This window comes from Ceratotherium simum, chromosome 25, assembly GCF_057802395.1.
Source record: "Ceratotherium simum simum isolate JZ-2026a chromosome 25, ASM5780239v1, whole genome shotgun sequence".
Taxonomy (NCBI): Eukaryota; Metazoa; Chordata; class Mammalia; order Perissodactyla; family Rhinocerotidae; genus Ceratotherium; species Ceratotherium simum.
The window spans coordinates 5,048,283-5,165,873 of NC_141924.1; the positions used below are offsets into that span (position 1 = coordinate 5,048,283).

General features: G+C 41.9%; 2 protein-coding genes across 2 annotated transcripts; one reads left to right on the forward strand and one right to left on the reverse strand.

The window, feature by feature from the left end:
* Positions 1 to 24,229: 24,229 nt before the first annotated feature.
* On the reverse strand, positions 24,230 to 41,050 carry RIBC2 (RIB43A domain with coiled-coils 2). Its single transcript, XM_004437980.3, has 7 exons — positions 40,902 to 41,050; positions 39,969 to 40,050; positions 37,408 to 37,752; positions 33,154 to 33,272; positions 29,788 to 30,015; positions 25,677 to 25,843; positions 24,230 to 24,471 (listed from the first exon to the last, which is right to left on the reverse strand). The coding sequence occupies exons 1-7, from the start codon at positions 41,013 to 41,015 to the stop codon at positions 24,393 to 24,395; spliced, it is 1,134 nt and encodes a 377-aa protein (XP_004438037.1). The 5' UTR covers positions 41,016 to 41,050; the 3' UTR covers positions 24,230 to 24,392.
* A 223-nt stretch (positions 41,051 to 41,273) lies between these two features.
* On the forward strand, positions 41,274 to 116,107 carry SMC1B (structural maintenance of chromosomes 1B). Its single transcript, XM_004437978.3, has 25 exons — positions 41,274 to 41,398; positions 54,746 to 54,934; positions 58,345 to 58,457; positions 58,547 to 58,750; positions 62,038 to 62,276; positions 63,825 to 64,083; positions 65,488 to 65,628; positions 70,354 to 70,436; positions 71,040 to 71,247; positions 74,321 to 74,506; positions 76,667 to 76,846; positions 84,422 to 84,568; positions 94,633 to 94,770; positions 95,073 to 95,189; positions 96,601 to 96,707; positions 97,733 to 97,874; positions 98,922 to 99,067; positions 100,954 to 101,107; positions 104,622 to 104,720; positions 106,579 to 106,735; positions 107,239 to 107,393; positions 108,384 to 108,535; positions 111,044 to 111,113; positions 114,132 to 114,242; positions 115,536 to 116,107. Exons 1-25 carry the CDS (start codon positions 41,290 to 41,292, stop codon positions 115,635 to 115,637), a joined length of 3,708 nt encoding a protein of 1,235 aa, XP_004438035.2. The 5' UTR covers positions 41,274 to 41,289; the 3' UTR covers positions 115,638 to 116,107.
* Positions 116,108 to 117,591: the final 1,484 nt, after the last annotated feature.

The window sequence follows — 117,591 nt, forward strand, 5'->3', positions numbered from 1 at the left end:
GAGAGACAGATCTGAGGGCACACGCCCCCTCTCTCCCTGGAGATCGATCTTGCAGAGTAAAAGCTGATTTCTCCCCTCAAAGGCTGGTGCCATAATTAATTGGCTTGTTTATGCGCATCCGCCAGAGAACCCCAATTTTGTGCGGTAACACTTTCACCCCAAACTTGGCTTGCCTCCTGTGCTTCCTGCCTCTGTGGAAGACACTTCCACCTAACCAACTGCCCAAGCCAGAAAAAAGCTCGAGATTCGTTCTGTCTCCTTCCTCTCTCTTATCACCCATGGTCATCCGTGGCCATGTCTGGGCAATTGGGCCTCCTAAAGAGCTCTTAAATCCATTCACTTCTTTCCGTTTTTACAGCCTCCACCCCACCCTGAGGCTGACTGACCACAAAACAGGCAGAAGTGCCAAGCTCAGTGTTTCTCAGGACCTGTGACCTCAGTGAGCACAACCACACATGGCCACAAGTGGGTCATCATTTCGTGGCTACAAGGGGCCTGCACGTGGGTGCCACTCAGTCATTGCTACCTAACCTGAGGCCCACGTCCCAGCATGTCATGGTGCTAGAGTATTGGTGTAAACAAGCAAAAGGGGCTTGTTCTGCTCGCCGCACTCCAGTGCCAATCAATTGCAAAGGAGTCAGTGGTTGAGAAAGGAAAGTTTATACAATTAGCTGGCACAATGGGAAGATGGCGGACTAGTGTCCTAAAGAACCATCTTAAAGTCATAGAGAATCTTGAGGCAGCGATATAGGGGAAATGGGCAGGGAAGGAGGGGGTTTGGGGATGTCCACCATCTGGTGTGAAGAACTTCAAGGCCCCTCATTATCTCTTTCTTCTGTCATCCGTGATGGGTACCGACACAGAGTTTTCCTTTCTGGAGGTCAACATGTTCCTGGGGAACTCAGAGAACAAAGTTATCCTTATCATAGCTGGGAGATATACGTAAGCAAGAGTCATAGAACTAGCAGATCATGTATTTTGCAAAAGTGAGAGCTGCTTAATCATCTAGGCTACGTGCAGGCCAGAGTGCATTCTCAGAGACTAGTGAGTCAGGGTCACAGTTACGGTATTGCTTCCTCTCCCTAAGATGGCTTCCCTCATGCTAACTTAAGATCCAGCTGTTACATTGGGAGATTGCACCGGGGACTTGGACATTAGACCCAGCTGCACCGGGGACTTGGACATAGACCCAGTCTGAGGCACTTTTTGCAGCCACGCAAGGCAATTATGCTGCCAATTCAGAGGGAAGTGTTTAGGAATGTAAGAGGTCCCTACTTACGGCTCCTCTCAATTCAGAAAGGCCTCACCTTGGACTACAGAATGCTGTCACCATTAACCCAGACACATTTCCCTTGAGGACCTGCGCTCACCAAGCATCCCCTACAGACGTTTCCTGGGGCGCTTTGCCAAGAATTGAAATGAGTGGAACATCCATAAGATTTACGTGTTCCCATGCTTTCTCCCCAGGCCTCTGCAGGGTCATTTCACACGTGCCTAGGACACCAGCCAACCAGGGGCACTGAACAAGTATGAGCAAAGAACAGGGTAGGTTATGTCATCCAGAATCTTGCACCATCAGATCTGGAAACATGCTATTTTAGTTTCAGCAAATATTAGGTTCATGGTTTGAACTGCCAGTGGGAGCCTAACGGGAAATGGCATGGGAATCAGATGAGGGACCAGAGCTGGGAGATGAGGCTGGTGGGGGGCGGGGAAGAGGAGGACAGGGCCTTCCCCAAACACTCATTACCAGACCCTGCACAGGGTGCCAGGGACACAAGGCTCCCACAGCAGCCAGCACCTGTCTGCTGGGACCCACTGCCAGCTGCAGGAGGTGGACGTGGAGAAGCTGCAAGATGTTCCATGACAGATGTGCGTGGCGGGAAGAGCAGGACCCTGAGGAAGGAAGGAGGGAGGGAGCTGTTCTTCAAAATAGACCCAAACCATTCGATGCTCAAGTAAGTATTGAAAGATGAAGAAGAGGTGCTTGCCAGGCAGACCAGGTGGGGAAGGACAGTCCCGGGGGGACAGGCAGCCCGCGCAAAGATCGGGAAGTACGATGGGGTTTTCAGCATATGGTTGGAGCAGAGCGGGTGTGGGGTCCTGGAGGAGACACGCTGGAGCAGCAGGCAGGAGCCTGATGGGGGGGTGGGGTTGGAGGCCACGCCCACCTGCTCTGATGGGGTACTGAGGGATGCCCAGAAGGGCTGAGCAGAGTGATGGAGTCTGATTCATGTTTTTATTTATTTTTTATTTTTTTTATTTTTTTATTTTTTTATTTTTTTATTGCAGTAACATTGGTTTATAACATTGCAAAAATTTCAGGTGTACATCATTGTACTTCTATTTCTGCATGGACTACATCATGTTCACCACCAAAATACTAATTACAACCCATCACCACACACATGTACCGAATTATCCCTTTCACCCTCCACCCTCCCCCCTTCCCCTCTGGTAACCACCAATCCAATCTCTGTCCCTATGTGTTTGTTTATTGTTGTTATTATCTACTACTTAATGAAGGAAATCATACGGTATTTGACCTTCTCCCTCTGACTTATTTCACTTTGCATTATACCCTCAATGTCCATCCATGTTGTCACAAATGGCTGGATTTAAATGCGTTTCTTATGGCTGAGTAGTATTCCATTGTGTATATATACCACAGCTTCTTTATCCATTCGTCCCTTGATGGGCACTTAGGTTGCTTCCAAGTCTTGGCTATTGTGAATAAGGCTGCAATGAACACAGGGGTGCATGTACCTTTGCAAATTGGTGTTTTCAAGTTCTTTGGATAAATACCCACCAGTGGAATAGCTGGATCATATGGTAGTTCTATCGTTGATTTTTTGAGGAATCTCCATACTGTTTTCCATAGTGGCTGCACCAGTTTGCACTCCCACCAGCAGTGTATGAGAGTTCCCTTCTCTCCACATCCTCTCCAACACATGTTGTTTCCTGTCTTGTTAATTATAGCCATTCTGACAGGCGTGAGGTGACATCTCATTGTAGTTTTGATTTGCATTTCCCTGATAGTTAGTGATTTTGAACATCTTTTCATGTGTCTGTTGGCCATCTGTATATCTTCTTTGGAGAAATGTCTGTTCAGGTCTTTTGCCCATTTTTTAATTGGGTTGGTAGTTTTTGTTGTTGAGATGCATGAGTTCTTTATATATTTTGGAGATTAAGCCCTTATCAGATGTATGGTTTGCAAATATCTTCTCCCAATTGTTAGGTTGTCTTTTCGTTTTGTTGATGGTTTCCTTTGCTGTGCAGAAGCTTTTAGTTTGATGTAGTCCCATTTGTTTATTTTTTCTATTGTTTCTCTTGCCCGGTCAGATGTGGTGTTTGAAAAGATGTTGCTAAGACCGATGTCGAAGAGCGTACTGCCTATGTTTTCTTCTAGAACTTTCACAGTTTCAGGTCTTACATTCAAGTCTTTAATCCATTTGGAGTTAATTTTTGTGTATGGTGTAAGGTAAGGATCTACTTTCATTTTTTTGCATATGGCTATCCAGTTTTCCCAACACCATTTGTTGAAGAGACTTTCTTTTCCCCATTGTATGTTCTTGGCTCCTTTGTCAAAGATTAGCTGTCCATAGATGTGTGGGTTTATTTCTGGGCTTTCGATTCTATTCCATTGATCTGTGTGTCTGTTTTTGTGCCAGTACCATGCTGTTTTGGTTACTATAGCTTTGTAGTATATTTTGATATCAGGGAGTGTGATACCTCCAGCTTTGTTCTTTTTTCTCAGGATTCCTTTAGCTATTCGGGGTCTTTTGTTGTTCCATATGAATTTTAGGATTCTTTGTTCATGTTTTTAAAAGAAGCTCGGCCCCATGGTCCCTGGATTCTCCAATGACAACCTCAGTTTCCTCATCTGTTAAATGGGGATAACAGAGCCTAGCTCATAGGGTTGTTATTCAGATTAAGCAAGTTACTACAACTAGAAGTGCTGAGAACAGTGCCCAGCGCATAGCAAGTGCTCTATCAATATGATCTATTTTATCATCGTGTCACAGTTATCACTTGTCAGGCCCTGAAGCTGATTGCAGATTCTGAGAAACTGGTCTGTGTCCCTGTGATTGATAGTCTCCCCGCTGAGGGGAGTCAGGACTAGCACAGCGGGAGGCTGTTTACTGCACTCGAATTCCAGGCCGAGGGTTGAATGCGGCCTGGACGCTGCCCACTGCAAGCCGGCCAAGCCGTGTGCGTGGGCGAGGGACCACACCCATCTAGAGAGCCGGTGCCTAAGTCCAATTTGCCTAGCCTTGCATTGGGAGAGCGGGTTAGGGGGCTTTTCCCAATTCACACTGAAGTCCTGGGGCCCCCGGGAGCAGTGAAGGGGACTCACTGTCACCTCCATTTTTGGTGAGAGCTGGAAGTTAAGCAGACTTCTTGGAGGGGTGTTGGAGGGGGGTGGGTGGGGTGAATTAGGAGGGAGGTCCGCCCCCTCGAGCCCCCAGGTCAGGGTCCCTTCAATGGAACACACTTCCTGAAGCAGTTAGGTGCCCCACGCAATTCCACGTTAAATTAAAATCTGCAGAACTTCGGAAGCAGGTGTCCCACAGGTATGTCCTCCAGCTCTAATCCGAGCATCATGTTCAACACAGAGCTTAGATAAACCTGGATTCAGATCTCCCCGGCCTCTGTGGCTGTGGCTTGAGCTCTGAGGCTGGGTTTTCTCATTTAGAACATGGTCTGATGATAACACACACACAGCCGACAAGAGCCCAACAGGAACAAATGTGTGATGGCCACTAGCACGGTGCCTGGCACAGAGCAGACGCCCCAGAAATACCAGACTCTCCGTCCAAGGTGGGGAAAACATGCACGAACACTTTCCACTGACACCTAAAATACGTTAGAAGGTCGGATTTGGGCCAGAGGTTTATTTTAATTAGCTAGCAGCAGGAAAAGTTGATTCAGGAATGTGCTTGATGATTTCTCCAGGTGGTAGGAAAAAATGTTAAATGACAAAAACAAACCGAGAAACATACTTGAGAAAGAGAAGAGAGAGAGAGCATCCTGTTAATAGCACTGCCTAAATATAGCAAAGTGTATTTTTGTAAATGGCGAAAACGGTGCCCAAGCCGTGGAAGAAAATACTGCTTCTTCAGTTTTCCATCTAGCAATTTCTTGAATCAAGGTGGCCAGCCACGTCTGAAAGTGTCCAGCGGAGGGAGTGGCAGCCCCATAAACCTGGGTGCTGGGTGCCGTCCAGCGCAGAGGGACAAGGCTTAACCATTTTCTAACGCTCCCCATACAATCCAATATAGTGGCCCAACTGCAAGCTCTCGCTCTTTCCCACCTCCACGGGGCTTTTCCAGTCTGCATTTTAAAAGCAAAAGATGAACACGGCTCCACACAGGGCCGGCAGAGGCAGAATTTGGTCAAAGAGCTGTGCAAACAGACGCGAGGCCCTGAGCCCCCCGAGCCCCTAATTGAGAACAGGTTAGTGGAGGCGTCCGCGGGGAGTCAGCCATGTGGTCTCTGACAGCGGCCTTCCCCACCGAATTCTTTCGTCCTGATTTCGACATAAACCATAACAACACCATGCAGAACCAATTAAGCTGTGCTCCGCAGAGCAGGCGGTGACTCCAGTCAGGGTGGCTGGAAGTGGGCGCTGTAGGACGGCCTCCTCTGTGCGTGGGGCCACCCCACTGTCAGTGCTGTGATCCGCCTGTGCCCAGAGCCCACGACCGCCTTCCCAAAGGAAAACCACACATCACTCATCCTGAGTCTGCTGAAACATTTGAGCGTTTCGTGGGTGTTCAACAAATTGTTGACCACAGAGCTGACCGCTCGTAGGGAGCAGCAACAGTCTCAGCCGTTTGAAAAGGGCGGGTGCGTCACTTTTTATGTTAAATGAATAAATAGTGAAAACTTCCCATCCCGGGGATATCCATTTACAGCTGCCCAAGGGCCGTTAGTACCGGAATCCGGAAGAGATGCCGCCAGGGAGAGCAGGGTTTGGAGCGGGTGGGAGCCCTTGCTTGTCATCTGATTAAACAGTGCATCCACAGGCTCTTTCAGCAAACATCTGTTGAGTGCCGATGTTGTACCGAGTTTGTCCTGGGCTCTGTGCACCACGGTTCCCTTAGTCTCTGCTCTCCAGGTGCTCGCGGGCTCAGAGCGGGTGGCCGGCTCAGGTCTTTGCCGTAGCAGGGAGACGGCACAGCAAGAGAATCAGCACTGTGCAGTGAGCTGTGCTGGAGCGGGTGTGAATGCAGCACCCGCCATGCTTTACCGCGTGGGTTCAAATCCTGACTCCACCATTGACTGAGTGTGCGACCTTGGGCCGGTGACTTAGCTGACTAGGGCCTCCATTTCTCATCCGCAAATGGGCGTAATCATAGCGTGTAGCTCACAGGTTGTTGCCAGGATTACATGAAATAATCCAAGCAAAACACCCAGGACACAGTAGGGGCTCAGCAAGCATTAGCTATTACTGTGATTCTTCTAGAGATACCACCAAGTTGACAAAACCTGCATCCAGCTCTTGTTAGCTTTCCCCTTGGGTGTCCCAGGGCAGACTGGTAGGGAAGCTGTTTTAGGAAATGGGGACTATGCATTCACTCAGCAAATATTTATTTTCTGGATGCCCTCTGAGAACAAAGCAAAACGAAGCAAATGCATACAAATCTGCTATTCATCAAAGCCCCTTGAGGCTGCAACCGTGGAGATGCTGGCCCAGGCCCAAGCAGCCAGTCCCAGGTGAGGGGTGGTGGGGCCCAGGGTGGTCTCTGTCCCCCCATCTCAATTCCCAAGCACAAAGCCCAGGCGAAAGGCCACTAAGATTTCGAAAGGGGGTGTGGGGGAGCTAGTGGCCTACCTTATCGGTCTAACGCCCTGCTCTGCCCATCCACTGTCCTGCTAATGCTCTGCCAACTTCTCCAGCCCACAGGCATCTGTCCAACTTTTTGGCCTTCTCAAGTCTCAAGGTTCTTCTCAAGCTGGCCCTACCCCTCCCTGGCCCCTCCTTCTGGAAACTCTCCTGTCAGTCATTCCTAACTATCTATCCTCAGAGCCCCACCTGGCAGGGACTGCATCTGGGTCACCTCCGTGTCCCAGGCCCTGCCCAGCACAGGTGCTAGAATCCTGGCACCAGACCATCAGTTCCATTACCAACAACATGGTGGGCAGGAGGAAGGGGCACAGCCCCACCCAGGGTGTTCTGGTCTCAGGGCAGTTCCTAGAAGGTCCCCCCTTGTACTAAATCCTAGATATGAGTTTATATTGTTGTTATTTACATTTTTCTTGGAAGGTGGAGTTCAAGTGGAGAAACTGATGGATTCAGGTTTCAATTCAGTTCTCAAAAAGGGCGGTGGCCAAATGAGATCTGGGTTTTTCCAAGGATCACTTAGGTTGGAGGGTTGGGGCTGTTGGAGGCTGGCAGGCGTGGTCCAGTTGCTGCAGTGGTCCAGACTCTGCAGGGGGATCCCAAACCAGGCTGGGGGCCGGGGCATGGGGAAGAGGGGACCAAATTGGAGGGAGAAGGGCCAGCATTTGATTGATGTGCAGGTGGCAGGGGCGGTGGAGGGGGAAGATTGGGAATGATTCCCAGAATGTCTGCCCAGGACCAGGTGTGCCTTTCATCAATGTGGAATTTGCAGATAGAAGAGCAGGTTTGGGGAAAACGATGAGTTCAGTTTGGACACGTTGAGTTTGAGACGCCTGTGGGACATCCAGGTAGAGATTTCTCGTAGCAGAAAAGGAAGGAGCTCAAGGGAGAGATGGGGGCTGGAGGTTTAATTTGGGTTGTGGGATATTTACTACCCACTGGTGGACGCCCTCACCCCGGACGCTCCATCCCAGTCTCCTCAATGTCTGGATAGAGGAGGGGGCGGAAGATTCGAGTGTTGCAACATCCAGAGGTGATTTATAGGGAAAACGTCTTACGTGTTTGTTTCTCAGTACCGCCTTCCAAGAGGGAATCTAAAACCTCACATTCTGATCCTCAGTGTAATTTCCAGTCATTTCCACCGACAACATTTGGTTCTTATTATCAAAAGATACTCACACAGATGTAGCATTAAAATCTTGGCTTCAATGGATAAAGAAAACAAGATAATCTAAAATATTGTTGCAACCCTCAGACATTTACGATTCCAAGAAATGGCTGTTGGATAACTCCTCTAGAATATCCATTTTCCAATGTGTTTCTGGGTGGAAGAAAGCCAGGGCCCTTGGTAAATTTCAGGCTGTTCATCTGAACTTTCGACCATGAAGGCTCTAGGGGCTTTGGTGGTAAATTCCTGAGGAACAAAGACCTGGGCATTTTCCCGTGGTGTGCCCAGCCAGGCACACAGACGGTGCTCACTAAGGGTTTGTTGACTGAAAAAAAAAAAGCTGAACGCCACATGTCAGGACACACTAGGTTTTCTCATTTGACATTTCCTTCCAAAGATTCCAAGGGCTTATTACAGAGAGAGGTGGCTTCTCTAAGACAGAAATGGAAAAATATTTATATGGAACTAATGATTTGAACTTTAATGGAGAACTTTATCCTTCCCTCTGTCAAACTCTATATTAGTGGTTTGGGGTCCTTTCAAATAACATTATTGGTACAGCATTCTTCACTCATGAGCCCTGGATAGCCCCAAAGTGTATTTTTTACATAATAATAACTGACATTTATGAAGTTCATCCTATGTGCCAAGCACTTTAACGAATTATCTTGTTTAATTCTCACAACTGTTCTGAGACGATGATATGCTTATTACTCCATTTTATAGATGTTGAAACGCCACCTTGGGAAATGTAGGTCATTTCTCTAAGGGCCTTCGGCTAGTGAGAGGCAGAGCTGGTATTTGAGCCTAGGGAATCTGTTCTCGAGTGCTTCTGAGCGCCAGCGGTGAGCCGGGGTGAGTGGGATGGGCTCTTATGTACATCCATCTACTTACTCCTTTTGGTAACCCTGAGAGGTGGGTTGATGTTATGATCCCATTCTACAACTGGGAAAACTGAGCCTCACAAAGGTAGAGCCATTTGTCTGAAGTGACAGAGCCTGAACCCAGGTTCGAGGGACACCAGCGTGCTCCTTTGCCCTCCCGCAGGCCCCAGGACTCCACTTGTCCCTCTGCAGCCCCTGGCCCCCAGCGTTGCATGAGGACTACATGGGCTCCGTCAGACAACAGGTCTCCATCGAGTCCCTGCAGGGGCCCCAGGCTGAGGGGGGATGGCCTCAGTCCTGGGAACGTCCTGGGAACCTCCAGGACCCTCCGGGGCCTCGGTGCAATTATGGCCACACCAGGCGTGGCTTAGAACCCTGAAGAGGAGGCAAAAGAGAATGGACCATGTGCAGCTAATTTCGCATGAAGCAAGCCCAGATCCAAACACCGACGCCTTCCTTTTCACATCTCCCACACCACTCACCTTGTGCACACGGCCACATGAAAGGAATCGAGAGACTGATTCAATTCTATCCCTCTTCTAGGACTTGCTTGCCTAGCAGATTTGAGTCAAGGTCAGGGCAGCCTCTCTCTTTCTCCCCGGGGGGTGCCTCTGTGACCAGCCAGCTCCCTGCCCCACCCACCTGGGCCCAGCATGTGGCTTGCCAACTGGCAGCCCGGGCTCAAAGACTGGGCTCCCCGAAAACAGCTTCAGATCATCCAGGACTCCACCAGCTGCAGGGCGAGCGCCAGACCCTGTTCTTACTCTCTGCCCTCCACCTCCTCGTGTGATCACGGGATCCAGGAGCTGCGGTTGATGGAGTCCCTCTGTGGACCAGGTCCCTGCACGTACACTGCACCGAGTCCCCCCACCAGCCCAGCCAGGCAAGCAGGCTTCTCTCCAGTCTCTCCAGGCAGAGTCCAGAGTGGGCTTGGGGGCCACACAGGCTGGATTCCCATCCTAGCTCAGTACTGCATGGTTTTGAGCAAATCTCTTCACCTCTCTGAGCCTCGGTTTACTCGTCTCATCTGCAAAATGGGTGCAATGCAGGGCTTCTTCATCTTCTCAGGGTCCATAATAGACTCCTGAGAGATCTGTGGTGGCGATTGAGGGGGCCCCGGGAAACGGGATGGGGAAAAGTTACCTCTTCATTTCAACCAACCTATAAGTGAAAGGTAGCCTTTCCTTCCCTTCTGAAGGCACAGAACATTCCAGAGGAGCACCAGCAGCGCCTGTGACCCGTCACTGGTTAATGGCCATCGCTACTTCAAAATTACAGTGGTTATTAGACCCGTCGTCAGGTCTTGCTGCTCAATGCATCAATTTGTCCAAGCCCTTCCTGAAGTCTGTGTCCCGGAAGAGGAAAGGAGGCCTCGGCTGGGGGGGCAGTGGGGTCTGTCTCTGCTCCTCTGCTGCACCAGGTCCCTTATGCACACAGCCCTGCCCACCTGACAGGGTAAACCACCTGTCCCCTGGTGTGTCCCGCACGGAGGAGAGGAGCCATGGGGTCTGGAGAAGGGGTGACTCTTTAATGCCCAGCGCAGGCCCTGCCTGGAGGGCTCAGGCCAACACGTCCTTCCGGAAGATGGTATCAGTTTTTGTAACAGCACCTCCATCCGAACAGTTGCTCAGGCCCCAACCTCGGAGTCACCCTTGACCCCCCTTCACACCGCACATCCAATCTGTCAGCAGGTCTGTTTGCTCCGTCCTCAAACTGGTCCGGAAGCAGATCACCTCTCCCCGCCTCTGCTGCTTCATCTGGGTCCGAGCGACCATCGTCTCCTACTGGATAATTTCCGTGGGCTCCCCGCTGGTCTCCCTGTTTCATCCTGGCTTCCCTACGCCTACTTTCACCATGGCAGACAGGAGAGTCATGTCCACATGCAAGTTAAGTCGCTCCTTGCTCAAAACTCTCCAAAGGCACCAATCTGACTCTGTGTAAAAGTCAAAGTCCTTACAAAGGCCTGGACGGTCGCTGCCTCTCCAGGCTCCCTCCTCCCCTCTGCCTCACTCACTCAGCTCCAGCCACGCTGGCTTCCTCAAACATCCAGGCATCATCCCTCCTCAGGGCCTTTGCATTTGCTGTTCCCTCTGCCTGGAAAGGTTTTTGCCCTCACACCTGCAGGTTCTTATTTCAATGTCTCCTTGCTGAACTCATCCTTGGTGGGGGTGGACACTGTGATATGTGGCCCAGACCCCTCTTCAGGAGTGAAGGACCTGTTCCCCCAGCTGCTGGGAGGCACCCTTGGCTCTCACCCTCTTTGAGGACTGCCTCAGCTGAAGAAAACCGCCCATCCAAGGCCATGCCTCCTTCCAGGGCAGCCTCATCCAGTGACTGCTCGACACGGGGTATAAAGGGCTGATCTGAGCCAATTGTGATGGCTCATCCGTCTCCAGAGCTGCATGTGGGGCTGGCTGAGGCCTTTGTCGGGCCTGCCTCGAGGCTCAACTTCTCCCTCTGGCGATCCTGGTTCTTCCCCTCCTCCCACACACGCTGGCCCCAGCTGCACTCCCTAATGCCCTGTGCACTCATCTCAGCATCAGAGTCTGCTTCCCAGGGAGTTCAAACAGTGACACCAGTCACCCTCCCTACAATGGCAGAACACCCTCCCCAAACACATGCTGGCTAACCCCTTCCTGCCCGCTCGTTAGCACCCATCACCAGCTACACGCACAGATTTACTTGTTCATCGTGTTTATCGTCTGTCGTCCACCAGAACGTAAGCCCCGCAAGCACAGGAGTATGTTTTGTTCTGTGATTCCATTGCCCAGAACAGTATCTGGGGCTTTAATTAGTTGAATGAACGAGTGATTGAACAGCCACGCCATCCTTGACTTGTGGTCCGCAAAATCCTCCAAATCCTTTTCACACACTCTGTCGACTCTGACATTCTGAGTTTGTGTCATTGGTTTGGGGAACCTGATTCCAGATCTCGACAACTCGTCACTGTTCAATTCCAGTTTGCTGCACTCTGGACTGTGTGGTCCTAATTTGGGCTCTAAACACCTGAGGACCTGAGGAGCATAGTTTTTAGAGCTTCCTCCGAGTCACCATTAAAAATGTTGGATAGAACAAAATGGCTCCCACTTTCTTGGTAGCTTTTATGTCTGTTTGAGCTGATCTCATCCATGCATTTATTTACTTGTTTATTTCTGTCCCCCCACAGCCTGCAGTCTTGTTAATTGCTGCAGCCCAGGGCCTAGCACTGCACCCGGCACGTCGTGGGCTCTCATGTGTCGAATGAATGAATGGTTCTCCCCTTGACCGAGTGAGAGCTCTCTGGGACAAAAGCCACGTCCCTGGATGTGACTCAGGTTATGTGGTGCTGGCCTTTTGACTTGGCCTCGCCTAGCTGACCTCATCACCCCAGGAGGTGGGGGTCATGTTCCCCACACCCAGGCCTGGCTGGTCATGCTCTGACACCTTGAGATGCCTCTTGGGTCCCACTGCAGGGTCCTGCTGTCTGGTGCCCCCCATGCCTCACAGAGATTCTGGTCCCTGGACTTCCAGTGCCCTCCTCTGCATCTCCAGAGCCTCTTGGAGCTGGGCCCCAGCTCTCTCCATTATCAACTAAGCCATTATAATGAGGACACACTGTGTCCCTGCACTGTCGCTTCCCCTGGCATCTCCTCAATCATCATACAAACAAGTCCCCAGTGGAGTCATCCCACTTGCTCTCCCGACATGCCCTGTGTACACCTGAACCCTGGGTGGACCGGCTCAGGCTCAGGCAATGAAACTCATGCCACATAGCTCATTATCCCATGCAACAAATATATGTCATGCACTTTTCGAGGCTCCAGGAATAGCAGCGAATGAAGCAAAGTCCCTGCCTCATAGAACATACATTCTAGTGGTGGGGGAGGACCAATAATAAATATACATTTCAGGTAATGAATGCCATGGAGAAAAATACAGCAGGGTAGTAAGAGGGGAGGAGGGGTGCTGCCATTTTAGGTAGGGGTCAGGAAACGGCCACACTGAGAAAGTAACTTTTGAGGTGAGTCCCCAAGGAAGTGATACAGTTGGCCACATGGATATCCAGAAAAAGAGCATTTTAAACTAAGGGAACAGCAAGTGTAAAGGCCCTGAGGCAGGAATGTGCTTGGCATGCTCAACGAAAGCAAGGAAGCAAGCATGATTGGAGTGGAGGGAGGGCAGTAGGGGAGGAGGCCAGAGAGACAGACAGCAGGGAACGAGGTCATACGGGCCTTGAAGGCAACTGGCTTTACTCTGAGTGACTTGGGAGCCATTGGAGGGTTTGAGCAAAAGGACAGACAGTCTGACTTGTATTTTAATTTGATTTCTGTGGCCACTGTGTTGAGAAAGAATGTGCGAGGACAAGGGGAGAAGCAGGGACACCAATGAGGGGGCTTTTATTAATGTGGTAATATTAGTGCAATAATCTAATTATTAATGCAATAATCCAGGCAGGAGGTAAGCGCTTGGACAAGGGGGCAGCCGTAAAGGTGGTAAGCTTGGTCAGATTTTTTACATATTTTGAAGTCTAGCCAACAGGATTTGCTCATGGATTGGATGTGGGATGTGAGAGAGAAAACCCAGGGATGAATCCAATGTTTTTGGCCTGAGCAACTGGAAAAATGGGATTGCCGTTGACTGTGATGAAGACTTTGGAGGAACAGGTTTGGGATAGAGTTCTGTTTGGATCCAGTAATTTTGACTGCCTTGTAGACAGACATCCGAGGGGAGCTATCAAGTAGGCATTTGGTGCTGAGCCTGGAATCCAGGGCAAAGGCCGGGCTAGACAGATACACGAGAGAGCGGTCACCCACCTTCACCACCTGGGGTTCTGCTGGCCATTAGCTTCTGGGCACTCTGTCAGAGGTCAGTCTGTGGGACTTGGGAGTCCACGCCTGGCTCCACCTTTAACTCCAGGACCTTGGGAAAGTTAGTTCTTCTCTCTTAGTCTCAGTTCTTCATCTGGGAAATAAAACCAGCAATAACACCTTATAGATTCATGAAGGTTTTAATCACATAGTGTACGCTATGTCAGCGTTGTGCTGGGCTCAACGAGCAGCAGCTACAGACACTATCATATTTTGCTGGACCTGTTTACTGTTGCTGCAAGCCCACCACCCTGTCCACCTATGGTTATGCTCTGAGCCATATCTGCCTGGCCACAGTGGATGGGACCAGCGATGGGACCTTCATCTATGGCCTGCCCATTTTAAAAGATGACCTGGTCTAATCAAGAATTTTCGTTGGGAATGAGGAGATTGGGCCCATCAGTGGTGGGCCTGGAGCTGAAAGGCCATTCTGGGCCACTTACCACATGAGCAAGCCAAGGACAGAGTGACCTTGAGTGAGAGACTTAATGGTGACTGGCTCCCCTTCTCATCCTGGGAAGGGCCAGATGACTGTCAGTCTTGTCCTCAGGCTCTGTGAGGTCCCCCTCACAGACATCCAGTCAACAAAGGCACATTTGTTGAGCCCAAGAGCCTCAGGGGAACCTTCCAGGGGTGATTAGTTCACGAGTTAGCCTGCTGTGGAGATGGCCCAGCCACTTCTTCCTCCAGTGGACTTTGGAATGTTCTGTCCCCAAGAATTGTGGACAATAGGGTCAGAGTCTCTTCCGGCACTGTTAGAACAAGTGTGTTTGGAAAGCTTTCTAGAACATCTGATAAAAAGAAAAGACCCACTAAATCACAGGCATTCCTTCCGCATACATTCCCACCCATGTCCACATTCTGGGGCCATAACCAGTGCTAGGGATTGGCCAGGGGGCTTTGGATTCATCTTTCATTCGGCAGAAGAAAAGAAGGAAGGCAGATCTACCAGACACAGAATGCGCAAAACTGCCTTTGCCAGGTCTGGGCAGAGGGGTAGCTAGGTTCCAAGATGGGGCAGTGTGAACCAGGGGGCGGGTTGAGCAAGGCTGTGGGGCGATGCCTGGGCCTTCGCTGGGTTGGGGGCAGGCACAGAGCAAGGCCCCTCCCTGCAACTACTTTCTCCATGAAGCTCAGGGTCCTGCTCTCCCCCGCCTTCCTCCAGCTTCTTTTCATCATTGTCTTAACATCATGCAGACACATTACACACGGCTGGAAAGACTCCTGTTTTGGAAATGTACTCAGGAGCATGCGCCATACTCCACCTTCCTCTCTGCTCTGGCCTGTGACCAGGCAAGAAAGATAGGAACCAGTCACCTCCCTGCACTAACACGCCGAGGTGGCTGTCACAGTGGGTCATACCCACAGCCTCCTCCATCCGCCTGGAGAGACCAGAGGCACACACGGAAACAAGATGGTCCGGGGCTCTGGGGCCCTGCGGAGGCGGATGCCTGCGAGGCAGAAACGCCACCTGCTGGTGGACATCGGCATGGCAGACAGCAACCGAGCTCACTCCCCACATATCTGGGCATTTGCTAGCAGGAGTGTCAGGGCCCCTTCTTTTGCTGTCTTGATGGGGGAGCAACGAGTCTTTGGGTTTTTTTCTGTACATTTCCATCCAAAAAATGCCCTTTTGTGGTCAACTCCATCGCCCTGTCCCAGGCAAAGACGATAGAATAGTTTTGCTGAATCTGGACCTTTCACATATATAGGATTGGATTTGTGTTGTCTTCTGGGTCTAATACAATGTTTCTTTCTTTTTTTTTTTAAATATGAGTCAGTTTATTCAAGTAGTTTTTTTTTATATACAGCATTTTATTTTTTACCCCCAAAGCCCCACTAGATAGTTGTATGTCATAGCTGCACATCCTTCTAGTTGCTGTATGTGGGACGCGGCCTCAGCATGGCCGGAGAAGCGGTGCATAGGTGCGCGCCCGGGATCCGAACCCCGGGCCGCCAGCAGCAGAGCGTACGCACCTAACCGCTAAGCCATGGGGCCGGCCCTGATACAATGTTTCTGATTCAACCATTTTTGGGTGCATATTAGTGGTTTGTTTCTTTTTATTAGTGAGTGCTACGGGTTTACCAGGTTTACCGTGTATCTGATCACCTGTTGACAGACATTTTGGTTGATTCCCGTGTTTGGCTGTTATGCATAAAGATGCTATGAACGTTTCTATAAAAGTCTTTTTGTGGACGTATGTTTTCATTTCTCTTGGAATAGCTAGGTCATAGGGTGAATGCATGGTTAACTCTGTGAAACGTTAAATGTATGGCTAAATGTATAGCCAAGGGTATGGTTAACTTTGTGAAACCTGCCTCTTTCCCAGCAATGATGGGCTGAAGTTCCAGGTGCTCTGCATCCTGGTCATCCCTTGGTGTGGTTGGGCTTTTTAATTTTAGCCATTCTGGTGGCTGTGTAGTGGTATCTCGTGTGCTTTTTAAAAATTGAGATATAATTCACATACCATAATATTCATTCTTTTAAAGATTTTATTTATTTATTTTTCCTCCAAAGCCCCAGTAGATAGTTGTATGTCGTAGTTGCACATCCATTCTAGTTGCTGTATGTGGGACGCGGCCTCAGCATGGCCGGAGAAGCGGTGCGTCGGTGCTCGCCCGGGATCCGAACCCGGGCCGCCAGCAGCGGAGCGCGAGCACTTAACCGCTAAGCCACGGGGCCGGCCCTTCATTCTTTTAAAGTGTACAATTCAGTGGTTTTTAATATATTTAGAGCTGTGCAACCATCACTACTACCTAATTTCAGAATACTTTCTTCACTCCAAAAGGAAACCTTGAACCTTTCAGACCCTGGCAAAACACTAATCTGCTTTCTGTCTCTGTAGATTTTCCTATGCTGGACATTTCATAGAAACAGAGTCATATAGTATGTGGCCTTTTGTGTCTGGCTCCTTTCACTTAGCATAATGTTTTCAAGGTTCATCCATGTGGTAGCATTTATCAGTACTGATTCCTTTCTATGGCTGAATAAGATTCTGCTGTATGTATACACATACACATTTTGTTTGTCCATCCACCTGTTGATGGACATTTGGGTTGTTTCCAGCTTTTGGCTATTATGAATAACGCTGATCTGAACATTCGTGAACAAGTTTTTGTGTGCACGTAGGTTTTCACTTCTCTTGGGTACGTACCTAGGAGTGGAATTGCTGGGCCATGTGGTGACTCTGCTCCACAAATTCCAGCATCTCAGCTTCTCCGACTCCGAGGTCTTCCGCCTCAGCTCAGAGACCAGTGCACTGTGCTGGCGTCCCCCCCTCTCCCAGGGGTTGGGATGCCTCCAGCAGGAGGTCCTGGCGGAGAGGACAGCTGAACTTGTTTTCCTTCTCTCGAAGATCAGTCTTGAGCTGCCTGCTGTCCAATGTCTGAAAACAGTTGTTTGTTTAGTTTGTCTAACTTTCTGTTGTTTATAGCAGGAGAGATGGGCCAGTACTAGTTACTCCATCGAGGCTGGAAGCAGAAGACCTATACACTTTAAAAAATGCCTACATATGGGCACGTGTGTGTGGTGATGGATGGTAATTAGTCTTCGGGTGGTGAACATGATGTAGTCTACACAGAAATCAAAATATAATGATGCATACCTGAAATTTATATAATGTTATAAACTACCTCAATAAAAAAATAAAAGGAAAAAAACCCATGTATATGACAACTTTATTATCTAAAGTTCTAGGGAGATTCAAATCTGGATGGTTGTTTCTACAGATAATTACTCACAGTGGCCTGTTTCCTAGTGTGTTTTGTATGTTTGTGTGAGCTTGTCTTTGGTTGAATTTAACTCGGGAGAATCCTAAGGAGTCTAAATTGGGACTGCTTTTGTCCAGAGATTATTTGTGTTAGCTTCTACTAGTACTGTGGAGGCAAATTAATCTGAGAACACTTAAATTTAATTTTCCTGCTGGGGATTTCCCTCACCTCTTTGAAAATGTTGAAACTCTGGGGCTATATAAAAGTGAGAATATGGGTGTGAATTCTCAAGGACCACTATCATCATCATCACTATCACCATCATCATCACGATCATCACCATCAACATCATGATCATCACCATCACCATCAACATCAGCATCACCATCACCGCCATCATCATCACTATCCCAGAGCCACAGGGAAGACTCATTGGTTTCCAGCAGTCTCTCTATCCCACCCTTTCACTAAGGGTGTAGCCATCTTCCAAGGGTCCCAGATTAACGCAGAGGTCTCCGTTTTGATGCTCCTTCTTTTTAAGGGCCTCTCATTTTTCTCCTGATTGTTAATTCCCAAAGCTCTGGGTTCCTGTTATCAGCCTTTGCCACCAGGGCAGCCCTAGCTTCTTTTTTTTTTTTTTGCTGAGAAAGACTCGCCCTGAGCTAACATCCGCTGCCAATCTTCCTCTTTTTGCACGTGAGCTGCCACCACAGCATGGCCACCGACAGACGAGTGGTGTAGGTCTGTGCCCGGGGAACTGAACCCAGGCTGCCGAAGCAGAGGGCAGTGAACTTAACCACTAGGCCACCGGGCCGGCCCGCCAGCTTCTATTTCTTGTTACTGTTCACTATTCTGGTTTCAGTTCACTGTTCCTTCTTGTGTGAGTGTTAACTTCCACGGTTTCATTTGCTCCCTTGTCAGCTCAGCAATGCATATAAAATGCTCTCTGTAATTTATCCAGGATCTAGCTGAGTTGTAGGGGACAGACTTTTTAGGACATTCAATCTGCCATCTAGACCATTCTGTTGGAAGCAGAAATCCTCCACGTCGGTGACTTCATCTGTGGAAAATGGGGACAATGATGCTGACTGCTGAGGGTTGTTGCAAAGAACTGAGATATGTGAAAGGAATGTACTTAGCGTTGTGCTCGGCACGGATGGAGCAGGCACACAACATCCACTGTGATGCGGGAGGCAGACGAAAGCACTAACTGTTCCACAGAGCACTGCTTACTCTTTCGGCAAGCGTATACTGCTAAGTTAGGACAGGTGCCCCGGGCAAGAGCTCCACGTCTGACTGGGGGGTTCACATGCCTGAGCTGGGCTGGCAGTGGGTAGAAGGCCTGAGCAGCGAAGTAGGAGTCAGCATGACCTGGGTTTGCTCTTCTCGTGCTGTGACACTGTGTTACCTCTCAAAACCTCAGTCTCCACATCTGTAAGTCAAGGTGATAAGTAACTGCCTGTCTGTCTCGCAGGGTTGTTGCAAGGATCCAATGGCATCATGTTGGAGAGACTTCTTTGTCTACAGTGACACAGCAGGTAGATGCCAGAGGTTATTAAGGATAGGACTTAGGTAGGGATAGTTGGAGAGATGGAGATGGCTTTCTGAGGGCATGCCCTGTGAATGGTAGGGTGTGTCCAAGAAATGGGGCTGGCTCGTAGCAAGGGTGGCCGGGACACGAGAGGGTTGGGGGGACGTGATGGGAAGAGCCAGGGCTCTGGGCTCAGATCATCTGGGTTTGAAACCAGCTCCCCCATTACCAGCTCTGTGACTTTCAGCAAGTCGGTGACTTCTCTGTGCTTCAGTTTCCTCATCTGTGAAATGGGGATAAATAGCAACCACATGGCTGTTGTGACAAGCTGATATCCCTCTCATGTAATGCACTTTACTGAGTTCCTACCTGGCACATAGTAGGTGTTCAATTAGCAGGAACAATTCCTATGATGGGGGACATTTGAAAGCAGGAGGGATGTGGCACAAGGATCACTGGGCTGTCAAAGATTATGGAGAAGCATTTTACACTGTTTAAATGTGTGACAGAGTATAACCTTGGACATAGTGCTGCAATTTTAATACTTAGAAAACACAACGTCCAGAGAAAAACACTTAGCCGGGGCAACAAGATTCATTAAACATTTTAAAAAATAATTGCATGAAACAATTTCACACCAGACTCTCATGATGAGGGCATATGTTTTCCTCGTAAAAAATGTTCATTAAAAACTCTGGAGTGATGGGCCAGCACCGTGGCTTAGCGGTTAGGTGCTCGCACTCCGCTGCCGGCGGCCCGGGTTTGGATCCCGGGCGTGCACCGACACACTGCTTCTCTGGCCATGCTGAGGCCACGTCCCACATACAGCAACTAGAAGGATGTGCAGCTATGACATACAACTATCCACTGGGGCTTTGGGGGGAAATAAATAAATAAAATCTTTAAAAAAAAAAAAACACTCTGGAGTGAGAATTTTGGGAGAGCAGATAATATGAAAGGGCCAAGTTCTGCATGAAATGGTGTCGGCAAGAGCTGATGAAATTTTTATTTTCCTTTAAGAGCACATTTATCAGAGGGTACAAACTGGTGTACAAGTTATGTACCTAAAGTCTGAACAGGTAAGGAGGCACTGACACATAAAAAATGCTTCCAAATAATTTCTTTAGTCAACCTACTCTTTAGCACAGCCAAAAATGCTGACCCCAGAGTAGTGAGTAGTAATAGTAACATAATTTTGCTAGGTTTTCCTAGAGGAGGGCAGTCCAAAGAAAATAGGCCGAGAAAGATACTAGTAAAAATATTGAGAACTAAAGTTTCTGATGTGTGGAAAGACACACTATTGAACACAAAAACTATGTTGTGCTGCATCCTGCCTATATTACTTCAGTGGTAGACCTGTCCTTGTGGTGAAATGATGACCCAGGATTTAAATATTTATATTGGCCATTAAGACACTATGCAGTGGTTAGTTTTGATGATACAAGGATCACAACACCCTCCACGAATAGATAGTAGACAAAGCAAGGACAGAGCAGCGGGGCCTCGACAGGAAGAAAGGTGCACATTTCACTTCCATATATTACGCAACCATGAAATGCTGAATGTGCTTTTTCCCAGCTGGGCCATCTGTAAAGCAGGGATAAGAGGATGGAGACAAGGGAATTTAGTTTTAGGATTATACCCTAAGTCTGCAAATAAATTCATTTTGTACCTACCCTGCACTTTGTAACTATGTAGGCCGAAGAACCATGGAATTGGAGATATTACTCAACTAGAACAGACTGGCGAGGCCAGGAGTGACGTGGATACTACAAGAGAGGATCTTTAAATTGTTTAGTATAGGGCTAGTCCTTTTTTTTTCAGCTTTTTCCCTTCATTATTCTGAACACTAGAACTTGAACTCATGATGAAAGTTATGTTACAGCTTCATGTTTTTAAACACTAGTAGACTTTGTTTTTCAAAGCTGTCGCAGGTTTACAGAAAAATTGAGGGGAAAGTACAGAGAGTTCCCATATAGCTCCCTCCCCAGTTTCCCCTATTACTAACATCTAGCATTAATGAGGTGCATTTGTTACAATCGACGAGCCAATTCTGATACATTATTATTAACTATAGCCCATAGTTTACATCAGGGTTCCCTCTTTGTGTTCTACATTCTGTGGGTTTGGACAAAAGTACAATGACACGTATCCACCATTACAGTATCACACAGAACAGTTTCACTGCCCTAAAAATCCTCTGTGCTCTGCCTGGTCATCCCTCCCTCCCCCGAGCCCCTGGCAACCACGGACCTTTTTCGTATCTCCATGGTTTTGTCTTTTCCAGAATGTTGTAGAGTTAGAATCATCCAGTACGCAGCCTTTTCAGACTGGCTTCTTTCACTTAGTGATATGTATTTAAGATTCCTCCATGTCTTTTCATGACTTGATAGTTTCTTTCTTTTAGCACTCAACAATATTCCATTGTCTGGACGGACCACAGTTTGTTTATCCATTCACCTACGAAAGGGCAACTTGGTTGCTTCCAGGTTTTAGCAATTATGAATAAAACTGCTATAAACATTGGTGGGCAGATTTTTGTGTGGACAAGAGTTTTCACTTATTTGAGTAAATTCAAACGACTTTTGACTTTTATTATAATAACAAATGACTATTGTTTTTGGCTTTTCTGTGCTGCTTTGTTTTAGATTTGTCTTTTGTAAGCAGAATATAACTGGAATTTTTAAAAGCCAGTCTGTGAAGAGACAGACATGAAGCAAATATAGCAAAATATTAATTGTATAATCTAGGTAGTGAGTGTACAGATATATACTGTACAATTCTTTCCATCTTTCTGTATGTTTGAAAATTTTCAAAATAAAGTGTTGGGAAAAAAGTGAAAAACAAAACAAAACCTTCTGTAGTGTGTGTGTGTCTGTGTAAAATTGTAACGGGCCATTTGGAGGAGAGTAATGGAGAGGGCCCCACATCTGGCTCCAGGCTCTGCCTTCCAGGCAGGGGTAAATCACTTGAGCTGTCTTCTGTTTTCGCTCTGCAAGATGGCCATCACCCCAACCGGTGGTGTCACGGGTCTGGGGCGGTGCAGTTTAATCGCTGGGTTCCTTTACCTGCCTGAGAACCACAGGGAATGTGTTGTGCTGCTGGCCACCAGCAGAGGGCGCACTTAAAGCAAGCAAGTGCCCCAAGTTTTCAAGCCTGGCCTTCCTTTTGGAATCTTTTTTATAACGATGCAAAATTCAGAGTTAAAGCAAGCCTCTCCACGTTGGGCTCATGATTCCAGGGATATAAATGTACTATTGACGGCTGCAGCGGCCTCGGAGCGCTGTCCGCCTTCTCACCTGTGCCCATCAGCCCCAGGTACCAGGCCATCTCGTGCTCCTCTGCAAGGATCTGCTTCCATATCTGTGGCCCCCACTAGACTGTGGAAGATCCTAGCACAGCCTCCAGGATGTGAAGAGCACTCAATGTGCCCTGAATGAACTGACATCACCTCCCATCTCTCCCTTTATCTCCCTGTCCAATCACGGGAGGATTAACCATCTGTATGGTCTGTCACTCATCCATCACCAGTACCCTCCCAAAGCGTGGCTTCTTCAGCCAGGGCACCAATGTTCCTAATGGGCTTATTCTGGGAGGCAATGCAACCAGGTGCCCCTCTGCATTGCCCCTGTTATGGGTTGAACAGTGTACCCCCTAAAGGATGTGTTGAAGCCCTAACACCCAACACCTCAGAATGTGACCTTACTGGGAAATAAGGTTATTGTAGATGTAATTAGTAAAGACAAGGTCATTAGGATGGGCCCTAATCCAATATGACTGGAGTCCTTATAGATAGGGGCAATCTGAACACAGACACCCACAACTGGAGAATGCCATGTGAAGATGGAGGCATAAATCAGCGTGATGCATCCACAAGCCGAGGAACAGCAAAGACCACAAGCAACCCCCAGAAGCTGGGAAAGGCCTGGAAAAGGCTCTCCTTCAGAGCCCTCAGAAGGAACCAACCCTGCTGACACCTTGATCTTGGACTTCTGGCCTCCAGAACTGTGAGGAACTGTAAATTTCTGTTGCTTAAGCCCCTAGGTTAGTGGTAGTTTGTCATGGCAGCCCCAGGAAACTAATACACCCCCCACCTGCTTCCCCAAAGGGAATGCATTCATCACTGTCAATCATTCAGGAACAAGCCACTCTTGCTCAAGAAACAGGGATGTCCAGGATGGTTAATAGCAGTGGTGATGGTGTAACTTGTGGAAATGCATTCATAATGGATGTCTCCACCAAGAGCTGCCATGTGTCACTGGCCCTGTGCATATGGCCCCTCAAGAAACCTACACGGAGAAGAGGTAACTGGGCAGGATCCACTTATCCTGGGCCTAGGAGTCAGAGACCCCAATACCGCTAGATATAGCCTCCTCCACCCCCAATAAAATGCCTCATATCACCTCCCCTCTGGCAAATTCCATGTCACTCTTCAAGGCTGCAGCACACTGCTAGTTGGCCCCCAGTAGGTATTCGTCCATTTTTTATACCATTACAGAATTAGTGCCTGGTCACATGGTTAGCCAGCTCAGTTTCAGCCTCCTTTGCAGCTAGGTGTGGTCACATGACTAAATTCTGGCCAACAGGATGAGTGGAGGTGAAATGTACAATTCTCATCCATGTCCTTAAGGAAAGGAGCATGCTGTTGCCTCCTTCTTTTTCTTCTTTCTCCTCCCTGCTGGCCCGAATGTGACATGATGGTGGGAGCTGGTGCTGCATTCCTGGACCACAAGATGGGAGATGGCAGAGCAATGAAGTAGCGCTACTCAGCTTGGACTTTTATGAGAGCAAGAAATAAACTCCTGTTTTGGGTCTCTGCTACCAGGAGCCAGGGGAGTGAAGCGGCTGAGAACAGACTCCCTGGGTTCAACCCCAGCTGCACCACTGCCCTTCAGCATGACCCTGGGCAAGTCACCTACCGTGTGTGTGTCTCAGGCTCTTAGGCTCTCAGGCTGGAGAATGTGAGTGATAAAACACCCACCACTGCTGTTGTGAGGATCAAAGTAGTCAACTCCACGTGGAGTGTTTAGAATGATGCCGTGCACATCATGAGTGCTGTGAGTGTTAGCTGGTGCAGCAGCTGAGCCCAGGGTCCAGGCAACACACAGCCTGCCTCGAACGCCATTCTCTCTCTAGAGTGGTCCTCAGCAGAGCCGTGTCCACTCCATCCCTGCTCTACAGCACCCAGAGCTGCACTAGAGACACCTCTGAGCTGCGCTGAGCAGAAACTAAAGCTCCTCATAGAAATACAAGGGAGAAGTTTAATAAATGTTTTGCCCACAGTGGAAAAGTAAAGTTGAAGGGTACTTCTGAACCGAGGAGTGTATTTTTTTAACAAATGTGACTCTTCGAGGTTACTTTATTTTAAACATAAATGATTCAGAGGGGAAAATTGTCTTTTTCATCATCGACTTCTTGTATTAAATTGTGTGAAATAATCTTCAGTGGGATGATTTGTATAGACTTCCTTCATATATTTTTTCCTGATAATAAAATAAGGAGAAAAAATATCAGCAAATGCCTGACTTCCTAAATATTCTAATTTTTTTATATAGGAAAAAGGCTACAAACTTTTTCTCAGTGTGTTATCACAGGATACAGAATGCATTCCGGCCCTGTGAGCTCAAGGGTGGAGGAGAGGGGCGTGTCACCATCGCAGAGCAGCTAGATTGGGGACTGGCGCCAGCGAGATTTGGGGATATCTTAGAATTAAATCTCCATGGTCTGACTGTAAAGACATTCGCTCATCCCATTGGATTTCCGTCAGATCATCTCTTAATGCTCTGTTTAGGCCCCCAACAGAAGCGACCAGCCAACGCTGGACCCACCAATAAACAGATGTCGCACTGGAGAAAAGACCAGTGGGCCCCTCCTGAGTTCAAGCCAAGAGCTTGATGAATAGAGACAAATAAGTGAATAAATGATGTGTTTTTTAGTGACAAGTCCACCTACCGATCTGCATTTGACACTTCCTGTAGCTGGAACTCTGAACTACTCTTGGGGCCTGTCTGTATGAAGACGAGACTCCAGGCTGGTTCTTGGCAGCCCAAGAGACCCTCCCTCTGCCCGGAGAGCCCTCCCCGCAGAGGGCGGCTGGCACCGTCCTCCTCCTCCACGTCTGAGCCAGGCAGCCTCCTCCAGGAAGCTTTCCCGACTCCCCCAGGCCCACTCAGCGCCCTCCCCAGGGGCTCCCTGTGCCCTCTGTGCACTCCATCACCAGCATCCATGTCCGAGCCCGCTGGGCGCCCGGCTGAGGACCGCCCAGGGAGGGGGTGTTTACAGGATGAAAGTGCAATGGAATCTCAGTCACCCCGCCCGTGTGGAGACCACTGGTTTCCAAGTACTTAATTTCCGGCTTCTTAGCTCTGAGCCCTTCCCCCCTTTCTGTTTGAATTCTTTACCCGGAGGCTGTGCCACGGCCCAAACTACAGTCACTATGGGGCCTCTGGTGCAATACACACCCACGGTCCTCTGGGTGGGAAAGATTCAGGGAGGGTGGGCCAGGGCCCCAGGAAAGCTGGGTGCCTGCTCCATAGGCTCTACACGGCCTGCCCCCAACCTCCCCACGACCAGCCTGATCTCCCCTCTGGCGCCCCCCAGCCCCACCTGCCCTCCCCTTGACCCTAACCCGGTCACTCCTCCCCCAACTCCCCTCCGCCGCCCCCTCCCAGGCCCCGCCCACGCTCACTGCAGAAGCTGCTCCTTGGCCAGGCTGAGGTTGCTGCAGTCCAGGGCCCTGCGCAGGTCACGCTGCTGCCGCTGCTGCTGCCGCTCAGACAACAGGACGGCGCGCGCCCGCTGAACCCGCCGCCGGTCCCAGTCCATGTCTCGCTGGCGCTCTTCTTCCTGCAGCCTCTGGAGAGAGGAGAGGTGACTCATCACCACCTGTCTCCAGCAGGAGAGCCCCAGGGGATCATCTAGGAGAACCGGCCTCTCATGTTACGGGTGGGGAAACTGAGGCTCAGAGAAGGGGGGGTAGGTGGGCAAGGCCACGCAGGAAATCAGAGGGGACCCCCGCCTGCCATCATTTCAGGTGGCCCAGCTGCTTCCCACTCTTGGGAGGCGTTGGCCGCCCCTCTGAGGCCTGAGGGGACAGCAGGGACTCAGTTCCCACAGCGGCTCCCAGCCCTGAGGGGGCTGCGTGTGCAGGGCCGCGAGTCAGGTCCTCCGCACCCCGGACGCTACCAGTGGGGCAGGCTGCTCCACCTGGCTGAACACTGGGTCACCTGGTCGCTTCTAGAACGTACAGATGCCGCAGCCCCACCCAGGGACAACGATGGGCTCTTGGGTCTTGGGGATGAATTTCTGCATCTCAGCTCATTCCTAATTGCCTGCTAGACCCCTCTATAAAGACCACTGAGTCCTGGAAGAGGAAACTGGATGAATGCAGAGGGGAGGGGTCACCCCCACCACCACCACCAATCGAGAGCAGTTTGTCAGCTGTCCTGAGGGTGAATTACTTTGTCAGCTCACCCTTCTCCAGGAAGGAGCACAAGGAAGGAAAAGCCGCGGCTGGGCCTGAAGACCAGCACCCCTGCTTCTCCCCGTGGGTTACAGGGCAGAGCTTCCTCCCGCCGGGTGAGCAGGGGTCCAGTGGCCAGTGGGCCCGCAGGCCTGGGTCAGCTGGCCAGCAGGGTCAGGAGGGCAGGCAGAGGTCCTGGCCCCCATCCACGGACTGGAAGGCAGGCTGGTGGCCGGCTTTGCCTCCTATGGGGCAAGTCACACTGCTCCTCTGAGCCTCAGTTTCCTCACCTGTAAGGTGCTGAGTCATGACACAAGACACTTTGTCAAGAATACAGAATGACATGGAGACACACTGGCCTGGACTAAGAGACAGACAGACAACCTAAATATTCTTCGCATGATCTCACTTGTCAAATTATCTCCATGCACAGAAAAGGAGGCGGGAAGAGAGGCCACGGAGAGGCATGTGGGGGTGAGGGGAGGGGAGTATTCTGAGTGGTGAGATTTAATATGGGATTTTTCCCTTTGTGCTTTTCTGTCTTAATTTTCTACAAAGATTGAGAGTCAGACAAAAATGCTGCTTTCAGGACAGATGGCCGACCTTCCTTGCCGGACAGTCGGGCTGAACTGCAGGGCTGAAGGACAGAGCAGGGCCTTGCAAGGGTGACCAGCATTCCCTGTATCCTGACGCCGACCTCAGGGCTCCTCCCACCCAGGGCTGCTTCCCTGCCCACCCCCAGCTGCCCTCGGCTCCCACGCCGCTGCAGCCTCTCACAGACATTTGCACCTCTGGGCCTGGAGGTGAGCAGGCAGGTGAGCTGTCCCACCTGCTCCTCATCTCCTGGGCCACTGCCATTGCCCCTCCCCCTGCACCTGCCTGCTTGGAAGCTCACACAGACCACGGCACCTGCCACCCCACCTGTGCGGTCATCTGCCGACCCTGGGGCAGCTCCATCCACTCTTTGTGGGTTTGAGAACCTCTCCAGATCTCTCTCCTGCTGCAATCTTGAGCAATTTCAGTGCACAGAGGGGACTCTTTCCTTTCTCTGACCTCTCAGTGGTTCTGCCTCCTCTCCAAAGACCTCGTCCCAACCTGTCAGCTATCACCCTTTGGGCACACCCCACCAGCGGTCTTGAACTCCAGGGGCATCGCAATCCCTGGGGAGCTTGCTAAGCACTGCCCATGGGCCCCACTGCAGGGTTTCTGATTCAGCAGGTCTGGGGCAGGGCCTGAGAATCTGCATTTCTCTCAAGTTCCCCGGTGACACCAATGCTGCTGGTTGGAGACCCCACTTTGAGAACCTCTGCCCTTGCCTTGTCATTACCAATAACGCCACGCTCCCTAGTCTCACCTTCAAGCGTCCCCTTCGCCACCATGCTAACCTGCCTCTTCCGCTCTCTCTCCAGCACCCTGATCCAACAGTTATTCTACCCCCATGACCCCCAATCCACTGACCGCATACTTTTCCACTGTCCCTGGTGCCCTGCGTCCTCATCTCCCTCCTCGTTCAGCCCGGTGTCCACAGCCGACACCCCTGGCAGGCACCTCGCGTCCCTGAGCCTCTTGCTCAGGAAGACTCTCAGACTTCCCGGCGAGCCCTGACCATGGTGAATCCCCATTCTCCCCTTACAGCTGAGCATGGCTGTGCTCAGGGGTCACTTCAAGTTCATGACCACGAGCCTCCAGTGGGCCCTGGGCGCTGCCTGGCCATCCTGCCCCTTCCCCTGGGCAATCCTTTCCAGCTATCTCAGACGACCACTTAGCACCTTGTTCTCGGTCCTCAAATCCCCAACCCGGATTCCTCACCCTCAGCAGCTGACCTCCTGTCCTGTTTCTCCAGGAGACACCCCACAAGTTCCACACCAACACACCCCACCCTCACCCCCACCCCCATGGCCGAGGGTGATCAGTCTGAGCTCCTGTCCACGCCAAGCCTCAACTGGTGCTGAGTCCCTTGTTCTCCTGCCACCCCCGGGACATGGTGGCAGCAAGTCTCTCTCCTCTATTGCATCCCTCTCATGGAATGATAAGCATGCTGTTATTTCTACAATCAGCAAAACAAACAACTCCCCCGTGACCCCATGTCCCCCAACAGCTACCACCCCATTTCTCTGCACCCTTTACAGCAAAGTGCCTTGAAACTGTTGTCTGCATTTGCTGTCTGTCTTCCTCCTGCCCCTTCTCTCTCGAGCCCATTACACAGGCCGTCACCTCCACCCCTCCAGTAAAGATGTGACTGTCACCGTGCGGGATCCAGCATCCAGTCGGAGCCCAGCAGCGGCGTTTGAGCCAGGGGTTCCCACTCTCCTTCCAAAACGTTTCCCCTCGCGTGGCCTCCAGTTCACGCCCACTTGCGTCCCTCCCCCCTCTCTGGCTGCTCCTTCTCAGGCCCCTTGGCTCTCTATAAGGTCAGGAGGGTCCCAGGATTCAGTCCTCAGATCCCTTCTCCTCTGTCAACACTCACTCCCTGCGTGATCTCGTCCAGACCTTGTTCTGAGCTCCAGACTGTAGGTCCAGCTGCTAAGTGGGTTTTACTTAGAGGTTGTGGCAGAAAATATTACTTGTCCCCCAGTAGCCATTTTCCTTCTTCAAGATAATAGGTCCAGAATCCAACCACTTCTCAGCAGCCCCACTGCCAGCGCCCTGGATCCAGCCAGCATCATCTCTCACCTCGACCACTGCAAAAGCCTCCCCAGCGATCTCTCTCCTTCCCCCCGACCCCCAGAGTCCACCCTCAACATTGCGGCAAGACGAATCTCGTTAAATGTTAGTCAGACCATGCCACTCTTCTGCTCAGAACCCTCCAGAGCTCCCCCTCAAAGTCATAAGAAAAGCCAGTCTTCCCCAATGGCCCACCAGGACCTCGGCCCTCCTTTTGGACGTTCTCCTGCCCCTCAGTCCACTCCAGCCACTAGGCTCCTCACTTTTCTCTGAACAGGTCAGGATGATCCTGCCTCAAAGCCTTTGCCCTTGCAGTTCATGCTGCCTGGTCGTCCTTTCCCCAGATATCTGCATGGCTCGCTCCCTCCCCTCCTTCAGGTCTTTGTTCCGGTGTCACTTCTCAGTCCCCTGATGACCCTCCTCTGCCCAGCTCTCTCAATCTCCTTTGCCCAGCCTTATTTTCCTCCTAGGCACTCACTGTGAAGCTACATAATACATGTATGGGGTTATCTGGCTCTTGTCATCTCCCCCCACTAGAACACAAACTCCTTGAGCGCAGCTTCTAGTGCCGAGTGTAACATCGGCTTTAACTAGGTGCGCTCGAGGAAGGCAGAGGAAAGCCGCAGGAAAGAGCTGCGTCTGCGAGCTCTGTGAGGATGGGTGGGGCAGGCACCAGCTTCTCCTGGACTTGCTGCTTCTGAACCAGGCGGATCTGCTCCAGCTGCTCCCGGGTCATGCCCTTCCAGCGGTCAGGGACCACGCGGTGGGGCCCAAAGGAGCTGGCTGCCTGCTGCGGGTTCTCGGAGAGCAGGTCCCCACGCAGGAGGTTGGAGATCTCCGCCAGGCTGTCCTCTTGTTCTTGTTTTTTCTCTTGAATTTTCCTTTCCGCTGACTCCAAGGCCTATGCAGGGGAAGACAGTGAGGAAGATGCTCCCAGTGACCCTAGGGGGCCTGAGGCACAGGCCGGCAAATCTCACCGGGACTCTTGAAGGAAGAGTGCACTAAAGGACACCAGGGATGGGGTGGGTGGGGGGTGGCAGACTTGTCAGCATGGATGTGGGGAGGCCCTCGGACCGCTAGCTGCCTGGATGATGCTGGGCTGGGCTGAGGGAATCGCTACCTGCTGGCTGTGTGCATACGAGCTGTAGGTCTTTGCACAGATTTGCCAAAGCAGGGAGCTGCCTCCCTGGTTAGGCAGCCAGCTCCCCTCGGCTTGGTCTCACTCACCCCAGGGCAGGGCTCTGTGCCCCTCCCTGTGGCCTTGGTCATCCTTGGATGGCTTCAGGCCACAAAGAACACCCAACAGAGTGATTCACAACAGTGGTGACTTCTAAAAGGTGAAAATGTATTGTCACCTCAGCGTTCCCGATGCCTGTCAGCCACAGGCCCCAGGCACAAATAAATTCCTGGCCAAATCCCTGCTCAAGTGAGGGTGATGAGTGGAGGGAACAGGCCCTGGCTGTGTCACCTGGAGCAAGTCACTCCCCTCTCTGGGCTGCAGCCATTTCTCTGTAAAGTCAGGAGATGGATTAAGAGCCATTTTTCAGTGTTATCAGATCTCTATAGTAATGAACGCACAGGGCACTTTGCAAGGTGCCTGGCACCCCACGGGTGCCCATGATGGGGCCAGCTTGATTGCGTCACAGAAGCACGTGCTTTGCAGCTGGACAGGCCTGGATTCACATCCTGGACTTGCCAGTCACTACTTGAGTGTCCCTAAGACAGTCAGTGCCCCACTCTGAGCCCATTTCTTTATCAATTAATCATGCCCCTCTGGTAGGGTCATTGAACACAGTGACTGATAGGAGCAGCTAACTGTTGCTAGGATTAAAAATAATTGCCATCATTGACTGAGTCCTGATAATGTGCCGGACGTCCTAATATGTTACGTGTGCTACCTAGTCTAATTCCACAACAACCTCACGAGCACATGTGACAGCCATCACTGCTGGTCACTCAATGTGGCCAGTGCTCTTTCTGGGCGTGTGGCAGAATCGCGCTCCTCTGCCCACGTAGAGTGGGCGTGGCCCTGTGGCTAACTTTGACCAATGAAATGTGAGCAGAGGTGACTGGTACGCTTTTGGGAGGACACGGGGGCTGGGGGGATCGGCCACGTTCCTTCTTTGTTGTGCTGCTGGAGTCCTCTGGCTGGTGGCTGCTCTGTCCCAAGGCCCGGGCGCCAGGGTGGGGAGCACAAGGAGCAGAGCCACTCAGCCAGCCCGTGATGGACATGGAGCATGATGAACGGCAACTTCGCGTTTTAAGCCACTGAGATGCGGGAGGCGTTCTTACCCTGCACGTGTTAGCTCATTCTGACTGGCCTAGGTGGGTGTGATCACTGTCCCCACTCTGCAGATGACAAGACGGAGGCACTCAGGTGGCTCTTCCAAGGCTACAGACAAAAGCCTGGTCTCGCACCCGCGCAGTCGGGCTCATGAGCCTGCACACTATCCCCGAAACCACATCCCCTCCCTAATGAAATGAGTGCCCCTCGCTGAGAACCGGGGCCTCCCCAGTGGGTGTCTCCCCTGCTGAACTGGACCGACCTGCTTGGAATCTTTTGAGGACAGTTATCAAGACCCTTGTATTAACGTCCCAGGCTAATTAGCAAAGCTTATTTCTAGTCAGGAACAGAGCTGCAGAAGCTGGAGACAGCTTTCCCCCGGCAGAGGGGTCTCACAGAGTCCTCGTGAGGAGACGGGGGACCTGAGAGGCCAGCATGTTGCCGGTGCACACTAAAAATTTTATGGAATGAATGAATAAATAAATTGATGAATGCAGCAACATGGTTTAGCAAAAAACATACTAGTGCCCAGCAGGAGGGCTCAATAAATATCTGTTGAATTAATAAATGAACAAGTGAATAAATGAATGAATGGATGACCAGCCGATAGTGGGCGAAGAATCAAGAGCCCCATTCAGCCATTAATTTGCTGTGGGGCCTGGAGCAAAGGACCTCTCCTCTTGGGCCTCATCTGTAAAATGAAGGGCAAGGGCCAGACGATCTATAAGACCTCCTGCGGCTTGCTGCTTGGTGGCCTGGGCTCCAGGGGCCTTGGTTCTGCCCTTTGGCTGCCCCTCCCCATCTCTGGCAGTTTGCCCTCCTTGTCCCTCTCCCCCGCGGTTGAAAATCAACATTCTCTCTAGTCTCCGGTCTAGCAGCTCCAGGATTTTTGATTACATACCCCCATCAATAGAACATTTTTGAGCCTGTGTCTCCAATATATTTAGTTCACAACGTGGTACTATTAGACCATAAAAATAGCACGTACTTCATAATACACACACACACAAACATGGGAATGAAAAACGATGGGGTTAAAAATAAATACGAAGCAGAGTTCCAATATCTTCTTCCTACTCTCCAGTGGCTCATCTTGCACACTCTCCTTTGCAGACCATGGTTCTGGTCAACCAGCTAATCTGATCAATGAGTCCAGGCCAAGCCCCACCCCACCCAGGAATATAACTGCATTTGGAAAGAAAACCTGGATAGGGAGTCTAACCTCCAAAAGGAATAGAGAACTTGAAGCAACTTCAGCGTGGGATTGGCAAGGAGAGGAGTGTTTGGAGGAAATTGGGCAGAGTTTAGGGGGAGGGAACTGTCAGGAGACCCCCAAAGTTTGTGCTAATAATCATCATAATAGTTGCTCCCTGTAATGGGGGCCTGTGGGCCTGTTCCTGGTAAGTGGTAAAGAACTGGAACCCAGAGCAGGCATCAGAGCAGCGCTAGGTGGTATCCGTGTAGGTAGATGTCACTGTCCTCGTGTCACAGAAGAATGACACGAGGTTTGGAAAGGTGAATTGACCCCCCAGTTTGCATGGCTAGTTTTGTCAGGTTTCAGGCCCAGATTCAAAGCTAAGGAGCAGAGCCTGGCTCTCCTCCATTGCTGTAACTGGGCAGCCCCTGGCAGGGCCCTGTCAGGGTTCGTGATGTGACCCAGTGAATGGGCTGAGCCCGGGACCCAGGGAGGCTGGGGTGCCCCAAGGAAGCGGCTGTATGCTTTCCTCCTGTCCAGACACTGAGCCCGGGGTATACCTGGCTCTTGTTGAATTCTTTCACTGCTGCACAAACCGCCTTTCTGGTGGCACTTTCCAGATTCTGTAAATGCATGGCTGTTTGGTCAAACTGCAGCCTTGTCTTCATGTAGAGGTCCTCTGAAAGGAAGCAAAGCACAGTCAAACCGAGCGTGCCCACCCAGAGCTCCTTCCCAGGCCTGCAGAGCACCCTGTGGAGTGTCCATTCATACATCCACTTCTTATCATGCCCTCATCCACAGAGCAGGGATGCCCTGGAAGGCTGCTGGCAGACTCAGATGAGTTAATTCAAGTAAAGCTCTTAGATCAGTACTGAGTGTTAGTGATCACTACTGTGGATTGGTAACATCTGTGATAGACTAGTAATGTCTGCTGTGGTCCTGGCATTGGAAGGGGGGGCAGTAAGAGGGCGAGCAGATAGATCCTTGACCTATCATCCTTATAGTGGGCAAGGGATGGTGGGAGCCCAGAAAAAGGGGAGCTCTGCTGTGGGAACCAGATGGGGCTCCCCAGAGGAGGGGGTGTCAGGTAACAGGAGGGGGAATGGCAGTAGGAATTTTCCAGGCCAATGAGGAAGAGGAGGAGGAGAAGGGGCCAAAGTGGTGAGTCCAAACAGCAAAACATGAAGATTTGGAGTCAGACAGAGCAGGCTCCTACCCCAGCCCAGACACTTCCTAGCTCTGTAAACCTGAACGACTGTGCAACATTTCTGAGCCTCCAGCCCTTACCTGTGGAGCAGGACAACACCTACTTTGCAGGCTGGTTACATTAAAAAAGTGTCATTGATGTGAAACCATAAAACTCCTAGAAAAAAATATAGACAGTACACTCTTTGACATCAGTCTTAGCAGCATCTTTTCGAATACCATGTCTGCTCGGACAAGGGAAACAAAAGAAAAAATAAACAAATGGGACTCATCAGACTAAAGAGCTTCTGTAAGGCAAAGGAAACCAGGAACAAAATGAAAAGACAACCCACCAACTGGGAGAAAATATTTGCAAATCATATGTCCAACAAGGGGTTAATCTCCAAAATACACAAAGAACTCATATAACTCAACAACAAAAAAACAAACAACTCGATCAAAAAATGGGCAGAGGATATGAACAGACATTTTTCCAAAGAAGATATACAGATGGCCAACAGGCACATGAAAAGATGTTCAACATCACTAATCATTAGGGAAATGAAAATGAAAACTACAATGAGATATTACCTACACCTGTTAGAATGGCTATAATTACCAAGACAAAAAACAACAAATGTTGGAGAGGATTTGGAGAAAAAGGAACCCTAATTCATTGCTGGTGGGAATGCAAACTGGTGTAGCCTCTGTGGAAAACAGTATGGAGATTTCTCAAAAAATGAAAAATAGAAATACCATAAGACCTAGCTACCCCCACTACTGGGTATTTATCCAAAGAACTTGAAATCGACAATTCAAAGAGACTTATGCACCCCTATTTCATTGAAGCATTATTCACTATAGCCAAGAAGTGGAAGCAACCCAAGTGCCCATCAACTGATGAATGGATAAAGATGTGGTGTATATATAATGGAACACTACTCAGTCATAAAAAAAGACAAAATCGTCCCATTTGCAACAACATGGATGGACCTTGAGGGTATGATGTTAAGTGAAATAAGCTAGACAGAAAGACAAACATCACATGATTTCACTCATATGTGGAAGATAAACAAACACATGGACAAAGAGAACAGATTGTGGCTACCAGAGGAGAAGGGGGTTGGGGGTGGGCATAAGGGGTAAAGGGGCACATATATACGGTGACTGACAAATAATAACGTACAACTGAAATTTCACAATGGTATAAACTATTATGACCTCAGTAAAATAATAATTTTAAAAAGTGTCATTGATCAGAGGTTCTTCATATGGAGTTTGTGCCCTGTGGGTCTCCTCAGCATCTCTAAAAACAAAGACCACACTCTTCAGTGGGGAATTCCTAGCCTCTGCTCACCCTCAGCTCCATCTCCCACCTTTCCTTTATCCATCCATTCATTAAACAGAGAGCTATCAAGAACCGAACGTGGGCTGCACACTTTGCTGGGAACATCCCATGTAGCGGTGGGTGAGACACAGGGGGCCATTCCTGTTTTCCTGGAACATACTATCAGGAGATGAGACAGATAATAAACAAATGAGCCCCGACACAGATGTATTAACACAAATTATGACAGTGCTTGGAGGGAAGGATACTAAGAGGGAAAATGTTGGAAACACCTGACTTAGGTAATTGGAGGTGGGCATACGAGAGAGCTTCTTCAGGAGGAGGCGGCATTTAAGCTGAGGCCTGAACGACAAGAGAGCAGGAGGAAAGGTTCTGAAGTGGGGAAGGAGTCGTTGGGATCCAGAAGGGAAAGAGAGCCGGGACGGCTGGGACACAGTGAGTGGAGTGTGCGGGGCGGGGGGCAGGTGATATTGGAGGGTTGAGCAGGGGCCCCAGCATGCAGGGCCTTGCAGGCTGCGGGAGGAGTTTGCATTTTATTCCAGATGTAACGGGAGGCCATCAGAGGGTTTTAAGCTGGGATGGAGGGAGTGGGGGTGACACTGTTCAACCTGACATTGTTTAAAATGTAGCACTCAGACTGCTACGTTGAGAATGGACTGGAGAGGGGCAAGAAGGAAAGAGGAAGACCGTTAGAACGCCCTCGGCATTCTAACGCCCAACGCCCAGCCAGGTGGAAAAGGGTGGCGGCTTGTGCCACAGTGGTGACAGTAGGGTGGAGAAGTGGACAGCTCTAAATACATGCAGGGGTAGAAGGGACAGGAGCAGAGGAGGCCTGGAGACAAGTCATCAAGGATGACTCGCAGGTTTCTGGCTTGATTAAGGGAAGGAGGAGTCACCGAGTGAAGGGAGGGAGAGGGAGGGAGGAGCAGATTCAGAGAGAAATTCAGGGTTAGTTTCCAGTGTGTGAGATGTCTGGTGAGGTATCAAGGAGGCAGCTCAAGGACCGAGTCCGAGGCTGAGACAGAGGCTCTCAGCCAGAGACGGAAATGTGGAGCACCTGGGAGATGGACGTGCTTTTTAAAGTCCTATGAGTGCATTATTTTAACAAATATTTCTCTGTGTGCCAGGAACTAAGGATATAGCAGTGAACAAGACAGATGAAATCTCCTGCCTTCATTGGGCTTAGGATATGATACTGGGGAGAGGGATGGGAAATACACAACCACAAAGTATGTCAGTGATCAACGCTGTGGAGGAAAATAAAGCAAAGGAAGGGATGGCGGAGGGGAGAGAGTTGCAATTTAAAACAGAGTGGTGAGGGGAGGTCTCACTGACGAGATGACGTTTTAGCAAAGACCTGAAGGAGGAGAGGGGGCAAGCCATGCAGATATCTGGGAAAATATGTTTCCAGGCAGAGGGAACCATAGGTGCAAAGGCCCCGAGGCAGACATGAGCCTGAAATACTCATCTAGGAATAGCGAGGAAGCCAGTGTGATGACGATGAAATGAATGAAGGGCAGCATAGTAGGAGATAAAGTCAGACTGTGAAGGCCTCATTGGTCCTTGAAATAAATTTTCTTTTTACTGAGTGAAATGAGAAGCTATTGGAAGGTTCTGAGCGAAGGATCTAGGTTAACTTTTAACAGGATTGTTCTGGATGCTGGGTTGAGAAGAGACCACAGGGGACAAGGGCAGAAGCAGGGAGACTGCTGGGGGCTACTGCAATAATCCAGTTGAGAGATGTTGATAGCTGAGTTCAGAGTGGTAATGGCAGAGGTGGTGAAAGGCAGTCGAAATTTGAGATGACTTGCTGCTGGGCTGAATGTGGCATCTGAGAGAAAGGAAGGAGTCAAGATGACTTGGGGTTGGGGCCTGGGCAACTAGAAGAATGGAGTTCCCACTGACGGAGGTGGAAGGTCAGGTTGGGGGATGATTAGAGTGTCTTACGGGACTCATACTGTAGGCTAGACCTATGTATTTCCCATTGTCTTCCCAGCAGACTGTGAACACACTGAGCACAGGGACCATTCTGAGTCACTCTGCGCTCCAGCACCCAACTAGAGCCCTGACACAGTGCACAAGCTCAGACAGCGTTCCCTGAATGACTGACAGGTGACTGAAGACGTTTAAATCCTGGAATGCAGGCTCTGATGTCTCTTGGCCACACGGCCAAAGCAGCACATTAGTAGGACTTAGAAGACAAAAACGAAACAAGAAAAAAACAAGGGGTTGATTTGTTGAAGAAAGTATTGAGACCAAACAGTCTTTTTTATTTCATTACCTGCACATTTTTGGTGGGCACGGGCATTCTCCCATTCCCTTTGCTGTTGCAAGGACCACTCTCTGTTTTGTTCCTCTTGGAATTTCTTCCTTTCATGGAAGTTTAAATCCTCTCCCATGAATTTCTGCATTCCCGATATTGTATTCCGAACATCATTATCTGACTGCCGGGCTGGAAGATCTTTCTTAAGGGCTAGCGGGTCAGATAGGTCAAATTCACGGCGAGTTTCTGGCTTCTGAAAGCGCTGCTGGAAGTCATTGATGGCTTTACACAGATTTTTCCTATCTCTCCTTTCCCGGTCTTCTAATATGCATGTGATTTTGTCATTTTGCCTCATTTCAGCAGCTAGAAGGGACATAGCACATCCATTAGCTTCAGATTCACAGGAAAATATAAATTTGAATCCACCCTAAAAAATAATTTTTAGTGATTCTAAAAGTAATCCCAGGGGCCAGCCCAGTGGCGCCAGCGGTTAAGTGCATGCGCTCTGCTGGCAGCCCGGGGTTCGCCAGTTCGGATCCCAGGCATGCACCGACACACCGCTTGGCAAGCCATGCTGTGGCAGTGTCCCATATAAAGTGGAGGAAGATGGGCATGGATGTTAGCCCAGGGCCAGTCTTCCTCAGCAAAAAGAGGAGGATTGGCAGATGTTAGCTCAGGGCCGATCTCCCTAAAAAAAATAAAATAAAATAAATAAATAAAAGTAATCCCATCCTCCCAAAAGGTAACATAATCATTAAAGGATTAGTATCCTGAATATACAAAGAGCATCTACAAATCAATTTAAAAAAACCCAACAAACAACCCTACCAAAAAATGGGCAAAGGATAGGAAAAGGCAAACCACTATAAAGAAATCTGAATGACCAGCAAACTTGTGAAAAGATGATCAGCTTCACAAGATGGGAAACATCCAATGAACTGGCAAAATATTTAAAATACTAATAATAGCACATATTAATAAGGATGTGGGGAAACAAGATTTTTCATTCACTGCTTGCAGGAGTGTAACCTGGTATACTTATAACTTTGGAAAGCAATTTGCCAATATCTCATAAAACTAAAAATATACATATCCTATGACCTATCAATTCCACTTCTAGGTATCTCTCACTCATGTACACTAAGGACGTAATGCATGAATAGTCATCACAGCATTTTTTGCAATTATTAAAAAACTGGAAAAAATCTAAATCGGCCATCAATAGGGGAATGGATAAAGAAATTGTGGTTAAATCATATAACAAAATATCATAAAACAATTAAAATTATATGTAGATCACTGATTAATTCTAAAAATACACTGCCGAATTAAAAAAATGTTACAAAGGATCCATTTAATATGATACCATGGATGTAAAATTTTAAAACACACACATAAAAAAATTTTATATTGTCACAGATACATACATAAATAGTACAAGTACAAAAAACATGCCTGGGAATGATGCATATGTCTGAGGAGGGAGGAAGAGGAAACTGATGAGGCGGGGGAGAGCTTTAGCTCTCTCTCTCTATATATAACATTTAATTCTCAAAAAGTGTTCTTAAAAATAAGATATCTAAAGCCTATTTGGCAAATGTTAACATCTAATCTGGTGGTGGGTATGTATGTGTCTGTCACATTGTTTTTGTTAAGTTTGAATTATTTTAAAACTAAAATAAAAAACAGTAAAAGGTTTAGAAAATATGGAACAGTATAAAGAAGAAAATAAATTTCACTCATCAGACCATCACTTTAACATTACCACTGCTAACATTTTGGTGTATTTCCTTTCTGTCTTTTTTCTAAGCATATTTTTACAGTCATGCGATGCATTTCAGCCAATGATGGACAGCACTTATGACGGTGGTCTCATAAGGTTAGCACAGGTGTGTAGTAGGCTATACCATTTGTTTGTGTAAGTACACTCTATGATCTTCGTACTACAAGGAAATCACCTAACTATGCTTTTCTCAAAACCTGTCCTCATAGTTAAGTGACACATGACTGCATATATTTTTAAACTTAATTGATTACCCATTGTATACACAATTTTGTATCCTGCTTTTTTCTCTTTTAAAAATCCTTATGGTGCCTTAAAAAATAAGCTGAAATTGTTGGACATGGTGGAGGAAAATGAATTCTATTTGGAAATTTGATCTAAGAGCTGGAACACTATTATTTGAACCATATCTAGTTCTGAGTCAGCTCAGGGGCGTAAGCTCTGGAGAGTGTGTGTCATCTAGTGTAGACAGCTATCCTCATTAGCAGGTCTTGAGCTTTTTGGCAGAGAATGCGTGTGTGTTTAAGGTTTTTCATTTCCAGTTTTTTAAGAAAACAAAGAAAAACAGATTTATTCTCAAAATATATTTCCTACAACCCACATAGAATTCAACAGCTGTTTTTCTTTTAGGAAAGGAAGAATTAGTGCATTAAGTTAATTGAGCACAAGAAATGATGAAAATTTAAAAGGAAGAAGAGCATGAAATGACAAGTTTTTACATAAGTGAAGAAAAAAGGGCTAGAGACTAAAGGCACACAGCCCTAAACCACCAGACAGGCATTCAGGAAATGCTCACCAAAGGTTTCATGTCTAGCTTTTTCAGTTGCTTCCTTTATCTTCTGGTCATGAACCTGAACATCCCAGGCTTCTGTGTCTCCCTGGGAACGGAAAACAAGAGGAAAGAGAGCCAGAGAACTTTATTCAGTTGATAACAATCCTACTTATCTTTTTAGCCTTGCCCCACTGTAAACAAATTGTCTTAGGTACACATCAGGTCTTTTCATAGCTGGATGCTTTTGCTTATAGTTGGTTCTTCAGCCTGTCCTCTTAACTTTCCCCAGAGCTTCCTTCCCTCCTTGTCTTAGTTAACAGATACTCATCCTCAGAACACTGCTTAGGCATCACCTCCTCTGGGAAGCCCCCTCTGATTTCCTCTCCCAGCCCCAGTCCGTGCTCCTGTGGCACCCTGTGTTCCCCTCCCTCATAGCGATAATTCCACTACATTTTAATGGGACCATTTTAACGCCTGCCTCCCCCGATGGGCCATGAACTCTGAAAAGTCATGGATTGCCTTATTCCTCATCTCCTGGACCCAGCTCAGGCTTGCCACAAAACAGGAATTCCATTGGCATTTGTCAAACGAATGGACTGGAAAGAACCCTTGGCAATGTAGAAAATCTGGCTCAGAGAGAGGAGAACCGTGTTCTGGCTCCGTTTGGCCACTAACTCCAGGCAAGCTCCCTCGCCGCTGCAGGACTCCATCTGCCTGTCTGGCAAGTGAGAGCGTGCATGATTTGGTCTGTTAGGGTCTCTCCCATAGGGCAAAGTCAATGCATCGAACTGGTTTTCCCCTGCAAAGCCTGGTGCCGTTTGCAGCTGTGCCCGGATCAGAGGTCTCGTTCCAAGGGTTCATCTCCTCTTCGCCGCCGCCGCCCGCCTCTCTGGCCCCCCCACCAGCCCCTCCACATTCCCTCCTGGCCCCTTTCCCGTTCGGGCCCGAGGGTCTCACCCCGATGATCCTGCTCCGGGCGTTGAAGACCCGCTTCTGCCTGCACAGCTCCGCATGCCTCCTCCTGGCCAAGCGAAACTCCTGCTCCAGGTCCTTGGGCTGCGCTACCTCCATGACTGGGAATCGCCAAGAGATTCCAAGAGGTTTAAACACGTGCGAGAAGCCCCAGCGAGGCTGCGCCGGTGGGATACGAGCCTGCTCCGAGGCCTTGAGACCCGCTCGCTCGCGCCCGCGGACGGTGCGAAGGCCGGTTTCCGCGGAGACGTCAACAACGCCGGTTGCTAAGGAACGGCGCGGCGCTCGCCGCGGCCTCTTTCCTCTCGCGAGACGTCGAGAGGTGCTTCCCGCGCTTTTCCCGCCGGCGTGTGAGGACGCGGAGGGCGCAGCCATGGGCCGTTTGGAGGTGCTGCTCGTGGAGAACTTTAAGTCGTGGCGGGGCTCCCAGGTTATCGGCCCCTTCAGGAAGTTCACCTGCATCATCGGCCCCAACGGCTCCGGTAATGGGACCCAGAATGGCTCTGCCGCCCTGGTCGTCCGCGCCTCATTTTCCTGAGGGGACGCGAGGGCGGCCGGCCACGCGGCCTGGACTCCGCGGCTGCTGCCCGCGGCCTCGCCCAGCTCCCCGGCCCGCCTTCCGCCCTCCGCCATCTGCCCCGGCCGACCCTCAGACTCGACTCCGGGTGCCGCGACCCTCAGACGACAGCCCAGGGGGGGGGGGCCCGACCCTCGGACGACACCCGGGGGGGGCCCCGACCCTCAGACTCCGCTCTGGGGCCGACCCTCAGAGGACACCCTGGGGGGCCCTGACCCTCAGACGACACCACGGGGGGCCCCGACCCTAAGACGACACCACGGGGGGCCCCGACCCTAAGACGACACCCTGGGGGGCCCCCGACCCTAAGACGACACCACGGGGGGCCCCCGACCCTCAGACGACACCCCGGGGGGCCCCCGACCCTCAGACGACACCATGGGGGGCCCCTGACCCTCAGACGACACCCTGGGGGGCCCCGACCCTAAGACGACACCACGGGGGGGGGCCCCGACCCTAAGACGACACCCCAGGGGCCCGACCCTTAGACTCCTCTCCTGGGGCCCGGACCCTCAGATGACACCACAGGTGGCCCCCGGCCCTCAGACGACACCATGGGGGTCCCCTCGACCCTCAGACTCTGCTCCGGGGGCCCCGGCCCTCAGACGACACCATGGGGGTCCCCCCGACCCTCAGACGACACCCTGGGGGGCCCCGACCCTCAGACGACACCACGGGGGAGGGGGTCCCAACCCTCAGATGACACCGTGGAGTGGGGGCTGACCCTCAGACTCCGCTCCAGGGACCTGACCCTCAGACGACACCCCGGGGGGCCCCCAACCTCAGACAACACTCTGGGGGGCCCCGACCCTCAGACTCTGCTCGGAGGGGCCCCCGACCCTCAGACGACACCCCAGGGGGCCCGACCCTCAGACGACACCACGGGTGGGGGGGGGTCCCGACCCTCAGATGACACCCCGGGGTGGGGGCTGACCCTCAGACGACACCCCCGGCGGGGCCCGGCCCTCCTCCTGCACCCCCACCCCCAGGTTCCGGCTGCGGCCCTCCTCGCCTTGGCCCTGGCTCCTCCTGCTCTGCGGTTTCTTCTCCCGCCCTCAGACCTCGTGGCCTCTTCTCTCCATCCCCTTCCCTTTCTCATCCAAAGGTTAAGTGGGAGTGAGATCTGGAGGAAGTGATGGGTTCCAAGGATCCTGAACAACCATTTGGATCCAAGGAACCTTCTACAGGGGAATATGGTGATAATGACAGTGTTTGTTGAGCTTTTACCAAGTTCCTGGCACAGCTATTTTTGTTTAACGCTCACAGATAGGTATTATCCCCATTTTATAGTTGAGGCAGGAGGTTCAGAGGGGCCAGATGACTTTCCAAGGTTGTGCAGTACATGGCAGAGCCTGGACTTGAGTTCAGGCCTGGCCAGGCTGCCCACTGCACTGTGATGGGAAATGTAGGGAGAATGACCCCGGGAGGTGGGACAGGGCCTAAAATGATAGTTCCCTTGAGATTCTTCCTAACTCTCAATCTTCCTTTTGGCTGTCTCAGCCCAGATTTTCTCTCTTAGCTCAGAAATCATATTTGAATTGAAAGATAACTGTTGCCTCAATAAATTAGTTTGACAGATATGAATAGGACACTTAAATATGTGCTTTCCTGGCACACCAAATCGGGTATGATTGTAGAACTGTTGTGAAATTTCTGTTGCCTTATAAAAATAGCTGCTGTTTGATGTTTTCTTTTGCACTTAATATTTGTGAAAGAACAGCTGAGCTTAGAAATATTCCCATATTTGAAAATTTCCTTGCCTCTTCTGTGTAATATATTTTCTCATTCACACTTTATTCTGTTATCAAAGACGTTGAAAAGATATTACTATAAACACTCCTACATTCTTACCCTCACTAACCTTCTCCACTCATCAGGAAGTTACTGGGCCCACCATCAGATGATTTTCACCTTTCAACTGGTGATTATGTGAAGGGTGGCTCAATTCTATTTTGCGACTCCAACAGTGCAATACTTAGAATGAGTATCTGGAAAGGCTTCAGCTTTGTCAGCTTAAACTACGTGCCCATTACCATTCAAGATCCTGTCAAAGTGGTGTTTTGAACTTTTTTAAACTAGTGCCAAACTTGTTTCAAAATAATCTTATTTCTTTTCTCAATTTAAAAATACATACTATGATTAACAACATATCTTAAGGTTATTGTGAAAATGCCTTTACAAATTCCTCTTGCCCCTCCCTAGATCCACGTGCCCTGGAAGCTCACCTCCCTTCTTGAGAATCAGTGGTAACCTAGAGACCACATAAAGCCTGTCATGGGTTATTTCAGGGTTGCCTTCAGTACTGTCTGTCCACAACAAGTTTCTGGTTTACTTATTACTGAATTTTGTCTAAGCTGTTCACATTCTTTTTGCTATATAAAGGCCAAAACTCAATATGGTGCTCATCCATGACTAATTTAATGGATGATACTCCATTTATATTCACTTGAACACTTATTAGTAGATCATCACTCTTTTAATCTTACAGAATTACTGGCACATTCAGATAGACTTTGCTAAACCAATTGATAATTTCCTGCTATGCTTGTTTCCTGTTTAATTTAGTTAGTTGTTCATAATTTTTGTAATAATTTCCTATTGTCACTACCTGCCAAAACTTGACATGTTCTTATTTGTTTGTTTTTAGTAAATCTAATTTTTTGTGTGTGTGTGGGTAGCACAAAAATTTCATTTTTAATCTTAACCTTCATGTTTTCCACTCAGATTCAGAAAATAGTTGTTGCATATATATATATAGTGTTAAGAGCAGAAGATGTGCAGAATAGGACAGCTCCTGCTCTGAAGCTGTAAGGAGCATAAGAAAAGGACACACCAATTGAAATAGAAGGCCAAATAACACTTTATGAAACTTTAAACAAGGAAAATATTACATACATCTGATTTGGAGAGGTGTGGACAGGAAGAGGTGAAGATTAGGAAAGGTTTCATGGAGGACTTGGCGTTTGAGCTGGGCTCAAAGAGTATGTTTCCATAGTTTTATATATTTTTCCATGTAGTTCAAATTGACCAGAATATAAGGCATATGTAGGGAAGCAGTGGGATATAATATTGGAATCCTATTGGGTAAGTCCTTTCCAGGATGAAGAGTTTGTATTTAACTTTCTGGAAAAAATGTTAGACTTTGAAGGATTTTAAGCAGGAAACTACAAGCGTGCCTGAGTCTATCTAAGGCCTTCCTCTCTACTTGTGCTTTGGATCCTGTCCCCTCCTCAATTCTTTGCTTTTGTAATTATCATCTTTCTCTTTTGAATTGTATCTTTCTCCCTTATTGGATAATTTTCATTGGCACAAATACATACATACATTATTAACACTCTTAGGATATTAAGGATAGATAGTTGTGTGAAAAGGAAGTATAGTACAATGTTAATTTTAGAATTTAGGGGTAAATATATGGATGTTTACTATGAAATTCTTTAAACTTTCTTGTATGTTTGAAGATTTTATAATAAAATGCTTAAGGGAAAATCTCTTGAACCTCACTGTCTCCTCAGGGTATTGCCCCATTTTTCTTATCAGTACAGTGCAACTCTTTGAAACAGTTGTCTATAGTTCCATTCTCTTAATCCTCTTGATTCAGTTCTCAGCCCCAAACTCCACTGAAATGACACTTTTCTAGGTCACTATTGACTTGTATCTTATAAAAGTCATTGGTTAATTCCCTATCTTCATCCTGTTTGACATTTCAGCAATATTTCATTCATTTAAAAATAATTGAGTGCCTACTATGTGCCATGCACTTTTTTAGGTTGTTTGGGATTCATCAGTGAACATAACAGATAAAAATCCCTGCCTGTTTAGAACTTACATGCAAATGCAGAGAGACAGACAACAAACTAAATATGAAAAGTATATAGAATACTAAAGTGTTAAGTTTTAAGGAGAAAACTAGAAACAAGGGAGGGGCATAGGAAATGCTGGGCGTGTTTTTTTTTTTTTTTTTTGTGAGGAAGGTCAGCCCTGAGCTAACATCTGATGCCAATCCTCCTCTTTTTGCTGAGGAAGACTGGCCCTGGGCTAACATCCGTGCCCATCTTCCTCTACTTTATATGGGACGCCGCCACAGCATGACTTGACAAGCGGTGCGTCCGTGGGCGCCCGGGATCCGGGCCTGTGAACCCTTGGGCCACCGAAGTGGAGTGTGTGCTCCTAACCACTACACCACTAGGCCCACCCCCACTGGCAGTGTTTTTAAAGAAGTTGGTCAAGGGAGGGCCTTGCTGTTGAGGTGGCAAGGTAGATCACATTTCATCTCTCCCTCCTTGAAACACTTTGTTCTCTGGACTTTCTTAACTCTTTGCCAGCTGGGTTTTCTCCTGCTTTACTGGCTACCCCTCAGTTGTTGGCTGCTTTGCCTGAGATCTCTTAGGCACTGGAGTGTGTCCTCTGTCTCTTCCCTATGTTCTTTCCCCAGATGATCTTGTCCAGTCCCATAGCTTCAGATATCTTTATGCTACTGACTTTCCAAATTATATTTCCAGCATATAAAATCCAGCATTTAGTTTGCTGTTTCTAGTAGACATCTAAAACAGTATAATCAGAAAGAGTAGTTAATTTCCTCTCCCCCACCTCTACCAAACAACAAACCTGTTCCTTCTTAGGTCTTTACCAGCTCAGTAAGGGGCACCATTTACTCGTTTATTCAGACCAGAAACCCAGAGTAATTCTTGATTCCGTCTTTTACCTTCTGCACCCCACTTCCCTCATCCAATCTTCTATAAATCCTAATGACTCTACCTGTGAAATACATCCCACATCCAATTGTTTCTTGCCACTCTTCACTGCTGTAATGTAAGTCGAAGCTGCTAGAGCTCTCATTTGGACTATTGCTATAACCTCCTAACAGGTCCCTCTGCTTCCTTTCTTGCCTCTCTGCAGTCCATTCTCAGAGCAGCCAAAGTGAGCGTTAAAAAAAAAGTAAATTTATAAATCAAAGCACTCCTCAGTTTAAAACTCTCCAGTGGCTTTCCCCTGCACTTGGAATAAAATCCATATTTTGTACTATGATTCACAAAGCCCTTTATAATCTGGCTCCTGTATATTTCTCTTCTCCCACATTTACTATGTTCGGGTCGGAATTGCTTTTTTTTGCCTTCGTTACATAGCCCAAGCTCATTTCCCTTTCAGGGTCTTAGCGTTTGCCGTTGCTTGGACTTAGAATGCTTTTCTCCCAGGGTTTCATATGGCTGCCACCTTAATGAATTCTCCTTCATCCTCGATAAATTCTCCCTGTCACAGCCAGTACATTACCAATAATGCCAGTTCTGCCTCCTTAATAACCTTATCCTCTTCTCTCTACTCCCACTACTATCACTTTATTTCAGACTCTTATCATTTCTTCCTTGGATTAGTGTAGTAACCTTTTAGCTGAGTTCCCAGCCTTTGGTCTTACCTTGCTTTAATCCATGTGCCATACTGCTACCACAGTAATCTTCATTTGTTCCTGCAAGAAAGAAGATCAATTTTATTTTCTTGATAGATGAGGAAAAGGCATTTGACAAAATACAGTATCCATTTCCGTCAACAGTTTTCTCCGGATGATGTGATTTTTTAAAAAATACTTTTCTTTATTTTCCAAATTCCCTACATTGATTGAATGGTTTACTGTTCTAATCAGGAAAAAATGTTATTTTTAAAAACCATTTTAGAAAATCCATGATGGCTGCTAAATTCTTTAAAAATAATATTTTATTATTACAAAAGCACATAGGGACAGAGATTGGATTGGTGGTTACCAGAGGGGAAGGGGGGAGGGAGGAGGGTGAAAGGGATAATTCGGTACATGTGTGTGGTGATGGGTTGTAATTAGTATTTTGGTGGTGAACATGATGTAATCTATGCAGAAATAGAAGTACAATGATGTACACCTGAAATTTTTACAATGTTATAAACCAATGTTACTGCAATAAACAAAAAATTAAAAAATAAATAAATAAAAAAAAAAAAAGTCAAATCCAAATTTAATTCTATGTTATATTTTACATATGCCTGTATCTTTATATGTAGCTATAACTAAAACAATATTAATAATGTAAACGCTAAAACAACAAAATGATGAACTATATATTTTCTTTTTAATAAGGCAAAAGTTGTGTGTATTATACAAATATTTTTTAAACATAAAATATAATAAAAAGAAGCTTTCCCTAAAAAACCCTAAATAATAGAGTTAATACATTATGATTTTAATATGAATATTCATATTTCTTTTATAATAAACCTAGTTAATAAAATTAATTCACTTAAACATGGAATTATGGTTCACCCATATGACGTAATAGTTTGCAGCCTTTAAAATTATACTGCAGAATAATATTTAATGAAATGTACTGCTATTTAAAATATATTAGTAAGGTGGGGGAAAGATGATAACAAGGTAGATACAATATGATCCTTTAAAAAATAAAAGTATATATATTCCTAGTAAAATAACCGGGAAATCTACTTTCAAATTGTAACAGTAATTAACACTGGGTAACAGAGCTACAAATAAATTTTATTTCCTCCTTGTTTAAAAAAACAAAAAAAACAAAAAAAAAACAAAAGCAGTGTATATGCATTGTAAAAAATTAAAAAATAATGAAAGAGTGGAAAAGTAAACACATACTCCCACAGTCCACAGAGTACTATTGTAATACCTTATGGCGTGTCCGTATAGATCTTTTTCTTTTCTTTTTTTTTTTGTGAGGAAGATCGGCCCTGAGCTGACATCTGCCAATCCTCCTCTTTTTGCTGAGGAAGACTGGCTCTGGGCTAACATCCGTGCCCATCTTCCTCCACTTTATATGGGACGCCGCCACAGCATGGCCTGACAAGCGGTGTGTCGGGGCGCACCTGGGATCCAAACCGGCGAACCCTGGGCCACCGCAGCGGAGCGCGCGCACTTAACCGCTTGCGCCATCAGGCCGGGCCCACATATAGATCTTTTTCTATGCAAACCTTTTTTTTTTAAAGAAAATGAGATCATATAGTACATAATGTTGTCTAACATTGTTTTCAGACAGTTATCTTTACCTTTCTTTTTTAGTTCATTTCATCTGATGCACAGCTCAAATTCAGGTTTCCTCAATTGACTCCAAAATGTTCTTTGACCAAACCATTTTCCAAGCCAGAACCACATAAATCTCTATTAATTTAGCATAATTCTTTTATTTATAACACTAACTTGTTGAAAAGATTGGAAAAGTTTTCGTACAGAATGTTTAGATATTTGTGATTGCTTCCCTATGATGTCATTTAGTTTGTTCCTTTATTCCCTCTATTTTTGTGAACTGGAAGGTATATCTAAAAAGTTGATGGTTTCAAATTAAACATTTTTGGCTAAACTCCATCAAAGGTGACGTTAAGTACTTCACATTATATTACATCACATAATATCTGGTTGTTTTACCACTGGTGATGCTAAGATTGATCCCTGGATTAGGGTGGTGACAGGGATCTCTGCATTGTGCAGTTAGTTTTTCCCCTTCTAACTAGTCTAGTGTTCTAGTGTTACTGGTGTTACTTTGGCATTATACAAATGTTCTCTGTCAGCCATTTATCCAACTGTTTTTAATGCCAATTAATAACCTTCCCTGAATCAGCATTTCATTAAGTTTGCAAAACTAAGTTTTTCTAATTCTGTCATGCTTTTTACTTTTGTTGGATGGTATTCCCCTGTGAAAAAAAAGAGTTTTCCTTCATTAACTGGGGCTGTTTGATTAACCTAGAATACAGTTCACTAGAAAAACAGGATAAATGCTTGCCCCTTTTCTTTTAATTAGTATTTTCAAAGAAAAGAGTTTTAATAGCATAAATGGTGAAAATGAGTTTTTCTTTTTTTTGTTGTTAGTGTCATTATAGACTCATGGATTTTCGTTGATGCAAGGTGTTTTAACCCACCAAAATCTTTATTATTTTTGATGGTCGGATTATCATAACTTTAGTCAGTTGGGAGCCCCTTCAAGCTGCCTCCTGTGTCGTTTGGTCATGACCTCATTAATATTTGAAAGCTTCCTTGCTTTCTGACATAAAACATCTCAGTTCCCAGGCTCATCTTCAATTTTCCCTGCCTCAGACTTGGAATTAGCCAGTTCTCCAGTGGTTTCTGGTTTCTTTGAGAAGGGGAGGTATTAAAGACCACTATCCGGGAACGAGAGTTACTGAAGTACATTCAGATAACTGGTTCTGGGCCATTTCAGTGGAGGGGCTAGAAAATACATGAAGTGCTTTTTCAGATTTGTTCTTTTTTTATTACAGCTTTATTAAGATATAATTTACATACCATAAAATTCATCCTTTTAAAGTATACAATTCAGTGGTGCTTAGTATATTTAGAGTTGTATAACCATCATCACTATCTAATTCCAGACCATTTTCATTACGCCCAAAGGAAACCTTGTACCCATTAGCAATCACTCCCTATTATCTCCTCCCCCAGGTCCTGGCAACCACTAAAATCTACTTTCTGCCTCTGTGGATTTGCCTATTGTGGGCATTTCATATAAATGAAATTGCAATAAGTGGCCTTTTGTGTCTGGCTTCTTTCACTTAGCATAGTAGGTTCATCTATGTTGTAGCATGTATTACTACTTAATTCCTTTTTATTGCCAAATAATATTCCATTGTAAAGATGTACCACATTGTGTTTATTCATTCATCTGTTGATGGATCTTTGGGTTGTTGCCACTTTGTGGTAGTTTTGAGTAATGCTGCTGTGGACTTTTGTGTACATGTTTTTGTGTGTACGTGTTTTCATTTCTCTTGGAGATATACCCAGGAGTGGGATTGCTGGGTCATATGATAACTCTATGTTTAACATTTTGAGGAACTGCCAAACTGTTTTCTAAAGTGACCGCACCATTTTACAGGCCCATTGGCAATAAATGAGGGTTCAGATTTCTCTATTTCTTCATCAACAATTGTTATTGTCTCTTTTTTTTTTCTTTTAGCCATCCTAGTCAGTGTGAAGTAGTATCTCATTGTGGTTTTGACTTGCATTTCCCTAATGACTAATATGATTTTTAGCATCTTTTCATATTACAGTAATTTTTTTGTGTGTGAGGAGGACTAGCCCTGAGCTAACATCCAATGCCAATCCTCCTCTTTTTTGCTGAGAAAGACTGGCCCTGGGCTAACATCCATGCCCATCTTCCTCCACTTTATATGGGATGCCACCACAGCACGGCCTAACAAGCGGTGCATTGGTGTGTGCCCAGGATCCGAACCTGTGAACCCCGGGCCACCGCAGTGGAGCGCGCACTTAACCGCTGTGCCACCGGGCCGGCCCCATATTACAGTAATTTTTAAAAATTGAGTTCATGTTGATATTTTCCATTCAGTTTGAACATAACTGTTTTCACTGTTCCTTGATTTTTGTCATTGTAAATATTTTTTCTTACTCTGAAAATCTTAATTCCTAACATCACTAATATAATTATTTGCTTTAACCTACAATATAAAGAAAACTGTCTTAAACTACCAATAGCAATAACATTATAAAGTTACTAAAGGAAATTTTAAATTCTTTTGTACTTCTTTTTGGTCCTTAGAATGCATCCCGCTAAGAATGTACAGTCCGAATTCTGTGATCTGAAGTCCCTTGAAATAAATCATTTCTCAATATGGCTATGTTACCAATTTAATATTCAATTAGGTTTACTTGTTTTTGACTGTTTTCATTTATGGGATTTTTTAAATTTAGTTTTTTTTAAATTGGTAATGTATATGCATATTTCAAAGGTCAAAATTCTATAGAAAGGTATACACAGAGAAATCTTGCTTCTGCCCCTGTTCCCTGTGTCATTCAGGGTCCCAACAGGAAACAGGTGGCACTCTCAAATTAGGACAATTTGAGGAAGATTTATTTACAAAGGGATTAATTACCAAGGTGTGGGAGAGCTATAGAGGAATCACAAGGAATAGAGGAATCAGAAGGCTAGCAGCAATGGAGCTGTCAGCACCCCAAGGCCCAGAGAGGAAGGAACTCAGAAGGAACTTTGAAAGGGCAGTGACCTGTCAAGGGCACAGCCAGTCAGAAGCCACCTCCCAGGGAGGAAGTCGGGGAATAAATACCCTGACCTCACTCTTTTCCCTTCTTCCCTCCTGCCAGAGTTCCCCATGGGCCAAATCCAACTAGAAGCCAAAAGGCGTGAGAGCCTGTGGATATAGGGCAGAAAGCAGGGTGGAAGATGGATCAGGAGAGGCAAACGGAAGGTGTCCAACACCGTTTCTACGTCCTGCTCTTCTTCACCTTCTACATATAACCATTAGTTTCTTGATTATCCTTCAGGTGTTTCTTTTTGCAAATGCAAGTAAATATGTGTGTACTGTTATTCCCAGCTCCTCACTTTTTCTTTAAATAAAAGTTTGTGTTTAGTTTTTGCCTATGTATGCTGTTATGCACTTTTCTTTTTTCGTTTACCACGTCCTCTTCTGTTCTCTTTCTGCTGTGTAATTCTCCATTGTGTGGCTGTTGCGTAGTTATTTCAAGTAGTCCTTTAATTTTTGGACACTTGAGTTGTTTCGGATCTTTTTCTGTTAGCAACAACCTATAATGAATTGTGTAATTCTGTATTTGCCATTGTGTAGTTGTGCACATGTATCGGGGAGATAGATTCCTAGAAGTGAAATTGCTGGTGCAGAAGGTAAATGGAGTTATAATTTGGTTAGCTATTGCCAAATTTCCTTTCCATAGTGGTTTCATTTTGTACTCCAAACAGCAATGTATGAGAGGGCCTGTTTCCCTCCTGCCTCATCAAAAGAATGTGTTTTCAGAGTTTTGGATTTTTGCCAGTTTAGTAGGTGAGAATTGGTAGTCTAATACAGTTTTAATTTACATTTCGCTTATTATGACTGAGCTCAAGCGTCTTTTCACATGTTTAAGGGCCTTTTGTATTTCTGTTCTCTCTGAATTGCCTTTTCATGTCCTTTGCCCATTTTTCTGGTGGGTTATTGTCTGAGAGATCTTTATAAAACATATCTGAAAAAGTCACTGCTATTCGTAAAATCCTTCAGAGGCTTCACATCATCTTCATCATAAAGTTCAATTTCTCTCTTACCACTCCCAAACTTGTAAGCTCTGCTCCACCTATTACTTGCCATTTCTTGCTGGAATGGTACCATAATGGAATGGAATCTCACTCCTTTGTACCTATGACCAAGCATTCCCTTTTCCTAGAATGGTGTGTTTACCTTTAGCACCTCCCTCCCCAAACTTCTCATTACCCTTTAAAACTTAGCCCAGAATTATCTCCTGCAAAGCCTACTCAGAGCCTCCAGTAGTTAGTGCTTCTCTTAAGTGCTTCTATAGTTCTTTGTGTTAATTTTATCTTAGAACTTATTGTAGTGGATTATAATTTCCTGTTTTTAGTGGGAAGAGTGTAGATTTTGGAATCAGACACCTAACTCTAAAACATATGATTTGTTTGACCTTGAGGCTCTGCTTCTTTATTTGTGAAATTGGCAAATTAAATACCTACCTTATAGGATTGTTGCAAAGACTGAATAAAATAATAGACGTGAAGTGTCTGGCACAAAAGGGGGATGGATAAAAATTGATCATATTCCCCACTGTAAGTACCTTGGGGGAAAATCCTACATATTATTTGTCTTTTTAGCTACAGTACTTAGCAGAGAGCCTGATTAATAGGTGTTCAGTAAATGTTTGTAGAATGAATGAATGAATTTGAGGAGACAAGAGAGTGAAGGTTGAGGAGTATAGCTAGGAGGCACTTGAGGTAAGGAGGACTTGAATGGGTAGAGAGATGGTAGAGGAGGAGCGGAATGAAAGAGATGCAGAGTTGGATCGAAAAGGGACTTGAAATGTTGAGGGTTTCAGATGGGAGAGTGATAGTGTAATTTTTATATCTTTGAATATTTGATTCATCTTCATCAAATGATGATAGCCTAAAAGATAACTCTTCTAGAATCATTATTTTCCTGATGTTGGTTTTGAATTATTTACAGCAGAGGTCCCCAATCTGACCATTACTAAACTAGACTTGGTTCATTCATTCATTCGCTTTTTTTCAACAGATGGTTGTTAAGCTAACACTAGCTGGCAGGTAGGCACTTAATAAATGTTTCCTGACCATCCTGTCTGAAGTTACCTCTCCCACTTACCCTCTATTTCATCACCCAGTTTATTTCGTCATAATACTTATTATAATATTAATTGTCTTTTTTGTTTATTGTCTGACTCTCTTAATAAAATATAACCTTCATTAGGCAGGGATGTTATCTATCTTTTTCTTTGACTGTATGTGTCCTTATGACAGCACATAATAGGTGTTCAATAAATGTTAATGGAATGAATGAATTTGGGTGGGGAAGTGTTTATTTTAGGCAGATTTTAAATAAGGATTGACCAGAAACGGTTTCTGTTTAATTCTGTTACTGTCAGATTTAATAATTTGATTCAACGAGTGTTCATTTTGTCCTATATACACGCTGTCTTACAATAGCTCTCAATCTGCGAATTATCAATTAACCCAAAAAAGCCATGTTTCATACCTATTAGTTAACTGAGACTTAGATAAATAAATTTGCAGGATTTTAACCAATTCTAGTTCTTTTTATAAATACCATAAACTTCTAAAACTAAGCCATATTTCCAGTGGCTGACAGTATTCTCTTTGTTTATGTCGTTTTTCTCCCTTCTGGCACTGGAAATTTAAATTGCTTGTGGAGATGGGGGAAGGAATGTGAAAAAGAAAAAAAATTGTAATAGAGATGGTAGTAGCCAAAATGACACTGCAACCTTGTAGGTAGGCCTTTCAAAAGATAGCAGGCTTAGACCTGCTATATAACTTTTCTGCACCACCAACTCATAGCAAACATAAGTATTCTAGCAACCTTAGTCTAGCCTTTGGGGAAAATCTTGGATGTATTTAGCCGTTTTTTTTTTTGTGATGGTTAATATTTATAAAATGGGGATAAATGAAATTCAGAGAAGTTAAATGATTTGTCATAGTATAGTATTTAATAATGGGTGTGAGCTGGGGTTTAGATCCATGTATTTAGATCCTTAAATGTAGAGGACTTAATATCTACCATAGCTGCATAGAAACCAGTTATCTACGTAAAATTGTTTGGTCACATGCATTTTGAGTATAGACAAGACAGTACTATTTAGACATGTGTGTTGGCTGGATTTCACTTCCATTGATGGCCTGGTTTCTTTGGCTCTGGGCAAGGATTTTTATCTTTAAGAATGAATAACCTTTTTCTCTCTCTTTCTTTTCTTCCCCAGGAAAATCTAATGTAATGGATGCACTTAGTTTTGTAATGGGAGAGAAAATAGCTAATTTAAGAGTGAAAAATATTCAAGAACTTATTCATGGAGCACATATTGGAAAACCCATTTCTTCTTTTGCAAGTGTAAAAATTGTGTATGTGGAGGAAAGTGGAGAAGAGAAAACATTTGCAAGGATTATTCGAGGTAATTTTTTTGTAGATGTTTCCTTATGAGTCATTTGTTTTTTCAAGAGTTAAGTTGGATTACCTATTTATTCTTTCTTTGAAAGGTGTGATTTATTATGCTACTAGCATAGTGAACCAGAGATTCTTTTTTTTTCTCTTGGGTAGCGAATCTCAGAACCAAGTAATAGAACCTGTTTGATTCTCCATTAGGACTCTTTAAGCAGACATATTTGTTCAAATTCCCCTACTGTCAAATAACATTTTTCTACTTGGTTATTAGGTTAAAATGAAGGAGGGAGCCTACCTGAAAGACAGAGATGTCCTAAAAGTCCTTCTTGAGGTTCTTTATGTATGTTTATCTGATTTTCTTAGTGATGAACTAATTATATGTGTATTTTTGGTTTGTACAGAAAGTTTCTTCTACCACCAAAAAGCAACTTGAGTGAAATGTTTGAATTTGTATTTTGTTATTTTGTGATTTATTTATGAGATACCTGTGTTCCCTGAATAAACAAGATTGAGAGTTGTTTAAATATTTTTTTTCTCTCTATGCTAGGAGTTTATAGAGCATCTATAAAATAGGTGTTTCTTGGTTTTGTTTTTTGTTGTTATTGTTGCTGTTTTCATTCTGGTTCACTAGAACATGGGTCTAATGTTCTAATGTATAAATACTCTTATTAACTTTCCCAAAATTCAATCATAGATAATTTTGGAAATACTTGTTATTAGATACAGTACTTGTAACTTAGTGTGTAATTTAAGTATTTCACCACTCTATCACCTAGATATCATTATTGGTTAGTTTTCTCACTTTCTTTGGGTTTTTACTCAAAAATCTCCATCTCAGTAAGGATTCCCTAGCCTACTCTATTTAATAAACCATCAAAATTTGTTTTTTTCTCATCTTTATTGAGCTATAATTGACAAAAATTGTATATATTTAATGTATACAACTTGATATTTTAATATATATTGTGAAATAATTGCCACAATCAAGCTAATTAACATATGTATCACCTCAAATGGTTACCATTTTCTTGCGTGTATATGTATGTTTGGTGAGAACACTTAAGATCTAACCTCTTAGCAAATTTGAAGTATACAATACAGTATTGTTAACTGTAGTCACATTGCTGTACATTAGATCTCCAGAGCTTATTCATCTTGCATAGCTGAAACTATGTACCCCTTGACCAACATCTCCCCATTTTTCCCTCCCCCTGGCAGCCACCATTCTACTCTCTGCTTCTATGAGTTTCACTATTTTAGATTCAACATATAAGTCAGATCATGCAGTATTTGTCTTTCTGTGTATGGTTTATTTCACTTAGCATAATGTCCTCCAGGTTCGTCCATGATGTCGCAACTGGCAGAATTTCCTTCTTTTTTAAGACTGAATGATATCCCCATGTTTTCTTTATCCATTCATCCATCGACAGACACTTAGGTTGTTTCCATATCTTAGCTATTGTGAATAATGCTGCAATGAATATGGGAGTGCAGATCTCTCTTCAAGATACTGGTTTCATTTTCTTTGGATATATACTCAAAAGAGGGATTTCTGGATCATGAGGTAGCTCTGTTTTTAATTTCTTGAGGAACCTTTATACTGTTCTCTATAATGGCTGTACCAATTTATATTCCCACCAACGATGTCAAGGGTGCCCTTTTCTTCACACCCTCACCAATACTTGCCTTTTTTTTTTTTTATAATTTTATTTATTCATTTATTTTTTCCCCCAAAGCCCCAGTAGATAGTTGTATGCCATGGCTGCACATCCTTCTAGTTGCTGTACGTGGGACACGGCCTCAGCATGGCCGGAGAAGCGGTGTGTCGGCGCGCGCCCGGGATCTGAACCCCGGGCCGCCAGCAGCGGAGCGCGCGCACTTAACCGCTAAGCCACGGGGCCGGCCCAATACTTGCCTTTTGTCTTTTTGATTCTAACAGGAGTGTTGTGATCATCTCATTGTGGTTTTGATTTGTATTTCCCTGATGATTCCTGATATTGAGCACTTTTTCATATACCTGTTCGCCATTTGTATGTCGTCTTTTGAGAAATATCTATTCAGATCCTTTGTCCATTTTTAAATTGGGTTGTTTGGTTTTTTGCTATTGAGTTCCTTATATATTTTGGATATTAACACCTTATCAGATATGTGGTTTGAAAAAATTTCCTCCCATTCTGTAAGTTGCCTTTTACATTCTGTTGATTGTTTCCTTTGCTGTGCAGAAGCTTTTTAGTTTGATGCAATCCCACTTGCCTAGTTTTTGCTTTTGTTAACTGTGCTTTTGGTATCATATCCAAAAATATCATTGCCCAGAGCAGTGTCAAGAAACTTTTTCCCTATGTTTTCTTCTGGTAGTTTTACAGTTTCATGTCTTACATTTAAGTCTTTAATACATTTTTAGTTTATTTTTGTATATGGTGTGAGATAACGGTCCATTTTCCTTCTTTGCATGTGGGTATCCAATCTTCCCAACACTATTTATTGAAGAGACTGTCTTTTTCCCCATTATGGGTTCTTCCCACCTTTGTTGAAGATCAGTTGACCATAGATGTGTGGATTTCTTTCTGGACTCTCTGTTCTGTTCCATTGGTCTCTATGTCTTTTTTTATGCCAGTACCATGCTGTTTCGATTACTGTAGCTTTGTAATATATTTTCAAATCAGGAAGTGTGATGCCTCCAGGTTTCTTGTTCTTCCTAGCCTGTCTGTCTTAGTCTGTTTAAGCTAACAAAATACCACAGACTGGGTAGCTTATAAACAATAGAAATTTATTACTCACAATTCTAGAAGCTGGAAGTCCGAGATCAAGGTGACAGCATGGTCAGATGAGGGCTCTCTTCCACGTTGCGTACTTCTCATTGTATTCTCACATGGTAGAAGGGACTAGGGAGCTCTGTGGGTGGTCTCTTTTATAAGAGCACTAATCCCATGCATGATGGCTTCACCATCATGACCTAATCACCTACTAATACCATCACCTTTGGATTTCAACATATGAATTTAGGGGGGACATAAACTTTCAGACCCTAGCACCATCCTATTTAAAATTGCAATGCCTGTTCTCCATACACACAAACTTTCCTACCCCCTTCTCAGCTCTGTTTTACTCCTTAGCACTTAACACTTTCTCAGATGATATTTATCCCATTTACATGTCTCATTTTTGTCTGTCTCCATTACTAGAATATAAGCTCCTTGAGATCAGACTTTCATCTTTTTTGTTCACTGCTATAGAATATTCCTTGGCATATAGTAGACAGACACTCAGTATTTGTTGACTGATTAAATGCATTTATTAACAGGTGTATTATTGCATAGCTGGCCATTTCAATACGAAAAATAATTTTGTTAAACTTTCAATAGTTGTTGTATATATCTAGTATTTATACTTCCTATAACGGCCTTAATTCTTTTATTTTAGGGGCATGCTCAGAATTTCGTTTTGGTGATAATCCTGTGAGTCGTTCTGCTTACGTAGCAGAGTTGGAAAAGATAGGTATTATAGTCAAAGCACAGAACTGTCTAGTTTTTCAGGTAAGTAGCTGTAGTAGTTTATTTGATTCATGATTTTGAAAATACATCACTATATTTTATATGTTGGTGTGCTTTACTGTTTTTAAAAGGGCACTGTAGAGTTGATTTCAATGAAAAAACCCAAAGAAAGAACCCAGTTTTTTGAGAAAATCAGCACTTCAGGAGAGCTTATAGGAGAATATGAGGAAAAGAAAAGAAAGTTACAGAAAGCCGAAGAGGATGCACAGTTTAATTTTAATAAGAAAAAAAATGTGGCTGCAGAGCGAAAACAGGCAAAATTAGAGAAAGAAGAGGTAAGATGTCATGAAGATGTAACCAATGAAGTGTTGGATACAAAAACTTTCTATTAGAATTGCTAGATATTGGCTTGGGATTACTAGAAAGAGTCTTTTAATAATATAAGACAAATGAAGCCCCATATTTATTAAAGATAAACTTTTTGATATATTTTCCAGTGTTTGGGGGTTTTTTTCACCTGAACTAAAAAAAATGATTTTCCCAATTAAAAATAAGCTTGAAGGATTTCTGTCTTATATGGCAGAGGCTCTCAGACTTTTGAATCTTGTTCCTTTATACTCTTAAAAATTATTGAGGACTCCAAAGAGTTTCTGTTCATGTGGTTTATATCTACCAATATTTATTGTATTTGAAATTAAAACGGAGAAATGTTTAAGTATATTTTAATGACCAATGTAAAAATACCATTAATAAACTCATTACATGTTAACATAAATAACATATTTTTATGAAAAATAACTGCATTTTCTAAAACTAAATATAATTAGGAGGGTGGCATTGTTTTACTTTTTTTTTTTTTTTGAGGAAAATTGGCCCTGAGCTAACATCCATTGCCAATCTTCCTCCTTTTTTCCTTTTTTCTCCCCAAAGCCCCAGTAGATAGTTGTATGTCATACTTGTACATCCTTCTAGTTGCTCTGTGTGGGATGCCGCCTCAGCATAGCTTGATGAGCAGTGAGTAGGTCCGTGCCCAGGATCCGAACCGGCGAACCCTGGGCTGCCGAAGCAGAGCATGCAACTTAACCGCTATGCCGCCGGGCCAGCCCCCTGTTTTACATTTTTATGATCTCATTAATATCTGGCTTAATAGGAGACAGATGAATTCTTACATCTGCTTTTGTATTAAATCTTATTTGTGCTAAGGCCTAGCAGCTTTACCCACCGTTGGCTTAGTATTATTATGAAATAGTTTTGACCTCAGAGACTCCTAAAAGGGGGTTTGGGGACCCTAAGGAGGCCGTGGTCACGCTTTGCAAATGCTGTTCTCTGGTATTTCTTGGTGCCCTTTACAATGCCTAGTATAGTGCCTTGTGTGTGGTTGTTAATTGTTTGCATTTAGAATGATCTTTTTAAAATTCGAATCAAATTCTTTCTCTTACATAAACCTCTTCCAATGCAGTGCTTCCCACTGGGCTGAGAATTTCATCTCCCTATCCAGCCTACTGATCTGGCCCTTATTCATCTCTCAAGCCTTAACTTCTTCTACTCTCCCACCACATTGACCTTTATTATTTATTGAACACACGACGCTCCCTTCTAGTCTGGAGCTTTCGCTGTTTTCTCTGCCTAGATAGCTGCATGCCAGATTTTTGCTTGGCTGATACTCTCTCATTCAAGTTTTCATAAAAAAGCCCTTCTCTCAGGCAGACAATTGGTGTCCATGCCCCCAGTCTAAATTAGCACCCCCTCCCTGGTCCTGTAACATTACTCTATTTTGTTTCCTTTGTAGCATATATTGCTGTATGAAATTATCTCTTTTTTTTTTTTGTGAGGAAGATCAGCCCTGAGCTAACATCCATGCCAATCCTCCTTGTTTTGCTGAGGAACACTGGCCTTGAGCTAACATCCGTGCCTATCTTCCTCCACTTTATGTTGGACGCCACTACAGCATGGCCTGACAAGCGGTGCATCAGTGTGTGCATGGGATCCGAACCCGGGCCCCCAGCAGCGGAGTGCGCGCACTTAACCGCTACGCCACGGGGCCGGCCCCTGTTTGAAATTATCTTGTTTATTATTTGTTTGCCTGTTTACTCTCTGACTCCTCTTCTTTCCCTCCCCCGCCCTTAATATAAGTAGATTATAAGCTTACAAGAGCGGGAACTGTTTCTACCTTGTTCTCCACTATATTCCCTGCTCATAGAACAGGGCCTAGCACATAGTAGGTAATCAATAAATATTTGAAGAAATAAATGAAAGATGGATGTGTTCCTTATTAGTGATGTTTCTGTTTCTTCATATTTTTACATGCATGTATATGTCCTTGGTTTTGTCAGTGGCGACATCAGTGAAAGTCAGACTGTAGTATTTATAATATACTGAAACAGCTTACAGAAATGTAGAATTGCAGAACTTTAAACATTATAATGACAGAATAGTTCAACTTCCTAATTATTATTTTTTTTTGTGGGGAAGATCAGCCCTGAGCTAACATCTGATCCCAGTCCCCCACTTTTTGCTGAGGAAGATTGGCCCTGGGCTAACATCCGTGCCCATCTTCCTCTACTTTATATGGGACGCTGCCACAGCATGGCTTGACAAGCGGTGCGTCGGTGCGTGCCCGGGATGCGAACCTGCCAACCCTGGGCTGCTGAAGCGGAGTGCACACACTTAACTGCTGTGCCACCGGGCCGGCCTCCCTAATTATTTTTTGCAACGTTCTGACAGATGCCTGTTTACCTGTAACTTGGAATACTTCATTGATTAGGAGCTCTCCTTTCAAGGCAGCCCATTCTTTTATTCCTTTGTTAATAGTACAAATGCTAAGGAAATTCTTCCGTTTCACATATAATTTAGAACTTTAATAGTCCTATTAGTTCTATTAGTAGGAAAATTACATCCTGTAGCAGGAATTTTACCTGGAGTCATTGAATTTAAAGTTGCTAGGGACCTTACAAGTCATATAACTTCCTTCAGTTTACAAATGAGGAAGCTGATATCAGAAATGTTAATAGACTTGCCAAACTGATGAAATCAAGACAGAAATGGGACAAGGACCCAAGTTAGTGGGTGCCACTTCATTGTTCTTAGCACTGTACCACTGAGTGCATGAATATAAAATTGTTTACTGGTTTATTTTAGAAGTGTATCTAGAAATCTCCAAATAATGCTACTTTGGGCATAAATACTGTTTCTTTTTTTTTTTTTTTTTGTGAGGAAGATCAGCCCTGAGCTAACATCCATGCTAATCCTCCTCTTTTCGCTGAGGAAGACCGGCTCTGAGCTAACATCTATTGCCATTCCTCCTCCTTTTTTTTCCCCAAAGCCCCAGTAGATAGTTGTATGTCATAGTTGCACATCCTTCTAGTTGCTGTAGGTGGGATGCGGCCTCAGCATGGCTGGAGAAGCGGTGCGTCAGTGTGCGCCCGGGATCCGAACCTGGGCCGCCAGTAGCGGAGAGCGCACACTTAACCACTAAGCCACGGGACTGGCCCATCAATACTGTTTCTTAATGATATAAATAAAAATTCATCAGAGATCATTTGTTGGTACTATAGCTAAGTTTATGAAAGGTCAACTTAAATATACTCCCTTTTAACTGTTGTTGACATGTACTGTTTTATAGGCAGAACGTTACCAGAGTCTCCTTGAAGAACTGAAAATAAACAAGATACAACTGCAGCTTTTCCGACTATATCATAATGAGAAGAAAATTCATTTTCTGAACACTGAGTTAGAGCATGTGAATAGGGATTTGAGTGTCACAAAAGAGTCTCTTTCTCGTCTTGAAAACATAGTTAAAGCCAAGAAAAAGGAACATGGAATGCTAACTAGACAACTACAACAAACAGAAAAAGAATTAAAGTGAGTTTTAAAAAATAGATATTAACAGTTGGATTTTATGTAGATTGATAGAGAAAATAAAAATATAAGTGACACTGTGAAAGGTTTTTTTTTTTTGGTGAGGAAGAGCGGCCCTGAGCTAACATCTATTGCCAATCTTCCTCTTTTTGCTTGAGGAAGATTGGCCCTGAGCTAACTTCTGTTCCGGTCTTCCTCTATTTTGTATGTGGGATGCCACCACAGCATCTGAACCTGCAAACCCTGGGCCACCAAAGCAGAGAGTGCAAACCTAACCACTACACCACTGGGCTGGCCCTGAAAAATGATTTTTTAAATAAACTTTTTACTTTTATGTATACTTTTTACTTTTGTATATTTTTAGATATACAGAAAAATTATAAAGATCGTACAAAGAGTTCTCATATTCCTCACACTCAATTTCTCCTAGTAATACCATCTTACATTATTAGTATGATACATTTGTCGGAATTAATGAACCAATATTGAATATGTTACTATTAACTAAAGTCCATACTTTATTCACATTTTCCTAATGTACTTTTTCTGATCCAGAATACCATATTATGTTTAGTCATCTTGTCTCCAGAGGTTTCTCTTGGCTGTGACAGTTTCTCACTTTTCTTGTTTTTGATGACCTTGACAGTTTTGAGGAGTATTGGTCAGGTTTTTTGTAGAATGTCTCTCAGTTGGGATTTCTCTGATAGTTTTCTCATAACTAGACAGGGTTTATGGGTTTTGGGGAGGAAGACCATTACCAAGACCATTTTAACAAGAGGTAAAATGCCATTCTCATCACAATATATCAGGGATGTCAATGTAGCATATATGTTATATGACATATCATCTATCTCATATATCATAATATCAACATGAGGTCACTGTTGATGTTGACCTCCTCTTGCTTATCTAGAACCTCCTATTCCAACTGTGAGAAACCTGGCTTCCACAGTCTGCCATCCATTTGCTTAACTGTTCAATTCAAGTAATCATATATGGCAGTATCAGAATTGTTAACCCATACCTTCATGGGAAGTAACTCTATCAACTAGAATACAATGCTTATGTACAATTCCTTTTTCTTTTAGGTTTACAGACTCCACTCATTTCCAAAGTTACTTAAGTTAGCACCTTTTCCCTCTACCTCCTTCAGTAAGGTTGTTTCATACATTTGTAATACAATTAGATTCTTTTGTCACTTTTTATATTCCATTTAGGATCCCTTGGCCTCCTAAGTGATTTTTTAAAATTTGCATACATTGAGGTTCATTCTTGGTGCTGTGAAGTTCTGTAGGTTTTGAAAAATGCTGATGTAATGTGTCCACCATTACAGTATCATACAGAGTAGTTTACCACTCTTAAAAAATTCCCCTGTGCTTCACCTATTCAATCCTCCCTCCCAACCTCTGGCAACCACTGATCTGCTTACAGTCTCTGAAAGTCAATTTTTAGAATTTATTTTTAAATGTATGATTTGATCAAAAGAACATTTTCCCTTTGTATATTATAAAATTTAATTTCCTTTAAAGCAAACTTTATTTTTCTTTTTAGGTCTCTTGAAGCACTTTTAAATCAGAAGAGGCCTCAGTACATTAAAGCCAAAGAAAACACTTCTCACCACCTCAAGAAGTTAGATGTGGCTAAGAAATCAATACAGGACAGTGAAAAACAATGTTCTAAACAGGAAGATGACATAAAAGCCCTGGAGACAGAGCTGGTTGATTTGGATGGTGCATGGAGAAATTTTGAAAAGCAGATTGAGGAAGAAATCTTACGTAAAGGGCGAGACATTGAACTAGAAGCCAGTCAGGTGAAAAAGTCAACATATGAGAAATGTCTTGTTTCCATTGTTTCAGCTGCTCCTTTTAAAGATTTTATTTATTCATTTTTTTCCCCCCAAAGCCGCAGTAGATAGTTGTATGTCATAGGTTCACATCCTTCTAGTTGCTGTACGTGGGACTCGGCCTCGCGTTGGACGGAGAAGTGGTGCCTCGGGGCGCGCCCGGGATCCGAACCCGGGCCGCCAGCATCAGAGCGCGCGCACTTAACCGCTAAGCCACAGAGCCGGCCCTCAGCTGCTCCTTTTAATTTGAAAAAAATTAAAGGACAACCTCTCTTTCTGATATTTTAAGAGATTGTCCTCAGAATCTGAACTATGGGGATTTAAATTTTTCAGCCTGTATACAGAATCTAAATTTAATCTTTAGACTAGGCTATTTTTCTTTTATAAGAATAGATGCCATTATAACATTTATGAGTTAATTAAAGTCATAGAAAATATTTCAACAAGATTACATGGTATCATTTTGCAATAAAAGTTAGGTAATTAAATTGTATTCTTATGTTTTTAAGGTAATCATTTTTTTCTCTCGTGAGTATGAGTATTATAAAAACTTAAGAGTCAGATATATTTGGCTTTGAAGAGATGTGATCACTTAATTGACAGGAGGGAAATTGATACTTAAGGTGATTTAAAATTATAAGTGAAGAATTAATATCCATTTTAATATATAAGGTTTAATTGTAATAAATTTATACTAGATATCCAAAAATTTGTAATTCAGAGTTTTCATTCTCTCAACTAAATTTTATCACTTGTCTATTTCATTATTTTTATGATAATCTTACATAACTATATATATACTAAAATAACTGTGACTATATAAATAGAAAAACTAATAATTTTCTCTGAACTCCTCTTGCTTTTGTACTATTAATGAGTTTCAATCCCCTTTCTTTTTTAAGAATTTCTTACAGAGACCTTATAGAGTTGGTTTTGAATACTTTATTGATCTATCTAAACAGTTTTAAATAAAATGTTCATTTTTTTTTTTTTTTCAAAGATTTCATTCATTCAGTTTTTTCCCCCCAAAGCCCCAGTAGATAGCCGTATGCCATAGGTTCACATCCTTCTAGTTGCTGTACGTGGGACTCGGCCTCACGTTGGACGGAGAAGTGGTGCCTCGGGGCGCTCCCGGGATCCGAACCCGGGCCGCCAGCATCAGAGCGCGCACACTTAACCGCCAAGCCACGGAGCCGGCCCAAAATGTTCATTTTATGTTCACATTATCTTACCTGGAGAAGATAACCAGTTATGATCTAATTTATATAAAATGTACTTTTGATAAAATTAATTATCTGCTAGTAAAGGCTATCATATAAAGAATTTCATCTCATACTTTGAGTTAGCAATGTTTAAATGCTTTTTATGCAGCTGGATCAATATAAAGAACTTAAGGATCAAGTAAGAAAGAAAGTGGCAATAATGACCCAACAACTGGAAAAACTGCAGTGGGAACAGAACGCTGATGAAGAAAGACTGGCATTTGAAAAGAGGAGGCACAAAGAAGTTCAGGTACCTTGGTTTGTGTAGTAATGATTTAGAATTATCTTCAGTGAAATTTTATTCCCTTTTTGTATTTGCTGTTCAGTATGTAAGTGGATTTTCATCAGACATAAGCAATTAATAAAAAATTTTTTGATTACCTGTTGTGCCGCTTAGTATCATTTTGGTGCTCTTTCATGGTCTAAGATATAAATAGGCAGTGCCTTCATTCACCTATTCTGTAAGCATTTTCTGTGCATCTGTAGAATGATAGGCATGGGCAGATGATATAGTCTCTTACATGTATTTTAGTCCAGTGGGGTTAGGAGGAGGATAGACAAAGGGAAAAAAACGAATATATCAATAGACGTGAATGCAAAGTCATTTAGAAACATTAAGGACGTAGACCGAGAGAAGCTTAATGTCTACATGGGAAATAACCATCAAGACAGCATCGTAGTGTTCTGCCTTAGAGTAAGGTAGACCTGGCTCCCAGCCGGTCTTGTTCTCTCACTGACCTGTGTAATCTGGGTAAGTAACTAAATTATTTAACTTCTGCGGGCTTTGATTTCTTCATTTGTACAATGAGGATAGCTATGTCTACCTCATAGTAATGGGCAGGTTGAATAAGGTGAAAGTCAGTATGATAATACACCAAGCATCTGGTCTTTCCCTCTCATGCCCATGACCTTCTTTTCTAAAGACTGAGAATTTGGCTGTAAAATTATGGCACGTTCAACAATAAGAACAAATTATCATATATTATGGACTCTATGGGCCATCCTGAAAATGTGACCACCATTTCTAATAAGAATTGTGATGGGAAAATGGTTCTGAATTATATATACATTTGATTTATAAATGAATATTTGGAATTTAGAGGAAAAAATGTTTATTGATTACTTTGCTAGGCACTTTACATTTGCTAGACTCCTTTACATCTCACAACAATACTGTAGGGGTAGGTGTGTGCTCCAGGCTACAGATGAAGGAGCTGGAGGTTGGGATTTCAAAATGAAATATATCTCTTTTTTTTTTTTGTGAGGAAGATCAGCCCTGAGCTAACATCTGATCCCAATCCTCCTCTTTTTTGCTGAGGAAGATTGGCCCTGAGCTAACATCCGTGCTCACCTTCCTCTATTTTATATGGGACGCCACCACAGCATGGCTTGACAAGCCGTGCGTCAGTGCGCACCCAGGATCCGAATCTGCAAACCCCGTGCCGCCGAAGCGGAGCACGCTCACTTAACCGCTTGTGCCACCGGGCTGGCCCCTGAAATGTATCTCTAGAAATAGGTCTGACATTTTCTAGGAATAACAACAATAATATCATTATAATGTAGTGTTTATTTGTACATACCTGTATATACCATGTTTACAGCACTGCTGTAAACCCAATTTATTTAATCTTCAAACAACTTATGAGGTAGATATTAATAGTATTATGTTCTCATCCTGGTTTTTTCTCTTTTCTATATTTTCTGCCTTGGTGATGGGTATTCTCATAGTTTTCAATATCCATCTGCTGATGACTCCCAAATTTGTATTTCTAGCTCAGACCTTCTAAATTCCAACATTATGTATTCAGCTCCTTCCTCAGCATCTCCATTCTGGATGTTGAATAGACATCTCAAACTTAAGTCCCAAACAGAAGTTCTGATATTCGTGCCCAAATGTGCCCTACACATAGTCTGTCCCATCTCGGGTGATGACAATTCAATCTTACTTGTTGCTCAGGCCAAAACCTTTAGAGGCCAACTTTGACTCTTTTGGGAAATTTTGTTGGCTCCACTTTCAAAATATACCAAAAATCTGATCACTTCTCTCCACTTCTACTGCTATCACCCTGATCCAAGTCACCAACTATTTGTTTAGAGCAATGTAGTATCCTACTAAATTTCCCTGCTTCCACTCTTGTCTCCTCCGCAGTAGTCTCAGCACAGCAGCTAAAGTGATGCTTTTAACATCTAAGTCAGATCATGAATCTTGTTCTTTTTGAAGTCTGCCAGTGGCTCCCCATCGCACATAAAGTTTAAGTCAAGGACAAAGTCTTGCTTGCTCTTCCCGCCTCAATTTACCTCAAACCTCATTCTTTTCTATTCTCCCTCTTGTTCTCTCTGGTCTAGCTATACTGGCCTTCTGGAACACATCAGACATATTTCTGCCTTAGGGCCTTTGCACTGGTTATTCCTCTGCCTGCGACCTGCTTTCCCTACATTTCTTCATTTTTAACTCCCTCACTTCCTGCAAGTCTTTGCTAAATGTTGCCTTATCAATGAGGCCTACCCGGACTAGCCTGTTTAAAATTGTAGTCCCCACTGCACTTCTGCTCTCCTTACCCTGGCTCTGTTTTTCCCATGGCATTTATCTCCTAACATACTATTTAATTTACTTAGTATAGTTGTCTGCCTTCCCCCCTAGAACGTGAACTCCACATGAGCAGGGATGTTTTCTGTTTTGTTTGCTGATACATCCCCTGCTCTTAGAATAGTTCTTTATCTAGAGCAGATAATCAATAAATATTTGTTGAATTAATGAATTGTACAGATGAAGGAATTGAGGCACAAGATGGTTAAGTTAACTTGACTAAGTGGAGGAATTGGGATTTGATTCCAAACACTTTGTCTCCAGAATGAATCTTCTTAACCCCTGTACTGTACTGCCTCTCATTTTAGTCTCTGTGATTTGACAGGTGAACACATGAACAAATATGAAAGGTGTAGTATATGAGAATCATGTGAGTAGAAGAGATGTCTTTTTGTGGAAGGAGAAAAACAAATGCACTAACAGCAGTAATTACTTTTAAAACACTTACATAATTTGTATCACATTATAAAATTATACCCTGATTTCTGTGAATACTCATTGCACATTTTTACCTTTGTGCATGCTAATTTTGGAAAAACCTACTCACCTTTACATGTTAAATTCTGTAGTTACCCACACCACAAAGCCTTCCCTGGCCCTTCTTTTCTTCCCACCCCACCAAAAAACCCTGAAAATAATTTCTTCCTCATCTAATCACCCATTGTTCTTAATCTGTGTCTAAGGGCTTTTATCAGATTGGAGAAAAAGTAAAGTTAATTGGTATAGCTCTACTAGACTGGAAGCTTCTTAAAGGCAGGATTCATAATAGTGTCCATTGTAAACCTTGTACTTAGTAGATATCAGTAAGTATTGATTGAATTGCTGTTGTGTTCTGAATACAAAAACACTGATAGAAGAAGAAATAACGTGTCAGAGTGGAGAGAAATGGAGAAATCTGTACCCATATTCAGTTTCCCACAGGACTGGTGACTCCCTTCCCCGGACAGGAAGGGCTTTAACTTTCCACGGATCCCGAGATGGCTAGGTGCTGGGCAGTGGTTGTTTTCCCAGACAATTAACATAATCAGCTGGCATCTCATATCCAGAATGCCCGGTACCAAGGCAGTCTGATTAGTGCCCATTATGTGTCCAGCGGTGCACCCGGGCCCTGACACACCTCCCTGTGGGATGATGAGAAGAAAGGGGACCTTCTCTCTTGTTGATCCTGGCCTTTTACATTTTCTCCAATAAAGCCTATTCTTCAACCTGAGCCATGTCTGAAGTTTATTCTGAGCCCTTTGCATAGCAGGTAGTGACCCCTAAGAGACCCACCTGGCGTATTAAATAATGACCACAAAGGGGCCCATCTGGCACGACACAAGCCCTGGGAGTGGGCAGAGTAAAGGCAGAGGCAGGTGTTCTCAGTTGACTAAACTTGGTATTCCTCATTAACTAATCTTGTCTTTTCCTCTTTGAATAGAATTCTTCAGTGAGTTAATAGAATTTCAATATGGGGACTCTAATTTCAAAATGTGTGAGTTCCTTCAGAAAAGGAACTGTGTCTTGCTCATTTTTATAACCCTGGCACCTAGTGCACTAGACGTTTGTTGAGTGAATTTGTGTGATAAATGAGTAAAATGAGATAATTATCTTCATGGAATATGTTGGTCGTTTTCCACTTGAAAACTGTGGTATTTCTTCTCTTTCCTGATGTTATATACTGAAAAAGAATTGTGTTTTTTACTTTTGTACACTTCTGGTTTTAGGTCACTTAGTAATGGAGTAAGACAGATTAATCTTGCTATGGTGCACAGGATGAATTAGACAGGGGAAAGGTTAAAGACATGAAGCCAATTGGAGACTACCACAGTACTTGGATTTAGCGATAAAGTGAATGGAGCAAGACTTTTGTGAAGTCCTCCTTTCACAAGCCTAAAGTTGCCTTGTAGGTTCCTATACTATTACAACACAAAGCCACTCCACTGAAATTACTTATTTAATTGTCTCTTTCACCAGACCTTAGTCCTTGAGGACAGGGACTCAATCCTGTTTAGTGTTATATCTCTAGTTTCTAGCACATAGTAGCCAGTGAATAAATATTTATTGAATGAATTCATTTGAGGGACTGATAAGAACTATGTATAGATATTTGAAAATAATCCCCTGGGAGTTTGAAGTTGCCAGAGTAAACTTGTTGGAGATCAGATATCTAGTAAATTGTGGAGCCAGGATTTGAACCCTGATTCTTATAACCTCAAAGCTCTATACCATACTGCCTTTTCAAAATTAAAATTTGCTCCTATGAGTATTTTTATATAGTTATATTTGATATATTTCAAATTTAGAACAACCTGAGATATAGTAAGTTCTAGGCATATAATGAAAAATAATCAATTTTATTTGTTTGGAGTTGCTATAATTGATTTTAGGTTTCATTTTTTATTTTAGGAAAATCTAAAACAAATAAAAGAACAAATAGAAGATCATAAAAAACGAATAGAGAAGTTGGAGGAGTATACAAAAACATGCATGTACGTATAGTAAAAAAAATTCCTTGCAGCTTTCGTATATCTCAGAGGTCTGGTATATTTGTGGTATATTCATCAAATGCATGCTTCCACTGTATCATAATGTTCTCACTCCTCCATTGTTTTTCATTTCATTGTAGATAGTTAAAATTCATACTTAACCACATAAGTAAATAAAATATTTAAGTTTTGAAAATATAAGTCTTTACCAGTGGTGAAACTTAAAACTTTCTTTTTGTATTGATATTTTATAATAAAAGCTATGTCATGAAAGCTAGTATAACCTAAGTATTCTACCAGTAAGAATTTCTTTTTAATTGGTGTTTAGTTATTAAGCTCATGATGATTGCTCTGATATATACAGTGATTTATCCTTATGTTTTTGGTATCCAGAAATATGTATCTTTTGAATCAACAAAGAATAATCAAAATCTCTTTTGCCCGTGTCTGTGCTATGTTCATTTTATTGTATCTTTCATCATTTAATATTGATAGAGCACTATTTCATTCCCCTGCAATGCCAGACCAAAGTATATTGTATCTTGTAATTCCTAAATTTTGGTTTTTCTTTTTGCTATATAATTTGCTGTTGTTATTGTTATGTAGGGATTGCTTGAAAGAGAAAAAACAGCAAGAGGAAACTCTAGTGGATGAAATTGAAAAGACGAAATCAAGAATGTCTGAAGTTAATGAAGAGTTGAATCTTATTAGAAGTGAATTGCAGAATGCTGGAATTGATTACCATGAGGGAAAACGTCAGCAAAAGAGAGAAGAGGTTCTGGAACACCTTAAAAGACTTTACCCAGACTCGGTGGTAATTGGAAATGAATAGTTAATTGAACCAAAAAGGCTAAGCTTTCTTATTTGGGATTAAAAATGTTACCATTATTAGGAAGCAGAATTATTCAGAAATCTTTTATGTTTGATAATTTATTTATATTTAAAATATAATAGTAAATAATTGGAGTAAAATGTAAATAACTTCCAGTAGTGTCTATAGATAAGTAATTATTGGGGAGAAACATTGACATTGAACACATTACCCAGAAGGTCCAAGTTATGGCCATATCCTCAAAGGACATAGGTACCATGAAGTAGTCTGGTTCCCTCCAGACACAAAACCTCAAATTTCATGTTCTTCATGGTTTCAAATTTTTTTAAATATATTTTCAGCAGACATCATTGGCATACTTTTGAAACAATGAAATTTTATTCTCTAAATCTGACTACATCCAGTATTGCTAGTGTATTTTGTTAACCCCAGTACAGCAATATCTAACCTATTGCTTGGGGTGTCAACTTCACAGAAGTATTTCCTTTGGTATTAGGGTCTGGCATATCCCTCTTGCCACTAACACCCAGTATACACTGTGTAGTCCTTATTTTATGAGGGTGTATTTTCAGCATTTGACACTGTTATGCACTTGCACTGTTTGAAATACCTGTCCATTGGCCTCCATGATACCACACTCTCCTGGTTTTCCTCTTTCACTATGGCCACCCCATCTTACTCTCCTTCACAGCATCCTTTTTGACTTTCTGGCTCTTAAACATTGGTCTTGACTTCTAGATAATGAGGGAGGAGTAAGGCTGGATCACAGAATCCTTCCCCCACTACCAAACAAAATGACAAAAACTAGTAAAATACTAGTTCAACAACCAAAGAAAGGGGCTCATTCATCTAATGCCATAAACTTCAGAAAATGGTAACAGTCCAGGATTTAAAAAAAAAAATTGAAATATAGCATTGCTTGTTCTTAACTCTGCAGTAGACAAACTGATGAATTGGTTAATTCCTGAGAATTCTCACCTAATATCCCTTAATCTCTCAAGAAGCAAACTCATATGAATTTGTTTCCTTTTGATTAAAAAAAACTGGTGAATCAGGGAACGTGAACCTCTGATGCTCTTAGATGGAAGTGAAAGCTCTAGGGCTCTTCATTAAATTGAGAGGCCAGTTCAAAGCCCTCTCCCAAAAATGGGATTTGTCCTCCTTCCCCAAGGTAGAGGAATCTTGGTAGGGGATATTTAATTAAAAACTCAGAAGAAAGAGAAAAACTCAGGTGTTGAAACAAACATATGCAGAGCCTTAGCTCAGCTGTCACTTACCCCTGCCCTCCTTAGGTGATAGGAAATAGATCAGAAAATGCTTAGAAGATAGAACAGAAAATACTTCATCTATTAACTGTTGCTCAGAGATAACCATCTCAGTTCTAGGTGAGCCAGTCAAAATAAGTTATCCATCACAGCAAATGAAAGGTCTAAACAGAACTGCCTGCATTAAACATAAGCAAGGTGAAAAGAATCAATATGGCAGCTATAGATACATAGAATAATAAAGAGAAAGAATAATTTAAAAAGCATTTAGAAGTCAAAAAGCCTAGTCTGAAAGAAGGTTACAGAACAAAATCCCCCATAAGTGTTTTATGCTATGGACAATTTAACAAGAACTTGAATTCATAAAACCAGATTCAAATATGAGCTAAAACAGAATAAAATAAAAAGGAAAATGTAGAGCTAAGAAAACAAATCAAGAACGAACTTTATTACTGAGCTAATAAATAAATTGCAAGTAGCAAGGAATGAGTTACACAGCTGAAAATCAAATTACTAACCTATAAGTTAGGCTTCTGTTAATCACAGGTGAATGGAGAAGAAAAAACAAAGAGCAAGATAATAAATATTAAAGACAAATGGTGATCTATCATAAAGAAATTGGTATTCCTGAAGTAGAACCTAGAAATGAAGAAAGAGTCTAAAATATAAAGTTGAATCTTTAGATATTCTAGGGCACATTGATACAGGACTGTTGACATACTGACATTTTCTAGGAAACTTTTTGAACTTCAGTCTAATTCTTGACCATTCTTCAGATCTCAGCTCAAATAACACTTCTTCGTGGGAAGCCTTCCCTGACTTCTCAGGTCAAATTGGTCCCTGTTGTATACTCTCAGAGCACTCTGTGCTTTATCATAGTGTCTATTATAACTTTATTTTGTACATACATATAATTATTGATTATTTATATCTTTCTTCCCTACTAGTTCTTTGAGGTCAGAGAGTGTCTGTTTTGTTCAGTAATATTTACCCAGTTTCTAGCTCAGTACCTGCATGGAGTAGGTGCCTCATATTTTCTTATTTAATAAATAATGAGGGCCGGCCCCGTGGCTTAGCGGTTAAGTGTGTGCGCTCCGCTGCTGGCAGCCCGGGTTCGGATCCCGGGCGTGCACCAATGCGCGCTTGTCCGGCCATGCTGAGGCCGCATCCCCCATACGGCAACTAGAAGGATATGCAACTATGACATACAACTATCTACTGGGGCTTTGGGGGAAAAATAAATAAATAAATAAAATTATAAAAAAATAAATAAATAATGAAATGGATGAATATTATTTAATTACCATAGCTTTGTAAAATATTTTAATATCTTGATAAGGCTAGTCCCTCCTCATTACTCTTTTTAAATGAAGTGTGACACACCTAAATGGATATTTCATAAAGAAACTTATGTCTCTTTGAATGAAACTGTTAAATTATGATGTTTATAGGGCCGGCCCCATGGCTTAGCGGTTAAGTGCACAGGCTCCGCTGCTGGCGGCCTGTGTACAGATCCCGGGCGCGCACCGAGGCACCACTTCTCCGGCCATGCTGAGGCCAAGTCCCACATACAGCAACTAGAAGGATGTGCAGCTATGACATACAACTATCTACTGGGGCTTTGGGGGAAAAAAATAAATAAATAAAAATTAAAAAAATTAAAATTATGATGTTTATAATCTTATAAAATTAGTTTTTGGTCTATGCTGCTTTGTTACATTAGAAAACAATGAATTATATGTTCCTCACTAATGTATTTCTTTTTCTCTCCTTTTTTGAAACCTGCTAAGTTTGGAAGACTACTTGACCTGTGTCATCCTATTCATAAGAAATACCAGCTGGCTGTTACTAAAGTTTTTGGCCGGTACATGGTTGCCATTGTTGTAGCCTCTGAGAAGGTAGCAAAAGATTGTATTCGATTTCTGAAGGAGGAAAGAGCTGAACCTGAGACATTCCTTGCTCTAGATTACCTTGATGTAAGAAATTTGTAATGTTTACTATTTAGAAGTGATAAAATCTTGTCTTTTAGGGGCTGGCCCGGTGGCGTAGTGGTTAAGTACCTGTGCTCTGCTTCAGTGGCCGGGGGTCGGCAGGTTCAGATCCCAGGCGTGGACCAGTGCACCACTCATCAAGCCATGCTGTGGAGGCATCTCATATACAAAATAGAGGAAGATGGGCACGGATGTTAGCTCAGGGCCAAGCTTCTTCACAAAAAAAAAAAAATCTCGTCTTTTAAAGTATGTCTTGATTGCTTAAAACTATGGTGGTGATTGAAAAACATCATAGCTTGGATGCCAGTTAGTCAGTCATTCAAATGGTTGGTGTTAATACATTGGCAGGCAAAGAATAATGTTAAGTGGGTGCTGTCTTTCTTGACTTCATATCATTTCTTCCTAATCTAGTTTTGCCATAGGTCTACCTTGATGATTTTCAGGACATTGCTCTAGCGGTGCACCACTCTGCCAACTAGCCAGCAATTTATTTTGTTCTATAGCAAAGTATAGGAGATGGATGAGACATATGGTCTTGTCGGTGAAATGCCAACCCAGAGTCTCAGTTGTAAATATGTGATCCAGTAAATACGTGTTAGCTCTTTATGGAGTAGGCTAAATTTTGAGCCTTGAGGTAGGTATTGAGAGGCCTTAGAGTATCCAGAGTCTAAATTCCTGAGGCAAGAACTCTGTCATTGTCACAATTGATATCCTTCAGTGATTTTTTTATTGCCTGCTAAAGAAAACACTTGGTCCAGCTTTCAAGACCCTAAACTGTAGGCAGGGTGCATAGTGGTTAAGAGCACATGCCTTACATTTGGACTGACCTGAGTTTGAATTTTAGCCACATTTCTAATTAGTTCTCACTGATTTGTCCTGAATTTTTCTGAGCTTCTGTTTCTTCATATGTGAAGTGGAGGAATTAGTCCTTACCTTACTGGATTATTGCAAGGAATCATTACATGTAGAACACCTAGCACAGTGCCTGGTACAGAGGAGGAGCTCAGCAAACACTAGCTGGGTACTAATGGTCCAGACTTGCCTTTTGTACTTCCACATTTTTGCCTATACCTTCTGCCCACTAAAACTACTTAACCTAATTCATCTGCCTGTTAAATCCTGTTTTACTTATTTCATGCTGAAGATTTTTTTCAAGGCACATCCATTTTTAAAAAGTCTAATACAGGGGGCCAGCCTGGTGGTATAGTGGTAAAGTTCACGCACTCTGCTTTGGCGGCCCAGGGTTCACAGGTTCAGATCCTGGGTGTGGACCTATGCACCACTCATCAAGCCATGCTGTGACAAATGTCCCACATATAAAGAGGAGGATGGGCACGGATGTTAGCCCAGGGCCAATCTTCCTCAGCGAAAAGAGGAGGATTGGCGATAGATGTTAGCTCAGGGCTAATCTTTCTCACCGAAGGAAAAAAAAAAATCTAATACACAAGTGTATGAAATATAAAGGAAGTACTCCTACCCCTTCTCAATGCCCAATTCCTTAATCATAAGTACTTTAGATTGCTTTCATACATACAAATTTACGTAAATATATACTCCTAAGTGTATACACACACACACACACACACACTTTGGTTGTATATAGGATTCTTGCTTTGTTTTGTTTTACAAAAATGAGATCATACTTGCTGTTTTTCAGTAATACTTGCTGTTTTTCAGTAATACATTGCAGACATTTTTTGATCTATTTATAGACCCAATGTAAAAGTCATAGCAAAGAAAGTCTGAAGGCTTTTCTGATCATTTAAGGCTAAAATGATTTTTTGTGTTCCGTGATGTTATGCCATTCTTTTGACACATATGTAAATGGGTATTATCTCCTACTAGATTTTATGATTTTGAGAACATGGAGCACTTCTCATGCATTGCTTTGTCCCAGATAGTGACAGAGTTGAATCTGGAAATTATATCTTCTGGCTTTTGATGAAGTGTACTTTTTAAAAATATTACATGAGCCAACGGTGGGATATAGTTCATCAGATTCTTGTCAAACTTTTATTGTGTATAAGTGCATACTATTAATCTTTTGCTGTCACACTTATATATATTTTTTGAGAAAGAATGTACTGAGTAATTGGTGTTCATTTTAGTGTATCTAATATATCAAGTATTTTTTAAACCTTTTAGATCAAGCCAATCAATGAAAGATTAAGGGAGATTAAAGGCTGTAAAATGATGATTGATGTCATAAAGACTCAGTTTCCTCAGCTGAAGAAAGTAATTCAGTTCGTGTGTGGAAATGGCCTAGTCTGTGAGACTGTGGAAGAAGCAAGGCGTATTGCATTTGGTGGACCTGAAAGACGGAAAGTAAGAGGCTGATTGCACTTGGGTAATTTGGAGCTGCATTTATAAAACTAACACATTACACGTACACAAATATTTATATATGCTTTTTCATATGTTCTCTTTTATAAGGAAAACTTACATAGAACTTAAGATGGTTATGGCTTCAGTAGTTTTTATAATGTTCAGTTGAGTTTTCAAAAAATTAACTTTGGTAGCATTTCCAATATCATAAATTATATTTTGGAAATTAGATTTATTGTAATAACAGCCTAAAGCAGTTAATTTTTTTTCACTTTATGTGCAATAAATGTCCTTGCTGAATTTCGGATTTTCCCTGCATTTGCGTATATACTACATGTGTTTCTGAATACAAGGAAAGACTTTAGGTGCTTATTTTACATTCTGGGTTAATTTTTCCATAGCTTAATGGAGATACTAACTGTCCTTTTATATATTCAAGGTTTTAACACATTTGAAGTTATAGAAACAGCACAATTGAAATGAGGTTACTGAATACTAATCTCTCAATTTATTATTGAAAATAAATACTGTTTTACTCTCAGTTGAATAGAGTTTGTATTTAGTTCAGCAATGTTAAATCCTCAAAATATCTGATACAGTTTTTTTTTTAACTACATTTATGATGAAGTGTGATATAGTGCCTAAGGGCATAAGCTATGAAGTAAGACCAGTGATGCTACTTAGTAATTAATTATGTAACTTAAGGCAAGTTTCTAAGCCTCTAATTTAGTTTTCTCATCTAAAATTAGAGAAATAATAGTACTTATTTCATAGTTATAAGGATTAAATTAAACAATGACATGCAAAATGCTGTTATAGTGCGTAGCAAATAGCTCTCAAAAAGTGAGATTCATTTTTTTGTTTACTAATCAATTAACACATTTGATCTGGAATGTCCAGAATTGCAAATTAACACAAATCAGGCTATTTTTATGAAAGGTAGGAATTTCTAGGATTAAATGTTTTGACTTGTCTAACATGATTAACTTCTCATACATTTTAGTACTTCTATCAATAATAATCTTAATGATAATGCTGTCACTGTCTGAGTAATCACTCATTGATTTTTACATATTAAATTTAAGCAGGTGTAATAAGTGAGCTAATAAGGTATCTTCCTTATTTTGCTACCTAATTAACTATGCTAAAATTGGTTTTTGTATATTTCTAAAATATATTTTATAAAATTGATTTTTGAAGATTTTTATGGTCAATTTAAAGAAGTCACATGAAGACTGTTTATTTCTTCCTTCAATCAACAAATTTTTATGGTTTATATCTTGTTCACAGTAACATGCCTTTTAGGCTATATCTTGTTCTCATCGTTATTTCAAAATTTTAATCAGCTTTATTTGTCTTATTTGTATCTTAAGTATATTCCAGGGACCTTTATCTTCTTCCTATTATTATTATTCCACTTAAAGAATTTTCTCTGTGTTTTAGGATATATAAAACATTTGGATAGATGTCACATTTTCACAGAAATCATCTTTTTTCTTCAATTTTTGCTTTGGTTTTCCATGTACTTGGTATCTTTCCATAGATTTGACAGCATGTTTTAGAATTTTCTTTATTCAAACACTGCAAGTGACATCACAAAATGATATTTTGGTTAGTTTATAAACTATATATAGTATATATAAACTACATAGTATAAATTATAGCAATTCTAGCTGTAGTTTGGTCATCAAGATTTTTATCATAACTCAATTTTTAAATATTTTTAAAATTTATGTAACAAAATTTTAAAATCTGAAATCTCTTTAAATACATGTGCTTATTCCATCCATTCCCCTTAAGCAGGGAAACAACAGTTATTTGCTTCTTTTTCCCATAGACTGGATGGTTGTTACTCTAAAACATATAGAAAGATCTGTTTATGCTTTGTCCTTTTAATATGGTGTAGGAAAAAAAACAGACCCAGAAAGATGTCATTAACTAGCTGGATAATTTGTGAAAAGATCGTTTTTCCAAAAATTACCCACATTAAACAAGAGAGAGTAAAAATGCAGGGTACAGTAAGTTAGAAAAACTGGATACCATCTGGAATAAAATGTAGTTGAATCTAAACTTCATACCTTATATCAGAATATATTCCAGATGTATTAGAAATATAAATGTAAAAAATGAAACTATAAGGGTACTAAGAGAAACTCTGGGAAATTTTTTCTTAGTTTCAGAGATAGTAAGGCCTTTCCAATATGACAAAAATCCTAGAAGCTATAAAAGATGGGTAAATTCACATAAACATAAAAAATTTCTGCATGACAAAAGCCACCATAAGCAAAATCAAAAGACATAGCAAACCAGGGAAAATATTTGCAACTCAGAGTAAAGAGCAAATTTTCCTACAAATCCATAAGGAAAAGAACAAAAATAAAGTGGAAAAAAGGACAAAAGATATGAACAAACTTATTTTTATAAAAGGAAATATAATTATTCTTAAATATGAAAACTCATCCTAGCTTAAAATATGGGAGATGCCCATTAAAACTGCGCGGAAATACTCTTTTCACCTGTCAGATTGATCAACATCAAAAAGTTTGATAACAGTTTATGGGGAAAGGCCCTTCCATTCATTGCTGTGGAAGTGTAAATTTGTATCAGCTCTGTGACGAGCAATTCTACCAGTCATAATTTTTAGGAACTTCGCGTACAGGTTAATTCACACGTATATGAGATAATGTGTATATAAAATTTACTCATTGAACCATTGTGTGTAACGGAAAAATTGGAAGCAATCCATAGAAGACTAGTTCAATAAAATTATAATACGTTCATACAATGGGATACTCTGCAACCTTAAATAAGAGCAAAGCTCTTTATATACAAGTGTGAGACAATCTCTAAGATACATTCAGTTAAAAAAATAGTAATATGTAGACTAGTGTGTAGTATGTTACCATTTGTGTAAAAAATGGGGAAAGAAGAGATGTATGCATGTATTTGTTGATACATAAGAAATTGATAGCGTTGATTACCCCTGGCGAGAGTAACTGGGTGGTGGCGCTCAGGGATGCCAGAAAAATTTTTCACTCTTTATTCTTTTATATCTTTTGGATTTTGAACCATGTGAATATGTTACCCATTCAGAAATAAAAGAAAATGTTAAAGTATATTATTTTTCATACCAATGAAAGGCAACTTAAATAATATGTATAATCTGCATAACACAAAAATTATAAGAGAATCTACCTTAGCAGCTTGTAACACTGAAACAATATTTCTTGAAACAGTTGAAGTTGGTTCAGTGGAGTGGTTGGTTATCCCGGAGGACAAAGTTTTAATGCCAAAGAATTCATTCATTGTCTAGACCATACTCTCTGGAACTTTTATTTAATGCTATTTAAAATTCCTTCAACTCCTTATTTTACGTGAGATCCTAGTTCCACTAGCCAAGGTATTTTTCAGGAATGTAACCCCCAAGGTAGGCATGGGATTACTGCACTGAGCAACTAATGTAAGCTGTAAGTTAAGGAAATTGCATTCTGGAAATAAAAATTATAGTCTTTCCAGAATAGGAATTTGACTGTAAATCAAATGAAAATAGGTTATTTGAGACTGTATTTACTTTTAGAAGAAATAAATTGTTTTAATAAACCTAGAAACTATTGGAAAAAACCTAAGATCCATGACTCTTAAAAAATTGTTGCCCACTACGTTTTTAGAATTGGAGGAGGTACATAATATGATGGTTAAGAACATGGACATAGATGTTTGACCAACTTGGATTTTAGTCCCTGTGTATGGCCTTAGACAAGTTCCTTAATATCTTTAAGCCCCGATCTATACAATAGAAATAATATCTACCTCGCAGGGTTGTGAACATAGAATCAAATAGCATATATGCACTGTTTCAAGCACATTATGTGCAAAAGTAAATGGTTGCAATAACAACAGTAGCAGCCAACCAAGCAATAAAATGAAAAGAAAATCATTGTACCCCTTGCTCAAAGAGGGCAAGTTAACTTGCCCAAGTATCACGGCTGGCAAGACAGAGTTTGCACTAAAGTCCACGTATATTATGGTAGATTCTTACTAGCTCAAAGTTCTTGATATACTTCTGTCTCTTCTCTCCAAGCCAGTCCACATGGTTTGTTTTCTTTTATGTTATGTTTGGTTTTTATACGTCAGAAATACAAGTTATAAATGTTCAGTTTAGAAAATTTTGGAAAATAGAAGCTCAAAAAGGAAAAAAACAAACTATACCTAACTTGTCCCCTAGAATAGAGTTGCTAGATAAAATATTTGGACATACTTACACTAAAAAATTATTTGTTGTTTATCTGAAATTCAAATTTAACTAGACATCCTATATTTTTATTTGCTAAATCTGGCAACCATACGCTGGAAAGATCTAGTGAGTATTATGGTATATATATTATATTTGATAATCAACTATATCACTTGTAACCTTTGTGGGTGTTGTTTTTATATGTATAATTGGGCCTTTACTATGAGATCAAATATATATTTATTAAACTTTTCTTCATTTTTAAAAATGGTATCACTTCTATATTTTAATTTTAGTCTGATTCATTTTGATGTATATTGTTAGATGTAAGTATTAGCTTTTTTCCCCCTAAATGGTTAATTACCTGTCCCAACATATATTGAATAATTTTTTTTACCTACTTATTTAACTGAATTCAGTGATTTCTCATAATAGCCTAAATTATTTATATTTTGTTCTTTTTTCACTTTGTATAATTTATTATCTCTAATTATTTGTAGCTATCTTATTGGATATTTATTATAATAATCTTCATTATAATATATAAAAGAATCTAATTTCTTTTAGAAAATAATCAAGATATACATTATAAATAAATAAATATTAGCCTGCAGGCACTGGAAAATCAGCATGGCTAAAACTAAATTCAGGGGCCGACCTGGTGGTGCAAGTGGTTAAGTGTGCACGCTCCACTTCGGCGGCCTGGGGTTCACAGGTTCGGATGCCGGGCGCCCACTGATGTACGGCTTGTCCAGCCCTGCTGTGGCGGCGTCCCATATGAAGTGGAGGAAGATGGGCACAGATGTTAGCTAAGGGCCGATCTTCCTAAGCAAAAAAAGAGGAGGATTGGCATTGGATGTTAGCTCAGGCCTGATCTTCCTCACAAAAAAAAGAAAAAAAAAAGATTAAATAAATAAACAAAAATAAAAATAAATTCATGTTCTTCTTTCTACATCTTGATCTCTCTCCTGTATTCTTTAATTCTTGGTACCACTATTGTAGCCAAATGAAATTCTGGTTTTTCTTCAAGGATTTCTTCATAACCTCTATAATCCTCAGGCTTTTCTGATTATAGCTCAATATTTCTCAACTCTTTTTCCTTTTCTTCACCATAGATATTGGCTGATTTCATACCATCACCTCTGGCTTCCCTTGGACCAATCCTTTTACCAAATAGTTGCCAGAGTGCTCTGTTTAAAGCTCATATCTAACCATTTTTCTCTATTTGCTGTCGAGCTGTTTGGTGCTACTTCCCCCAGCCCCTCTACAAGCCCCATCAGTCCTCAATTGCATTTGATCCACCTTCTACCTGTGATGGCGTTACGAAGAGCTCCAGGATCTGGCCTTTCTACTAGCCTCATCTCTAAGTTAGTCCTTAACTCTTGCTTTACTTTCTAGGAATTCTAAATTCTTTATGTTCCCTCTTTCTCCATCCCACCCCTGTGACACATGCACACACACAATCCGTTTTATGTATCCATGCCCCACTGCCAACATTCCACCACTGCCTTTTCCCTGGCTACCTCCTACCTATCTGTTGCCTGCTTAATATCCCTCTCCCTTTCTTCCGTACTATCAGAACCTTGATCTTATTGTGTAACTATCTAGGAGGGGCCATTGGATCTAAATAGCAATCATTAGTAGACCTGCCAGGCAAGTTTCTTAATTGGCCCCTTTTTACCCGTTCTCTCCCTTTGTTTCTTCTTTCTTGAAGCACAGACACAATAGCTGGAGCTCTAGAAGTCATCTTGGACTATAAAATGACTTTGAAGATTGTCATATAAGAGCCACTGACACATATCACTAGTGACACACAGTGTAAATGTAAAGTAAGCTTTCTTGAGAACAACTTAAATGCAGAGAAGCAGTGGAGCCTACGTGGTTCCTCAGCTTTCATTCCATAGAGGTGTGCTTTGGCCAGGCAAAAGCAGCTTGAGTTATAAGTGTTCCAGGAGAGGGAAGCTGCCTCCATACGACCTGACATTTTTATGGAGAGGTCGGAGGAATAAATTGAGAATGTAACAATGGGCTTCCTGGTTAGGGAAGCCACCTTCCAGACCAGAGCTTACCTATAGGAGTTCGGTTTCCATGCTGCTGCTCTTGGTATCCAGTAGAAATCTAGTATTCTTCCAAAGAGCCAGTTCCAACCTGATGAGCAAACTCATTGCCAAGCTAACAATTGGGAGGGAAGGGAGGCCCCAAGGCCTTCCAGAAAGTAAAAAGCCTATCTCCCTTGAGGAGTAATCCAAGTACTAAGGATGGTAGAGCAATGTTACAGAAGGAGTCTGGGTTTTTGTTAACTATGGAGCCACCACACAGACCCTGTGGTCTTACCTCTGTTGTTGTGAGAGAAATAAACCAAGTTTTCTGTTAAATATAGCTAATTTAATTCTAACTAGTACCTCTGATAAGATACTATAAAATTCTTTACCTCTTCAGAAAGCCTTCTGTGGACTTCCGGACTGGGTTGTAACCCCCCAGTTTTATGCTTCCAGATTCCTCTAAGTATGTTTCTATCTTCTCATCACTTTATGTTGTAGTGATATGTTTATATGTTTCTTTTACCTACTAGCATGACTCCCTGGGGGTCAGTACCATATTTCACTCCCTTTGGTCACTCCAGTCCCCAGTATAGAATGTCTCAAGCATAACAGACACACAGGGAATGTTGATCTGAATGAAGGAATGAATGAGACTCCTGTTTGTTGGTTTTTTTAATCAGCTCACATTACATGGTTGTAGTCCTCCATGGGTGACCTCCTCCTGCTTTGACTAATTAGAAACATTTGCAAAACATTGAGAATTGTTTTCATTTAGTCCATAAAGCATACGCTTACTCAAGGGACTGTAACCTTCAAGCTGTTTTATACTTTTGACTCGATTTTTTTTCTTGGTCCCAGTTTCATATCCATTTTGGAGAATGGGATATTTTTGTATCCTATACTTACTAAGGCTGTTTTCATAATACGCCACTGACGTGATGTCCAATTCTTTAAAATACAGTATTATATAATGCAAACTATTTGATATTAAATAGAAATATTCTTGGTTTTTGCTTCTTAATATTGAATGTGTTTGGAACTAATATACAATTTATTTGAACCTTTTTAATTCCTGCTAACTTGTTGCCTAGAATTGCTTTGAGCCTTAGCAAAACAGTTTCATATTTGAGATTTGTTTATTGGTTAGTGTCCCTTCATAAGCTAGGTATTTTATTAGTAAAGTTCAGTAAGTGGTTTTCCTCATCTACAAATTCTCAGCTGTAAAAATTGCCATATTATGTCCTATTTTTATCTTCTTTATTTACATTTATCCAAGGTAAAATATTTTTAATTTTACAGACAGTAGCTCTTGATGGAACATTATTTTTAAAATCTGGAGTGATCTCTGGAGGGTCGAGTGACTTAAAATACAAGGCTAGATGCTGGGATGAGAAAGAGTTAAAGAAGTTAAGAGACAGAAGAACCCAGTTAATCCAAGAATTAAAGGTAAATCCATGTTGTGAAAGTTGTGGAATACTAAGTAGAATAATTGTGTTTTTAAACTAACTTTTTTTGGTTAATAAAAGTATCACGCCTATAGTTTTAAAAAATTTAAATAATGCAGAATGGAATAAAGTAAGAAATAAAGGGGCCAGCCCCGTGGCTTAGCGGTTTAAGTGCGCGCGCTCCGCTACTGGCGGCCCGGGTTTGGATCCCGGGCGTGCACCAACCCACCGCTTCTCCGGCCATGCTGAGACGGCATCCCACATACAGCAACTAGAAGGATGTGCAACTATGACATACAACTATCTACTGGGGCTTTGGGGGAAAAAAGGAGGAGGATTGGCAATAGATGTTAGCTCAGAGCCAGTCTTCCTCAGCGAAAAGAGGAGGATTAGCATGGATGTTAGCTCAGGGCTGATCTTCCTCACAAAAAAAAAAAAAAAAACCTTTAAAAAAATAAATAAATAAAAATCTTCCCCTTACCCATCCTTACATCTCAGTGGTATTTGCTAAACACAGTTTGATGCATAGCCTCCAGAAGTTTTCTCTGTATGTACAAGTATATGTATTATTTTTTCTATTTGTTTTATAATATACTTTTGCTAAATAATGTTTGCAACAAGCTTTTTCATTTAATATCATAACAGGGACATGTTTTCATTTTAGCATGTAGAGAACCACTTTATTTTTAGTGAATCCTTCCTGGTATTTCATTATATAGATTTTATTTATTTAACTGGTCTCCAATGGACATTTTGGTTTTTGCTATTACAAATAATTCAGTATTAAACATTCTTTAGGGAGGGAGAATAACATAGTACCTAAGAGGACAAATTCTGTAGCCACGCTGCCTGAGTTTGAATCCTGGCTCTGCCACTTACCAACACAATGACCTTAGCCAAGTTACCTAACTCCTTAATACCTTAGTTTCCCCATCTGTAAAGTGGGGATAATGAAAGTACCTTCCTTTTAGGGTTATTTTAAGGATTAAATCAGATAATCCAAGTAAAATACTTAAAACAGTGCCTAGCCTATGTAAGCACTATATAAATGCTTGTTGTTATTATTATTATATCTTCACTTTTATAATTATATCTCTGAGATGAATTCCTATATGTGGAATTTCTGGGTCTAAGGATATGTGTATTTAACATATTGGTAGATATTGCTAAATTCACATCAAAAGAAAACCTGTAGTGGAGTGTTTATGTTCCTAGATTGCAACACTGTATATAGCAAATATTTTAATCTTTGCCAATCTGATTGGTAAAAACAATGTAATCCAATTGTTTGAATTTGCATTTCTTAAATTATAACTGAGGTTGAGCATTTCCTAATGTATTCATTGGTTCTTTGTAATTTTTTATTCTGTGAAGTGCGTATTTATTTCCTATGCACATTTTTCTATTAGGTTGTTTGTTATTTTATTACTTACTTTAAGAATTATTTGGGGGCCGGCCCTGTGGCATAGTGGTTAAGTTCAGCACGCTTCGCTTCGGTGGCCTGGGGTTCATGGGTTTGGATCCAGGCGCAGACCTGCAACACTTGTCAGCCGTGCTGTGGCAGCGAACCACATACAAAATAGAGGAGGACTGGCACAGATGTTAGCTCAGGGCTAATCTTCCTCACCGAACAAAAAAGAATTATTTATATAATCAGTAAATTAGTCCTTAGTCATATATTGGTAAAATATATTGTCTGTTTGACTTTTTTGTCAGCTTTATTGAAGTATAACTTATATACAATAACAGTCACCAATTTTAAGCGTATGATTCAGTAAGTTTTGACAAATCAATGTAGCTGTGTAACCACCACCACAATCATGATATAGAACATTTTTATAACCCCCCAAAATGCCTTTCTGCCCCTTTGTAGTCAGTCCTCTCTCCTGGACCCTCTGGACCCTGGCAACCCAATCTACTTTCTATCATTATAGTTTTTCCTCTTCTAGAATTTCATGTAAGTGAAATCATACCGTTAGTAGTCTTGTGTGTCATGCTTTCTTCATTTAGCTTAATGTTTTTGAGATTCATGTTGTTGTGTGTATCAAAAGTTTATTCCTTTTTATTGCTCATTATCTGTTTGACATTTGACTTTGCTTTTTTTGTCACGTGTATTTTTAATCTTTATGTAGCCAAATTTGTTAATCTTTTATAACTTCTGGATTTTAATGTCAAGCTCAGAAAGACCTTATGCTTTCTGAAGATCACAAAAGAAATTCAGTAATGTTTCCTTTTAGTGTTTTTGTATATTTAACATTTATATATATATTTTTTTATGATTACTTTTTTTGTGTGTGTGTGTGAGGAAGATCAGCCCTGAGCGAACATCCATGCCATTCCTCTTTGCTGTGGAAGACTGGCCCTGAGCTAACATCCGTGCCAGTCTTCCTCCACTTTATGTGGGACGCCACCACAGCATGGCCTGAGAAGCAATGCTTTGGTGGTCACCCGGGATCCGAACCCTGGCCGCCACCAGTGGAGCACATGCACTTACCCTCTATGCCAGGGGGCCGGCCGAACATTTATATTTTTTATTCATCTGGAATTTATGTTGATAACTGGGGATCCAGCTTTATTTTTACCAAGACTTGCCGTTTTATCCAAGTGTCATTTGTTGAATATTACAATCTTCCATACACGCTTACTTGAAATGTCGAATTTAACAGATACTAAATCAGTAAAATGCTGTTAGGTTGTTTATTTATTTTTCCTATTTAGCTTTCTTCTTTTGTGTATACAGATGACCAGTTTTGGTTCAAGGAGATATTCTGGCAAGGTTACTCAACTAACTTTAATCTTTTTCTGTAAGCATAAGACCACATTTTATGTTTTGGTCTAAGGTATAGAAATATTCAACTTTTAAAGATTTTACAACTTTAGGCCTAGGCAGAGAGAAAGTTTTAGGAAGGTGGTAACTTGAAATGAATCTGGTTTCCTATCCATGTCCTTACTAAGCTCCTACCTGTGTGTCTCACCTGACCCTAGTGGAGAGCTGGGTGTGAGTGATGTTTTGGGTTCTGGGGAGGCCACTAGGAAAAGCTGATGCAGGGCTTCCTCTTTTTTGGGGGGAGGGGGGCGGTGAGGAAGATCAGCCCTGAGCTAACATCTGTCACCAATCCTCCTCTTTTTTGCTGGGGAAGATTGGCCCTGGGCTAACATCCGTGCCCATCTTCCTCTACTTTATATGGGACGCCACCACAGCATGGCTCGACAAGCAATGCGTCCGAGCCGGCCCAGGATCCTAGCCCCGGGCCACTGCAGTGGAGCGTGCACACTTAACCGCTCCGCCACTGGGCCGGCCCCTTGGGCTTCCTCCTTTTTGATCTTTGAAGAGTGCTGGGGGAAGAATCAGGACATTGGGGAATCCTGGGAGTAAGTTAAACATGTATTTGTCCCATGTGAGTAGCCTATTCTTGAACCTCCTGAAGCTAAATATTAGTAGGTTGTGGCCTCCCTATTCCTCCCTATTCCTGAGTTTGGGAGAGTCCAGGGAGACCAGAGAGACATCTTTTCCTCTGTCTCAGAGTGGGGCTCTGACAGTCTTCTGTTATAATCTCTGGCCCTTGGGTGCAGAGAATGCTTGTGGGGCAGCTGCCATTTAGGATACTTTAATACCCAGACCTGATGCTCAGTGGGCAAGTAAATGCATAAATGCATCTGAGGTGTTCCAGGAGCTAGACAACAACTTGAACAAACAAGTAAAGGAACATTAATGAAATTCAGTATAGTGTCAACACTCCCTCTACTCCTGCAAAATAAAATAAAAAAAAGACTTTGTGGAACTAAAAAACGTATTTCTAAACTATAGAATGCAGTAGATGAATTGAAGGATATGCTTGCCATTGTTGAGAATCAAATTAATAACCTGGAAGAGGAAGCAGAAGAAACATCTCAATGAGGGGAACAAAATTACAAAGAAAAAAATCGTGGGGCTGGCCTGGTGGTGTAGTGGTTAAGTTCGTGCTCTCTACTTCCGCTGCCCAGGGTTTGCGGGTTCAGATCCCAGGCGTGGACCTATGCACTGCTTATCAAGGCATGCTGTGGTAGGCCTCCCACATATAAAATAGAGGAAGATAGGCACAGATGTTAGCCCAAGACCAATCTTCCTCAGCAAAAAGAGGAGGATTGGCAACGGATGTTAGCTCAGGGCTAATCTTCCTCACCAAAAAAAAAAAAAAAAAAAACATGAGAAAAATAGACACTTAGTAGATAGACTCAGGAGACTTGACCTGAGAATAATAAGTGTTCCAGAAGGAGGAAAAGGAACACAGAGGAGAGGAAATAATTAAACAAAGAAGAAAATGTCTTTAATCTGAGGACTCACTTAATTTACCAATTGAAAGGACACATGCAGTTCCATGTAGGTTTGATGAGGAAAGGCACACAATAACACAGATCTTGGTGTAATTCCTGAACTCCTAGGTTGTATAGAAGCAATCCTGAATTACCCTTTCCCCTTTAAAAACTATTCCTTAGAGATAAAAAAAAGTCAAGCTTGTATCAAACTACAAAACTGGATAAGACTGTGGAATAATAGCTCCAGGCAACTGAGGGAAAAGGACTACAACCCAAGATATCATTTGCTTTTCAGGAATCTGCAGATAAATAAATTCAGAGAATATATCATCCACATACTCCATGTGATAAAAATACTGGAGAAAGTACTCTAAGCAACACATGAATTAGAACAGGCCTAATTATAATAAATGAATAGTGCTAAACTAACTCAGCAAAACCTAGGAATTGGAGATGGAAAGAGAAGTAAATGCGTTTCAAAGGTCTCATCTGTGAGGAGGTGAAGAAGTAATAATATTCTAAAGATTGTATCTTGGTGGGTGGGGAGACATGGGTGGGACTAGAGTGTTAAAAGTACACTGACACAGGAACAAATAGCAAACCAACAAAAATAATGCATGAAAAGAATTTTAAAAACGTAAGATGAAGGAAATAAAATTTTTATGTATCAGTGATTACTGTAAACATGAGTGGATTTAAGTTTCCCATTAAAAGACCAAGACCATCGTGGGTTAAAAAGCAAAACTCAGCTAAATGTTGTTTACAAGAAATTGTCTTAAAATTGAATGTTGGAAACTATGGGATGAACACCTGACAGATGCAAACAAAAAAGAAATCAGGAGTGACAATATCAGACAATGTGAACTTTGAGGTTAAAAAATCCTCACATATAGTAAGCTTTCAATAAATATTTATTGAATGAATTGAATAAAGAAGGACATTATGTAATAAAGACAAGATCTCTATTTTAAACCTGTTTGCAGCACATACTACCTAAATGTTAAAGCAAGAATATTTAATAAAAGTGAAATTAGAGTGGAACATTTCACTATACCTCTTTCAAAATTGGATAGGTCCAGTAGACAAAATAATAACTTAGAGGAATTGGTAATACAATCAATAAACTTAAATCCAGATTCTATCTCTACCACTTACTAGCAGTGTGACTCTAAGTTACTTAAATGCTTTTATGCTTTAGTTTTCTCATCAGTAGAATGGGGATAATAATAACACCTATTTCATAGCATTGTTAAGAGGATTAAGTAGGTTAATAAATACAAACTTTATAGAACAATGATGTGCTCAATAAATGTAAGATATTATTTAAAATATCCATACAATACTTATAAAAACTGATCAGATGCTTGTCCATGATGGAAACCTCAATGGTTTTTCAAAAGTAAAGATTTTTATAGGTCCTTGATCATAATTTAATGAAATTAGAAATAGTGATCAAAAAAACCTTTGTCTACATAGAAATTAAGAAGTGTCCTTGTAGATAGTTTTGGGACCAAAGAAGTAATCAAGAGGCAAATTACAAAATGTCTCAAAAATGATGAATAGGAAGTCTTTGAGACATAGTAAAAGCTACATCAAGAGGAAAATACCTTCATTATTAAAGAAGAAAGATGAACTATAAGGAGATTTATTACCTTAAGAAAGTAGAAGAACAACCACAAAATAAACAACAAAAAATATAATGGAATTTTTTTTAAAGCTGAAATTAATTAAATAGAAAACAACTCAAAATAGAGAAAGGATAAATGAATCTAAAAGCTGGTTCTGTTGAAAGACTAATAAAGTAGATAAATTCTTTTCAACTCTAATGAAGGAAAGGAAAGTTAGAAGCAGACAGATCAGGAATGAGAAAATTAAAATAATTTTAAGAGAATCTTAAAAGCAAATAACTATATAGTAAAAAAAAATTGAAAATCTGGAAGAAATGGATGATTTTCAGAAAAATAAATAACCAAGACCAGAAAAAAAGTGAGATGTGTGAAAAGTATGCAGTAGCAGGCAGTAGTGTAGTTGGCTGGCCCAATCCCCATCCACAACCTCTTCCTTGCTTGCCTTTTTTATAGTATTGTAAAAAACCAAAACAACTTAATTTCCCAAGTTTCCCTGTAGCTAGTGGTGGCCGTGTGATGGTTCTAGAGATATAAATGGAAGTGGTGGTGTTATCTTCCGCATTTCTTTCTTCCTGACTGGAATGAAGCCAGGAGGCCTGGAGATGGAGCAGCAGTCTTACACCGAGAGACAGTAAGCATGAGTGTAAAACCATTGTACTAAGAAGCTGCAAGTTAGATGCCTTTGTTGAGGAACTGCATCCCCTAGACTGCTTTTGTGTAAGAAAAATCAACTCACATTTTTTAAGCCACCATTAGTTGAGGGATCTATCATTGAAAAAAGACTCCAGGAATGTAACATAGTACGGCAGCTATGGAAAACAGTATAGTACTCAAAAAATTAAAAATAGGATTACCATATGATCCAGCAATTCCACTTCTGGGTGTATACCCCAAGGAATTGAAAGCAAGGTCTGGAAGAGATACTTGTACACCCATGTTCATAACAGCGTTATTCATGATAGCCAAAAAGTAGAAGCAACCAAGTGTCCATCAGCAGATGAATGGATAAACAAAATACGGTCTATACATACAATGGAATATTATTCAACCTTAAAAAGAGAGGAAATTCAAACACATGCCACAAAATGAATGAACCTTGCAGATGTTATGCTACATGAAATAAGCCAGTCATAAAAAGACAAATACTGTATGATTCTACTTATATGAGGTCCCTGCAGTAGTCAAATTCATAGAGACAGAAAGTAGAATGGTGGTTTCCAGGGCCTGGAGGGATAGGAGAATGGAGAGTTGTTTAATGGGGATGGAGTTTCAGTTTTGCAAGATGAAAACAGTTCTGGAGGGGGCCGGCCTGGGGACATAGTGGTTAAATTTGCGTTCTACTTCAGCGACCCAGGGTTTGCAGGTTTGGATCCCGGACACGGGCCTATACACCGCTCATCAAGCCGTGCTGTGGCGGTGTCCCACATACAAAAATAGAGGAAGACTGGCACAGAATGTTACCCAGGGACAATCTCGCTCAAGCAAAAAGAGGAAGATTGGCAACAGATGTTAGCTCAGGGACAATCTTCCTCACCAAAAAAAAACAGTGCTGGAGATTGGTTGTACAACAGTGTGAATGTACTTAAACACTATTGACCTGTACACTTAAAGATAGTATATTTACCGCAATTTGCTTAAAGTCTCTGGGACCAGGTGGGTTTACAGCTGAGTTCTATCTAATATAATTCTGGTATTTAAGCCATTCTAGGTCATAGAAAAAGATAGAAACTTCCCAGTTTATTTTATAAAGTTAGTATAACTTTAATATCAAGTATTATAAAGATACTACAAAAAATAAAACCAAAGACTGACTTCCCTTGTGAATATAATGCGTAATTTGTAAATTAAATATCAGTATAGAGAATTCAGCAATGTAGTGAAAGAAAAATACATCTGACTGAATAGGATTTGTTCCAGGATTATGTAAGTGATTTCAATATTAAGTGATCAATCAACATAATCTATTACATTAACAAATTAAAGGCAAGAGAAAAAATCATGATCATATGTAGAAAGACATTTGATAAAGTTCAGCAGCTAGTCCTAATTAAAGTGCTAAGTAAAAGAGGAATTGGTGGAAAATGAATAATTCGTATCCAAAACTAACAAATAATTGCTTAAATGGTGAAACATTAAAACCATTTTAGTTAAAATCAGGAAGTAGACAGAGATATCTGCTATCATCGTTATTGTTTAACGTGATCTTGGAAGTTATAGTAAATATAGTTATGCACAAAATGAAATAATTTGTATAAATCTTTGAAGAGAAGAGAAAAACTAACTTTTTGCTGATAATAAGATTATAGTTTAAAAACTAGATTTAATAAGATAATGGGAGGGCTACATAAATAAACAAAACTGTAGTTTTTCTCTACACTATCAAAAAGCATCTAAAAATGGAAAAATATTGTGCTCACAGTAGGAATAAATGTAAATATAAAGGCACAGTAACTGTTTTTAGAAATCTAAATCTTATTGAAGGACATAAAACAACAACTGAAAGGAAAGACATACTATATTCTTGGGTTAGAAGTCCTCCAATTAATATATAACTTGAATGCAAGTTTAATTAAAATATTACCAAGGATTTTAAAATTTGATAAGATGATCATCTAATTCTTACAAATGAAGATTTTCCTGAGACTAGTCAAAAAATATGTGACAAAAGAGAGTGAAGGAAACTTCTTTTACCAACATACAGAATACTGTGAAAAGCCATTGTAATCAACTTGAGGTAGTATTGGTATAGGAATGGACAGATTAATGAAACAGAATAGGAATTCCAGAAATAAGGACCAGTATATTTGACAATTTAATATACAACAAAGTCAGTGTTTTAATTGAGTGAGAAAAGGATGGATTATTTAGTAAATGGTATTGGCACATCTAGAGAAAGTAATTTTGTGCCCCAAATTATAACATATAAAAATAAATTCCAGATAGATAAAAACTTGAATGTAAAAAATTTTTTAAATGAGAATAAAAGCCATTGTACACATTTTTAAAAGTTTAAAATGAAGAATTTAGGTTCTATACTATCAAAGAACTCTTTACAAATTGACGTGAAAAAGAAATTATGATAGAAACTTCTGGGCAAAGGATAGGATTAGGCAATTCACAGAAAAGAGAAATCTATATGGCTAGTAAACATGAAAAAATGCTAAATATAGAATGTAGTACTCAGGGGCATACAAATTAAATTAAGATTACTTCATACCTCTCAATAAGACTTGGAAAAAATATGTATATGCTGGTGGAGAGGTAAAGAAACACGTTACTATACATTAATTATAGAAATGTGAGTTGTTATAGCCTTTGGGAAAGCTATTGGTGCCAGCAAGTAAAATAAAAACATGAATACCTTTGACCCATCCATCTCACCCCGGGGAATCTATTGCATGGAAATAAAAACACGAATACTTAAGGGTTTACATACAAGTATGTTGTTGTAGCATTGTTTATGGTGGCAAAAACCTAGAAACAAAGTGAATGCCCACCATTAAGAGAATAGTTGAATAATTTTGGTACAGTCACACACTGGAATAATATGCAATCATTAAAAAATGAACTTAGAGCTTTAGCAGTTGACTGTTGTGAGTAACTGAATGAGAAAAGCAGGAGACAGAAAAGCATGTTCAATATGATTCTAAATTAAAAAACCAAGATATATAGGTAAACGTGTATACACATGTATTCATATAAGGACTTGGAGTGAAAAACAGAAGAACATATACTAGGGAGTTAATTTGGTTGAGTAACGGGATAGGTGAGGGGAGAAGGGAGGGAATAGACAAAGCAAGCAAAGAGACAAGGATGTACTTAAAAGAAAGGCAACATGTGTCATATGATCCCATTTATGCCATTTATGTGCCATGAGTAGAACACGCACTCCCCATTCCTCATTTTTCATGTTTGTTTCCTGTTAGGAAGTATGTTAGTTTTTTGAGGATGCTGTATGGCATCTTGGTTACTCTAGGTGGTTTATGTACTTAATTGCCCAGTCTTATCAGAAGAAGGGAAGATGGAGTGTGGGTGTAGTTATGTGTAAAAACCAGTGAATTATGACATATGAAAGCACTTTGAGAAGTGAAAGTGTTTTTCTACTGTAAAATGTTCTCATTATATTTCTCTTCCTTTTTAGAATTTAATGAAGACGCTTCGCAAGGAAGCAGATTTGAAACAAATACAGACTCTAGTGCAAGGAACTCAGACACGACTCAAATATTCACAAAGTGAACTGGAGATGATTAAAAAGAAGCGCCTTGCTGCTTTTTATCAGGTAATATAGACTTACATGAAATTTGACGGAAATTAGAACCAGGACATAGAATTTCAGGAATTACCTTTATATAGTATATTTTTACACTTTTCCCCATGATTGAGATTATATTATAGTTACTATAGAGTATATTATAGTTACTTTATTTTTATGTTTGTTAATCTTGTTATCCAGTTGTACCTGAATTTGCCTTATCTCCTGGATTCCTTTTTTTCCTAAAAGATACCTATCACGTTTTTGGCTTCACTATATAAAGCTCAAGTAGCCATGTTAAAAAGACATTTTTTCTCTTTTGTAATTAGGAACAATCTCAGCTACAAAGTGAACTACTAAATATTGAGTCTCAGTGTACTATGTTGAGTGAAGGAATCAAAGAACGACAACGAAGAATTGAAGAATTTCAAGAAAAGATAGATAAGGTTGTGAATGATATATTTATTACTAAATGGCATGTAGAATATAGTTCTAGACCAGATACCAGATTTAGGGCTTCTTAAATATATGCTAAAGCAAAGTTTGATAAGTGTTAAATTTTACTGGTTTGCCAAGTTAATTTCCTTGTGTCTTTTGAGAACCACTATTCCCCATCTCAAGAGACAATGACCAATGTATAGTTACTCTCTTCTGCTCTCCAACGTCTCCTGCCCACTGGAAAAATTACAGCCTCTTTCTTTTTTTCTCCACCTTTAACACCAGGAAGGAAGGAACTTTGTCATTCATGTTATCTTTTAAGGTTACTTATTCACTCAGTAATTATTTCTTGAATATATAATATATATGCCAGGCACAGTGCTTGGTTCTGGAGCAACAAAGATTTGGTCATCTAGGCTCTGCTTATAAAGTGACAGGAACTTTCTCTTTTAATTCATTCCACTGTTGCTTATCTCTAATCCTTGGAAAGTTGTTTCTCACACCATCACTCAGTAACTTCCACCCATTGCTTTTAGTTCTGCCTTTTATCACATGATTTGAAAGCACACTTATGTTGCTCCTTAATTATCTCTTTTCCAGGTTAGATACCCCTAATTCCTTAATTATTTACATTTACCATGGATTTAAAACCAGTTCTGGTAACCATCCTCTGGGTGCTCTGTTGTTTGTCAATGCCCGGAACAAAGCATAATGTAAAAATACTGTCTGACCAGTACAGAGTACCATGGGACTCTACACATGGAACTATAACTTTCCGTGGTTTGGATTATCTACTTATGGAAATTGTAGCTTACTATTGCATCAATCATATCATATTCATATTTAATTTATATTCGACTGAAATCTGAAAGTTTTTAACATGTCCTGTTGTTAAAACAGGTATCTCTTATCCTATAATTTTACATAAATGCAGGGCTTTAAAAATATTGAGGTTAAATGTTATTTTGTTGGATTTGACTGGTTCTGATTTTTCCATATCTTTCTGAGTCTTAATTCTATGCTCTAGTCCTCTTGGTTTTATACTGCCTGAGACCGTATAGTATTACTCATATAAAGAATATTTTATTTATTTATGTAGAATGTTATATTTTGATGTGGCTAATGTAAATGAAATACTTCCAATTTTGTGTTAAACACTTCATAGAGCCAGAACACTTAAGGCCAGTTATGAGCTTTCATATTTAGTTGTTAGAATAAGAAATTTGAAAATAGATGAACGTAGTTTATGGAGTTAAAGAAAGAGAAAGCACTGGCTCCTCAGAGTCCAGTGATGCTTATTGGAATTAGTTTTGGGCCTAATCCAGGAATATCTTGGTGGGAAAAAGTTAAATTTAAGCATTATCTATATATTTTCTTAAAAGTAATCATTAAACCAATTGTTTTGAAATAATTTAAAAGGTTGAAGATGATATTTTCCAACACTTCTGTGAAGAAATTGGTGTGGAAAATATTCGTGAATTTGAGAGCAAACATGTTAAACAGCAACAAGAAATTGATCAAAAAAGGTATTTTTACTAAAAGATGTTGGTAAGCAACTTATACATATATAAATGTAACTATTATTTCATAATTTAAAGGAATTATGCCTGAGGCAAATAGCTAGTAAACATTCATAGTCTTATAAAGAGATCTAATTCTTTTATTCCATAATTTTTTAAAGAGAGAAAGCATAAATATACAAAATAAGAGAATGGGACATAATTACATACACAGTGGTCATTAAACATAATAAGACAATAATTTACTTAGTTCTCTGTAAATATCAATATATGTGGATAAAATTCATAATTTTCAAGAAATAATATATTACCAAAAATTACCCCCAGCAAGAGAGAAAAATCTAAGGAGGCCGGTTACCACAGGAAAGGAAAGTAAAAAAGCTTCCTACCCACTCCCCAAAATTCACCAGGCACGTGTGGTTTCACAGATCAGTCATCCCAGCAAACTTAAAAGGCACATGTAACTTCAATGTTTAGTTTTTAAACAAATGTTCAATATTTAAACTACTTCATAGTGTAGAAGAAGAAGAAACATATGTTTTTATGAAATGAACATAATATTGATGCCAAAATACAAAAAGGTACATACACATACAATTAGAAACTATAAATCAATTTTACCTGTAAATGGCCAAATAAAATAAAATAAGGTTAAATAGAAACAAGCAATGCAAAAACAACAGCAAAACAAAATACCATTGTCCAGTGGCCTTCGTACCAGAAATAAAAGGATGGTTCAGTATGAGGAATTATTGCTACTATTTGCCATATTAATGGTCAAAGGAGAAAAATCACATGATCAACTCTATAGATGATGAAAAGGCACTTGACAAAGTACAGCATCCATTCTCCATTAAAAATTCTTAAAATGTGAGTAGTTAGATACCTGTGATATGAGAAAATACATTTAATTCTAAACCAGCATCATGTTTTCAGGGAGTAACACTAGAAGTGTTACTAGTAAAGTCAGAAACAAGAAGAATATTCAGTATTAATTTTATTATTTCCTTCCTTCTACTTTACCATACTAGATTAGAATTTGAGAAACAAAAAACTCGGCTTAATGTTCAACTTGAATATAGTCGCAGTCAGCTGAAAAAGAAACTGAATAAGATCGACACATTAAAAGAAGCTATCCAGAAAGGTAGAGGAGACATTGATAACCTAAAGAAGGTAATTAATAACGGGTGGCTGAATTTTAAAGTTATGCAGTAAAAGAATTTTCATTTGCTTGCTTCTCCATCCTTCCTAACACCAGAAGTTCCTCCTTTACTCTTAATTCTTAGTTGTCACTTCCCCTGAAATCCCAATTTTGATGTATAAATAAAGCTTGTCATTTATAATGTCAAAAAAGAAAAAATAGATGGCTGAAGTGTCATTGAAATGATGACTTCCTTCATTGAGAAACATCTGTTGAGCTCCTGAGATGTCCTAATAGTGACAGAAGGGGCAGGGGGGCAGATTTGAGAAATACTTGAAGTAAAATCTGCACAGCTTCATGAATTATTAGATGTTGAAGTCTGGGGGAGGGCAAGGGGAGATGCCATGGATGACTCCTGAGTTCTAACTTAGGCAATTGCTGGATAGGAGGAACAGGTTAAGGAGAGAAAATTCTGGACCTCTGGAGCTTGAGTTGCCTATGTGACTTCTAGATAGCAACATCTAGCAGGTAGTTAAAGAGTAGGTAGATGAGAGGAGAAGTCTAGGCTGGTTTATGGGAGTAAATTCAAACCATATGTGAATAGTTAAGACTCCCAAGCAGAGAGGTAGGTAGTGAAGAGCAGTGGAGCAAGGATGGAATTCTGGAAGGAGTGGTCATGTAGGTTATGAAGAGAGCCAGAAAGGGTACTATCATAGAAGCCCAGAGTTTCAGGAAGGAGGAAGTGAGGAAAGTTATCAAAAAGGTAAAGCCTGGAAAATGTGTTTAATTGCCAATTAAGAGGTCATAATAGCAAGCATTTGCATTGCGCAATGGGAAGAGAAGTCAGATGGCAGCAAGCTGAGGAATGAATCCAAAGTGAAGGAGGAAGATGGGTAGTGATGACCAATTTCCAAGAAGTGTAGAACGAGAGTGGGTCACACTCTATGATAGACGTTCAAGCAGCACACAGCATAAGGGTTTATCTCGGAATGACTTGTTTGATTTTATTGATAAGGTGATCTGTTGACCTTATTAATGTAGAAGATGGTTAATCTACAGTGCAAATCATCTCCATTCAGGCTGAAGAAAATTGTCTGCAAATTGTAGATGAGCTCATGGCAAAGCAGCAGCAACAAAAGGACATATATGTCACTCAGAATTCCAACATTGAGAAAGTCCAAGCTCAACTTGAAGAGGAACGGAAGAAGTTTTTGGCTGTTGATAGGTAATTGAGAAGTTTTTTTTTTTTTTTCTGTGAGGAAGATCAGCCCTGAGCTAACATCCAATGCCAATCCTCCTCTTTTTGCTGCGGAAGACTGGCCCTGGGCTAACGTCTGTGCCCATCTTCCTCTACTTTATAGGGGACGCCGCCACAGCATGGCTTGACAAGCGGTGAGTCGGTGCGTGCCCAGGATCCGAAGTGGTGAACCCTGGCCCGCCTAAGGAGAGCGCAAGCACTTAACCATTACGCCACCGGGCCAGCCCTGGTAATTAAGAAGTTTATCAGGGCTGGCCTGGTGGCCTAACCGTTAAGTTTGTGCATTCTGCTTCAGCGGCCTGGGTTCGCCAGTTTGGATCCTGGGTGCAGACCTACTCACTGCTCATCGGGCCATGCTGAGGTGGCGTCCCACATAGAAGAGCTACAACTCTACAACTGTGACACACAACTGTGTACTGGGGCTTTGGGGAGAAAAAAGATAAAGAGGAAGATTGGCAACAGATGTTAGTGCAGAGCCAATCTTCCTAAAAAAAAAAAAAGTTTATAGGTTTGAAAGACCATAAATAGAGTTTTAAAGATGTTTACCGTCAATTCCAAATTTATTATAGGAAGTTTTGTTATTTGAATATGTACACTTTGTTGCTTTTGATCCCACATCACAACTTTCAAGCATTCTAATTTGGGGGAAAACAAAGAGAGGTGGTTAGTTATTTGGAGTGAACAGTTCTTTTTGACAGATGAAAATATGGACCTGTATAAAGAGTCTCTGGCCCTAAATCCCCCTTGATACTGGTATCTTCCTGTTGTACAGTCTCCCTCTAGTCTGTGTGACAAAGCATAGCGGGTGAGGTGTAAAATCTGGAGCCAGACAGCATCGTTCTGTATCTCAGCTCTGCCACTTACATACTATGCCTTCATTTCCTCGTCAGTGAAGTGGGGATAATAATAGTGCCTACCTCATAGAATAGTTGTAAGGATTAAGTCAGTTACTATTCATATGGCACATATACCTGGCACATGATAAGCAGGTGTATTTGTCATGATGACAATAACACTTTGAATCAGCTGGCTTGTTGCACCACAATGACATCTGCTTTCCTGTATGACAGACATGACCATAAGTGATCAGATGAAATGAGCATTCTGTTTTTGCTCAACCTCGTGGCATTTTACAGTTTTCCTCACTGTTCAAAGACCTTCAGTGTTTCAAGATACAGCCAGAAAGTTCTTTGGTTAAGATTTTTGAGTGGAATTAAAGTTCATTTACTCTTGATTTTTTTTTTGTTACTCTTGTATTTAGTTTAAACAGAACCACATCTCTGTTTATCTTCATAGTCTTGAAAACCTATAATTCTTAATTTATTTTATTTTTTGGTCCTGTTTTTAGGTCCTCTTTAAAATCCCACATTGTTTCAACTGGTAGAACCCCCAAGCCCTCATTTAAGATAGAAGGCTTTACATTAGTGGTGGTGGTAGTAAAAAGAAGTTCGGATTATTAGGTGTGTAATGACTTAATAAGACATTTCTGTTGCTAAGAGACTGTTTCTCTTGGTTCTAAAATGTAGAGCTTATATTGAGGGAGAAATACAGCTTGAAAAATTGTACATATTTAAAGATAAAGTAACTAGAAAGCACTGTACTGCTGGTAGCCTGATTAAAGTAATAATGTTTATTATTGAAAAATGCTCCCTTGGATTAACTAATTATATTCATGGCCTTTCTCGGGAGTGTTAAAGTTTAAATTACATGCATCAATGAGATAATTCCAGAATTTATAGCACTCATAGGAAAAAACATTTATGTAAGTTTATAACACACACATTTTTCTTCCTTTGTGCAACTTTACATAATGAGTAAAATATAATCACTTTTTCGTATCTGTGTATTTACAGAGAAGTGGGAAAATTGCAAAAAGAAGTTGTAGTCATTCAAACTTCTCTGGAACAGAAACGGTTAGAGAAGCATAACTTGCTGCTTGACTGCAAAGTTCAAGACATTGAAATAATTCTTTTGTTGGGGTCGTTGGATGACATCATTGAAGTGGAGGTATTCTAGCAAACTATTTTAAAATATGTGCAGTTGTGTGGAACTTAATGTAATGCCCTTTGGCTGTTTAGTGAAGTCCCTGCTCTGCAGATTCTTCATCTTGTTCTAAAGCCCCTTTAGGGGCAGAAGAGACGTCTCTTCCTCCTAGGAGGGCAAAAGGGCAAAATGATCATCGTTCTAGAGGACCAAGCATTTCATGCAATTCTCTTCTCTCTCTTGCTAATCCATTTTTTTTTAGCTCCACAGAATGGACCAGAGTTTCTTACCTATGTATAGATACCCACAAGAAATCAGAGAATTAAAGCTGTTGGAGTGAGGAACATTTTGAGGAGATGATGTTAGCCACAATGAACTGCAGGCAGTGTGCAAGTGGCCCACTGGCATGAGCAGTGCCCTGTACTCTTAACATTGTACGTGGTGTGTGGAGGGGTCTTGTTCTGCACCTTCACCAACAATTCGAGGTGGTTCTCAGAAGAAACATGCCTCACTGAGTCTCTCCAGGTGGTGAGAGTGCAGGGGGAGGCAAAAATGGACCCCCCAAGGAATCAGAAGATAAAACCAAGGTCCACTAATGGTAGACATTTCTCTCTTTGCCTTTTTTCTTTCTCACCACATTTGTATTAGACAGTACCCTTTAGGTTGGTTGGAAATAGACACCCTTAGTTTTGTCCCTCATGTTAGGAAAGATATTACTGTACATTCAGAAAGAATATCTTACTATTAGCTAATCCAGAAGATGGTGAAAATAGTTATTTGTTTTGCCTCTCAAGTCATCTCTGAGTTCTTACTGAGTACATTAGTAAATCTCTTTTCTCTGGTCCCTTCCATATCCCTCCCCCGCTTTCTACTCTGCCCTCAAACAGTCAGAAATCCCTTCAGTTCCATCTGGTTTCCACTCCAGAGGAGGTCTTCAGTCCTTTGGATTGTTGCAACTGAAGTATCTATAAAACAATTGTTCTTTTCGTAATATTGACCACTTCTTATAGCATAATTCTAGTATAATATTATACTCAAAAAGTCTGTCTTTTTTCTCTGTTTTAGCAGAGATCACATTCCAGACAGGAGGTAAGGAAAGGAGAAAACCCTTTCCTGGCCACAAGTGACGTAAACCCAACTCAGATGACTTTAAAGGGGGAAAAGAGGAGGTAAAGGGATAGGGCTGGAATGGAAGTGGTCTCATTCAGTCCAGGAATTTGAGCACTGCCAAGAACTCTTTCTGGTTTAGTATTTACTGGCTTTATTCTTTCAGATCAGCTTTCCCCATGAGGCTGCAGCTGTAACTACTAGCTTTGACCAAAGGGGAAAAAGAGCTCTCCTCTGGCCTCTCTGTTAGAAAAACCCTGGGGAAGAACTCTGATTGGCTCATTCTGGGTCGTGTGTACACTTTTGTGGGTTCAGGGAGAGAGAAAGGAAGGATCTGTTAACAGCAGAAGTAGATGGGAACAGAAAAACAACACTCACTATACTATAGAAAGAAATAGAAAGTCTGTTCAAAAGGCGTGAAATTTTAGAAGAGGTTTGTTATAGAGTAGAGGAGGGAGCGATTTTAATGACTGACGTCTAAGTGAATGTTGTTGCTCAAGTATTCATGCTACTGCTTTGGTCCCATTTTCTTTCAGAAGTATCCTCCAACGTGCCCACCATGAATGTGAAATTGTTTACTTCTTTATTACCTTGAAAGACTTTCATATTCATGGTGGCGTATTTCAAAGCAGCTATTAAGACCTAAGCTGGATTAATACTGAATCACTATCTAAAAAGAAAAAGTGGTAGTTCTGCTCCACTTTGTGCTGGTCAGGCCACACTGGAATATTGCATTCACTTTTTAAAGCATGATGCTTTTTAAGAGTAAAGTGTCTAGGATAGTGAAAAGGACCAGACCATGCCATGCCAGGAAGAGAAGGCTTGGGGAATATGATTATTCTCCTCCAGTAGAAGAAGGTCTGTCATAGAAGAAGGATCACACCTGTTTTTTCTGGTCCTAAGGGGTCTACTAGGATTGGTGGAGTGGAGGGCACAGAGTCAGATTTCTTCTGCTAGGGAACACTTTCTACTAGAAAGATGGAGGGCCTCTTGTGGTGAGTTCCCTGATTGGCATTTCTTAAGCACGTCAAGTAGTGGCCATGTAATGGGGATACTGTACAAGATATTCTATAAAGCCCAAAATGGAAAAGGCATTAGGTATAAATTGTCTCTCTCCAGAGAGCTGAACAAGGATCACTGAGTAGAGGTAATTGTCTTCTAACAGTTATTGTAGGCATAATTGTCTTACAAAAAACAATTGTGAGGTGGAAGCTGAGATTTCCCTTCCGTTGGAGGTATTCAGATAGATGGTAAGTTACCTATATCTGCCAGTGTTATCGTAGAAGATTCTTATATTGTGGGGGAGACCGGAATGGATTACAGAAGATTCTTATCTTGTGGGGGAGACTAGATCACTGGTTCCCAAATCATACTATAAACATGAAGCATCTGGAGATCTTGTTGCCTAAAAGTCTGCATTTTTAATGGCTTGCAGCTGAGGCCCACTGTTGCTGGCCTGCTGGCCACACTTTGAATAGCAAGGCACTAGATGACTCATATAGGAGTTTAATATAAGATATGATGTTGAATCACATAAATAGGAATCGTGAGATTCAGGGATTCAGTATTACATTTTATATTCAAGTTCAACTTCTATATGAACTGTTTTAACATAGGTATATTACATAAAATGTAGACTTAATGCCAAAAATAGTTTCACTAAGTTTGTTTCAGTTGAGACTATCTAGAAAGGAGTGAGTGACAAAGGGTTTTTTTCTCTCTTAATTTGTGGGTCTTGGTTTTTGGCATCAGCATTACACCAAAGGCCAGGCTACAACTGAATAAGTGCTCATTTATTTGTTCCTTCTTTCCTATTCCTTCCTTCCTTCAGAGTGATATATATTGAAATTGAAATATATGCTGTCAGTTGTTTCACTTGGTACCGAGAATACAGCAGTGAATATAACTGCCAAAAATCCCTTCCTTCACATTCTAGTGAGGGAGAGAGAGGCACACAAACAAACTGGTAAACAAATAAAATATTTATCTATTTGGTGGTGATAGAGGCTAAAGAAAGAATAAGCAGGAAAAGGAATAAAAAGTATTGGTGGAGGGGAGTTTGCAATCTTAAATGGAGAGGCCATGGATGGCCTGAGAGAAGGTAGCCAGTAAGTAGAGGAGGGGAGAGATGAAGTGAGGCAAACAGCTAGGGGAAGGTTGTCCAGGCAGAGGGCAGTGTGCCAGCCCTGAGGTGGATGTGTGTCTGTTCAAGGAGGCCAGTGTGGTTGAAGCAGAGCAAGTACAGGGGAGACTGGCACAAAATGAAGTTAAAGGAGTGACAGAGGCCCAGATCACCATGGCCTTGCCAGCCAGCGCAAGGATTTTAACTTTTAATCCAAGTGAGGTGGCAATCAACTGGAGAGCTTAGGGCAGATGGATGAGTAGAGGTTACCACTTCAGATAACAAGAAAAGGCTTCACATGTTTTTCAGTTGGGAACTGAAGCAGAAAGCACCCAGGCAACAGTTGATATATATGAAAAAGAAGAAGCCATTGAGGTAGACTACAGCTCCCTAAGAAAGGATTTGAAGGTAATTGAAAGATTTGTTGTTTATGACTAACTCACACAAACACTGAATGTTTAAATACTGCAGAATAATTTTTAGATGATAGAGCATAAGTTTAGGGAAAAAGGTAGATTTCCTAATGGTTTTTGAAGAAATAGTGTAAATAGGTTACTTTTAGAACTGTTTATATCAGCATTTCTTACTGTGTTGTTCTGCAAGCACTAATACCATGAAATGCCTTGCCAATGAAGAAAAGTTTCTATGGTCAGCCAGTTTTTTGAAAGACTATTCTCCTCTTGGAGATTCACAATGAATATTGAAGTCTTTGAGAAGTTCTGAAATAGATAAAAGTAGCCAAGACACTCCAGCATCCCGAAGTTGCCCTGTCAGTGTCCCAGTGAGGTACCCTCAGTAGGTGACAAATCCTCACAGCTGCATAGCAGACTTGGAGTCCAGTTTCATGGTCTCTTTCATGTAGCAATTCTGGCTCTGCTTCTCAGTCATCCGTACAGCGATACATTTCTTTGTGTTTTGACTTTGTCCTGAGGCTGCTTCTCTCATGAGGGCAAAATGACCATAGCCGTTCTTTCCGCCCACACAACCACAACCTTCAGAGAAGAGAGAAGCTGTCTTTTGTAGTGATGCTATTCTTAAGACTGAAGAAAGGGCTTTCCCACGAAGCTCCAACAATTGTCCCCTCACCACAATTGCCTGAATTGGGTCATATGTTCATTTCTGACCAATCACTGTTGGGGATGGGGGCACACTTATTCTTAGACCAAGCAGGGCTCCCCCACCCCCAGGTACATGGCACTTGTGAGGGAGGAATGGTCAAACATGGGCTCTGTTAAAAAGGAGGAAATGGAGAATGGATGCCAAATAGCAATATCCACCACATCTTTTAATTTCATATGTTCTTAATATATTTTGTTAGATTTATTGGGCTCTTTGATTGTAATTGTGGTATCTTTTGGCAATCAGAAAGAAGCTTTTGTCTCTTCTATAGTCTATTTAGTGCTGTTGTATTTAGAAAGTCCTTCCCCACCTCATTACTGAGTAAATATTTATAAATATTTTCTTCCTGTTTACGGTTTTCTTTTGTTTTCATTTACCTATTTAATTCATCTGAAATTTATTTTAGTATATGGTATGAGGTAAGAATCTGTTTTTTTAAAAAGTACCTAAGTTAACCAGTTTACTCAACATTTTTCAAGTAATTCTCTTCCCACCTAAATTAAAATGTCACTTTTATCATGTATTAATTAACCCCCTCTGAGAGGTCAAGAAGGTTTTCCTGGAAGGTCATGCCTATACCACTTTTTCCCTTCGTTCCTCACTCGAGTTAGTTCTGTTCATGGTTCAGGTTTCAGCTTCAGTGTTACCCCACCAGATGGGCTAGATCCTTTCTCCTTGCCCCATAGTGCGCATGCTTGCCTGTTAGAGAGTCTTCACACTGTCGTAAATGCCAGTTTATGTGTCTGACTTCGCTGTGAGTTCTTTAAGGGCAGGGACGGAAGAGTTCTCATGATTGAATCCTCAGTCTAATACATAGTAGATGACCAATATTTAATGAATGAGTAAATGAAGGTGACATAGGAATTGTTGCTTTTTAGCCAGATTAAGAAATATGGAGGTGAAACGCCTTCCAAGAGAGCAGCATCTATTACACTAGAGCCATGAAAGAACACAGCCTGCTCAGGAAGATACAAATAGTGTGGCCTGCCTGCATTTCAGACTCAGAGAGGGCTTCGAGGGAGGGAGAGAGAGAGTGGATGCGGAGGGAGTGAGGCCAGGGCCAGATCCTGATGGCCCTGTGCCTAATTACCTTAGCAGTTTGGATCTAAAAGATATGCTAATCGTTGCTGTTCTTTGCCAATAATAGGCTCTACAATCTGATGACGAAATCGAGGCCCACCTTAGACTCCTACAGCAACAAGTTGCATCCCAGGAAGATGTCCTATTGAAGACAGCGGCCCCAAACCTAAGAGCCCAGGAGAACCTCAAGACTGTCAGAGACAAGTTTCAGGAGTCCACAGACGGTGAAATTGAGCTTTAGTTGTTAGCAAGATCATATGCATGGATGTTAGGGGTTTTGATTTCTATAACACTTAACCAACAATCCCCCTTTGATTGTGCCTTTGTTTTTATTATATTTATTTTTCTCTATTGTCTTATGTTAATGCATACTTTTAATACTGAGTGACTAATGGCTTGCTTTTTGAAAAGTGTTCTGCTTTAATTTAAGAACAGGTGTATTGGTTATTTTAGAACAGATAATATATTTTTTCATACCAGCATAATAGGCATATTAGATACTCTGTCAGAACTTGTCATTATTATTTAAAAATTAGCCCTGCTAGAAAAAGGACTTATCAATTGTAAGAGCCATGTTCTTGGAATTAATAATAGTTGAGGTATTTTGAAGGTAGATTTTACTCAAGACAACCAAACTCAAAATCCAATTTCAGAAAATATTTTATGCTTTAAAGTTGAAATAAGCCCCTCAGTGGTCCCAAAATAAAGAACATTGATTCTCTCTTAGCTTTTGAGGCCAGCAGAAAGGAAGCCAGAATATGTAGGCAAGAGTTTGAACAGGTGAAAAAAAGGAGATACGATCTTTTCAGCCAGTGTTTTGAGCACATCTCAGTCTCAATTGATCAAATCTACAAGAAGCTCTGCAGAAACAACAGTGCCCAAGTATGTATTTTTCACTCACAAATATGAGTGGGAACTTTGTGTTATCTGTGGTGGTTTTTTTCTGGTGGGACATACCCACCACGTTGTTTGAGTGACCCATTTATGGGACAGAGTCAGTTCTTGAAGACTGATTATCATAATGACCTGTGTTCTAGATCCCACTCACTCTACCACTGGCCAGCCTGGATAAGTCAAAATCTCTCTGGTCCCATTTCTTCGTCTGAAAAATGAATGAGTTAGATCATTTGGTTTCCAAGTTCTTTTCAGTTCTGAAATTTTGTTGTGTGGTACTAATTTGATTTCATAGAACTGCCAGTGGTCTCTGTAGTTAAATTAGGGTAATGAAAAGGATCTTGGAAAATGATTGATCTGGGGTCTATGGAGTTGACCAGAGTGACAAAGGAGAGGGAAAGAACTAAAGGCAGGATTCAAATCCAGTATGTCCCTTGTAATGATAGTTTCTTTGCTATAACCATTCCCCATTCCGTTATCAATATCCCTAGAAAATACTGTGGAATTGAATGTGGAATAAAGACGTAGATTGGATCTTATATATCTGCTTTTACCTCTTTCTCGTGGTTGTCTTTTATGACTGAGAGGTGATCCCAGATCAGATATTTAGAATTTCAGTGGAAAATTATTTATTTTCAGACTAAGATAAACCCATTAACTCCTTGAGGGCAGGATTCATCTCTTTATCTGCAGTACCTGGCCCATAATAGGTGTTCAATAAATATTTGATGAGTGGACCAATGAGTGAATTGAATGAAGACTATTTTTTTAAGATTGCAGTGTGTGCTGCTGAGCTTTGAATGGCAGCCTGATGGGAAGGCTTGATCCTTTGTGTATGTTGGAATGTTTTCCCTCTACTCCCCACCCACACAACCCTGTTGTCTGTGATTACATGTAGAGCTAATTACATTATTTATAGGCATTTGAAATTTACTAATTGCTTTTCTGATATTGCTAAATAGATAACATGTGTTTCAGGCATTTCTTAGCCCAGAGAACCCAGAAGAGCCTTACCTGGAGGGAATTAGCTATAACTGTGTGGCCCCAGGCAAACGGTTCATGCCAATGGACAATTTGTCAGGGGGAGAAAAGTGTGTGGCCGCTTTGGCTCTCCTGTTCGCTGTGCACAGGTAAGGTCACAATGAGCTATTCAGTTTTGCATCAGGACGGAAATCAAATGGACATTCCTACAGAAGATCTGTTAATTCTTTGTCTTTAGTTATATTTAACATATGTGATACAAAACTATTTTCTTCAGCTAGACAATTCAGCTTATGTTTTAGGCCTATAACAATTTATACAGCAAATCTAAGAAAGAATTCTTTGACAGATTTTCATTCAATTTCTGTTATTATCAGTAGCTACTAGTATTCCAGCTTTATAGAAAAGAAAGAAGAAAAAGAAATATTTTGAATGGCCAGACATGACATCAGGATTGCCAAAAAGCAACAATGACAAACCCAAACAAAACAAAAACATCCAACTTATATATTATTTTTCCTACTCCATATTCAGAGATCTGCTGTTTAGTAAGGAATGTAAAGCTAAGTATTTCTTCTGAAAAAATATGTTTAACCTTCTCATTTCCACTGATGATAGTGGCACTGTTTTTGTTTGTAAAGTAAATCAAGAAATAAAAAGTTAGCTAAAATTAAGGCAATTAATTTTCAACATTCAAAGCAATAGATCTAAGCTGTAGATGATGCTGCCTATTTTCATGATCAGGAAGATCAACATAAAAGTTCTACAACTATTTTTTACAGGTCTCAAGAAAAGGAATATGCCATTACAGGAAAGGAAAAGAAAATACCGTTAATGTAGGGGGACTTTGGGAAAAGCAGAAGGCAGGGATGTAAACATGAGGCTGTGTTGAGTAAATCTTAGCAGAATAAGACTATTAACTAGGTATCATTTCCATCCACATATTTAACAAATATTTATTAAATATGTACTGTGTGTCAAGTGGTGTTATAGGCATTGAAGAGATAGCAGTGAACAAAACAACATCCTTGCTTCAAAGGTACTTCGTTTTAGTTGGGGAGACAGATGATAAATAAGATATATTAGTAAACAAATTCTCTCATATAGAAACTATTAGAGGGCCAGCCCCGTGGCTTAGCAGTTAAGTGTGCGCGCTCCGCTATTGGCGGCCCGGGTTCAGATCCCTGGCGCACACTGACGCACCGCTTCTCCGGCCATGCTGAGGCCGCGTCCCACATACAGCAACTAGAAGGATGTGCAACTATGACATACAACTATCTACTGGGGCTTTGGGGAAAAAACAGAGGATTGGCAGTAGATGTTAGCTCAGAGCCAGTCTTCCTCAGCAAAAAGAGGAGGATTGGCATGGATGTTAGCTCAGGGCTGATCTTCCTCACAAAAAAAAAACCTATTAGAAAATGACATATACTATAGAGAAAAAATTAAAGCAGGGAATGGAGATAATAAATAGCAGGTAGGGGTTTGCAATATTAAGAAGAGTCTTTGGGGCTAGCCCAGTGGTATAGCGGTTAAGTTCACACGTTCTGCTTCAGTGGCCCTGGGTTCACTGGTTCAGATCTTGGGCATGGACCTACTCATTGCTCCTCAAGCCATACTGAGGCGGCATCCCATATAGAAGAGCTACAACTCTACAACTATGCTACACAACTATGTACTGGGGCTTTGGGGAGAAAAAAGAAAAAAAGAGGAAGATTGGCGACAGATGTTAGCACACAGCTAATCTTCCTCAAAAAAAAGAGTCTTCCATGAAGGCCTATTTGCGAAGGTAACATTTGAGCATAGATTTGAAGGATTTAAGGGAACAAGTCATGTGGATAGCTAAGGGAAGAATGTTCTAGACATGAAGAATAGCAAGTGCAAAGCCCCTGAGGCTGGAGTGAGCCTGGCATCTGTAGAAAACAGACTGTACACAGCAGTGGCAGGCACAGGGTTAGGAAACCATTGTAGCAATCAAGGTGAAAGATGATGATGAGTGGGACCAGGGATGAGGCAGGGATGACTCCTTGAGTTTTGGCCTAATCAACTAGAGTGAGAAGAGCTGCCATTAACTGAGATGGAGAAGACCACAGGAGGGAATAGGTTTGGAGGGGCAGGTGAGGAGTTTGATTTTGGATGAGTCTGAGCTATTTATCTGACACCCACGTGGAACTGAGTAAGCCCTTGGACATGTGAGGCGAGAGTTCAGGAGAGAGGTCAGAAGTATCAGTGGAAGGGTGGGAGCCATCAATGTACGGATGGTATTTAAAATTTTGACATCAGATGAAATCACCAAGGGAGCTAATTAGATGGAGCAGTGCTCTAAGCATTGAGCCTCGAGGGCACCGCAGTGTTAAGAAGTTAGAAAGAGGAGGAAGAGTTGGCAGAAGAGACTAGGAAAGAGCAGTGGGTAAGGCAGGGAGAGTAGACCCTGTCGTCCTTGAGGTCAGAGAATAGGCGGGAGGACCGCCCCAGATACACCTGCAAAGGGCATGGGATGCAGATGAGAATTGACCATTGGATTTAGCAACATAGAGGTCATCGGTGACCAAGACAAAAGCATCCAAAAGGCTGTATCTTACTTATTCTGAATACTATTAATCTTGTTCAAGTCTGTAAAACAAATAGCTGTAACTTACTTGATTGTAATATTTTTCTAGTTTTCGGCCTGCTCCATTCTTTGTTTTAGATGAAGTGGATGCAGCCCTGGACAATACTAACATTGGCAAAGTAAGTTTCTTTATGTGTTTAATTTCCCGTAGAATGTCTGCAATTCAAGGATCATGTTGTGGTCAGAAAGCAGTTTACCCTGAACAAACACAGTTTGTTTGATAATTGCTGAATAAAAATCAAATCTAAGGGGGCCGGCCCGGTGGCACAATCGGTTAAGGGCGCGCGCTCCACTGCCGCGGCCCGGGATTCGCCGGTTCGGATCCCGGGCGCGCGCTGACGCACCGCTTGGCAAGCCATGCTGTGGCGGCATCCTATATAAAGTGGAGGAAGATGGGCACGTATGTTAGCCCAGGGCCAGCCTTCCTCAGCAAAAAAAGAGGAGGATTGGCAGATTTTAGCACAGGGCTGACCTTCCTCACAATAAATAAATAAAAAATAAATAAATAAATATCAAATCTAAGTTAAATGACTAAAAACAAGATGATTCAGGGTAGTAATTTTCATTCAGGGTTTTGGGGACCCTACCTGAGTTGTTGGGGAATCAATACAGGGAGTCAAGTGAGGATCGCTGTACCTGATCCACAGCATTGCTACTGGGTAACCTGCTTCTCCCCAAATCTAGGTATTGAGACCTAAAGAGTCTCCAGTGCTAGGCCCCGTGGCAAAAAGGACCACATTAGTTGTTTAACAAGTCCCAAACTAACAGCTCTAAATAAAATTTGAAAGGAGTTAAAGTCCAAAAGTCTGCCCCCACATTTCATTTATTAAAATTTATCCAGTCAGTTACTGCACTGGTACATGGTTCTGTTTTCAGTATTTGAGACAATGAGGGAACTAAGGAAACGGTTTAACTCTTGAGAGTTCCATTTAAAGTCAGCCTTAGAGATAAATGCATAGATATACAAAGATACCTGAAAGAGACAGGCTCTCAGGCCACACATTTTGACTGGAAATTTTTGACATGAGAATGGGGTCAGCTATGGAGGCATGACCAAAGGACGGAGGCAAAGACTGGCAGTGCCCATCACTGCCCAGGGGTGGGATAGCTCCTCCCTGCAGATTCCTGGTGTCATGGTCCTACTGCCAGAGACTTCCATTGGAGATGGATGAATTAGACTCGGGCTTCTGATTCTAGGCACATCCGTTTTCCAGAAATGACTGGGCTTTGCATTTACAGCTGCTTACAAGGAGGCTGCTCTGGTCATGATGACAGAAATATTTCTCATTATTAATTTGTAAATTGGCATTCTGGTTTATACCTTAGTCTTGTGAGCTTGGTTAATGAGTCCACCCCTGAGAGATGTAGTCACTCTTGGGGTGCCACCCTGGCAGGTTCTGAGTCTCTGGAGCTGACCTCCCTGATTTCTTACTCTGTTGAGTCTCACGTTAAATGCCTTGGAATCAGGGGACTTTCAGGAGCTGCACCCTGAGGTACCTTCTTTTGGCATGAATGTCATCTTTCAGCATTTCCCAAATTGTATTCATCTAACCCAAATCTCTCTAGGACCCTGCTTGTTGAACATATCACAGTGTTCAAAATTTAATAGCACATCAACTCCACACCCACAAAATTTAAAAACAAAACAAATCCCTAGTCCCCTGAACCTTGTAGAGGACAGGCAAGAGCCACATTCTGTGACCTTCCAGAGACTTTCGGGTAAGTGGAGGAAGGAGAAGAAAACATAGGAACAACAGAAAAGCTTGATTTGCCTCTCTGGAATGCCAGCCAGTATGTTATCAGCTAACTGGACTCCATGGCCTAACTCATTTTGGAGAAATCTCCCCTTAGGAGGTTAATTTTGGCACTTTGTGTCCCATATTCTGTGTGTGTGTTGCAGGGGGAGGGATCTATCTTTGTGGAATGCCTGTTTTCTCGGTGGCATTTAAGGTATCCATATGTTGTAGAAAAATTTAGATGTTTGTATTAGTGGCATCTCTAGGTATTAGGTCTTACTTAAGACTCTTCTCTATTGGCATCCATCCTATGTATTAAAACCTCTTCATTTCCAGTTTCCCTTTGACATTTACGTTCCTGGCACTCCATTGCTGAATTAAGTATAAGCAGTTATATAGTATGAGCAACCATGAAGTAGCTTCCACTCCCTCTTTTGATCAGGGTGCCCAACATTTATCATAGATAACTCTCCAAGCAAAATACATGCCTTATATCTTGGCATTCTTTCTCCTCTTCCATTCCTATTAATATCTCAAGACCCTTTTTAGTCCTGTATCGTAGTGGGCACCGTTGCCTCTAATGCTGGAATTCCTTCTGTGAATTCAGCCTCTTAGCCAAAGGCAGCTTTCCCCTCTCTTATCATTCACCTCAGCAGTGCCTCATTTCTCAACTGAAGCTGCCATTTCTGCTTCCAAAGCTTGTGTCCTTAGTATCTTAGGTGCAATCAGGACCAGTACACATGGAGGAGACCCACTGTAGGCCTGCAGAGAGATCTGGGGAGTTGGCAAGTATCTTGTTAAACTGTGCTTTGAGTCTACATTCTCTGTTGCTCTCCAAGTTCTGAGTAGAGCTTGTTCATCAAGACCCATTCCTATCCAGTCTATTTTGTTCTTGTTCTCATTCCTTGGAATTGAGCTTCCTGAAGGAGCCATTGAGTTCCCCTCTAACCAAATGACTTGATTATGGATTATGAATATATGTAATTGCCATATTTTTCCCATCTTCTGGCTATGACTTGGCAGAATAGAAAGTTGGAAGTTTAAATACCAGTCCTTCCTCACCCTCAAAAAATATCTGAGTATTAGTTTTTATCTTGTTATAAAGGTTGATTGCATATTCACAATAGTATCTTAAGTTAAAGCTTTATTCTTAAAAATAGTCTTAAAGTTTTAGGTCATAGACTTAATGAGGTTTGTATTTTTTTTTTACTAACCTCTTATTTTAAGATCTGAGCTATTTCCATTTCTGCAGTTGTAGTGGATTTGGTGAATTACCAGAAAGGCAAGTAAGTGCCTTGTCACCTAAAATGGACAGATTCAGAGACGCAGAATCACTGTCCCCAGAGCCCAGAAACAAGGCCTTTCTTTGTGGTGAAATGTGTGCTTTTTCTCTCTTTCCAGGTATCAAGTTACATCAAAGAGCAGACTCAAGAACAGTTTCAGATGATAGTCATTTCCCTAAAAGAGGAGTTCTATTCCAAAGCTGATGCGCTGATAGGCATCTATCCAGAGGTAAAGACCAGGGGAGGAGAGAGGACTAAAAGCAGCGTCTAGTGCCCTGACGGTACATGACAGTTCCAGGTGGTCTGTAGATGCTGTTTCATTTCTGCAGTGGATAAACATAGGCTTAAAGGATTTTTTAATCAAATAATATTTAAAAGTAACTACTCAAAATATTTTTCTATGGCAGTATATTTTAAGTGAAAAAGCAAATCTAAAATTGCATAACAGTAAGTATGATAGTTTTGTTTGTGTAAAATAGTATACATTAACTGACACAGTGTTAACTGTTACTACTGCATTTCCTATTTCTGTAATGTTTGTTTTAGGCAGAAACAAATGCACTGGGGAAGAACTAACAAGGACCATATATCTTCCAAAAGCTCCAGAGGAAAACCACATTGACTAGAGTTCCAAGTTGTATAGTAACTTTTAGAATTTGAACACACCCTTCTTAAGCTGTTCAACTTACCTGAGCTAATGGACTAGAGCAACTAAGTCAAATCATTCAGTTTTTGGACAGTTAGGTTTTACTTCCTGAGTTTTCCTTTAAGCTAAGATAAACATTAATTTCCCTTCCTGTGCCTAGAGAATGTTAGGGAACCACTGGAATATGCTGCAGGAGAGAAATGGAAATTCTTATACCAGTGTAGAGGAGGGAAAAAAGTCTTTTCCCTCTACCCATCTTAGGTTCTCTGGCTGGGGCACTGTAAATCAGACTAGCAAAAGACAAATTAACAAGAGAAGAACAGTTTATTAACACCTGCATCATGCATGTACACACGGGCGCACCCAGCAATGAGGAACCCAAAGGGGTGGCTAAAACATGGGCTTATATACCATATTAGGGTAAAATAAGAAAAAGGGGTTTGGGGCTTCTCGGGGGAGGCAAGTGATGGGAAGTGACCAGGAAGAGTTTGATAAGCAAGGGTTGTTTCCTCGGGTTTGCTGTGCAGATTCAAGTAGGTGCCTTCTCCACTGATGAGGGTTAAGAGTGGAGAGAGCGTCATCTTTTACATAAATATAAATTTCCTTTACAAAAGGAAAACTTGTGCCCAGTTTTTAGAGCTTTTCCTGCTGCTTTTCCTGTTAGCTCAAAACAGTCCATATGCCAAAGAGGCGTATTTTGGGATGGCATGTGCTGGTACCCTTTACCAGATAATACAAAATAAATAAAGCTGATGTAGATGGCTATAAAGAGGTTCCTTTTTAAATGCAAATCCAGACTTACAGCCCTTATTTTCATTTACTAACACTTTTTCCCTAAGTAGAGCAACTGACCTAACTGTCTTCTCTCCATTTCAGCAAGATGAATGCATGTTCAGCCGTGTTTTGACCCTTGATCTTTCTCAGTATCCAGACACTGAAGGCCAAGAAAGCAGCAAGAGACAGCAAGAGTCCCATTAGGACCTCAAGTGCCCTTGAACAAGTGCCAGCTATACGAGCAACCAGGACAGTCATCTAGTGTCAGGTTAATCATCATTTAATTCTCACTCTATGTTCAAATAGCTCTTGAATAGCAAACCCCTGGAGCAAGACAGCCCGTGTGCCTTTACAGCCTAATTGTTCACAGCCAAAGAGGCTGCAGCTCACTTCCGTTGAAGGGTGTTCAGACCCTATTCCAGTAGGTAGTTTCCTGTGAGAGTTAGCTTTGAATGAGTTTTTATTAAAAAAAAAACGGGTACGATTTTGTACCATAGTTTTAACTTCCATTTTGAAAGCCAGTCAGAAAAATGTTGAATTCTACATCTTCACTCTGATCTTCCGGGTACTTTTAAGTAATCTTTAAGAGAAACTCTTGGTTTCTAAACATACTAGTTATAGGGTATTGAACCTGGGTTTTATGGGAGATTATTTTAGAGGAACTAATGTCAATATTGGAAGTATCAATAAAAAATAAATATTCTAATTTCAGATGTCTCCAATCTACACTTTAAGAAACACAAAAACTTTTAAGGTGAAATTGAATTATGTCTGCTTCAATGTAATCTAAATTTTTCTAAATGTAATTTCTGTTAAGAAGGAAATATTGAAGAACACAGGCTTTCCCAAGTAACAAGTGACTTCTCCACTTAAATACACTGTTATGGGTAGGAAAGAAAGTTGACACATTTTCAATAGTACTTCATATCCATTTCAGAATGGAATGAAAAAATTCTAAGGTGCTGGTGGTCTTGTATTTAAGACAGCTTTGGGCCCAAGTGCTAACCAAGGAGCAGCCTCCTGAAGTAACGGAATTGCTCTTGAACAACACTTATCGTTTCCTGTAAACAAAATGCACTCTAAGAAAAAGACTATCACAAAAGCTTTGTTTCCTGCCCTCCCCCAGCTAATCTCTATGAACTGTGGACAGCAGAAGCCACTATATTTGTCCTTTGTTCCTTTTTTTAGTCTTGGCAATACCATCTAAATCACCAAATTCCTCTGCCTTGAAAGACATCAACTTAATATTGAAATGTCCCTTTAGTGCCACATGAGCTCAGTGTAGACCCTTATCTCTGCCTGGGCTGTTCCCCCTCTCATAACACGGACTCATACATTGTCAGTGATCCTTCACAGTACAGTCAGTTCTGTTATAACGCCACCTAGCCGCATTCCTGAAACCACCATGCTAGGCACAGGCACACAGTGAAAACCACAGGACCGACGGACACGTGGGGCTGGGGTGCCGCCTTCCACACACAAAAAAATAAAAGATAGATAGGAACCTAATAAAAATAGTAGCCAGTTTTACACACAATAAATGGTTTTAAAATGTACAAATACTACAGCAAATATGGCAGTTCATCTCAGAAACACCCTAAAGTTGGCTTGTGAAGTGGGTGTCAGCGGGGTACAGCCTGCTATGGTGAAGTGGTAGAAGGAGGGTTGTCCCAGGGAGCTGGCCAGCTCACATGTGGTGGATTTGGTGTGTCCCATGCAGCTCTGTTCAGCTGGGTGCGCTGACCGCTTTCACTGTGAGCAGGGGTCAGCAAACTTCTTTAAAGGCCAGAGAGTATTTCAGGCTTTAGTGAGGCAGCAGGGAGGCTATTATGTAGGTACCTGTATAACTATTTAAAATGTAACCATTGAAAAATGTAAGAACTATTCTAGCTTGAGGCAGTAAACAAATAGGGCCATATTTTGTCACCCCCTGACCTAGTTTCTCACAAACAAAATTATACATAAGCAAATGAGTTCTCTTCAAATTGTTTCTGTTATCTCAATCGTTAGAATAAATTTGCATTTTAAAACATTACAGCAAAACCGGCTGTAGATATATTCATTCATTACAGGAAGGAGGCCTCCGAGCCTTCAGCATGGCACTCAAAGCTCCTCTCGCACTGGCTGTACTTTCCTTTTCCAGTTGGATATCCTGTTC

Coding starts and splice junctions, on each gene's coding strand:
- RIBC2 (XM_004437980.3), bottom strand. CDS start 41,015: ATGGAGGTAGCGCAGCCCAAGGACCTGGAGCAGGAGTTTCGCTTGGCC. Junction 37,753..39,968: donor AGCTAGACATGAAACCTTTG/GTGAGCATTTCC, acceptor TGTCCCTTCTAG/CTGCTGAAATGAGGCAAAAT. Junction 24,472..25,676: donor GCCAAGGAGCAGCTTCTGCA/GTGAGCGTGGGC, acceptor TTTTATTATCAG/GAAAAAATATATGAAGGAAG.
- SMC1B (XM_004437978.3), top strand. CDS start 41,290: ATGGGCCGTTTGGAGGTGCTGCTCGTGGAGAACTTTAAGTCGTGGCGG. Junction 97,875..98,921: donor ACATTGATAACCTAAAGAAG/GTAATTAATAAC, acceptor ATCTCCATTCAG/GCTGAAGAAAATTGTCTGCA. Junction 114,243..115,535: donor TGATAGGCATCTATCCAGAG/GTAAAGACCAGG, acceptor TCTCCATTTCAG/CAAGATGAATGCATGTTCAG.